This window comes from Ictalurus furcatus, chromosome 9, assembly GCF_023375685.1.
Source record: "Ictalurus furcatus strain D&B chromosome 9, Billie_1.0, whole genome shotgun sequence".
NCBI lineage: Eukaryota > Metazoa > Chordata > Actinopteri > Siluriformes > Ictaluridae > Ictalurus > Ictalurus furcatus.
In genome coordinates, this window is record NC_071263.1 from 18,246,642 (window position 1) to 18,368,537 (window position 121,896).

The window sequence follows — 121,896 nt, forward strand, 5'->3', positions numbered from 1 at the left end:
ATTGCTAAAGAATACAGCTAAGTCAATGTCTGATCATACCCTAATTTATGTATATATTGAGGAAAAACATCTCAGCATTAAGAAGACATCAAATCTTGAAGTGGATGGGCCAGAACAGCAAAAAACCATGTTGAGTTCCACTGCTGTCACCCAAGAACAAGAATCTGAGGCTATCATGGGCACAGACTCGCACATACTGGACAGTTGAAGATTAGGGAAAAAAACACCTGGTCTTTATTCCAGTCTTCAGCTGTCCAGTTTCGGTGAGTCTGTGCCTGTGACAGCCTCAGATTCTTGTTCTTGGCTGACAGGATTGGACCCTGATGTGGTCTTCTGCTGCTGTAGCCGATCCACCTAAAGGTTTGATGTGTTGTGTGTTCTAAGATGCTTTTCTGCTCACCACAGTTGTAAAGAGTGCTTATTTGAGTTACTGTAGATTTCCTGTCAGCTCAGACCAGTCTGGTCATTCTTCTCGGATCTCTCGCCTCAACAAGGATGTTTTTTATTTTTCGTACCGTTCTGTATAAACTCTGACTGTTGTGCGTGAAAATCAAAGGAGACCAACAGTTTCTGAAATATCAGCTCGTCTGGCACCAACAACCATGTCACGGTTAATGTCACAGAGGTCACATTTTTTCCCCATTCTGATGTTTGATGTGAGCATTAACTGTAACTTCTGACCAGTATATGCATGATTTCATGCATTGTGCTTCTGCCACATGATTGACTGATTGGATAAGTGCATAAATGAGCAGGTGTTCTAGTAAAGACATAAACAAGATGTGTAATTATTCATAGAAATTTTATATGTGCATGTAATGTTTTTTTTTTTTTACATTCATAAATATTATGACACCAGTCCATGCTTTTTGTTGTACAAAGGTACATACTTGAGAAAAAAGTGCTAAGTGCTACTCACAGTAATGGTGACTCCAGTAATTTATCTTTGAAGGTTTAAATAAAAACATTTAAAACTCCTTTTATTTTTATTTTGTAATGTAGTTGTTTCAGGCAGAGATGTTCAGTAGACAGCAGATCCTTCACTCCATCATCAGTGATGGACAGCATATGCTTGAGCATGGACAGGTAGATGACAGGTAAATATGTTTGATTAAAGGGATTTGATGAGCAAATATGCAGGTACAGATTTTACATGAGATACATGATGTATCCTAACCATCTTGTTTGCAGAGATGAGTTCAAGCTGAAGTTGGCTCTGTTAAGTAACCAGTGGCAGGGGGTGGTGAGGCGGACGCAGCAGCGGAGGGGCATCATAGACAGCCTCCTTCGCCAGTGGCAGCGCTACAGAGAGATGCTAGAGAAGCTGGGCAAATGGCTGGCAGAGATCTCACAACATAGCGACACTCTGCAGCCTGAATCTACAGTACCACTGCAGCAAGCCCGAGCTATGCTGGATGCTGTGCAGGTAACTATCACCATGCTTCATGTGGCACACTGCTTTCTCACTGTCTTGTAATTAGTCCTGGGCTTCGTTCCCAGTTAATCATAATGTAATAGATGTTAGAAACCCTTTTAATTGTATATAATGTTGCGGAAAACAAAAACTGACCCTATAAAAATTAAACAAAAACTATGAATCTTCTCACCCTGTAAATGTAATAACACTGATTGGTGCTCTGATTGGCATTCCCTGCTTTATGTTCTCGCTGTAGTTGAAGGAGAAGGTGCTGCAAAGGCAGCAAGGCAGTTACATTCTGACAGTGGAGGCTGGGAGGCAGCTTTTGCTCTCTGCAGATAGTCGGGCAGAGGCGTCCCTGCATGAGGAGCTGCTCAGCATTCAGGAGCGCTGGAGACATGCCAACATTTGCCTGGAGGAGCAAAAACGAGAACTGGCTGTCCTACTCAGGGTACAGGACAATACATTATAGTGTTACTCTGTTACATTATTGTGTTATTGCACTGTAGGGAGATTTTTTTAGATGAGTCCCAGATGCAGTAGTTTTTCATTCTTGGTATACAATTTGTGGAAGTCTTGAGCAGAAAGAAACTGGCTAATTAAAAAAAATCCAACTGTCTGGGAGCAGGATTGGCAGAGATGTGAGGAAGGCATTGGAGGGTCTCAGGAGAAACTGCGGGCTTTTAAGCGTCAGCTCTCTCAGCCTCTACCAAATCATCATGAGGAGCTGCAGGCTGAACAGATGCGTTGCAAGGTACCACTTGCAACACTGCCACACTAGGAAATGACTGGTGGTGCTAATGAAACAGTAATGTTAATATATTGATATGTAATTAATGTTGACATTGACAGGAAAACCAAACTGTCAAATTCTCACGTTTTTTTTTCAAATACTGACAGACAAACATATACTTTTTTATATAGTATTAGCTCTTCTGTTAAATGCAGGACTTGGAGAATATGTTTGATGGTTGGACAGAGGACTTGGCTCATCTGACTGTGCTGAGAGAATCTCTTTCAAGCTATATTAGCAGCGAAGACCTGTGTGTGCTGCAGGAACGCATTGAACTGCTGCAGCGCCAGTGGGAGGAGATCTGTCACCAGGTGCTGTTTTTATGTTTTTATTATCCAACAGGTTATATGACAAATAAAATGCTGTCAGAAATTTATTTTATTTATATTCAAAATGTATACTACTTTACTTTTCAAACCTGTGTAAATATTTAAGTTGCCAATAGGTGGTGATGTTGCATCATGGGTGAGCTCAGCTTCAGGCTGTTTATTTCTGGATGTTTTATGTCATACTGAAAGCTCACTTAAAGTTATTTACTGGCAGAGACTGATAAAGCTCTTAACCTTCTTAAACTTCCTCACTTGAGTCATATAATATAATACTAATATTAAAGTATATTTAGTCTATTATTGACAGTACTGTGCAAAAGTCTTATGCACCCTATTTTTTTAGCACAAACTTTGTTATAGATATTTATTTTATGACTTCTAGATTATCGAGTCAGTACAAAAAAATTTAGATTTCCAAACATTACTTTTCCAGCATAAAATTAAATGTTACAGAAAAATGTTTGTATGTCAGTAAAGAAAACAGCATATTACGTAAGAGACACTTTTCAGACAAAAAACACAATGAAGGCTGCTGGGTTTTGCTGCAAAATTAAGAAGCAATTGTCAGTCAAAGCGACAGTCAAAGTCTCCAGAAGAACCGTGTCTGGTTCTGCAAAATACTCATTAAAATTCACAGCTCATTTCCTTATAAAACTGCACAGATTCTACCTGAAACTACATTTTTTTAAAGAAAGCAGTCGTCACACCAAATATTGCCTTTGTTTCATTTATTACTGTTTACTGCTCTTTATAGTATTTTTTTAAACGGAGAAACATTTCATTTCATTATTTGTGAAGGCGTCTTTGCTCTACTGCATTTCTTTGCATGTGCCTAAGACTTTTGCACAGTACTGTATATTCACAATCAAGAAACTGTTTGTCAATTTATAAGTTTAAAATACAAGTTTAAAGACAGTTTCAAACTGTTCATAATATGGCAGGAATCACTGGAAAATGAATTTCTTGAAATACATTTTAGGTCCCCTATCTATTTAAAAAATTTATGCAGAGTAATTTGTTCTGAGACTGAAAGTAAGATTTGCAGTAGAGAAGGCCTTCCTGTCGGTTTGCTTGAGTGGCATCCGGTGTATGTGTGTCTATAGACCACAGGATGTGTGCAAGCTTTTCATATCACAGCAAGAGCTTAATTCAGTACATTTTTACTCTTCCTACACAAACTGTTACTACATCTTGACTCATCTGCAGCTATCTACTTTTTTATTTATTTATTTTCAACAACCGTATAGGTATGTATATATTACAGTAACATATATGCAAATAATATGCCATAATAATAAGAATCCCTGTATTATTTTTGTCTCTGTGTGCAGTTGTCTTTGCGCAGGCAGCAGGTGAGTGAGAAGCTGAATGAGTGGGCCATCTTTAATGAGAAGTACAAAGAGCTGTGTGAGTGGCTCACACATATGGAAAACAAGGTCTCCCAGAATGGTGACATCAGCATTGAAGAGATGATTGAGAAACTCAGAAAGGTAAACCAGTTGAAGTCGCATGTACGGTAGATGGAAGTACAGTAAAGAGTACTAATATGTGCCATTATCACATATAGTTTGCGTGACTTATCCCTCTCTATGTCTCTTCAGGACTATCAGGAAGAGCTAACAGCTGCTCAGGAAGATAAGCAGCAGCTCCAGCAGATGGGAGAGCGTTTAGTCAGAGCTAGCCATGAGAGTAAAGCCTCAGAGATTGAACACAAACTCGTCAAGGTCAGCGATCGCTGGCAGCACCTACTCGACCTCATCGGTGCTAGGTAAGACCACACAGGCTACAAAACAGAAAAACAGTGCTCTCTTATCATTCATTATTAGCATGATTTTATTTAAAGTGTGTGTGCTACCTGATACAGAACTCTTGTGCATTAGGAGGATTAATCTGTTCCAGTGGTGTTGAGTATGCCGTGTGTCTGACTCATATCCTATTGTGCATAACCAGGACAAAAAAACTGAGGGAGACTCTGGTAGCTGTGCAGCAGCTGGATAAGAACATGAGCAGCCTGCGTTCCTGGCTGGCCCACATTGAGACAGAGCTCTCTCGTCCTATTGTGTACGACACCTGTGACTTTCAGGAGATTCAGAGAAAACTTGACCTGCAGCAGGTATAGTTACACATGCTCGTATTAGACCTGGTTTCATGTGCACGTAATTTGCCATCATCCTATTGAGTAAAACATGGTATAACATCAGCTCATACACTTTGCATTTTCAGGAGCTGCAGAGAGACATAGAGAAGCACAGCACAGGTGTGGCCTCTGTGTTGAACCTGTGTGAGGTGCTGCTTCATGACTGTGATGCTTGTGCCACAGACACAGAATGTGACTCTATCCAACAGGCCACCCGCAGCCTGGACCGCCGATGGAGGAGCATCTGTGCCATGTCAATGGAGAGAAAGCTCAGGTAAGACTGCTTGCCCTGAGCGCTTTTATTTTACAATGCCAGAAAATTGTTTTAGGTTGTTTGGTAAGATTAATAGATCAAGATATAATTAATTGTATTGTTTAATCATTTTGAGTTTAATGTGGGCCCACATTGGGTCCATGGTGAATTTAAACAAATGATTCATCTACAGTTACAGGGTGATAACCTTTTCTTTCCTTGTATGATGTTCTCTTCACAGGATTGAAGAGACATGGCGACTCTGGCAGAAGTTTCTGGATGACTTCTCCCACTTTGAAGAATGGTTGGCAATGTCTGAAAGGACAGCTGCTTTACCAAACTCTTCTGGTGTGCTTTACACAGTGGCCAAGGAGGAGCTGAAGAAATTTGAGGTATGGGTCAGGAAATGAGACTTGTATTCTTACAATGTTTTTTTTTCTTCTTTTTTTTGGCTTTCATTATTCTAGGAATCTACATTGGATCAGGTCTCACAATTACCCTATACCAATTACTTACTCTTTCCAGACTTTCCAGCGGCAGGTGCATGAGAGCCTGACCCAGCTTGAACTGATTAATAAACAATACAGACGGTTGGCACGAGAGAATCGCACAGATGCAGCTTGCCGTCTACGGGAGATGGCACATGATGGAAACCAGCGCTGGGATAACCTGCAGAGAAGAGTGTCCTCTATCCTGCGCCGGCTCAAGGTCTGTACACTTGTGCACCTTTTCTCACAGTTTAGGGTTTAATTTTAGACATGATTTATGTAAAAAAAAAAAAAAAAGTCTTGATTTATATTAAATCACTAGATATACTGTAATGCATGATACTCTGAAGCAAAACAAGCTCTGATTGAGATCAACACTAGCTTTCATGGCTCCAAAGCAAAGCCAAATCTCCGAAGGATCATCCAACTCCAAACCCTGTCTGGAGTGGATCACTATATCTTTTGCAGAGCTATTTAACTCATGCATATCCTGTGCATACCAGATCATCACGTGAGATCCATTAGCCAGCGGGAATGGTGTTGAAAATGGTGTTAAACATTTGAACTGAAATTCACTAGTTCAATCTAGCTTGTTCCAAACTGCAAAACAAAGATAAACGATGTAGCACATCAGTCTAAATAAAACAATAGCGAATTCATAGAATATGTAAAATCAAACTTAACCTTAAGCTTAAATTTAAAGGTAATAAAAACACACAAAATATAAAATGTTTAAAAATTTAATCTTATAAGCTACAATGAACTGGTTAAATAGTTTAATTTGGTTGTATCCTGTTTGCTTTGCAGCACTTTATTAGCCAAAGAGAGGAGTTTGAGACAGCCCGAGACAGCATACTGGTGTGGCTAACAGAGATGGACCTCCAACTAACTAACATCGAGCACTTCTCTGAGTGTGATGTCCAGGCCAAAATCAAACAGCTCAGGGTGAGTCTCCATTGAGATATCAGCATGAACTACTTACTGCTTTACCCTGTATAAATGTGTATATGTATATATTTGTTTTATATTTCTGTTGTCTTTACTTTCTTTGATCTTTGGTCATGTATGCAGGCATTCCAGCATGAGATCTCGCTGAACACAACCAAGATTGAGCACATCTTGCAGCATGGGGAAGCACTGATAGAGAAGAGTGAGCCTCTGGATGCTGCAGTTATTGAAGAAGAGTTGGAGGAGTTACAGCGCTACTGCCAGGAGGTTTTTGGACGCGTGGAACGCTACTACAAGAAACTCATCCGTCTACCTGTACAGGTAAATGCTTTTTAAAATTTTTATAAACTAGTCCTTCTAAGATGTAGATATTTATTGTACTTATATAATTTGTCCTTTCACTGTCAGCTGTTTCCACTGGATGAGATTTTAGCATAATGTAAGTCCTGTGTTTCTGCAGTTTACAGATGATGATATTTCCTACTCGGACCGAGAATTCGACTTAGACGAGGCAGCCGATGCATCCAGCCTTCCATGGAGTGAGCATTTAGGTGACAGTCAACTCTCTCCGCTGCCCTCCTCAAGCCGATCTGCCTCTCTAGCAGTCCCACTTCGGACTGAGCGGTCAGGACGAGACACTCCAGCTAGTGTTGACTCCATCCCCCTGGAATGGGACCATGACTATGATCTGAGTCGTGGCCTAGAGAGCGTCACCAGATCCTCAGAACTAGGAGAGGAGTGCAAGGATGGCACATACCTTCAGGGCTCAGCATCTGCACTCTCCGGTCAGTATGTACTTCTGGATCATAAAGGCCTTTTAACAAGAGTGTTTAAACTACATCACAACTGCATAGTGTTATGTTTAAAATACAAAAACTGACCTGACAGTTGCAGTGATTCATAATTAGCAAACCCAAGTAGTAATAGAACAGCCCAGTGCTCTTCCCAAGCCTAATCTGACATCTGAATCTGTTTAAAACATTGAGCAGTAATACCCATACCGGTACATTTCTGATATTATGTATGTCAAATCATTGAAACCATCTGTCAGTAATTCCCTATAGTCAAATTTTAAGACACACTGTCGAAACTCTGCTGTATGCGTTATATATGTCTCTTTTCAGATGTAGTGATCCCAGAGAGCCCAGAGGCATATGCAAAACTAACAGAGAAAACACTGAGATCCATCTCTGGTAGGCAACAGAGGCCACGCCATGCTTTCGGGCTGGGGCACATAACTCAGTATGAGAGATTTACTCACAGCCTGCCGCTTGGGACTTTGATTATTTTCAGTTTCTACTCACAAACCCAATCAGACAGCTGCCATTAGCTGCAACACTTTCTAACCACCTTTTCCTTATTTTGTTGTGGGTTAATTTTCAGAGTTTAACCTACCGCACGTAGAATTAAAATATGTGATTGATGCTTTTTGTGTTTGCCGAAGGTTTTTTTCTTTTCTTCTGTGTATTTCCTAAACACTTGGGTATTATTCACAATCCCTAACAACGGCAACTAAACGTGTATGAACGTATAGCGGACGAATCATTCAAGCTGAGTAAACTTAACAGTAAATATGTGGTTATACAATTTATTTATGAAAGCTGGTTTATTTATGAATGCTGGTTGTAGAGAGTTATGAACAATGCCCATAAACACACTTTGGTGCAAACCCAATACAACTTTAATGGGTTTTTTTTTTCTGGTGGAGATTAGCTGTAAATGACATGTATATCACAAAGCATGGCATACAGCAATGGTAGTTTTCGTCTATGGTTTGGCTTCGGCTTTCGTTCCAGTACAAGCTCAGATACCTTTTGGACTTTGATGGTAACCGCTTTGCACATCTGCAGGGGAGACAGCCTCACTTGAGACTCATTTCCGGCAGCTTGCGAAGGCCCTTGACACCAGCCACTTCCGTCTCCAGCAAACTGAGAACATCATCCGCAGCCGCACACCTACTGGCCCTGAGCTGGATGCCTCCTATATGGGCTATGTAAGTCCTTTAGAGACATGGGTTCTCTAGAAGCTAAAGTAGAGTCTTGTGGATGGAGTCGCAGCGAAATGATTGCAGTATAAAATGATTTACATTACTGAGTGACTCTGGCAGGTGTTACTAAAATCTATTGTAAACTTTACTCTGTATCCTTTGACCGAAAAGTTGTCTCTGGCTTTGGCAGATGCGGTTGCTTGGGGAGTGTCGTGACAGTATTGACACGGTGAAGAAAGTCGGCTGTGAGCTGAAGGAGGAAGAACACAAGCTGGGAGGATTTGTGAACCCCAACAGCTCAGAATCGCAGACCTCCGGTACTCATACTCAAGTCTCACACTGTATCAGTTAATATTAGATTATTTAACATCTAGCTGTTTGTTGTGGAATGCGATTGCTGTGACACATATTTATATATGTACATTTGTTACTCAGGGGTTTTTGCAATACTGTTCCTTTCTGCCTCTGCCCTATAGGGGTAATTGAGCGCTGGGAACTGCTGCAGGCACAGGCTCTTAATAAAGAGCTACGCATGAAACAGAACCTGCAGCAGTGGCAACAATTTAACTCAGACCTTAACAGCATATGGACCTGGCTGGACCAGGCTGAAGAGGAGTTGGAGCAGCAGCGGAGGCTAGATGCTAGCACTGATATCCACACCATTGAACTGCGCATCAAGAAGCTCAAGGTCAGCCATCCCAAACTGCCCAAACTGGCTGCGATAAAACCATGGTCCATGTCACCTTTCTCTCTTTTATATATTCCAAAATATCTTCTGTAATAGTCTCAATTTACTCTGCAGGAACTACAGAAGGCTCTGGACAAGCGGAAGGCCATAGTGCTGTCCATAAATCTGTGCAGTTCTGAGTTTGTGCAGTCAGACAGTAAAGATTCTCAGGAGCTGCAGGGCCGACTGAAGGAAATGAATAACCGATGGGAGCGGCTAACTGGCTCTCTAGACGAATGGAGGAGTTCTCTCCAAGATGCACTAATGCAGTGCCAGGCAAGTCTGCCAACTCCTATTAGAGTAAACAATTAACATTAAATGTGGGTTTAGTAGGTGTGATTTAGTCATTTTGAATGAGTTTGATTCTATCAATGAAATAGACCATAAACCTTTGTCCTACAGGACTTCCATGAAATGAGTCATGGTCTTTTGCTGTGGCTAGAGAATATTGACCGCAGGAGAAATGAGATTGTCCCCATCGACCACAATCAAGACACTGACACTCTGCATGAACATCATAAAACTCTCTCGGTACTGCATGGTTTATTAATATTTGAGTGCCCAGTATGTAAATCTATAACTAGTAATGAATCTCTTTTTGCTTTGTCCTACCAGCAAATCCGTCGGGAACTGCTTGACTCTCAGCTGAAGGTGGCGTCATTGCAGGACATGTCTCTGCAGCTATTAGTCCACTCAGAGGGCAGTGAGTGCCTGGAAGCCAAGGAGAAGGTCCATGTCATTGGCAACCGGCTCAAGATGCTATTGAAAGAGGTGACACGAGACATCAGAGAGCTGGATAAAACTCTGGACATCACCAGCAGTCAGCAGGTCAGTACATCAGTTACATTAGCGAAAATTGGAATAATACAGTGCCTTATGTTGCAGTGTTTTCATAATGCACATATTACTACCAATTGCGGCTCAAAGTTAACATGTATTTTTGTTTTACATGTTTACTCAGCTGCTGTGCAAATTAAAGGGATAGTTCACCCAAAAATGAATATTCTGCTATCAATTACTCACCCTCATGTCGTTCCAAACCCATAAGACTTTCGTTCATCTTCGGAACACAAATGAAGACATTTTTAACGAAACCTGGGAGATTTCTGTCCCTCTGTTTACAGTCGGGGGTCTATGCGGCAGTGAAGATATTTTGTTAATAAAGGCTTAATTTGAGGTTTTTTGTGCACACAAATAATTTGTATCGCTTTGTAAAATTGTGATTAAACCACTGGAGTCACATGAGTTACTTTTACAATGCCTTTATGAACTTTTTGGAGCTTGAAAGTTTTGGTTCTGGACTGTAAATGGAGGGACAAAAATCTCCTAGGTTTCATTAAAAATGTCTTTGTGTTCCAAAGATGTATGAAAGTCTTATGGGTTTGGAACGACACAAGGGTGAGTAATTGATGACAGAATCTTCATTTTTGTGTGAACTATTCCTTTAATTTGGGATTTATCCCCTAGTAAACCATGTATACAGCTGTGGTCTTGGGTATGAGAATTTTAATACAGACTAGCAGCCATCTTCCAAAAGGCTGCCTTTCTTGCTGTTTTTTAATCAAGGTTTAGATATAAATTGGTCACCATAAATTGATTCATTGCCCCATATATTTTCTTTCTGTCAGGATCTGTCATCTTGGTCATCTGCTGATGAACTGGACACATCTGGTTCCTTGAGTCCTGTGTCTGGACGAAGCACTCCCAGTCGCCACCGATCGGTAACAAACCATCCTAACTTTCTGTGGGGCTATGCAAGGATGAAAGTGATTATCGCATTAAGGCAATAGATTTTTATTTGTGTCACTGATGTCCCTAGAGCGTTGCCACTAGACATGCTTGACACCTCAGTACATCTGTGCAGTATCAGAGTCCCTCCAGATTCAGACCCTACCTTTTTCCTTCACATCTAAACCAATTCAGCATTTAAGATGTGATTCTGTTTTTACAACCCCATGTTCTGCCTTGTTTAGTTCTTCCAACACATTTCTTTGTATTCATGAACCTTCTACACTCCCATGCAGTAATGCTCAAAGAACACTGGTTCAGTAATATTAAAACACAAATCTGTAGTTCTGTACAGTATATGAAACACATTCTAAATCTGAATTCTACATAAAAGTACCAGTATTTCATATATCTCTTTCAGTAGTTTAGGGTTTTCTGCTATGATGTTTTTTGATGAACCAGTTTCTTTGCTTTCAGAGAATTCCTGTCACCCTCTCATTTGAGTTCCTGGTCTTCTCTGGGTTTCTTTCATCAGTAGCTTTATCTTTATTTGCCTGGACTGAAACATTCTTTCTTTCTTTTACCCCCTGTTCATTGCAAACAGAAACGGGGCAAAAGTAGTCTGTCACAGCCTGGACCCTCTGTGAGCAGTCCACACTACAGGTACCTGTCTCCTGGTTTCTAGAACACCTGGAAGATAATGGAACTCAACCCATGGCCTGATTGTAGACATTGTCATCTGCTGGGTTGATCTCAACATTTACTAAACCCTGTGCCTGTGACTAGTGTCAGGCCACTCAGGCCAGTCAGATGACTTTTGTTTATTTAAGTGCCTCACAGAACTTAGCTAAAGGCTCATGTCAGTGGATTCCATCATCTTCTGTGCTTCTAGACACTGCTTAGGCTAGGAGTCTTAGACAGATGACATACAGGAGGACATGCACCAGAGAAATGTACTATACATTTTAATGAGTTTCTTCCAGTATCATCTCAATGTTATATTTTTCTGCTTATAAACTGTGGCTGAAAAATATTATTGACTTGCTGCTGAGCATTTTTTTTTTCATCATCCTTGTAGCCAGCAAGTGTCTGCAATGAACAAAGTCTTGGCAGCAACCTATCTTATTCTCTTCCTCCCTTTCTTGTGTCTCACATCTTCTCAATAACTAATCCACCATTTCCCCCCTTCCTATCTGCCATTTGTGGTTTGATTCTCCCAGTTCTCCATTTGTAGAGAATAGCTTGGCACGTTGGGACATTATAAGCTTTACAGAGTGGCGAAGTCATTAGAGTATAGAACTGGAGATAGGCTCAGGGAGAGTGGCACCTCAAAAGCTGCTCTTGCAAAGCACCATTACGAGTCACAACCAAAATGTAGATTTATAAATGACACAAACTATATAGTCAAGACTTTTCTTTGAACTGTATAACATAAAAAGTGAATACTATGTTCAAAATCTTGATATTCGATAAATACCTTTTCTTTAATATCTGCAAATAGATGTAGAATGATTTATTTAGGATTTCTAACATGATTATAATACTACTAGCTTTAATCTGATACTGTATGGTGTAAATTCTTGCAGTGAAAGCTGATCTTCCAAAAGAAACCTACATGTGGCACTGCAGCTGCTTTCCCAGAACAACTGCTGGACAGCAATCTTTCTTCTTGGCATGCATTGTGATAGATCTAACAGTAACAGAATGTGAAAGACAAACGCTTTTTTTAAATGTCCTTTTTATTGCTAAATAAAAGCCTTGCGTTTTCTTCAGACTTATCCTGTCTTTGTCTGGCTTGAGCAGCTAAACCTTTTTCTGAAAATGCGATGATGTTATTTGGTGATATAGAAAGACAGTAATGTATTCTATCTCAGGGTGCATGATATTTAATCAGGCAAGTATATGTAAATGCAGAGGAAATCCCTGAAAAACACAGGGTATTATGTATGCATTTTATTCAGAAGACCACTTCTGAAGTAGCAAAGGAGATGTAGCAAAGAAGTAGCAAGGCTCTACAGTTAGCCCAGCCTATATAGTAACTGTTGCATTTGAATGTGTCTGCCTGATTTGTTGTGTCCCTTGTGTGAGCAGGTCTCTCAGCGTCGCTGGATCCGATTCCTCCCATTCTGAGGAGGAGGAGTTGCCCTCCTGGTGTAGAACTTTCCTCCGACGAGTCCTTTGGGCCTCGCTGCCTGTGCAGCTGCTATTGCTGCTATTGCTGACCGTGGCCTGTCTGGTGCCTATGTCTGAGGAGGACTACAGTTGCTCCCAGTCTAACAACTTCGCCCACTCCTTCCATCCTATGCTCAGCTACACAAATGGGCCTCCTCCTATGTGAGCTTAGTTTTTACATTAGACAGATTTCAGTAATGAGATCTCAAAAGATTTTACTCTGACTGGGACCACTTGATTAGCATCCAAAGCTGATCATATTTTTGTCTTTGTATAGCTAAATAGAGCTGCTACGTTTACTCATGTCTTGTGTGGATGTTTGGAAAAAAACTCTTTGCACTGAAAATTAATATGCTGTAGGACAGGTGGTTGTTGGTGGTACAGATAGTGCTTCCAAATTACAAAAGGAGAAATATATACACAAATTTATTTTGACTGGACAGCACTGGATTTTAAATGGAAATACTATTGAAGGTATATATTATTATTTAGTTTTGTTTGTTTAATCATGGAAAGTATTGACATTTGATTTAATGCAAAGAATATAAACGGCTTTCCTTATAACGAATGAGTTGTAAAACATTTTAAAGAGCTATATATGGGAACTATTTTTATATGTATTTTTGGCATGTAATCTTTTTGCTTTAAATATTTTGATTTATTGGATTTGTCATTGTTAAAGACTGATTATAATTATAACTAACTTGCTTTAATAATCAAGTCATCATGAATATACAGTATTCTGTGGATCACTAATAATATATTGATCTATGTACAGTTTGCTCAGACTCAAGAGGATTTTGTGTTCAAAATACAGACAGTATACACATAATATGGATTTATGAGTGGATTTTTTTTTTGTAATAATCCAACAACATACAACCAAATATGAAACTATTTTAAGAGTTCCCTTGTTAAGCCTGGTCATAGTAAAACACTGAGTTAGTTTTTAACTATAAAACAAAGAAGTCCTTTGAATCATGTATGACAGGGGTTCCCAAACTTTTCCAGGGCAAGGCCCCCCAAATGGCATTAACATTTGACCGAGGGCCCCCTTTTGCAAGATGTCTTTAAAACACATTAAAAATGCACACTTCTGAATACATCCCCCCTTTTTTTTATTAATAATTACATTTTACATTACATTACATTAGGAATTGATTGTGTGTGTGTGTGTGGTTGTCTGAGAGTGAGAAAGAGAAAACATACTAGTGGGAGGGATGGGCACACCAAATTGTTGAGGCCCCCCGGGTGCCCCCTGGCGGCCCCCACTTTGAAAACCACTGATGTACGATACACAGTAAAATCCCTAGTGTTGAATTAACACCCAGAGTGTTTATTTGAGTCCCATGGACTTATATAAACACTGTAGCGTGTAAATTCAACACTGTGGGTGTTGAATCAACACTGGTGATTTTGCTGTGTATGCAAATATCACAATGGAAGAATAATAATCTTTTATTAAAATAATTGAATCGGCAGAACAATATTTTAATTTATTCATTTACAATGTGCACCACATTTAACCTGGTTAATTACAAGTGTTCTTAAATCATACCTACTGCAACGTGTGGTAAATACTATACATGATTGCTGCATTGCTGCTCAGGTTGAAGTTGTAGTGGGCAATGGAGGCTGCACTGGTACTTCAGGCCCTGGAGAGCCTGCTGTAATGATAGAGCATGAAGGGGCATCTGGAGTCGGTGCCATGTGGTGCTGATGATGTGGCACTACACATTGGTTGGTCAGGGGAAAGTGATAACCTGAATGAATAAGAACCTCCAGCCTCTTGATAACCTCACAGCTGGGAACGGAGGCTGACATGTTCACCCCTAACATCTGAGCGATGACAGTACAGAAATCCATCAGCTGTAACACAAAAAAAGGCAAGCAAGGTCATTTAATAATGAAAGAAGATGGGATACATCTGAGTTCATACAGAATGCAGACTCATTCAGACTATGAGTAATAGTTACTATTCACTACCTTCTTCTCTCTGTGAGCGAGCTCTGCCATGGCACTGGCCTGGCTGTGGAGCAGTCTCTGTGCTTGCTGTAGTTCATCCCTGGCTCTGTGTGCCTCATTCTGGAGCTCCGTCTTCGCTGTTGCAAGTCTCCTCTCCACTTTCACTTTGTTCTTCTCCAGTTTTCCCAGACTTTTAGTCTGTTCTTCAATGGTTCTGTTCTGTTCCATCACTCTGATCTTATTGCACCAAACAAAGCAATGCCTAAGGTATTGTAAGATTTTTCCCCCATTTCCTCTTTAATTTAGTCTTGGCCAATTCCCACCCACCAGTCAGGTCTCCCATACGACAACTACCAAAAGGGGGAGGGTGGTGTGTATCACATGCTTCTTCCGAGACACGTGAAGCCAGCCAACCACATCTTTTTGAACTGCTGCATATGCTTTGTCACAAGGCAGTGTAACACAGTTGGAAGAAAGTGCTATCTACCCTCTTCTGCATACATGAGCTCATAGACACCCATGATTGGTTAGGGTCATTATGATTGACAAGGGAGAATGGCCTGGCCAATTTTGCGCTCTACGACACCCGGCCACAGATGGCCATGGCATCATTGGCATTGGAACTTGCAATCTCTAGATAATGGAATGAATGCTGTTGCCCTACTTGGGAACCCTACTAGAAGATTTTATTTTTTATGTTTATATATGTTAGGACTGAAATTATGTGGCAAAGGATAATTCAGTCTTTTACTTTCACTTGGCACTTAACATATTCAACCTTAAATTATATTTCACAGCAGTATGTCCATTACTATATACACATTTTTAATTCATAGTTATTGATCTCCATTTAAACATGATTAAGACACTCTGCCTCTTCTTGGCATATGAGCCAGAGCTCTCTTCCCCTCTACCTTGAGCTCATTGGTGTGTGAGAGCTGGGCCTTCAGGTCAGTGGTAGAGAGCCGCATGGCATTAAGCTCAGCCTGAAGCCGCTCCACCTTCTTCTGCAGCTTCCTGCTGGCCAGTGTAACATCATCCCTCTCCACAGCCAGTGCTGAACGACTCCTCTTCTCTTCATCCAGCTGGGCCACCTTCCTACGTAGCAGATCCATGTGCAGTTCCTTACTCTCTAAGCGCTGCTTCTGCTCCTTGAACTGAACCCAAAACAGCCGAGAATAGAACACAGTAATAAAGACTGTGTCAAATTAGACAAATCAGTGGAGGAACCTATGTCTCATGGCTCTATAAGATATACTGTATACTGTACAGTATACTGTAATATAGTTGTAAGGTATAGTATAATGCATATAAACACAAATACCTGACATGCATCAGGAAGAAGTATAGAAGCCACATATTCTACATTCTTCATTATTCTTCAGTCACTGTCAATCTTATACCAGCTACAGTTAAATGTTTTTGTAGATGTAACCAACACTTTCAAACCTTTTTCTGAAGATTGTAAACCAGAGTCTTGGTTTCCACTAAAGCTGTTCCCTCCTGTCTCGTCAGTTGTTCTGCACGTATCAGTATGGCCTCAAGTCGCATGTCAAAGCCCAGATCTGTGGTTATGTGCTCAATTCTCATTTTCTCTGAAAGATGCTCCAGAAATTGCAAGTACTGCATGAAAAATAGAAAACCTAACAAATAAGTTCAGTGTAGAACTATTAATCGTCAATTCTATACCTGTATTGAAGTATAAAAAGATAGCCCTGATTTAAATTGGCAAGAAATACAACCACTGAAGTGGAAAGATGCAGAGTGGTGTTAAGAGTGTTGTGCGCTCACTTGTTGTTTGTCATGACTCTGCTCATCTTTGCTCACTCCTGCGGTGAACAGCTCTGACTCCAGTGTTTGCATCTTGTTCTGGAGCTGCTGCTCCCTTTGTTCTGCTGCTCTGCGCAGCTCTGCCTGCCTGCCAAGTTCCTGTAACAGTGCAGCCAGTCTGGACTCCATCTCTGTAACAGACTGTAGCATATGCAAACAGTATTAGCATGTTAATAGAATACCATAGTGAACTGTTTTTATGTAAAAATGGAACCAAAGCCAGACCAGTAAGCCATAAGAAATAATAAAATGTTTTATGTCTGTAATATTTAATATGTATGTTTTTTGTCTGCTGTGTTAACACCACCTCAGTGCTGCTCTTCTCTCTTCTGCAGACTTCTCTGAGTCTCTCCAGAACATGTTCTTCTTTAGGCAGAGAAATGGCAGGCTCATTTCCAAGCATAACTTGCACTTCTTTCAAAAAAGACTCCATGCGACTGTGTAGTGCCTGTGTCTCGTTTTGGCTCTTGAGGAGTCTTTGCTCCAGATCCTGAGAATGTTTCTCATAAGGTCTACACTCGTCCCTAGCAGCAACCAGAGCAAGTTCACTTTCCTGCAGCTTGCTCCTCAGGCTCTTATTGTCTACTTCCAAGCCCTGTTTCTTTAGCAGAATGCAATCAAGTTCCTGAGAGACACAATGCAGTGTAGGAAAACAACATGGATCTGCACATGCCAATAAAAAGCATTTATACGCATCTTAATTGTTACATTTCTGTGAAATGCCAGATAAATGGACAGGACTATACCTGTCTAATAGAGTTCAGCTCACTCGCTCGGATAGCTGAGACTTTCTGTTCATGGTCCACGTCGGCCACTAGTCTTCTAATTGTTTCCCTGCTGGCTTTACTCTCCACGTCATGGGATTTCGCACTTTCCTCTAGTGCACATATCTGTGTCTTCTGTCTATCTCTCTCCATGCAGCACAAGTCCACCTAAAAATTCGAACAAGTTTCAGGGACATGGAGACATTTAAAACTTCATGTTGAACGCAGAGCTCATCATCAACTCACCAAAGAGACAACAGTCTCCAGGGGTTTATCATTCCCAGCCAAATCAACAGACAGCTTGCTGGATAGTCTGGATAAAAAGTCCTCATACTTCCTCTGCAAATCGTTTGCCTCTTGCTTTGTCTTGTTCCATTCTTTAAGATACTCCCTAGAAATAAAACATTCAAACTTTATATACATTTTTCCATGTGTATAAAGGAATGCAGATAGAATTTATCAACAGAGACAAATAACCAAAACTCACTTGGACTGATTCTCCATTTGTAATGCTCTTTCCTTCAAATCTTCATTCTCCTTGGTAAGTGCTTGTAATTTCATATCTGTAATGTTTTTAGAGGAGGCAATCGAGATCATTTCTTGTTCTGTGTTGTGAATGTGTTCCCTGAGGGAATTGATGAGAGATGCCTGTCTGGCCTCAGTCTCTTTGTGCCGGTCACCTGCCTCTCTCAGGTCTTTCACAGTAGTCTCCTGAGAGGAAAGCTTGGACTGACAATCCACCAGCTGATGAGTTAAAACAAAGTTTGCATGAAGGATATGTTTAAATTAGACTTGATCCTTTAACTTAAGCTTTAAGATGTCATACCTTTGAGTGGATAGTTTGATATTTGGCCTGGAGGGCTGCGAGCTCCTCTCGAGCAGACTCTGTGGCCTGTTTGTAGTGGTGCAGGTGCTGCTGCAGTACTGAATCCTCCATTGCAACGATAAAATGTGCTGACCTGTTAATGTTATGAGCACAGAAAAACCTCAGGGTTTCTCTAACTTTTTAACCAGTGACACCATTTTAAGGACTTGAGTAGGTGGACACAATTACATGGGCAGAAGAGGTACTCCAAAATGATGGCTACTGAAATTAAACAAATCCCCTGCGACCCCACAACTCAGGCAACTCCACATCCCCCACATGGGACTATGACCCCAAGGTTGAGCACCACTGGATTAACTCTACATTGAACTTCAACTTGTAAATGCTGTGTATTAAATATAATCTACAATGAAAATATAATCTACAATGAAGAGTTGTTAATCATTTCTGTTGGTTTCAAAAGGAAGTAGCTGGATTTTTCCTTGGATCAACAAATATAGTTATGCAAAATTAGCTATATTATGACGTTATAGCTCAAGTTTCCGTTATTTTTTTTATATATATAACGACAGGAAAACGTTAACCAAGCGCTTTTTTATCCTTACCAACTTTGTGTCTTTTTTCTGTGCACGTTTTCCCCTCTCGACTGTGAATGTCCTGAACAGAAATGCCGCAATGTTTCGCTTTTTGTCCCTAAGCAACACACCAACATTTGGGTCCACCGATAGGGGCGCTGCTGCTCCTGACAACACACGATTATAGAAAATGATACTGGTGTCTCTGCAGAACAACAAAAAGGCGTTGTTCAACCGGTTTACCTGATTTGTTAAAATAACGTTTTTCCCTCTCGACTGTGAATGTCCTGAACAGAAATGCCGCAATGTTTCGCTTTTTGTCCCTAAGCAACACACCAACATTTGGGTCCACCGATAGGGGCGCTGCTGCTCCTGACAACACACGATTATAGAAAATGAGACTGGTGTCTCTGCAGAACAACAAAAAAGCGTTGTCCAACCGCTTTACAAACATACGCAATCAGTGCAAAACGACGTAACGACAGATTACAACCAGAAAAAGTACAATAATGATAAATTAGCCGATATGATTCGTTGAATTGAAAGTTTGCTACTACTGCTGAGGAATTAGCATGGGCTGACCAGGACATTCAATGTTCTCAAAGTTTTCTAAAGGTCCACTTGCAACTTTTTCTAACGTGTTAACGTTTTCTAATGTTTTGCGACTTAAAACGTGGTTGGACAGGATCAGAAACGAGTACTAGTATTTGTTTAATATATACTGAGGTAATGTGTGGTTTAAAAACATACAGGTGCTTCCTAAAACTGATTCTTAACGTGCACTCAGAGGAATCAAGGAGAAAAGAGACAAGTCTGCGTCCGAAATCGCATACTGTGACAGTGCGTACTAATCAGTATGTGTGTGTGTGTGTAGTATGAATACAATCCCGGACATACTACATCCGCCATGTTAGCATTGTCATGTGACCTTCGACGTCATAATAAACACAAACATCTTAAACAAGTTAACAATTCATTCGGGTATTGTTAAACACCAGAGCTCGTCCACACCATGCCCGTTGCAATATGGGATTGTTTGACTCGCGTAGTATCCATCGGTTGCATACTGTAAAAGCTCACCGGGTATTTCTCGCCTACTGAGAATTCGGACATACTTCCCCTCTGCCGTACTGCTTTTCGCCTACTATGTAGTAGGTAATTATGCGGTTTCTGACGCAGCCACAGGTGCTTCCTATGCGGAAGTAATATTTGTTGTAGTGCGTGACGTAGGCCTTTACAATAACTGATTCCAAAAAATGCAAAATTTATCTTTTTGATTACTGTTGGTAAGGTTGTTGAACTCAATGAATGTCATGTTATTGAACTCACTCAAGTCATTTTAAAGAGACGCTTCAGCGACAGAAGGCTTCTATATTTGTCCTCGTTTACTTTTCTTGCACCATTTCCTCGCAAGGAGAAGTGCAGTTTAAGAAATGAGAAGCAACCCATGCATTAAACCTGCACATCTGTGTTTAGGACACAGTCTCTTAGTGGGCGGGGCTTATGAACTTCCACGTGGTGTAACATATTGGGTGACGTAACCAATACAGGAAGTGTCATCTCTATTCATTTGTACAAAACAAACTTTATCTAAAAATGTCAGAGCCTGAATTGTGCACGGAGAAAGTATCTCGTTAGGTCAATTCAGATATGACCGTTACTTATTCTGTCTTCTGCAAGAGCGCACTTGGTATGTACTGAATTGAAGCTTATTTAGTGTATTACTGTACAGAGGAGACTGAAGTTCAGCTAACGCTAGCTAGCTGCCCTGATTGTAATACTGTCAGCTAACGTTACTACATGCTGTTTGTTCTGCAGACCATCACTGTACCCGGTTTTAATGCAAAAAAAGTAAGAGACATAGTTTAACATAAAGTTCGGTAGTTATATAATTATGAAGGACTTTGACAGCTAGCTAGCTGATTACTGTCAAGGTCAGTAGGTTGAAAAACATATAGCGTTAAATGGTACTGATACTGCTAGAAGACTAATGATGCAATCATAATGTTTATTTACACAGGTAGCTAGGTATGCTCGCTAGGTCTCTGACAGCTTTGACATCCTGGAGACTGTATCAGCCTTTGGAGAGGACACTTTACTCCAGATTAGTCTCTGGAAGAGCACTAAGGCTGGAGAAATGTCCAGGCTCAGGGCTCAGCTGCTGTCTACCAAGTGTGCTGTCCTGCAGCGCCTCATCTCACAAACTTCACACACACTGCAAGAACAATCCCACCATCACATTCAGCGATGCCTGGTCTTATGGAATGCGAAGACGCGTTTTTAACCCAAAACATGGCATGGTACTCAAAACATGGAATATACACAGAACATTTCAATCCACCAGTGGAACCACCAAATCTGTGCTGAAGCAAGCGGGCATGCCTGGCAAAAAAACATTAAAGGGACCAAGGACGAAACAGCCGTCCAGAGCCAATCTGCCAGCCCCAGAAGAGGCAAGTTGTTTATTCTGAGCTAGTGGGAATAAATCTAGAGCTAACGTTTAGGAAAACTGTTCTCTATTCCCTCATACCTCTTTCAGATTAAAATGACTAAAATTGTAAAAAATAAATAATAATAATTAAAAGAACTCATTATGCACTGGCTGACCTGATTTTTTTCTTAACAGGATATGATGCAATGTATCGCCTATGCAACTGCTGAACAATACCACCTACCAACTCTCTGCCATGACCTAATAGCTAATGGCTTTTTTGAAATAAGAGACTTGCCCAGAGGTTGGTTGAAGTGTAGCATCACTTGCTTCTTCTATTTTTCCTTTGGATGTTTAACTGTTTTAATGGTAATGCTATAATCAGTGTTTTCACACACATTCATGCATAAACATGACTGATCTGTAAGTTATTTCTTAACATTGTCATTGTCTTTTTATGTTTAGATGCAGCTAATGTTCTGGTGATTGGAACAGAAATGGCATCAAAACCAGATGACTCTGCCATGATGTTTTTCTTCAGGTACGCTGAAATGCATGTTCTCTTCACATCGCCGCTCTTTGCTCATAATTCAGTTCTAAACCAGGGATGTCCAGTCTTACCTGCAAAGGTTTGGTGTAGATTCAGGTTTTCTTTCCAGCCAAGCAGGAGCTACACCCGATTCCACCTGTTTAATTAGTCGATATATGCGGTACGGCTTCTGCTCGGTTGAAATGAACGCCTGCAGACACACCTGCCCTTTGCGGATAAACTTGTCCACTCCTGTTTAACACTAAAAAGAGTTTTTCCTCAATAGGGAAGGCTCAGTGGTTTTCTGGAATGTTGATGTGGAAACTGTGAGTAAAAGCTTTCCGTGTTTCCTGTCTCAGTATGTTTTTTTGGTGTGGTTTAGAATAGATATAACTTCCACACTTGTGAAGTACATCTCAACAGCTCCTTGTTGCTTATGTGCATTTCTGTGTATCCATACAATTTTGATTTACAGTTAAAGAAAGTGATGCGGATATTGGAGCAACATGAGATTCAGCCATATGAAGTGGCTTTGGTCCACTGGGAAAATGAAGAGATCAATTACTCAATAGAAGAGTATGTCATGACGTGTGACTTTTACATACATTCCTCTGTATATCACATATCGTGGCAGTATATTTTTGCAGTGTCTAATGGGACATATGTTTTTTGTTTACTTACTTAGGGGAAATACAAAGCTCCATCGGGGAAACTTCATATTTAATAGCGACATGGACTATGAGCAAGTCCTTCTGGAGAAATTCGCATTTTCTAATGCTCTGTCTCTCTCAGGTGGGCAGGAGATTTATTCCTGCTGTTACACATGTCTTGAAGAATTTTTTCTTCCTAACATTAGCCTTTTATTCATACGTTTAAAATGATTTTATCACAGTTAAGCTGGCGATATGGGAGATCTCTCTGGATAACTTTGTTGAATCTATTCAGCCAATTCCAGAGGTAGCCCCACTTATTTAGTGTACATTTATACATAACAGCATCTGAAACTGCTTGTAACTACATGATGAAATCTGTACCATACATCCATTTGAAGAGAAGCATTAATATATGGAATAGGACAGTTTTTTTTTTTGTTTTTTTTTTTGGAATGTCACGTGTTTTATTTATTATGGAAATAATAAGACACATAGCACATTTAGAATCTGTTGCATAGGAATTATAAATATAAATCATTTAATAAACATAATGCATATTGTACAGTCACATTTCAAAGACACTCATATACTCTCCCAACAGACACTAAAGTCTGGGAAGTCAGTCAAACTGTCCAGGGCAGAGGTCTTGCAGAAAATAGGAGAACTGTTTGCTCTGAGGTGAGAAGTCACCTGTAGAATAACAAAACCTGGATATCAAATTTTCAAAGTTAGTTCATGTTTTAATCATGTCATTTTACAGGCACTGCATTAACCTCAGTTCAGATCTTCTCATCACTCCTGATTTCTACTGGGACAGAGAGGACCTGGAGCAACTGTATGACAAAACATGTCAGTTTCTCAGTATCAACCGTAGGGTCAAGGTAATGATATTAAATAATCCCGTCTGTGTTATCAGTCTTTGGTTTGTACTCAATAAACACACAGAGAAAATCTTATAGCCTTATTCTGTTTCTACTATGTCTTATATAACTATATCAGGAGGACAGAGTGTGATAGTCACCTTCTATTTATCCTCTATAACTTGATATGAACATGAACATTTGTGGCTCAGGTGGTAGAGCGGGTTGTCCACTAATCATAGGGTTGGCGGTTCGATTCCCAGCCCACATGACTCCACATGCCGAAGTGTCCTCGGGCAAGACACTGAACCCCAAGTTGCTCCCGATGGCAAGCTAGCGCCTTGCAACTGCTACCATTGGGGTGTGTGTGTGTGAATGGGTGAATAAGAACCAGTGTAAAGTGCTTTGTAGAACCGCTAAGGTTAAAAAAGCGCTATATAAGTGCAGGCTATTTATTGTTGTATATTTTTGGCCATCTGCATGTTTGGGTAATGAACTGGGGAGGGGTGGGGGGACAGTGTGCCCACTGTAAAATATGGTGATGGATCACTGATGCTTTGTTGGCTGTTTTGAGGCTAGACATCCAGTGGTTGTTGAATTTCACTACATACCAGAATATTTTGGCCCCAAGCCTGGTTGTCTCTGCCAGAAAGTTAGGATATGGCTGTAGATGAATCTTTTAATAGGATAATGACCCCGGACATAACAGCCAAGTCAGCACAGAAATGGTTGTGGCCAATAATTCTGTAGTTGACTGTATGACTTGTATAAAACGGTGGTGGTCCTAATGCATTCCTGTGGTGTTGTGTAGGTTGTGAATGAGAAGCTGCAGCACTGCACTGAACTGACAGACCTGATGAGGAATCACCTTGGTGAAAAGCACAGTCTTCGACTGGAGTGGATGATTGTAATCTTGATCACTATTGAGGTCAGTTCATGTGTCTGCTGCTTTCAGATCCACTGATAAAGCCTGCCTGCCTCTTGAATATCGTGTTAACTCAATAATACAAATGTTTGCAGCATGTCTAGCTATTCTCCTTAATAAATATAACATGAGAATGAAATACTGTCCAAATAGAGAAGGTTACAAACATTTCAATAGTAAATGAAGATGAACAAATCTCAGTTAAAAATCATCTTTGTGAATGCTGTAGGTTTGTATAATAATAACAAATATAATTATAACACATTTAAATCTTAACAACAGAGCTTTTAAAACTAAATTGAAAAACAGTGTAAGTAGAATCATTTAAAGATTGTAGCAAATTTAGATCGCATTAAAGCAGGACAAGTAATACAGCAGTGTAAAACTGTCCACCTTGTTGACCCCATCTTTAGTTTCAGGAAGCCAATTAGTGACATCATTCACTAACAAAAGGCTAATATGTCTTATAGAATGATTTAATACAACCTCAATTCCGAAAAAGTTGGGACAGTATGGAAAATGGTAATAACCTTATCAACTGCATAGTTTTTTGAAGATAAATGTTTATTTTGAAATTGATGCATGCAGCACGTTCCAATTTTAAGGCTCATAGCGATGTGACAAGTTGAAATAAGAAGGTGATGTGAAACAGGTGAGGCAATCATCTAATCATAGTATATAAGGAGCCTCCAAAAAAGGTATAGTCCTTTAAGATCTAGGATTGGTTGAGGCTCATCAATCTGCCAACAGATGCGTCAGCGAATAGCCAACACTGAGAACAACATTCCCCAAATACAAATCGATAGGATTTTGTACATTTCACCTTCTGCATTGCACAATTTTTAAAAGATTCATGGAATCCGGTCAAATCTCGGTGGATAAAGGGCAAGTTCTGAATGCACGTGATCTCCGATCCCTCAGAAGTCACTATCTTGAAAGCCGTCATGAGTCTGTAATGAATATCCTGACATGGGCACGGGAATACTTTGGTAAACCTTTGTAAGTCGACACCATTCGCCGCTGCATCCACAGATGCAAGTTAAGGCTTTACTATGCAAAGCAGAAGTCATACATCAACACTGTCCAGAAACGCCGCAGACTTCTCTGGGCTCTGTCACATCTGAGATGGACAGTAGCACAGTGGAATCGTGTTTTGTGGTCCAACAAGTCAACATTTCAAATAGTTTTTGGACAAAACAGCAGTCGTGTTCTCCGGACCAAAGAGGAAAAGGACCATCCAAGCTGTTATCAGCATCAGCTCCAAAATCCAGTGTCTGTCATGGTATGGGGGTGTGTCAGTGCGCATGGCATGGGTAACTTGCACATCTGTGAGGGAACCGTTTATGCAGAAAGATATGTACACATTTTGGAGCAACATATGCTGCCATCCAGAGCAGGACAACGCCAAACCACATTCTGCCCGGATTACAAGCGCATGGTTGTGTAAGCAGAGAGTGCGGGTGCTAGCATGACCTGCCTGCAGTCCTGACCTGTCTCAGATTGAGGATGTGTGGTGCGTTATGAAGCACAAAACAAGGCAATGAAGGCCCCGTACAGTTGTGCAGCTGAAGAAATGCATAATGGATAAATGGGGGAAAATTCTGCTTGTTAAAATTAACCAACTGGTGTCTTCACTCAGCGCCCAAACGCTTAATAAGTGTTATTGAAAGAAAATGTGATGTTACACAGTGGTAAACATCGACTGTCCCAACTTTTTTGGCATGTGCTGCAGTCAAAAAGATATGAAATGAGTGTATATTTGTTTTTTTGTTGCATTTTCCATACTGTCCCAACTTTTTCAGAATTGGGATTATAATCACAAAATTGCACCCTTATGTGAGGTTTTTATTTATTTATTTATTTTATTAATCACCTGTAGTCCATAAATAAGGAAAAAAGCTGCAACTAAATGCATTCGTTCAAAGCTAAATATTTGTGTCTTTTCTGCAATCTAAAGGTGATGTTTGAACTCGCCCGTGTGGTCTTCTGAGGAGACAGACATCTTAGAGGAGGATGTGACTGCCACAATGAAATCAGCCAAGCATGTTTTAAAAGGTTTCAGTGTTCATACAGCTTAACTGCATCTTTTCTGAACCTCTATTCAGTAGACTGTTGTCAGATGCTTACTATGGTACTGTGTTGTGCTGTAAGTTTTCAATAGATAAATAAAACTCGATGCACAAATCTTTGAAAAGGCTTATTTATTGGCAAAAGAATAACGTAAAGGGAAGGAAAACAATATTATTCTGCTTTTATAATCCTTCTGTTTACACATTTTGCATCAAAGAAACATTATTGTAATAGTGAACTTGTGTGGTTTTTTTTCCTTTAAATAAGTCCAAAATAATGTAAATCCAAAGTGGGGGGGGGGGGGGCAAAGCGTTTCACATCTTTGCACGAGGCTCTATTTCAAACCTTATTCTGCTATTTTAAAATGCAAGTGGACTGAGTGGTTGATTCTAGTAGGTGCATAGCTCAGAGCAGTTTTCAAATTCAGTCACATTTATATGCGTTTTTAAATAAATAAATAAAATAATAAAACTGGAAGAGGCCCGGAAGCCCATTTTCATACCTCATCATACAAAATTGAAATCTTTTAGGCTGCTGTACAAGGAGCCATTTAAGTAAAGGACACCCTGTAACAAGGCTACAAACTCGTTCATTTAGTCACGTGACCTAAAGCATTCCATTTTGTGAAGCCTTATGGATCTATTTAGACCAGCCTGCAGCCTCAGATTAACTGTTCATCTGTCATGAAGCAAAGTCACAAGGGCTTCCCTAATCTAAGCAAAAGCTGGTCTTTGTGGTGGAACTCATCACCATAGCCCCTACTGTGATATACTCTCTTTAGATAGGTCTCGTACTACTCATCGACATTACTTACAGACTTGCTGCCCCAGGAAGACTGCATTGCTACCTGGCTGTCACTGTGCACCTTCTCCAGGTTAACATCGCCCTTCCCAGTGGCATGAGTGTGGTGATCCTCTCCAAACACCTTTCCAGTTAGTACTAATGCCTGGTGCCTCATGACATTGTGGCATACATTATCCTCCACCTCTGGAGCAGGGATGAATGTATGTCACACTGCTTCTGTGAATACTTTTGGTCCCCTGTAAATAGGAACCAATGACCGTTTGGTGAGAAATTGGCCCTTGGCTGTTTTACAGAGTTATTTGTTGCAGATGCCGAGCTACACGTTACGTCATGGTTTTGTGGAAAGGACTCGACATGCATGCATGCATGTACACATAACCAAAAAGATATTCAGGTGATTCTTACAATCCCTGGTGGTTACTGGGGGTTCATACAATTTCATTTAAATATTTAACACAGAGCAATTTATTATGAGCACCTTTACTACTCATTCATGCAATTATCTAATCAGCCAATCAGGTGGCAGTAGTGCAATGCATCAAATCATGCAGATACGAGCCAGCCACCTGTGATCTCAGTGATTTTGACTGTGGCATGATTGTTGGTGCCAAACAGGCTGGTTTGAGTATATCTATACAGTGCTGTGAAAAAGTATTTGCCCCCTTCTGTTTTGTATATATCTCATACTAAATTGTTTCAGAAATTAACACAAAATCTAAGATAAAACAAAGACAATCTGAGTTAACATAAAATAAGTTTTTAATTGATAATGTTATATATTGAAGCCAAAAAGTTATCCACTGCCAACTGGGCCTGTGTGAAAATGTATTTGCCCCTGTAGTTTCTTATTCCCCAAATCTATGAAACTGTATTCATAATGGTTCAGCTGGACTAGACGCAAGCAGGCCTGATTACTGCAAACCCTGTTCAATCAAATCGACACTTAAATACAACTTTTGCAAGAACGTGAAGTTGGTTAAAAGGTCTTACACAGTAACACATTATGCCAAAATTGAAAGAAATTCCAGAAATGATGAGGAAGAAGGTGGTTGATACATCAGTCTGGGAAGGGTTACAAAGCTATTTCAAAGGCTCTGAAGATCCACAGTGAGAGCCATTATATCCAAATGGAAAAACTCGGCACAGTATTGAACCTTCCCAGAAGTCACCGACCTTCCAAAATTCCTCCAAGAGCACAACAACTACGCATCCAGCAAGTCACGAAAAAGCCAAGGACAACATCAAAGGACCTGCAGGCCTCTTACATCAATAAAGGTCACTGTTCATGACTCCACTATCAGAGAGACACTGGGCAAAAATGGCATCCATGGAAGAGTGGCAAGGTGAAAACCACTGCTAACCCAGAAGAACATGAAGGCTCATCTGAATTTTGCCAAAATATATCTTGATGATCCTCAAACCTTTTGGGAGAATGTTCGGTTGAATGATGAGTTGAAAGTGGAACTGGCGAGGTCCCGTTACATCTGGCGTAAACCAAACATAGAATTCCACAAAAAGAACATCATACCTATGGTCAAGCTTGGTGGTGGCTGTGTGAGTGTGTGTGGATGCTTTGCGGCTTCAGGATCTGGGCAACTTGCAATAATTGAGGGAAACATGAATTCTGCTCTCTACCAGAAAATACTAAAGGAGAATGTCCGGTCTTCAGGCCGTAAATTGAAACTGAAGCGCAACTGGATTACACAGCAAGACAATGATCCAAAGCATAGGAGTAAGTCCTAGTCCTAGAAGTAAGTGAAAGACTGATCTCCAGTTATCAGAAGCATTTGGTTGCAGTTATTGATGCTAAAGGTGGCACAACCAGATTTTAAGTTTAATTTGTTTTTCACATGGGTGACTTTTTTTGCTTCAATAAAATAAAAAATTTCAAAACAGTATTACGTGTTTACTCAGGTTGCCTTTGTTTTATGTTGTATTTCGTGTGAAGGTCTAAAACTATTTACACAAAAACAGAAGAAATCAGGAATACTTTTTCACAGCACTGTAACTGCTGATCTCCTGGGATTTTCATGCACAATAGTCTCTAGAGTTTACTCAGAATGCTGCAATAAAGAAAAACCACCCAATGAGTGGCAGTTCTGTGGACTGAAATACTTTGTTGATGAGAGAGGTCAACTGAGAATGGCCACACTGGTTTGAGCTGACAGAAAGGCTATAGTAACTCCAATAACCACTCTGTACTGTTGTGGTGAGCAGAACAACATCTCAGAATGCAGAACACATCGAACCTTGAGGTGGGTGAGCTACAACAGTAGATCACATCAGCTTCCATGTCTCTCAGCCAAGAACAGAAAGCTGAGGCTGCAGTGGGCACAGACTCACCAAAACTGGACAGTAGGGTCAGAATTTGGCACCAACAGCATGAATCCATGAACCCAACCTGCCTTGTGTCTTGCCTTCTTGGCATACTTTGGGCCTGTTAATACCAAGCAGTCATTTGAGTGTTGTTGACCATGTGCACCCTTTCATGGCCACAATTTACCAATCTTATAATGGCTACTTCCAGCATTATAATGCACTATGTCACAAAGCAAAAGTCATCACAATCCGGTTTCATGAACATGAGAATGAGTTCAATGTTCTTCAGTGGGCTTCCCAGTCACCTGATCTAAATCCAATAGAACACCTTTGGGATGTGGTAGAACGGGAGATTCACAGCATTAAAGTGCACCTGAAATATCTGAAGGCATTACATAATACAATCATGTCAATAGGAACCAGAATCTCAAAGGAATGTTTCCAACATCTTGTGGAATCCATGCCATGAAGAATTGAAAATCTGAATGTTAGAAATGATTTGGATGTTAACATAGGATAGTTCTAGATTTATTTATGCATTTTATTACATACATATTCTGCTGTTTTAAAAATGCCATTACTAAGAGAAATAATGCCTTTTGAGACAAAGATGTGATTACAAAACATGCAGTTTGCAGAATGATAAACTGGTTGCCATAAGCTTCCTGTGTTTGTTAGCAACATTAGCCTTGTAGTCCTAGTGAACAGTTAAAGAAGAAAACCATGGACACAGACTTATTGACTACATTTGGAGTGAAGGGAGAAAACTGTATCCATTTCATTCTTTCACTATTTCTTTAAAGACTTGATCTGAAACTCTCAGATATACAACTGGGCGAATTCAAGTATTTTAACTGGATATACACTGAAAAACTGACCACACAAATCACAGATCCTCACTACCTTTAATAGGGATTGAAATTCCTACATCTGTATCCCCTTCTTCAGGAAGCAACCCTTTTATTTACCCAGGTTCCACTTGTGTCCTTTGAGAAACTCTCTGTACGGTATTCATATCTCTGATCAGCAGTATGTTAAGGCCAATAAGACTAATAGTGAGACCATGACCAAATGCTTTTCAGAACAGACCTTTGAGAAGTTGACAGTGATGAAGTGAGTAATACTGAGCAACAGATGAAGATGGAGAAGTTGCATGTCCAAATTGTATCTCAAAATTTAATCAGAAGAGACAGTGGTGGGAGCATATACACAGTACATCCCCACAGGCAAGCAGAGTGCTGGTGGGAAGAGCTCTTGCAAAGCTAATCAGGTTGCTCGAAATGTCTGCCTAAATCAAGGGACAGAGTCATACAAAATGGTGACTAAACTGAGCATGGTGTTATGTGGCAGAGGAACCTTTCCTGTCTAGAATATAATGCATGAGCATTGCATTTTGGAGCCCCCCTGAGGTTTGCCCCTCTGTGCAAAATAATGTGCCATGTCACTGCCATACTGGAGCAGGGAACATTTCTACTGAGGTCACTTAGCAGAATTTGAACTTATATTTCAATGTCAATGTATTTGTTGAACATAAACAGTCAAATTTAATGTTACACTTTAATTACTGATTATAATACAAGAGCTAATTTTTTTTAAATATGTTGATAGAAAGTGCTTTCAATATTCTGTAAACTGGTTTAAATGTTTTAAGCTTTGTTCTGATTGGATTTCCCTGTTTTCCCCTGTATAAGGAAACTTAAATCTATTTTATTTATTTCTGTGTATGTGGAAGAATATGCTTTTTCGTTGTTTTAATAGACTGCCCTTGTACTGTCAATTAATGAACTCGCAGACCATGAATCCTTAAAGCTTATTTTATTTAAATAAAATAAACATAATGTGGGTTAATCCATAAATACTTTGCAAATTAATAGTTCGTTGTTAAATTGAACTACCTCAAGTGCTTTAAAAAATACAAACTACTTGGATGAACTTAATAGTGTCCAAAAATACATTCATTCGCAAGGAATAATAGTAAAACTATATAATATTTATCAGCAGTGAGACTTAACTTTAGAGAAGCTAGAGAATTATTATTTTTTGAGCAAATGCTGAGGTTTTTTGCACATAGTTGGTAAGTGTTCAGATTTCACAACCACAAGCATAATCATCAGTGTTAGTCTCAAGCTGTCTTGAGCCAATGTTTATGAAATCTATGTAATATGCAGGCTAGGTAGACATGTACAGTTGTAAATATAGCTTTGGTGACAGCATTATGGTTATTTAAATGTGATTTAAGAGTGTGAGATTTTAAAGCAAGGTATAGCTATTCCATGTATTCATGATGCTAACAAACTGGTCCCACTGCAGTATCATGGTGATACATCTACCTTTAAACTTGATCTACCTTTAAAATTGAGGTTGCGTGTTGATATATCGGGTAGCTAAAGGCACAAATTAAAATACAAAATGTTATTGACAAAATAATAAGTTGTATCATTATGGCTTTGCTAAATTCAGCCTGTTTTAGTCTTTCCTATACTGCATTATTGCTTATACACATGTTCTATAACATTTCACTCATTTTTGGCTTAGTCAGACATTCATGCTGGGGGGACATTCATGCAACCCACAGCCTTCGATGTTTCCAGAGACTGTTAAAAGACTCTTTCTTCTTCAATGGCATTCATTCAAACCTATAATAAACACATCTGGTATTGAATTATCCAAATATAGGTATTATCCTCTGATTAAAAAGTTATTAATGTTTATCTTTTAGTACTCAGAAGTTATACATTAAGTACAGTTTGACAACTTACAAGCTTCACTTGTCGCCATGGCACATGGTTGTATCTTGCAAATCGCCACTTGCTTTAGTACTGGAACACTGAACATCACTAATATCATCAACAGCATCCTCCCATACATCATCATCTGCTCCTGGTAGGGATTCAACAATCTTCACAATGGGGACAGAAGCCTCTTTTAATCTTCCACTCCTTTCTTCATGGCTTTTAGAGTCCTCTTTGAGACTTGTTGTATTTTCTACATCCTGAGTCACCTGTTCAATTGTTTCTGTTACTTTTACTTCAATCTCAGTTACTGGTGGTTGTTTAACTTCAATATTAACTGCAAATTGTGTATCACAGTGTCTTTCCTGAACATCTAGTCCAGAGAATGGCATTTCCACTTCCTTTACTGCACTAACTGCCAGTGTTTCTACCAGGGTGACAAAAGTTGGTCTTTGGAGCTCTGCTGGAACCATTGTTGGTGTTTGGACCACTGGGGCCACTGATGCTGTTGGTTCTTCAGCTATTAATGTAAATACTAATGAACCCATGTCCTCCTTCACTGAAGTAGTTTCAGACTCTGGTACCACTGATGTCAGAACTGCTCCTTTTATGATCTGTTCGGTCACTCCTGGTGCTTCTATTCTCGTTTCTTTTGCCACACCTATCTTAAAAGCATTAACATCGACTGCATCTGGCGTCTCAGGTTTCGTTTCCTTTATTTCTTGTGCCACCATGGACATTTCTGATTCCTGGATCAACTGACCATCAATTGGCTTTTGAATTGCTGGGACGTCTGTTGCTGTTAACTCCATTAGTGTTTGTACCACAGGGATCACTGTTTTTAGCTGAGCTTCACTGACTGTGGTGGTCAAAATTAAGGAGCTCACATCTGTGTCTTCTTTTATTGATGCCACAAAAGAGCCTTGTGCTTCAACATTCTTTTCCACACATGCTCTCACTAAGGTTTCTGTTTCAAGACCTGAAGTCTCAACTGTTTGCACTTCAAGTACAGGCACTGCTGACGTGTGTGATATTGCCTCTGTTACCATAAACATTTCTAATTTTGGATCCGTCACCTCAACTATAACTGGTTTGTTGACATTTGCATCCTCTTTTTCTGATACCTTCTTTAATATTGGTGAAAGTGCTGCTGTTTGTACTAAATATAATCCTGTAGCTGTTTGTATTCCTGAGACTACAATGGGAGGTTCTTGTAGTGTGGTGCCTGTAGAAAACTCTAGTTCATCAACCGATTTTAAATCTGACTGAAATGTGTTTATTTCTGATGTCAAATCAAGAGCTTCTATATTAACAGACTTTTCAGTCGATGTGACCACATGTGTTTCAACTTCAAGCTCTGTTATCAGTGAGGACACTACAGGTGTTTCTGCTTGAAACTCTGATACTACAATTATATCTGCTTGTGATTCTGTCACCTCACGTGTCTCTGCTTTAAGTTCAATTATTACTTGTGTCAGCACCTCAGGCTCAGTTTTATTTTCAGTCACCATTGGTGATTCTGCCACCAGCTCAGATGTGACTTCTGTTTGTCCTTCAGAGATGATCATGGTTGTTTCCTCTTTCAGCTTCATTGCTGCTGTTAGAGCTGTGTTCATTTCAGTGACTGCTATGTCTATTTCAGATACTATGTCTTGTTCAGTCATATCTGGAGTGACAACGTACTGTTCAGAGCCCACTGTCATTTCAGCCTCATGTTCACTTACAACTTGAATAGATACTTGGTAAGTATTAGCTTTTAGTACCTCCATTACATGCTCAGATCCTTCAGTTTCAGATATGGCAAAACCTTCTGGGGATTCAGATTTATCCTTAGGAAGTATTTCAGTTACATGCTCCATTGTACTAACTGGTACTCCATCTATACCCTTAAAGCACTGTCCAGTGTCTTCTGGTTGATCAGATATTTTACATTCCACTCCTGTGTCTTCTTCATATATAACTGCTGAAATGATTTCAGTCATTTCAGCAGTACCAATTAATTGATTATTTTCCTCATAAGGTTCATCAATTGATTGCTTGTTTGGTTTTAAAGATAAAATTTCTTTTTGTTCGGTGTTAAGTCGAGACTCAACTTTCGGGAATGTCTTAAATGTCTCTTCAGCTTCTTGGTGTTCTGCAATGGTTTCTGTATTAACTTCAGGCTTTGCTGTTTCATTATCTTCTTGCTTCCCTGCTAAAGGTGTGTCAGACATCACAGATTGATCATCCACACATGGTCTTTTAACCTCCTCTAATGCACTTACTCTGTCTATGCCATTAAAGCACTGTGTAGTTGCTACTGGTTGCTCAGATATATTACACTCCACTCCTGTGTCTTCTTCATGTATAAATGTTTCTGTTGAAATGGTTTCAGTCATTTTATCCATAGCTTCAGTTGCTTGATTATTTTCCTCATTACGTTCATGACTTGACTCAGTTGCCTGACTCTGTTCTGGTTTTGAGGGTAAAACTTCTGTTTGTGGCTTATCTGGGTCAATTCGAGGCTCAACTTCAGAGAATGGCTTAACTGTCTCTACAGTTTCTTGTTCTGTAGTAATTTCAGGATTAACTTCAGGTTTTGCTGTTTCATTCTGTTCTTGCTCATTCGCTAAATGTTTGTCAGATTTATCACCCACACATGGGCTTTTAATAGCCTCTGTTTTTGCTGAATCTTCTTCTCTAGACCCTGGAGCTATAGCTGTAGTTTGTGTATCTGCACTCAGTTTGGAAAATGTTGGTTGTAAAACTGCCGTTGAATTGTCTGTTGTTGGTGGTTGGATTCCATCCTCTGCCATTTCTTCATAGACTCTTGGTTGCTCAGAGATGGCCAGTGGCTTCATGGTCTCCTCTACTGTTTCAGGTGGATTAAGTGCGAGCATGTACATTTCATCATCTGCAGTTTGTTTTCTCTTGCAATCTTCTACAAGAATCGTCTCTGTTTCTGTATGTTCTTTTTCTAGGCCCAGCATAGCCTTTGACATGACTTGTGGCTCTTTATTTGCATTTTCATCACTAGTAGTTCCTACAGGTAAGGCACTTTCCCTGACAAATGTGTTAAATTCACTTTCTTTACCTTCTCTTTCCTTTGTTGGTTTATCTATGATTTCTGAAAGGTTCTCTGCTTCAAAGTTGTAAACAATCTTTTCATGAACAATTTCCTCAATCTTCTCTGCAAATGCAGGTTCTATATTTTGTTTTGCTTTTTCTTCTTCTCCAATCATCTCTATATTTTCAAAGACGTCTGCCACTTTAATTTGGATAGCATTAATATCTACAAAATTCAGTGAAGGGTCATTTTTCATTTGAATTTCATTCTCCAAATCCATTTCTATCTTGGTATCTTGGATAACATTGCTAATTGACGCTGTATTCTCTGAACATTTCTCATCTGATACAAGAACTCCACTCATATCCTCTATTGTTTCTGAGGCTTGATTCATAGCAGGGCCTGGTTCTGAGGCTACAACACTGTGTGTTACAGACTGAGCTACTGCAATGACTTGAACAACATCCTCTATGATTTTTGAATCTCCATGTAAAGAGCTGTCAGATACTGATTCTACAACATTGTGTTCTACAAGGCCAGCTACTGCAACTAGAGCAGGTTGCTCAACATTAACAGCTGATGATTCAACATCTGGAATTCTGCATTCTTTTTCAACTTCAACAGATATTTGAGTGTTCTGTGTCAGCTGTTTATATACGGGTTCTTCTAAAACTGGCTTTAATGGGACCTCAGTTTCAGGCCTATTCATATTCAGTGTAATAATCTGATCCTCAAGAAGCTGAGTTCCACCACACACTGCTGAATGAACTGGTGTGAAAACATTAATTGCATTTAATAATTCTGGTGAATCATCATCCACATCTTCCATCTGTACCACAGGAACTTCTTCCTGAATGTTTTCAACCATTATAAATTGTTGCTTTGATTTTCTCGCATTTTCAGCAAGAACTGTGCTTTGCTCATCAAGTAAAAGCACTTCATGTAACATAGTTTTGATTTCTTTGATTGCAGCTTCATAGACACTGTCAGTTGCTATTCCTGCTGCTTCAGGTTCTTCTGCCAAATCCTCAGAGACAAATTCTGTTGGTACAGCATGAGCGATTTCTGATATTCCTTCAACTATGGGCAAAGGAAGAACAACTTCAGCAGCTCTAATTTCCCGAGAAACAATGCCTATGCAGATGGATGTAGCTTCCTCTTTTTTATGTGTTACTAATACTTTTGTTTCAGTTGTTGTAGATGACTCTACCATAAATTGAGAGACTGGCACTGCCAGAGCCTCAGGGACTTTGTTGTTTGTAGGGATGGACAGAAAACTTGGAACCATGCTGAACGATTCCACAACTTGCTGAAAGATTGTGTCAGATTCTCTCCTATTGTGTACAGGTGATATTGGGGTTACATTCCCTGATGTTTTGGGAGACTCTGATAGTTGGGAAACTGCTGACACCATTTCAGTCGTTTCATCCCCATTGTGTTCAGATGCATGTTCAGGAGCAGTGACCGCATCAGCGGTCATATCATCAGCTAAGGTCTCATCTTGAGTTGTCCACTCAACAAAGGATATTGGAGTTGCAACACTTTCCTCAATAATTCCTTCCTCTGGAATGTCACTGAGTTGCTGATGTTTGCTTAAGAATTCTGTCAATTCCTCCATATACTCTGTTGGAATAGATATACCTGATGGCCCAGCATCAAAGCATAAAGGTTTAACATTATTTAAAGGCTGTATTTGTTTAGGTTTGTCCTCTTCAATTATGGGTTGTATCTCTTTCTCTTTTTTACTATCAATTGTTCCATCAGTCATCACGTTCAAGATTTCAGGTTCAACTATTTCATATTCAGACAGTGGTACAACCCCTGGTGTGTCCTCATCCTCAATGTCTGTTCCTGTTCCTTTACTGCCTTCATCAGATGATATGTTTTCTTGGGGCCCATCAGGCTTAATTTTTTTACGGCCTGAGATAAGTTTCCGCAAGGAACATGAAGATTCATCTTTAGTAAGCTCGGTGTCTGACTGCATCCGCTCAATGGAACCACTTTCGTCCATTCTGCTCTTCCTCTTTGGAGTTACCAGCTTTTTAAAAGACTTCCATGTGGATCCACTGTCTTCTTCTGCAGGACTTCCACCTTGTTCATTAGACGATGTAAGATGATCACCTTCAGTAGAACTTTCAAGTGGTGACTCAGTTGTTCTTCTGGGCATCTCTGCTTTATCCTGTGTTTCATCCTCAGAGTTAGCTGTCTTCCTGGCCCTTGTTTTGGCAGACCTGACACATATCAGGTTTTCCCAGGAAACAGTTGAGTCTGACTGTTTTTTTGACTCTTCATGGCTTGTGTCCAGCATCTCATCAGCAGGCTGTGTATCAACCACCTTTGTTTCTTGCTCCTTCTGGGACTTAATTAATTCTGTGGATAATTTAGAATTTTCAGTGATATTTTCTCCAGGCTCAAGTAAATTTGTGTCACCAGGTTTGGTTTCGCTCTGTCTTCTTAAGGAAAGTTTCCTAAAAAGCCTCTTGAATGGACTTGCCTGCACTTTATCTTGTTCTAGGGAATTCATTACATCTCCTTCAGCTTCAGGTCTGTGCTCATCTTTCTTAAACAGCTGTATATCTTTATCTTCATCAAATATACCATTAGAGACATCAATGCATGTACACGAAGTGTTTTCTTTTTCAACCATTTTGTCCAAACTTTTGAGTTCTTCTTCATTCTCGTCCTCCTTTCTTTTCTTTCTGAAACTAGCCAAAATTCCCTGTGAGAAAAATCGCTTAATTGGGGACATGGGTTCCTCGGGTTCAGGACTTTGTGGAACATCATCCATCAGTCCTTGACTATCAGGAGTGGCCTCTTCCCTGTGTTCAGTAAGCTCTGAAATTTTACCCACTGCCATTTCATTGTGTGTCTCAGGAGACTCAGCACTTGCATAACCTCCCATTGTTTCATTCCTTAACTCTTCTGCATCCTGCTTATTTGTGTTGACAGGATTCACATCTGTAGTGTCCCAAGAGTCCTCTGTTGGGCCTACAGCTTTTCTGTCCTGCTCATTTTCAATTTGCTCTTCTGCATCAATCTTCTCAACCTTGTCTTTTTTCACAGTGAATTTAAATCCAGCAAACCTGAAGATTTTTTTGAAGCCAATTTCAGTGTCATTTTGTTTGTTGTTGGCCTCATTTTCCTCTTTTGCTATTATGTCATCTGTACTATTCCTTTGCTTGCTAATGCTGTCAGTGCTTGTTTGAGAGACATCTTCTTGAATACTCTCAGTTGCATCAGAAGCATCTTCTTTCAGTGTCACAAATCCAGATCCCACTGAAATTATATAAATTGTTAATTGTGATAAAATTCAAGCATATGGTTCACTATGGACACCAGTTTGAATATAATACATGGCAAAAACAGTTAATATATACAGTCAGGTCCATAAGTATTTGGACAGTGAGACAATTTTACTAATTATGACTCTGTACACCACCACAATGAATTTAAAATGAAGCAATCAAGATGTGATAGAAGTGTAGACTTTCAGCTTTCATTCAAGGGGTTTAACTAAAATAAACCTCTTGAAAAGCATCTCAATGGAAGGAATCTCATCACTTGATGATGTCCATGGGTTCCAGACTTCAGGCAGTCGTTGACTGAAAATGATTTGCAACCAAGTATTAAAAATAGTCCTAATATTTATGATTGTTAGTTTGTCCAATTACGTTTGAGCCCGTGAAAATGGCTGTAATTCCTAAATGGTTAATGCAATATTTTTTAAATTAAAGCTGAAAGTTTACACTTCAATCGCATCTTTAATGCTTCATTTCAAATCCATTGTGGTGGTGTACAGAGGCAAAATTATGAAAATTGTGTCACTGTCCAAATACTTATGCACATGACTGTATAAATATTATTAATATATAAATAAAGAGGTTTTTCCAGAAATTATTGATTAAGAATATCCTCACCATCTACAAGGTCCCTGTCCTCAGATTGACTATTCATCTCATCAGTCTGGGTTTCTGTTTTTCCATTCTGGCTTGAGATTTGCCCATTTTTCTGTAGCAATTACGTAAAAGGTAAAGCAGTTTAAGGATTACACCACCATGTGAATAGACCAACATGTAAACAGTAGCAATAAAGTAAGCTTAAAAAGGGGAACAACATTCACATGATCACCAAGGGTTAGGGTTAGAGAAAAGCAGAAAGTAAAAAGTAAAACATTCATGTACTTTCCCACAGACCTTAACAATAATGGCATTTATTATCTACTGAGAACACATGATATGACATAGTCGACTGTGAATACATCGATGTTTCATTCAGGTAAACTGTATTTAAAAACTGAAATGATGTTTTCACTGTTTAAAAAATATACATCTTAACATTGTGCAGTTAAGTGAGAAGAACCAGATCTCTGTGTACGTTCAAAAGTATACTCTTCAGTGACAGTCTGTACTGTTTGGCTCCTAGTAAGATATATTTCTCCTCTGTTCATAATTACATTTCTGCTACTATTAATGGTTCTAACCTCCACATAGTCATTTTTCTCCAGAATATCAAGGTTTTTTTGTAGAATTTTAAATTCCAGCTCTTTCTGTAATTCTTTCATTCTTATTAATTAAGTATCTGTTTCTCAAATACATTTATAAAGAAATGTATCTATTTGTGTAGTTGCCTTAAGGTGAATGTATAGTGTGGAGTGTTCTGTGGAAACTTGTAATGTTATTGAAAAAATAAATTACAGTGAATACAGCATTTAGGCAATGTTCTGAAGGCAAGCTACCATTCTAATACAGGACAAGTGAACGCAAAATATCAGAAAAAGACAGGAAATGTCAGTTTCTGGAACATTACAAACACTTATCTGTAACTTATAAATATCCAGTATCCAGGATTTAACTAGCAAAAAATATTAAATGAATTAAAAAGCAAGAAGAATTGGATAGAACACTAACTCTGTTTGTAAGGGATTGTCCTGAAAGTTGTAATAAATGGAATAAAGAGAATAGTGAAATAAAGTACTGCTCACTGAAAATCACTGCATTTTATTTATCATACAAATTTTTTTGTTAAACATTTCTACTACAGCACTCAAGTTAGCTAAAAATAGACTTCAACACCTGCTAGATGGTAGAATACAATGACTATTCTCAAGTACCACCAAATACCCTAAAACTCCAGAGGTTAAGTGACTGTTGTCCACCACTGGCACATAAGGTACCAGTTTTTTGATGTGTACAGTATGTTTTATGTTTTGGTGATTTTATGCAAAAGATGTACAGTACAATCAAATACCTAACATGAAAATAATCCCTGAAGATAATCATCTACACAAAAATTCTGTTGCGTTAAAATCAATGTGATATTATCCTTTCCACTGTAATAAATGTGATTTATAATGTGAATTATCTTGTTAAAATTGATTCTTCATATACAGGTGGAAATGAATTAGTATTAAAAGCTGACGATCTAGAAGTCATAACCAGGAACAAACAACAAAACCTGACTACCGTCACAAATATGTAATTTACTAAATAATTTATTTCATAGCAGCATATTTTTAGTGCTTCTACAATTTCAATTGGCATCACAGTACGTCTGATGAAGTACTACAGTGGCTGTGATAATCCATTCAAGGTGACATGATAATTCATGCTCAGCGTAATTTATATTTCTAAAGACTAAGTTCTCGCATCTCCACAGATCCTGTTCTACTGTGGCAGAATTTGTGTTTATCATGGGAAATCGATGCGGATGCTATTTGCAATGCAGCTGGAAGTAATTTAATATTTTCAGTGCTAGAAATGTAGCACTGCATTGTAGGTAGGCGTACATATACAGTATATAGACTATATATGTACAGTAAATACATACATACAGCACATATGTATGCATTTGTATATACATACATACATGCATACATAAGGAATGATGTAATAATGAGTAAACCATTATTTTCTACACCATCATCTTATTTACATATTTATAGTTAGAAATAAATAAATAATTTGATAACCTGAGCTCATTATTCACCATAGCTTAAAATGCCACAAAGAGGTAAAAGTACCATCAAGAGTGACATTCTGCTGCAGAGTTTTCTTTAAACGGTTACTTTTCTTTAAATGCAATCTATCAAAAATAGATGTTTTTGTTCACACAAGATAACGGTAATTTAATGTTTTAATTCAGCCTAAATCGAATGCAGACTATGTCATAAAGTTTAATTATGTCGGCTCGGTCATTAGCTTACAGTAAACTACTAGCATCATCCTAACTGTCCACTGCAGTGCAGCAGCAAAACACACAAAAAGTTCTCCACAGTTTTCCCACACCAAAACACACCGGGTTTTTAAAAAAAATATACATATATATATATTTTATTTATACTCTCTCGGCTTACCTTGTAAGTTTCCTTTAAATGGTTTATAAACATGTCGAATAAAGGCTATAAGTGTCCGGATATTTACCTTGTCCTCAGCACTGTCCTCTGGTACCTCATCCTGTCCTGAAGGCTGCTCCTCATCTTCCTCACATATGCTGGGCGCTGATAATGTCGCTCCCATGGCCCACTCCTGTCCTGTGTCACGATTTCACCGGACAGAAATATCCCGTGGCTCGCTGAGTAAGCTATCCCGGCTCAGTCGGACATACAAGTGATGCAGTTCAGTCGCTGTGAAGGCTTTTTAGAGCACAGCCTCCTCTCGCCATCACATGCACAGAGCAGCGGCACGCCTCAATACATCAGCACTACAGTGAGAGCAGCTCTGCATCAGTCTTCTGCTGTGTACCGAGCTAGCATGTAAACAAACACTAACATACTAACGCAAGCGTTTATTTTACACAGTACTACCTCTACTATGCACTGACTACATCGAAAATAAATTCAGTTTTTAGTACATTTTTGTCTAATTCTACTTTTAAAAGTATTAGGGGATAATTTACATTGTGAAGCTCAGCATCTAGCTCTTTTACTCAGATTCATTATTATTTATTATTCTTTATTAATATCACTATTGCTGTTGTTGTTATTGTTGTTGTTGTTGATGATGATGATCTTCTTCTTGTTGGTCTTCTTGTTCTACTTCTTCTTCTTATTATTATGTTGGCCCACATACATTTATCTCCTCACCATAATAGTATTTTCCTACTACTTCAATAGCAAATCCCATACAGAAAAGTCACAAGAACTTCACATATTAATAATCTCATGATTTACATCAAATGTACACAAGGGGTATTTAAGACACTTCACATGTTATGTTTCAACATTTTAATGCACGTGGAATTTCCACATATAGTGCATGTAATTTTTTCCACCATGTGATTTGGTCAGATTTTTCATAGATGTTATATAGTTTTACACATGATTAATGTGCTTTCAAATGTTATTTTTTTGACATGTGGTGTTATTTTTCACACGAGTTTAAATGAATGAATGAACGAACAAACAAATAAGTCCCAGCTCCCAGCCCATGTATGTATGTACACGTGCATCTAAAAAAAAATTTGAATATCGTGGAAAAGTTCTTTTTTTTCCCATAATTTAATTCAAAAAGTGGAACTTTCATATTTTCTAGATTCATTACACATAACGTGAAATATTTCAAGCCTTTTTTTGTTTTAATCTTGATGATTACGATCATGTAAATCAAAAATCCAGTATGTATCGGATCAAATTATATTCACCCACCACATCTCTTCAACTATAGGGCTTAAAAAACCTCTTATATTTTAAAACAGGTTAATTGTTTATATCTTATATGGTGCAAACCAGAACTGTTAACGTGACATTTGGGGAAATGGTAAGGACTCTATGTAACTCTGTGTACCCAAATTATGTAATATATCTGTAAGTGTGACCTGCTGATTTGCTTCAAAGCTGGGGGAAAAGTTCACTGTGTTTGTGTGCTGACCTTGGGTTCTTGCTGTTTAAGAAAACAAGAAATATAGGTCTTGGAAAAATTACCACTATGTGAAAAGAATTGGCATGTAAAAGCAAATGGACACAGTGAATTAAGATCAAGTGACAAGTCAAATGTTACTCTGGATGGAAGTATTATTCTTTTTAATTACATTTTTAGATTAAACCTGGCCATGTGAACCAAGCATCACGAGCTTGTTAAACTGCTTCCCTCACCCTTTCCATGTTTTCATCCTTTAAAGACATCTCTCTAATTCAATGTTTATTTCTCCTCAAAAGACATCAAACGTGCTAACCCCTAAGCCACTGTGCCTCCCTTGAACTACTAAACTTATTTAAAAGTCATACACAATGAACCGCTTTGAATAGATGACAAATGAGTCAAAGGAAAAAACAGTGGCATTGCTGTGCAGGTTCCCATGCGAAGTGAATGAGATCAGTTAATTGAATCAGGTCACCAGTTGACTAATCAAAAACAGCTGATGTTTTCTCTTGACTACACTATTGATCCTCTGTAAACACTGTATCTGTAACATGAGAATCCAATTCAAATATATAGCAGATCAGTTTATGGTGAGTGAATCTCTGGCTATTTTAGGATTTAAACCTTCCAGTTAATACCACAGAACATTAACCAGTAAGCTACCACTGCCCATGGTTGTGGGTTATAATGCACATATTTTAGGCACACAGCTAAGTTCGTAAGTTCATAAGGAATTGTATTTTTGTATTCTGATAATGTCATATAAGGCCTCTGTCCTGACCAGCTTGTGTTTAACGGGTGTTAACCTTACATGTTTTACCTAAATAATATAGATTCATAAGCACATTTCCCCCTTTTAATGATACTTACACTCAGCCTGCTACAAAAGTGTACATGCTGCAGAAATCATTCTCTGTGGTGCCCTCAGTGAATAACCACACACTGCAAAACTACAAACAAAGTGCATTTACTCATAACTAGTCATACATAATATTGTGGCAAATATGGTACACCTATGTGTGAAAGAGTTTAAATACAGCACATAAGTGAAGAGGTTGTACATCCAAGTAAACTACAATAAAACCAAAGCATACCCCTGGGCACAAGAATTTCCCCTGGATAAGACACTAGTCCATCACATTCATACCTAGGGACAATTTAGTGTAATCACTCTGCCTACCTGTATGATTTTGGACAGTATGAGGAAACTGGAGAACCCGGAGTAAACGCAACGCAAACTCAAGGAGAAACTCCACACACGTACGAGCTCAGGATCAAACCTCTAAAGCTGTGAGGCAGCAATGCTACCCCACTGTCATAGTATTATTGCTCAGGGATGTTTCCGATAAACCATACACAACTTACTGTATAATGATATCTTGACCTTAAGTATGAATATAAGCCACTTAAGAGAGATGTAAAAATAATTGTTTACAAATCTTTACATTATGTATACTTACTGACGCCCATAAACATAAACTCATATGCACAGTGAATTGTTTGGTGTATCTATTTGAGACAAGCCACAGCAAAAGTTTTCAATAGCCAAAAATATCTACTCTTAACTCTACTGCCATCACGTGGCGAGGCAATAAAAACGCTAGATACGCACATTTTTATATAAACATGGTGCATCCATTATGCTTTTAAGCATTTGTTGGGACAGGCTGCATTCTGTAAAGCAGAAATTACTGAGTGGAATGACACAATATGATATACTGGTTGAGTTGAAAACATTGTTTTGGGTAATTTTTTTAATCTCGTATGGATACCGTGTATAATACTGTTGTGTTGTGCTTTACAGATTCAGTTGTTTTTTTTTCTACTTATGTCTTATAGGTTCTTATCTACTTACAACGCTTTGGTCAGATTTCGTTTTGCAAATGTGCATTATAAATAAAATGCACTGACTTTACTTTACTAAACAGTATCTCTTCGTTTATTTATGCCAGTCTCTTGAATATTACATCCACAGTACTAAACGCTGCCTCTCATTACACTCTATTACTGCATGATTTATCATTTATAATTTTTAGTTTTGACAACAATTTTAATAGTATTTTATTCACTCACTACACCACATTGGCTTGTATCTGATTTTGTAAGACAATATATTTCTTTAAAATATTGTATTTCAATAATAAGCTTAAATAATAGTATTACAAATATGAATTTGCACACCATAGGCTTGAGCTTACTAAACAGATTCATGTGGTTTCACTCCTGAGATTATTCTGTTTTCCAGAATATTTAATACAGTATGTTCAGTTCAGTCAGGTGGCTAAATATGTAGCATATAGAAGGATCTGGCAACCCAGTGTGACCATACACAATAGATTTAGCAATACCTTTTTGCACTTTAATTCGTCTAATTAGAACCTGTTGTCATTATTTTTTATTTATTTATTTGTTTAAGATGGTGTTTTTTTTTATTTAAAATCTGATGTTGTTAGTTAATGTTATTAAGTTTAGGATTCATTTGTATTATCTGCTGTCAGAATGAGTTGTAAAGTTAAGACAACGCTGTGTGGATGAAGTGCGACTCGAGGCTGAGAGATAAATCGACCACTACCACTTTCGGTAACTCCCACTAGTCGCTTGGCTGCTATTTCCTGCAACGATGTGAGACTGAGGAGGAAGAGCAAAGAGGAAAAACTTCGAACTTCGATTTGAGTTTGAAATCTGCGTATTTAGGCTGGTCCACGGAGCATGAAGTGAGGTGAGATTAGCAGACCTTCTCCTGTATTCGGTGTTTAAACGCGCAGGCTGTTTGGGTTTGGTTTAATTTCACTTGTCATGACTTCCAGCCTGTAATATTTTGTGTCGGTGGTGTTGGGGTTAAGAGAAAAACAAGAAATACGATTTGGCATTTGATTTTTCTTAGCAAAACCTGCTCATAGCGCATAGACCCATGTGATGCTCTTCTCTTGAGCATAAATATGAATATTAAAGACTATTATCTGAGGAGAAAATGTATGAAGTACCTCTGTAAACAAATATATTTGTTTGTCACGTAACCCACATCTTTTTTTAATCACAGACAATCACAATAATTAAGCTATATATTTATTATATTTGAGGTTCTTGAAATACTGGTGCTTTGTAAGTGTTTTAGATCCAAAGAAAGACTTAGTAGACATATTACACGTCATAATTGTGTCTTAATTCCTAAATGTAAAGTCAAGTAAAGGGAAGTCCCCACCCATTGGTTCTGTATTTAGTTATATTTGGTGTGATAGGAAGTAAGCATCATGACTGTGTGATTTCCATTACTCGGAAAAAGTAGGTGATGCATAAGACATAAGGGCGCTGGTGTGACAGGGGGTTTCTTTACTGAACTACTCCTACATAGTACTTTAGCAAGAGGCCTGTATTCTCATTTCAGAAGGTATGTCATATCTGCACTGTTTCGGCTTGTTCGTGGAGCTCTGCCTTCTTACAGGATTTATTTCCGACAAAAATCTAACCCACCCTGAGAATAAATCGCTTATGTGGAGACACTGTGTTGGATTAGGGATGGAACTGAATTTTGTAAGACGGTAGATCTCCAAAAATGCCGAGGGTTGGTGATTTCAAAATTGCTCTGTGTCTACATCTTTCAAACCTACTGAGACATAAGGTCTAATAGTATAAATACGGTAAGTTTGTGCAAACCCTGTTGCATAACATTGGAAAGCAGGGCCAGTGTCTGTTTAACTAACTACATTCTCTTGTTTCTGCTTTATCATAAAGGAGAAATGAAGGATAGACTGTGTGACCTGAATAGTGTGTTATCTAAAACCTCCCAAGAAGAGCCTTGTGTAGAGAATGGGGAGAACATAGAAAATGGTGAGCTGGAGCAGCATGCCATGGGGTTCGAGGGCGAGGACATCATGGATGATATGTTTAAGGAGGCCCAGTCTATGCACAAAAAAATAGCGAACCTTAGAATGGAGGTGAAGAGACTGGGCAAGCAGAACACCCGTTTCATTACCTCCGTCAGACGCATCAGCAGCATCAAGCGGGACTCCAATGCCATCGCACGTAACATCAAAGCTGAAGGAGAGAAGCTGTATGCGAGACTTCAGCAGATGGAGGCACAGTGCAAAGAGCTGGAGGAGAAACACGGGGCCCAGTCTGCGTTAGTCCGCATGGTGCGCGCCCAGTACAACTCTTTAACCAGTGCCTTCCATGGTGCAATGTCTGAATATAATGAGGCTGAGATGGCACAAAGGGAAAACTGCAAGATACGCATCCAGCGACAGACAGAGATCATGGGCAAGGAGGTGACTGGGGATCAGATCGAAGAAATGATTGAGAGCGGTAAGTGGAACGTCTTCTCGGACAACCTTGTCACAGACGAACGAGCCTTCCGATCAGCACTCAACGAGATTGAGAACCGTCACAAGGAGCTTCTAGAGCTGGAGAGCCGCATTCGGGACATTCATGAGCTCTTTTTTCAGTTGGCCCTGCTGGTAGAGCAGCAAGGGTCTATGGTGGATAACATTGAGGCTAATGTGTGTACTACAGAAGAATTTATAGGCAAGGCTACAGTTGAGATCAAGAAGGCTGTGAAATATAAGAAGAAGAACCCATGTAGACAGCTCTTGTGTTGTTGTTTTCCATGTTGTAATAAGTGAAGAATAATATGCTTCCTTCTCGTGCCACTCCGATTTCAAAATAACAGGTTAGCTTACTAAATGCATAGTGGATTTGTATATTTAATGGACCTGTCTTTGGTGGAGCTGCCTGTAGTTGTTGCACAATGATCATGTGATTAACAAGCTGGCATATTTCACCAGCCGTGTTTTTATGCAGTTCTTTTTTTGGGGGGGATCTAGAGAATACTGGCTCATTGCCTGAACATGTTGTGACATGGTGTGACAACCCAGTATCTTGTTCACCATTGGTTCAGCAATACATGAAAACAGCACTGCTTATTACATCAATGGAATACTTGTATTGTTTCTGCTCTGTGTGTAAAAATTACTATGATACCTGTATGGAAATCAGTTGTAGTAGATTATTTATGCTTTAAAATTAATTAAGATGTACAATAACTTTTAAAGTGGGGGAAAAAGTTTAATATTTAAGTGGGTACATAAACTTTATTGATGTAAATTGTTTTCATAATTGAATAAATAATTTTAACTTTGGGATCTTGATTGTCTTGGCTTGAAAAAATTGCTCTATTATAGATTCTATCTTATAAGGGCTTTCGGATGTTCATTTCAAGCAATCAGGAGCAAAACATCAAGCCGTGAAGCCAGATGTGCATCTGCTTCATTGGACTGAGAACCTTTAGCCACAGCAGCCCTTTATGCATAAGTTTGGACACCTCTGACTTCTTCAAGTGCCTTCAAATGCGTTTCAGTGCAGTACTTTATCATTGCATGAATAAAATCTGATTAAATGTTGCAGTGCCTGTTGAAAGGCGAGTGGTGTTAAAAGGGTGTTAACAAAATTTATGCATGCTCTGATTATTTGTGCTAAAATGTAAGATATACTGCAGCACGGTGGTGCAGCACTGCTGGATCCAGGGTTGGATCCTGACCTCAGCTTACTGTTTGTGTGGAGTTTCACATGTCCTCCCTGTATCTGTCTGGGTTTTCTCCAGGTTATCTGGTTTCAGTCCACCTTCCAAAACCATGCTGTTAGGTGGATCGGTGACTCTAAATTGCTCCTTGGTGTGAATGAGTGTGTGCATGGTGTCCTGAGATGGACTTGCGCCTTACGCTCAGTGTTCCTGGGATCCCCCAACCATGACCAGGATAAAGCGGTTACTGAAGATAAATGAATTAATCTATGGAATAAAAATCTTTCTAATTATATCTATACTGTATTTATAGAGAAAGAGGTAGTAAAATTGCAGTGGTCTACAGTTTACAGTGGTATACAGTAGTGCTATACTGTGTATATAGGTTTATTTTTCTGTATAGAACTGCTCTTTGTATGCCTACCATCTGTTTTTAATCTTTAATACTACATACATTTGAAAAGAAGTAAAACTAAATGTCCTAATACCCCTATTATAATAATCTGTGGCCTCTCCTCTTTAACTCGCTCTACAGGTTTTCAGTGGCAGGAGACCGGGATGCCATTCCACAGTCTTGATTTTATGAGTAGTGAAATATTTGTGTGGCTCACAATGGACGCTTTGGATCCTAGGAATTGTGCAAACAGCTGAAGTTGCAATAATACAAAGTACTTGTAGAATCTGTAAGTGGTCATAACTTAAAAGACTAGAAAATAACGCAGGTTTACACAAGTGGTGTAATTGGTTAAAAAAAACCCAGCAACAAATAAGTGCATAAAGTACTATTTCGGAAAACCAAGAGCAGTACAAAAAGTAAGTGCAAAGAAACGCAATGAAGTGTTATTCTGTATATATTCTGAAAAGGTACTATAGGCTTTTAGCCTTTTATGGAAAGATTGGTAAGTTTAGGCTCATTTGGAAGCTTATTCCACTATTGAGGAGCCAAGACGCTGAAAGAGTGATATCTTGCTTAACATCCATGCTCGGATCTCAGAGAAGGACATGCTAGCCACCTTGAATTTGAAGACCTGAAGCCAGCAGAATTACCTGAGTAAGTGTAAATGAGAGTATTTTAGGAGTTTATAAACTAGGCAAGCAGCAACCTTCTGAATGCTCTGTAGATTAAATCTCTTATTAAAAAAAGGGAAATCAGTAAATGGAGTTGCAGTAGAATTATATCTGGAAATAACTAATGCTGTTTATTACAAGGTTAACTTTTTAATCTCACTTCATTTGTATGTTCTCTAAGTTTCTCCAGGGTGGCTTGAATGTATGCCAACAATGTGCCATGGGTCACACTGTGTCATACATCATTTGGCCAAAAGTATACAGACATCTGACCATCACACCCACATGTGGGTTTTCCCACTAAATTTTAAGAACACAATTGTAAAGGACGTCTTTGTATGCTGTAGCATTACAAATTTAAAACCTTGAATATAATGTTAAAAAGCAAATAAGGGTATGACGGTAAGGTGTCCACATACTTTTGGCCATATGGTGCTTGGGTTACTATCTGTGTAGTGTTTCTGTGCATATGCTTCCTGCATTCATGTGGGTTTCCTCCAGCATCTCCAGTTTCCTCTCATCTCCCAAAAACATGTCAGTAAGTGTATTGGCTAAGATAAATTGCAACTGTGTGTGTAAGAATGTGAATGTGGTTCCTGTGAATGGTAACACTTTAAGATTTTACGAGTGTAACGTTGTACCATTCCAATTTATAGACTGTTGTCCCATCCACTGTTGTGTATTCCTGCCTCATGCCCAATATTTCTTGGATAGGATCTGGATCCTTTGTGACTCTGACCATGGTAAAACTGTTACTAAGTGAATAAGGTCATTGATCTTTGTGCTTTGGCATGGAACACAAAGCAGCCATGCCTTAAATGTACAACATTCATGTAGCATTTTATTGGGTTACATATGTGTAGTGTGAGGCTGTGGTCTTGTGTAACAAGTTGTCTGTTGGTGATTTTGCAACCTTTGTTCCTCTTGAGACGGATTAAAGGAACTAAAATGACAGTGTATTTAGCCCAGGGAGATCATACACCAGTAAAGTTCTACAGAGTTTATTGTTTGTCAATCTAATACACTTGCTTCAACTCATCAGATAGTTACCAAGACCTTCGTTGGCTGAATGTGGTATGATAATATGGCGAAAACACAAATCTCTGGAGTTCACTTGTCCCTACAGTTTGTCACCTTGATTTTAGCTGTCATTCTGTTACTTTTAAATTAACTTGGCCATGTGGTTTGTCTGCCTTCTGTATGGCTGTCTACAGAATTAATAGTCTTTGGAACACATGTTTTATGGCCCTAGATGTCCATGGTTTGATACCAGCCAACACTGGAGGAAAAAAGTGTATGTGTGGGCAAGCACTGGGTCATCACTCATTTACTATCTGTGATGGATTCAAACACCACTCATCCTAAATAGCTGATCTTGTGACTCCTAGAAATTAAAATTATGTTGGAAATGTTTCAAATTTAGAAAGTGGGTAGCTATTGGAGTTCATGAAACCAGCACTGTATGCTCCCCTAGCTACAATGTTATGAGAGTTAAATATTGAACAAGACAGTGATCTTCACATTTTATTTCACATGCCAACTCTTTTGAACCTACATTCATTCAGTCTTCAGATTTGCCTAGCAGATCAGTTGCCTTATTTGTATTCTTTAAATGTGTCTCTTTTGTCTTCACAGGCTGAAGGTTTATTCTTGCCCTTACTTGTTATGTGTGCAGGACTATACACCTTGTACACACAAATCTTATCTATTTATAATGCTTCATGTACAGTATAATGCTTCATACATTTTAGTTCAATTTTAGTAAGAATATTCTTGCCTCTTATTGCCACTAGATGTCAGGCTTCACTTTGTACAGAAATGCTCAGTATTCACTGTCTAATAATAAAGAATGTACAATGAACTATTTACTTACACCTGGAGCAGAGTCACTTAAATACTCTCCTAAATTATCTTAGGCATATTGTTACCTGTAATAGTGCAATTAACCAATTATAATGAATGCTTCTACAACAAGGCTGATGCTTATGGAAATCATACTCTTAAATTTGGGGTGGAGGGAATCATAATGTGTGTTTCCTGTATATTTTTCATTGAGTATGTTTATAATTTTGCAAACTCAAAATGATTTAGTGTCAGGAACTTTGATTCTTGCATTTTGGTGATGTTTATGTAAATATATTGTGCAAATACATTATTTAGCCTATATTGACATCTTGATTAAATAACTTCGGAGGGTGACTCTTCTTCTACTACATTACTATGTAAAGGGCAGGTTAAGGACTGATCATATAAGACTGGGTGCATGGAGTAGCTCACAATTTGCTCTCTTCACCCCTCCCTTCTCTTTCTTGTTCATATCCTCAAGCAGGGAAGATGCTTCTAAAGCTGCTGTTCTGTGTGGACACTGTGTCTTTTCAGGACGTTCTCCTAAATCTTGTGTATTCTCTTAGTTGTAACCAGTAAGTGTCCATGCCAGAAGACTGCTATTGAGCTGGAATCTTCTGTCCGCAGCACTTGGATTAAGCCCCTTCACAGCCGTTTACATTCAGCTTTGCCCTTCAGCTCCAGAGAAATACTATTTAAAAGCATGGAAGTGGACTAGCACAGAGACTTTGGGAGTTCAATGCTCATTGCACATAGTGAGAGAACAGGTGGCTGTTGTCCCAAAGGATGAAATTCTTCAGGAGCTTCCGGACAGAAAGCAGCTGGAGAATAATGGCTATGGTGAGATCCTCACTCCAGAAAGTGATGCTCTTTCTGCACAGAGTGCAAACCGTGACTTTCACATCACCAGGATATCAGAAACTGTGCAAGGTATAGTGACTGAATTATTTTTGTCTTTGCTGACTTTATTTTAGGGGAATGTACTGTAAGAGCTGAGAGATTAATTACATGTAAGGGATGGCAATTGTAAATGCAGAGGAGAAAATAACTTATTGCAGATGCCCTTTAAAACAATGTCTCTGAAAATATTTTATTGCTATTATTAAAAAAAGGTCTTAAAATGTTTCTCCTTTATTCAATGCTTTGTGCACAGTTTTTATAGTTAAATAGCAGTTTTGAAGAGCTCTAAAAAGATAACCCGGTAAATGGTAACATTTGGAGAAATGGAGCTAGACAGCCAGCCACAGACAGTCAGCCATAAGGCAAGCTAGATATGCATTAGATAGCAGAATAAAAGTATTACTTTGAAGAAATATCCATGCGTCTTATTAACCATACATATAACTTGCATGTCTCATTTCAATGCCAGTGAAATTTCTCATGCAAGTAACGTGCTCATTTCATTTTGATGGATTGTAGAGAATAATGATAACGCTTGAGACCATTTAAGCTTTATACTGAAATTTGGGGATACATGTGATTTTAGTGCTTATCTGATATATAAATAAGATATTTTTCAAGCAGTTGTATGGAATGTAGGGAATCTATTATAAGCTTAAACCCTACTGGAAAAAATTGTGAAATAAAGCAATATGTCTCTGTCCCCTTTCTAAACAAGTATTTTGTTAAAAATGCATTATAAACTTATCTGTACACAGGGTATAAAAAGCTTCTTTGTAAAAACAAACCAATCTCCATTGCTTTAATGGATTAGTCATGTCTATATGATCCCTTACATTTGTGGCGCATTGTCACTGCATGTTGTCAAGTGGATTTTTTGGAAAGGTTTATTCAGGACACGGTTTTTGCTCTGCCCCAAAATTCACCCTTATACCTTAATGATTTTCTGGCTTTAGTCCAAGCCTGATTCTCTTCTTCTGGAAGTCTTATCTTTTACTTTGACATTAGTTTGCAAGCTTAAAGGGCTTTGATTAGAAACAGTGTTTTGGTGAATGTCTGATTGCTAATTTATTGCCATAGTGTGAAGCTGCTGTAGACAAAACACACAGATCTTCTAACTCAATTTATACAGGGAATACAGAGGTAATGATAATGAGTCTTTATTGATCAGGTATACATTACAGCAGAGTGAAATTCTTTTCTTCGCATACCTCAGCATGTCAGGAAGTTGGGGTCAGTGCGCAGGGTCAGCTATGATATGGCGCCCCTGGAGCAGAGAGGGTTAAGGGCCTTGCTCAAGGGCCCTACTGTGGCAGCTTGGTAGTGCTGGTGCTTGAACCCCTGAACCCCTTAAAGGTTAAGGGGTTCAAGCCCCAGCACTACCAAGCTGCCACTGCCACCAGGCTGGGGGCTGCTTAGCGGTTAAGGCTTAACCTCTAAGCTGCCCCCAGACACCACTGCCCCCTACAGAAAAACACCTGCTGTGCAGTAAAACATAGAAGTCTCTTCTAGTTCAATACACACTTAGAATATAACTTGATTAAAAAGTGTTCTATGGTTTTGGATTATTCTTCTAAATTTTGATTATACATATAGATTATGCTTGTTAAGTAATATTGATTACTAGATTATGCTTTTAAGTAACAATTCTAACTTTTGGTTATACGTATTGTACTTATTAACATATGCAAATGTTAGTTACACACATTGATTACACTTTATCAATATATTCTATAGTTTGAGTATGTATGACCCAGAGATATGGATTATTTTCATAGCAAAAGACTTTCTCTGAGGCTTCATTTCATTTGTTGTCTCATATAACCCTTTAAACAGTAAGATATACACATATAAACCAGGCACATAAAGTAAGTCTGCTGAAATGTTTAATACATTCAGTGCTTATTTGTTCTAAAGGAAAACTTTGGCAGAATATAGTGCTGTTCTGAATGATGGTGCACTGCAATAGGAATATTGCATATTTCAGTACTTTTATTATTACTGCACATGTCAATTCAATATTTCTGAGAGATTAATGACTGTCTCATTTGGATAAGCAACAGTTTTGGTAATAAATTGAAGTAGGTGGATATTTTTGCTTGCTCAATCCACATCTTTAAAAGTGTGAGATGTATTCATTAAAAACAAACAAAAAAAAAAACATTGACAACAAGGAAGATGTTGCTGTTTTAAATGTGTCCTTTTTAAACAATGTGCTTGGGTAGTAATAAGTGACACTGAGCACACTAAGTTCTCCATCAATTCAGTACCTAACATTTGATTTATTTGAATTAATTTCATTGTAGTTTCTGCTTGTTCTTGTTTCTTCAATCTCTCCCCAGGATATACAGCCAGAGATCGAAACCAATTGTGGTTCCTCCAGAAGGAGATCCAGGGACCAGTCACAGGGTTTCCAAGGAATTAGCCCTGATGAAAATAACTACACTCATGGAAATTCTATCATTCCTAACAGGTACTCTGCATGCACACATATGTCCAATCCCATTCATAAATAGTGTTATTTAGCAGACACTGAATATATGTGATGTTTGTCCCCTCCGAAACTATTGGAACAGCAAGGACCATTATTTTTTTTATTTTTTTTGGCTGTTGACTGAAGACATTTGGGATTGAGATCAAAAGATGAATATAAGGGAGATTAGAATTTCAGTTTTTTTCCCCCCCTGGTATTTACTGTATATGTAGATGTGTTAAACGGCATAGAACATAGCACATAGCACATTTTGTATCAGACCAACCTATTTGTAGGTAAGCAAAAAATATTGGAACATCTGACAGACAGGTGTTTCTTGTTTCCCATGATGTGTCCTGTTAGATTGATTGTTTAAACAATAAATAGCTCTGAATATCTATTGTTGGTTTTAGACTTCAGTTTCACTTTTGAAGACTGCATTTGTTGTTAAAAACGATAAGCCAACATGAATATTAGAGAGCTATCTATGGGAGTAAAGCAAGTCATTTTGAATCTCAGAAAAGAGGAAAAAAATCAATCAGCGGCATTACACAAGCATTGGGCATAGCCAATACAACAATTTAGAATGTCCTGAAAAAGAAAGAAACCAGTGGTGTACTGAGCAACAGACATTGAATGGTTCGGCCAAGGAAACCAACAATAGCTGATGACAGAAACATTGTGACAGCTGTGAATAAAACCCCAAAAACAACAGACAGTGACACCACCAACAACCTACACAGGGCAGGAGCGAAGGTATTACAATCCACCATTTGAAGAAGACTTCGAAAGCAGAAATATAGAGGCCATACCACAAGATGCAAACCAATCATCAACAGTAAGATTCAGAAGACCAGATTGGAATTCGCAAAGAAATAAAGAGATGAGCCACAAAACTTCTGGAATCAAAATAAACCTCTACCAAATTGATGGAAAGACCAAAGTGTGGAGAAAGAAAGCATCGGCTCATGATCAAAAACCTACAACCTCATCTGTGAAACATGGTGGAGGTAGTGTCATGGCCTTACATGTCATTAATCTTTATTGATGATGTAACTCATGATGATAGCAGCAGAATGAATTCAGAAGTTTACAGAAACATTTTTGTTGCCAATTTACAGAGAAATGCATCCAAATTAACCACAAAGAACTTTATCATGCAGCAAGACCATAATCTAAAACACACTTCTGACTCAACAAAGGAGTTTATCAGGGAGGAAAAGTGGAAGGTTTTAGACTGGCCAAGTCAATCACCAGACCTTAACCCAATTGAGCATACATTTCACCTCCTGAAGAGGAGACTGAAGGGAGAAACCACCTGAAACAAACAACAACTGAAAGAGGCTGCAGTGAAAGCCTGGAAAAGCATCACAAAAGAAGAAAGCAACAATTTGCTGATGTCTGTAAGTCAAAAGCTTGATGCAGTTTTTGCAAGCAAGAGATATGCAACCAAATATTAAATGTTATTTACCTTCATTTACCTCAAGACTTATCTGTTCCCATACTTTTGCTCACCTAAATATTAGGCGGTCTGATGCAAAAGGTTCTATGTTTTATGTTGTTTAGATGTACAGTACTGTGCAAAAGTCTTGAATGCATAGAAATGCTGTACAGCAAAGATGCATGCAAAAATAAAGAAATTAAATGTTTATACATTTTTAAAAAAATACTATAAAGTGCAGTAATAAACAGTAATAAATGAAACAAAGTCACTATTTAGTTTGATGACCCTTTGCTTTAAAAAATGAGTAGTCTCAGGTACACTTTCTCCAGTTTTATAAGGAAATGAGCTGTAAGTTTTATTGAGCATCTTGCAGAACCAGACACGGTTCTTGTGGAGACTTGGACTGTCACAATTGCTTCTTATTTTTGCAGCAAAACCTTCATTGTGTTTTTTGGTTGAAAAGGGGTCGCTTAAGTAACATGCTGCTTTCTTTACTGACATACAAACATTTTTCTGTAACTTTTAATTTTATGCTGGAAACCTAATGTTTTGCTAATGACTTGATAATGTAGAAATCAAAAAATAAAAATCTATAACAAAGTTTGTACTGAAAAAAAAGGGCGCCTAAGACTTTTGCACAGTACTGTAAATAATAGGAAATAAAAGCTGAAATCCTCAACTCTTGTCCAATATCCATCTTTTGATCTCAAACCAAAATGTCTTTGGTGTATAACACAAACAAATGAATTTCCCTTGGCAGAATTCTCACTATTGAAGTTAAAATCTACAATGTTACAAGACTCTGCTGTGTAAAGCAACATGTTCTTACAGGGACTGTGTGGAGCTTCACAGTGAGAGTGGAGCAAAACTGATGACTCTACAGGAGGAACTTTGGTTCTGGGCAAAGCTTAAAGATGAAGAACTGACCAGGCAGTGTACCACTGGAGATGATATTAATAATCTACCGCAGCAGCAAGACTACTGTATGGTCAGTTACAGGAGAGGTCCATGAACAGAGCTAGATACTTGATCTTGATATACACTTCATCATGTGATAAATTATAGTAGTATTTTTTATTTATTTTTTATTTTTTTAAAAGTCTAAACCCCAGTTCTTCCTCAATTCCTTTTGACTGATTTTGTGAGTTGGTTAGCTGATGTTTTGGTGTCCTCAGCTTGGTGTTACTGGATTTTTAGGTTTCCATGTTGGTGAAATGCAACCTTCGACCACTGCACTAGTCTTTATTATATCATGTTCCGCTCACAGTGTTTTTACACTATAGTTCAGTCTTTATCACTTCGCAAACTTTGCTCAAGTATTTATATATAAAAAATACCCTGTGATAATGCATCATTGTGTTATCTTGGCAATGTGAGATTATCACTGCTACATCTTAATTAATCTTAATGCTTTATTTTGACACAAATTAAAACCAGCCCTTAAGAATGCTCCTTCAGTTACATCTGCATTTTCAGCTTCTGACAGTTTCAGACCTACAGCCAATGAGCTGTCAATGTCCATCCATCTCTCTATTTTCTCTACCGCTTATCCTACACAGGGTTGTGGGGAGCCTATCCCAGGGAACTTGGGGCACAAGGCAGGGGACACCCTGGATGGGGTGCCAACTCATCGCAGGGCACAATCGCACCCACTCTCACACACTACAGACAATTTGGAAATGCCAATCAGCCTACAATGCATGTCTTTTGGACTGGGGGTGGAAACCAGAGAACCCAGAGGAAACTCCCAAAGCACAGGGAGGACATGCAAACTCTGCACACCCGAGGTGGCAGGAATCAAACTCCCAACCCTGGAGGTGTGAGGCAAACATGCTAACCCCTAAGCCACTGTGCCCTTGCTGTCAATGTTAAATTATTAGATACAATGACACTAAAAGTTAAAAATAACTGCATCAGATTGTGATATTATCAGCCTTCTGGCTTTATCAGTAGAGAGCACACAGTGAATGATGCACTTGGCTGATAATATAGACCATAAAGATTTCTCTGCTTGACTTCTCAAAGTGACCTTCAGCTGAACACAAAATGTTTTTTTTCCTGTTTCAAAAGTTATGTCTCTATTTCCTCTAATTTTATTTGACACCCTGACCGGAAAATCTGCTTTATGAATTAATAAAACTGTTCTATTTGTTTTGACCTTTTAGAAATGTCACGGGTAGGCTTGCGGATCAGTAAGATATTATATGTGAGCTTTATCTGCTCACATGGGGCATTTTTTTTTATAACACGGTGCATAATGTATCATTTAGACTGTGCAGAGGCAGTTCAGCCCTCGAAGGCAGGATTCTGAGTGCCCTCTGAAGCAGGTGTATCTGTTGCCTCTGCAGCATGTGGACACTGTGAGTGAAAGCAACGTGAAAGAATCAGCAGGTCAGATTTCTCTTATCACATGAGAGTGTCTTTCTCTCTCTCTATCAGTAAAACATTCATTCAGATGAATTCAGCAACTGTGAAGCATCCATAAAAGCTTTCAAATTGATGTATGTTATCCAGTGAAACATGCCTGACATTTTTAATACTTTCAGCAAACAGTTGGTCTTTTTTGCACAACTTTGTCCTTTTCAAAAGTTGTCTCTTATTATAAATAAAGGGCATCACTATTACTTGGTTTTAATCATGTTTATGGCTGAGTGCAGACAGTAAAACCCAGAGAAAGAATGAGAAAAGCGGCAGGTGTAAATCTGATCTGGTTTTATGACATAATCTAAAAGAGAAGAGATGATTATACAAACTGCACATTGACAGGATCTTGTGACATCTGGATGTCCATACAAAAATGCCACTGGAGTGTAAATTTCTGGCCGTTTCTCCCCACTGTATTAAATTTTGTTTGTGAACTTGCCTGTGAGAGAGCTGGGGACATCAGATGATAATACTGTAGAGCTGAGATTTATGTGTTCTCATGTTTGATGGGAAATTGCTAAGAGATTTTAGTTGTGTCATTTTATGCTTCTTGATTCAAATAGATTTTGCACTGATGATCCCTCAGTATATATGAGGGGGGAAAAAAGACAAAAGGAAGCTCAGAAAGTAGGAAGGAATGTTATTTTTATTTCTAAATTTCATAGTGATTTACCTACTTTGAACCTTTGGACATATACACTAGATTATTATGTCCACTCACCGTCCCCTTTACTAGGAACACCCGTACACCTACACATTCATGCAGTTATCCATTCAGCCAAAGAAAAGGTGTGATCTCTATGGCTTTACTTTAACTGTGGCATGGTCGTTGGTGCCAGAAGGGCTGGTTTTGAGTATTTCAGAAACTGCTGATCTCTTGGGATTTTCACACACAAATGTAGTTAGAGTTTACACAGAATGGTGTGAAAAGCAAAAACTATTGAGTGAGCAACAGTTCTGTGAGTGGAAATGCATTGTTGATGAGAGAGGTCAGAGGAAAATGGCACAGAGATCAGACTTTTTCTTCATTATGATGTTTGATATGAACATTAACTGAATCTCTTGACCTGCATCTGCAATGTGCTGCTGCCACATGATTGGCTGATTACACCATTGCATGAATGTACAGGTGTACAAATGTTCCTAATAAAGTGGATGTTGAGTGTATATTAATATAATTTTTTTTTTCAGATTTATGCATTTAGTAATATGATTATTGAAGGTAAAATGTGCTTGTATTTGGCCTATTCTCTAAATTCCTTTTTGTATTGATATATTCAGAGTTTGCTCTGCGGGAGAGGAGCATGTGGCTGGCTCAGGCTGTGCTGGATGAAGCCATGGAAGTCCAGCATCACTGGGATCGGTTCTGCTTTAGCACAGCCAGTTGGCAGCAGCAGGTCAGCTGGGTACTGAGAAAACTGCAGGACCTCCAGGATGCCATGCATCAGCTAGACTTGGGCTTGGCAGAGATGGAGAATAAATGGGAGGGATGGTGCTCAGAAGGACAAACTCTGGTCGGCTATATGCTGGATGGTTTTGAGGAGAGTGTGAGTGAATTGCTTAGGGTGAAAAACTCAGATCAGTTTTTCTTTTAGTCTGATCTAATTTGTAGACTTAAGCACAACAAAATATACTCCATATACTCTTTAGTGTGATCATGTGTTTTGACTGACATTGAACAGATCGAAGGGTAAATATCATTGGGTTAAAAAAAAAATCATGTTTATATCGTAAGCAAAGTTTTACTGGGGGGACAGCAGAACTATACTTTGGGGCAAAAGATATCAGTAGCAGTTTGTTTCTACTTCCTGACATTCAGCTGGCTCTAATCTCATTGACACTACCTCATAGCTCTAAAACACAATTGGACATTTCAGAGGTGAGAGACTATAAAATACACTATATGGCCAAAAGTATATGGAAGCCTGACCATGACCTCCATATATACTGTAGATCTTTTCCAAACTTTTCCAAAGTTAGAGGCATATGATTGTATAGAATATCTTTGTATGCTGTAGCATGATTTCTCTTCAATGTCTAAATTCTACATCAGCGCTGGACAATTTTTTGGCCACAAAATGTCATCCATTTTCATCACATTAGGTGTTAACAGAGCTAAAAATGGCAACCAGTCATCCTTGTATGACTAACTGACTTTATCACATTCATATTTGAATGATGGCATAGAGGAATTGATTGTTTTTAATCTTATATTAATAGCATCATGTCACATCTTGCTTTGTTTGCAGTTAGTGTCTTGCCTTTTGATGAGTATGTGACTGTCATAATCTTTTGTGGATCCTCAGAGCCATGATATCGACCTTTGCTATTGATCTGGACTGCTGAAGGACACTACTAATTAAACATTTACCTCCAGGTGTCCTCTTACACTAAACTTTTCAGATAAGATTAACAATCTATCCATTTGTAACCACATTGTCATAGGCAAATAAAAATGTTTAAGTATTTTACCAACAACTGGATGTCACTAAGTGTTGCAGGAGAAACATGTACGCCAAATTCAGCTACAAGTCAAAAGAGCAAGACGTCTGTGGGTGAAATGTCTCAGTAAACACATCTAGAAAGTCTGCATAAACTTATTCTTTAGCCATATAAGAACTTTAATGTGGGAACAGGTCATTCATCTTCAGCACTCCAATGCAGCACACATCTTTGATGAAAAACCTTTAACAGCAAGGCCAATATGACACTCTTTATAAGAATTTGGCCAATTTAGATATGAAAAGTGTAAAATTCCTCCCTCTTTTTCCTTTTGTTGCAGAGGTTTTATTTTTCAAAGTTGAAGATTTAAAGCTCTGGCATACTTACGTCACGTTTAATCAAATTTTCACAGGCATCAGCGATGAATCAGCACAGACAGTTTGTAGATGCTCAAGTTGATAGCAGACTGTTGTCTCAAGACTTCTTATCTGGTAAAGTTGTACAGAAAAATTCTGCCATTATTGTACTGTTGCATGATTGTATTTTCTTTGGCCTGATATATACAGTACTGTGCAAAAATCTTAGACAGATGCAAAGAAATACTGTAGAGCAAAGATGTCTTCAAAAATAATGAACTTAAATGTTTCTACATTTTAAAAAAATACTATAAAGAGCAGTAAACAGAAATAAATGAAACAAAGTCAATATTTGGTGTGACGACCCTTGCTTTAATAAAAATAGTAGTCTGAGGAACAATTTGTGCGGTTTTGTAAGGAAAATAGCTAGGGAGTTTTACTGAGCATCTTGCAGAAGCAGACACAGTTCTTCTGGAGACTCGGTTCTTATTTTTGCAGCAAAACCCAGCAGCCTTCATTGTGTTTTTTGGCTGAAAAGTGGTCTCTTAAATAACATGCTGTTTTCTTTACTGACATACAAACAGTTTTCTGTAATATTTAATTTTGTGCTGGAAAACTAATGTTTGGAAATCAAAATGATTTTGTACTGACTTGATAATGTCATAAAATAAAATTCTGTAACAAAGTTTAAGTAAGACTTTTGCGCAATACTGTGTGTATATATATATATATGAGAGAGAGAGAGAGAGCTGTGAAAAGTGTTTGCTGATTTCTTCTGTTTTTGTGTATATATCACACTAAATAGTTTTAGATCTTCAAACGACATACCCATGCGACAAACTCATATTCCCCTTAAACTTAAAATCTGATTTTGTGCAACAGTCAAAGTCTCCAGAAGTTATAAAATGATACTAAGTGGTTCATGTCTCCTCAACAGTGTCTGTTCAGTACCCATGGCAGAGGGCAATATTTCATAACAGTGTTCCATATTACATCAAGTGAGTTTTTATTTGATGCTTTTCTAATCACAACATATTTTCATAGGTCATAGGCTATATGAGACATGAGATTGTACATCATCTCAGTAATGCATTCTGTTAACTTTCTTGTTATTTTCTAATTGAATTTGTTAAAAATTCTGATTTTTCAGTCATCAAATGCAAACTACGTCATGGGATCATCCAATGATGACTCAGCTATTTCAGTCAATGAGTGAGTATTAAGTCCATGCCATTAAATAGCATGACTTATATTAATATACAAATAAAAAATCTGATAAATTTAAGGCATGGTTATTATTGCAAGATAACTTAAACAGGAAATGGGAATATAAATGCGGTCTGTATGTGATGATTATATTTTATGACAATACTCTTTTCCTGTAGCTGAGCTCCAACATGTACGATTTTCAGCCTACCGCACAGCTTTGAAGAGCCGCAGAGTTCAGAAAGCCTTGTGCTGTGAGTGCATTATCACTTTCTGCATCTACCTGCTTCTGATAGTCATTTTACCACTGAATTCCAAAACAAGTAAAGTGTTTAACACAGTCTGGTGATTAATGTAAAAGATAAAGTGAATTTCAGCATGGCAGTCTTCCTATCCATTTTAGCTGAGTGTATTGAGGACCATTAGTGAGCACAGACTTTGAGTGCCAAATCTCACAATATTCCTGACATTTGGAGCCAAAATTGAGCTACTAACTGCATTAGTTCAGCACAAGTTGTGCAAAAAATGTGTTCTGTCAAGTGAGCTAGAAGGCAAATATTAGATGCTAATGAACCGTACATTAGATTTGATTGGAATGAATAACTGGTTGCAAAGCTGATGAAATTAGTGTCATAATTTCATCAATGAACCCCCACCCCCCAAGTTTGAAAGTTTTTGTTGCATGCCGGGGGATGTGCTATGCTCTGCTGCTTTTTATTAAAATGAACTGAATAGAATTCATTAATGATGTGTGTCTTGTGGGGAGAGGAGTGAGAGGAGATGAAGCAATACATGAATATGAATCTTTTTTTAGTGGACCTGTTGGATTTGGCCATGGCTCATGGTGTCTTTGAACAACATCAGCTGACTGATAATGAGCAAGTTTTGGAGGTTCCAGCCATCATTACCTGTCTATTCACAATATACACTGAACTTCAGCAGGTGTATCCAGATATCATTGATATCCCCCTGTGTGTGGACCTGTGTCTTAACTGGCTTCTAAATGTTTATGACCGGTATGCACGAATGCCACAAAGAATATTTCACTGTGACACTTTTACTATCCACAAATTCACAAAGACAAAATTAATTACTATCATGAATGTTCTTGGGTATGTTAATATACAAGATATGATGACTTTTTTCTGTCAGAATTTATTCTTTATTATTTTGCTCTGAAGAAGATGCATTATTTAAAAAAATCTGATCTAATCTCATTACCAATAATATAAGATTCAGTTGACCTTCATTACTTTTTTATTTGTCTTAGGGATCGAAGTGGGAAAGTTCAAATTCTGTCCATGAAGATTGGGCTTCTTTCTCTTTCAAAAGGACACCTTGGAGAGAAGTATAAATGTAACTATTTAGCTTTTTTTCCAAGCTTTTTTAATCTCAGAAAGACTGTGGCGCTTCACCTTCAGTATATTGAAAGCAATAATTAATTTTTCATCTTCAGTATTTACTTTATCCTGGTCAGGGTTGTGGTGAATCCGTAGCCTATCACAAATACAGGGCATGAGGTAGGAATACACCATGGGTGGGATACCTTTCATTACAGGGCACAATCCACACACACATTCACACACTCATTCATACCCAGGGCCAGAGTGGGACCCATTTTTAGCCCTGGAGTCTAATGCCCAGGACCAGACCCCCCCCCATCCCCTCCCATTGTGGGACCTGGATAAATGAAGTGACAGATTTGTTCTTACTACCCTGTTATATTTATTTCTGACATGTTTCAGCAAGAAATATGAATAGTATAAATATGGCCATAAATAACAGTAACAAATCGCATACTATGTTTTCTGCTACAAAGAGTTCAACGGTTACATTATGGAAAAAAATGAAGTATTGCAGTAAGAAATATACTTTTTTCACTATTGTTTTTTTACATCCATATCAATTTAATAAATAAAATAATGAAATAAATTATATGAAACATTTCTGCTACAAAATATACAACTGTAACATTAGGATTTTTGTTTTGCATAACTTAACACATATACGTTTTTCTCTGTGTGAGAAAAAACAAAGAGATGGCAGTCAATTTATGAGCGGGCAGAGCGGCCCAGCAGGAATTCTCCAGATTCTCCCGATGGCCAGTCCGGGCCTGTTCATACCTAGGGACAATTTAGTATAACCAGTCCCCTATCCTCATGTTTTTGGGAGGTGAAAGGAAACCAGAGTACCTGGAGGAATCCCACAAAGACTGAGGGAGAATCAGTAACCTGAGCTCAGAATCAAATTGGAAACCCTAAAACTGTAGGTTGAAATACAACCCAATGCACCACTGCAGTGTTTAACCTTATTTTGTCATTTAAGCTAATACCTACAGTATCTCACAAAAGTGAGTACACCCCTCACATTTTTGTAAATATTTGATTATATCTTTTAATGTGACAACACTGAAGAAATGACACTTTGCTACAATGTAAAGTAGTGAGTGTACAGCTTGTATAACAGTGTAAATTTGCTGTCCCCTCAAAATAACTCAGCACACAGCCATTAATGTCTAAACCACTGGCAACAAAAGTGAGTACACCCCTAAGTGAAAATGTCCAAATTGGGCCCAATCAGCCATTTTCCCTCCCCGGTATCATGTGACTTGTTAGTGTTACAAGGTCTCAGGTGTGAATGGGGAGCAGGTGTGTTAAATTTGGTGTCATTGCTCTCACACTCCATCATACTGGTCACTGGAAGTTCAACATGGCACCTCATGGCAAAGAACTCTCTGAAGATCTGAAAAAAAGAATTGTTGCTCTACATAAAGATGGCCTAGGCTATAAGAAGATTGCCAGGACCCTGACACTGAGCTACAGCATGGTGGTCAAGACCATACAGCGGTTTAACAGGACAGGTTCCACTCAGAACAGGCCTCGCTATGGTCAACCAAAGAAGTTGAGTGCACGTGCTCAGCATCATATCCAGAGATTGTCTTTGAGAAATAGACGTACGAGTGCTGCCAGCATTGCTGCAGAGTTTGAAGGGGTGGGGGGTCAGACTGTCAGTGCTCAGACCATACGCCGCACACTGCATCAAATTGGTCTGCATGGCTGTCGTCCCAGAAGGAAGCCTCTTCTAAAGATGATGCACAAGAAAGCCCGCAAACAGTTTGCCGAAAACAAGCAGACTAAGGACATGGATTACTGGAACCATGTCCTGTGGTCTGATGAGACCAAGATAAATTTATTTGGTTCAGATGGTGTTAAGTGTGTGTGGCGGCAACCAGGTGAGGAGTACAAAGACAAGTGTGTCTTGCCTGCATGGTGGTGCGAGTGTCATGGTCTGGGGCTGCATGAGTGCTGCCGGCACTGGGGAGCTACAGTTCATTGAGGGAACCATGAATGACAACATGTACTGTGACATACTGAAGCAGAGCAGTCTCCCTTCGGAGAGTAGGAGTAGTGCCCTACTGCCGCAGGGCAGTATTCCAGCATGATAACGACCCCAAACTCACCTCCAAGATGACCACTGCCTTGCTAAAGAAGCTGAGGATGAAGGTGATGGACTAAACCCTATTGAGCATCTGTGGGGCATCCTCAAACGGAAGGTGGAGGAGCACAAGGTCTCTAACATCCACCAGCTCCGTGATGTCGTCATGGAGGAGTGGAAGAGGACTCCAGTGGCAACCTGTGAAGCTCTGGTGAACTCCATGCCCAAGAGGGTTAAGGCGGTGCTGGAAAATAATGGTGGCCACACAAAATATTGACACTTTGGGCCCAATTTGGACATTTTCACTTAGGGGTGTACTCACTTTTGTTGCCAGTGGTTTAGACATTAATGGCTGTGTGTTGAGTTATTTTGAGGGGACAGCAAATTTACACTGTTACACAAGCTGTACACTCACTACTTTACATTGTAGCAAAGTGTCATTTCTTCAGTGTTGTCACATGAAAAGATATAATCAAATATTTACAAAAATGTGAGGGGTGTACTCACTTTTGTGAGATACTGTACATACCCAGCAGTCTGTGATTCCAACTAAATTCCAGCTCTTGGTCATAATTCATGGTATCTCTCCATAGATCTGTTCACTCAGGTGGCCAGCTCTGCAGGAGTGTGTAACCCAAAACAGCTGGCACTGCTGCTACACACCACTATCCAGATACCATACCAGCTGGGTGAGGCTGCTGCTTTTGGAGGGAGTAATGTGGAACCAAGTATCCACAGTTGCTTTCAGCATGTGAGTCAGAAACAACAAGCCTATACATATTTGTTCTCGAGTGAGAGGTTTGTCTCAATTTTCTTGATCATTGCCACTCTAAAAACTGTCATTAAACATCTCGCACAAGTAAAAAGGTTCAAGGACTTGCACTTGATTTATAAGGGTATCTGTAATATAGTAAATCATAGATATATCATAAAAACAAGATGTGCTTACTGAACATCTCTTTCCAAAACTACAGGCATTGAGATGGAGTTGGTCTCTTCTTAGCTGTTATAATAACCTCTACTCTTCTGGGAAGTCTTTCCACAAGATTTTGGAGCATGGCTGTAGGGATTTGTGCTCATTCAGCCACAAAAACATTAGTGATGATTGACAATAAAGCCTAGCATGCAGTCTGTGTTCCAATTCGTCCCAAAGGTGTTCAGAGGGGTTGATGTCACGGCTCTGTACAGGCCACTCAATTTCTTGCACACTAATGTCAGCTGACCATGTTGTTATGGACCTTGATGTGTGCATAGGAGCATTGGCATGCTGGAACAAGTTTGGGCCCATCAGTTCCAGTGAAGGAAAATCATAATACAACAGGATACAAAGACATCCTATACGATTATGTGCTTCCAACTTTGTGGCAACAATTCGAGAAGGCCCAGTTATGGGTGTATTGGTCAGGTGTTCACAAACATTTGCCCATATAGTGTACTTTTTGGCATATAGTGTTTGCATTCACATGACACACAAAATATGTAATAAATGTATGTATAAAACTAGTCACCTCTTTTAACTGCCACTGAGTTGCCACATCTGCCATAACATAAATCCATTTTAGGTAATATTACAATAAATGAAATAGACACTGTTTATACCGCTTAACTCTACTGGCCTGCGCTAATGTATAAATATAATGTATTGATGAATAATAGTAGCAATGGGTCTGATGTCAAAAGGAAAGATTTGAATGATGAACAATACTCCATTTGGCAGCTCTGATAAATAACACATTAACCTCTTGCTGATGAAGTTCAGGAACATTACACTCTCTTGTCATAGATGAATATGCCACTAAAATGATAAATAACCTTCCAGAACATCCTTGATTATTTTTGTACCTCCATTTTCTCATAATGTAGTTTGTACTAAGTAGCTTCCCAAATGCTGGAGTGGAGTTGAACGAGTTATTTGGAGGTAACACACACCTTCTCTGGTACCTGTGAAGAAGCTCATCTTTTTACCTAGATGAATTATGCATCCTTATGGGATACAATTACATGCTGGCCTCACTTATTACTCTGCTAAGAACTGATTTTCATGGGCCAAATGTTCTACTAAAGTGTGCTTAAATTTGAAAAGTGAAAACTTTTCCTGCCAGCATCTTGGCACAGCATTGTTGCCTCACAGTTCCAGGGTCCCCAGTTAAACCCTGAGCTCAAGTTACTGTGCAGAGTTTTGCCAGTTCTCCTCATGTTCGCGTTGGATTCTTCTGGTTTTTTGGTATCCTCCTGCCTCCCAAAAAATGCATGCTGGTAGGTGGATTGACTATGAAACATTGTGCTAGGTGTAAATGAATGTGAGCATGATGAACTGTGATGAACTGATGTCTCATCCAGGGTGTATTCCCACCTCATACCCAGTGTTCCCAGGATACAGATCAACCACTACCCTGACCAAGATAAAGTGGTCACTAAAGATGAATGAATGAAAAACCAAAAAAACATTTTCCCTCATTGGGGGATAAATGAGTAATCACTCTTTATTGCTGTACTTTAGGTGGGTGACAAAGACACAGTTGAGCTGGAGGAGTTTGTGGAGTGGATGCATCTGGAGCCTCAGTCCATGGTCTGGCTGCCGGTGCTGCACAGATTGGCTGCAGCGGAGACTGCCAAGCACAAGGCCAAGTGTAATATCTGCAAAGAGTGCCCCATGGTGGGCTTTAGGTAAACTCATCAAAGAAGAACATCTGTAAACATCACTCTTTCATTTAGTTTGGATTACGTAATTAAAGCAATTACTAAGAAATATGAAATCTACAGTATATGTGAGTGCAACAGTGGATTAAAAATATGCTCGTTTCTCAGGTATCGCAGTCTGAAGCGTTTCAACTATGATGTGTGTCAAAGATGTTTTTTCACTGGAAGAACTACCAGAAGTCACAAATTAACCTATCCTATGGTGGAATACTGCACCCCTGTGAGCATCATATCTTCTCATGCTTTTACTATGCTATTATAAAAGCACTTAGAGTGCATGTTTATTTATTTTTAAATAATTACAAATACATTGTATTTCATCTAAAATGAGACCCTAACAGATTTGCCCATACAGTATCTCACAAAAGTGTTTTTGTAAATATTTGAATATATCTTTTCATGTGACAACACTGAAGAAATGACACTTTGCTACAATGTAAAGTAGTGAGTGTACAGCTTGTATAACAGTGTAAATTTGCTGTCACCTCAAAATAACTCAACACACAGCCATTAATGTCTAAACCGCTGGCAACAAAAGTGAGTACACCCCTAAGTGAAAATGTTCAAATTGGGCCCAAAGTGTCAATATTTTGTGTGGCCACCATTATTTTCCAGCACTGCCTTAACCCTCTTGGGCATGGAGTTCACCAGAGCTTCACAGGTTGCCACTGGAGTCCTCTTCCACTTCCACATGACGCCATCACGGAACTGGTGGATGTTAGAGACCTTGTGCTCCTCCACCTTCCGTTTGAGGATGCCCCACAGATGCTCAATAGGGTTTAGGTCTGGAGACATGCTTGGCCAGTCCATCACCTTCACCCTCAGCTTCTTTAGCAAGGCAGTGGTCGTTATCATGCTGAATACTGCCCTGCGGCCCAGTCTCCGAAGGGGGGGATCATGCTCTGCTTCAGTATGTCACAGTACATGTTGGCATTCATGGTTCCCTCAATGAACTGTAGCTCCCCAGTGCCGGCAGCACTCATGCAGCCCCAGACCATGACACTCCCACCACCATGCTTGACTGTAGGCAAGACACACTTGTCTTTGTACTCCTCACCTGGTGGCCGCCACACATGCTTGACACCATCTGAACCAAATAAGTTTATCTTGGTCTCATCAGACCACAGGACATGGTTCCAGTAATCCATGTCCTTAGTCTGCTTGTCTTCAGCAAACTGTTTGCGGGCTTTCTTGTGCATCATCTATAGAAGAGGCTTCCTTCTGGGACGACAGCCATGCAGACCAATTTGATGCAGTGTGCGGCGTATGGTCTGAGCACTGACCGGCTGACCCCCCATCCCTTCAACCTCTGCAGCAATGCTGGCAGCACTCATACATCTATTTCCCAAAGACAACCTCTGGATCTGACGCTGAACACGTGCACTCAACTTCTTTGGTCGACCATGGTGAGGCCTGTTCTGAGTGGAACCTGTCCTGTTAAACCGCTGTATGGTCTTGGCCACCGTGCTGCACCTCAGTGTCAGGGTCTTGGCAATCTTCTTATAGCCTAGGGCCTAAAAAAAGAATTATTGCTCTTCATAAAGATGGCCTAGGCCCTAGGCCATCTTTATGTAGAGCAACAGTTCTTTTTTCAGATCCTCAGAGAGTTCTTTGCCATGAGGTGCCATATTGAACTTCCAGTGACCAGTATGAGGGAGTGTGAGAGCGATGACACCAAATTTAACACACGTGCTCCCCATTCACACTTTTGACTTGTTAGTGTTACAAGGCCTCATGACACCGGGGAGGGAAAATGGCTAATTGGGCCCAATCTGGACATTTTCACTTAGGGGTGTACTCACTTTTGTTGCCAGCAGTTTAGGCATTAATGGCTGTGTGTTGAGTTATTTTGAGGGGACAGCAAATTTACACTGTTACACAAGCTGTACACTCACTACTTTACATTGTAGCAAAGTGTCATTTCTTCAGTGTTGTCACATGAAAAGATATAATCAAATATTCACAAAAATGTGAGGGGTGTACTCACTTTTGTGAGATACTATATATAAAATCTGACAGCAATATGACAACAAAAGGGAAATGAAATGTATGATGTTATATATTGAAATATAAAAGAGATACAGTGCCATTCACTAATATTGACACCCCTGGTAAATATGAGCAAAGAAGGCTACGAAAAATTGTCTTTATGGTTTAACCTTTTGATCATTTGTTAAAAATGTTTTTACAAAAATATTCTGCACTCATGGATATCAAACAGTTGCAAACACAACACAGGTTTATCAAAATAATATCTTTATTAAATATAGATGTGCAACAATTATTGCCACCCTTTGTCATACTTTGTGCCACCTCCCTTTCCCAAGATAACAGCTCCGAGTCTTCTGCTATAATGCCTGATGAGGTTGGAGAATACATGGCAAGGGATCTGACCATTCCTCCATACAGAATCTCTCCAGATCCTTCACATTTCGAGGTCCACACTGGTGGACTCTCCTCTTCAGTTCACCCCACAGGTTTTCTATTGGTTTCAAGTCAGGGGACTGGGATGGTCATGACAGGACCTTGATTTTGTGGTCAGTAAACCATTATTGTGTTGATTTTGATGTTTTTTTTTTGGATCACTGACCTACTGGAAGATCCAACCACGGCCCATTTTAAGCTTTCTGGCAGAGGCAGTCAGGTTTTCATTTAATATCTGTTGATATTTGATCGAGTCCATGATGCCATGGACCTGTGGGAATAAATTTAATACACAGGAAAACACGAGAGTAACAGAGTATGTAGTTTATTGAGAATCACTATCATACACATATTCTGGGGAGGGAATAGGTCTTGTAGGAGAATAATTTGTAGGTGAAAGGTCATATAATGTGTTTATAGCAAAGCTACTATCATCATCAGTGGAAAGAATGAACGGGCCCGACACAGAAGTTATGGGAAGAAGTTGAGTTTCAGTTTGAGTGGACGCTTGAACATAGGTCACCGATGGAATGAGAAGATAAGCGGGAGAATAAGGAAACCCTGAGGGTACAGGTGAAGAGCAGAGACGTTCCAAAAGAGCTGTAACGTCGACGGCCAAATAAGCCATCCGATGAAGTGTATATTCACCCAGGCCTGTGAGATTGAGCAGCCGAGAGAGAGAAAGTCCAGCTGCAGGTGGGTGTTGATCAGCAGGACGGAGATCAGAGAGAAAGGACAAATTAGAATAGTAGTGGTAACACTTAAAATATATTCACATAAATACATATAGAAGCACATGCAACGAATGTAGGAAACGGGTAACAATACATGACATGGAAAAAGCATAAAATTGAAAAAAACACACTCATACGATGTTTTGAGAAAAACGCACACACTCACAAAAATGTTTAAGAGAAACACATACACACACACACTCACAGAATGTCTAAGAAGCACCAAAAAACATATAAACAAACTTAGAATTAGAGAAGAAATATGTGTAACATTAAGCAATAATAAAAATATATCTCACCATAATGAAGAAGTGATGAAAATATCCAAATTGTTCAGGACCACGGGCGATGAGATGCGCACAGCTCGAGTACCGGAAGTGGGAATGGCATTAAGGGCCTTGGAAAATGTGTAAAATACCCAAAAGAAAAACATGAAGATAAGGGGATATCCAATGGCTGAAAATGTGTTTTAAGGGGATTTCAGAATGAGAAAAGTTTGTTCTAATGGTATTTTAAAATCCAATAAGTAGTTTTTAAGAGGAATCAGAAAAAGACGTTAATAAAGAATATTGGGATTACAAAAGAATGAGATAACTGGGCATAACCTAAAGATAAGACTGTATAAATAGGGCATTGAATCTGTGCTTAGATTCAGATCAATTTTGGGCAGTCTCAGGAGGGGATCTCATGTTGTTGTTTTTTGAACAATAAACTGGATTTTTGCTTCTCTCATCTATCTTGTTCGTGGCTTCATTCTGATCAGTAAATTGAGGATTATTGTTTGACTAAATAGAGGGAATTCAGCAACCTAGTCATTTTAGATACGACAGACCGATTCGAGAGAGAGCACATGGCATTTTGCCTATCAATCTTTTTGTGTTCTCTTATATTTTGGAAAGCCCCCCCCCCCCCCCCCCCAAAAAAAAAAAAAAGAGTCTAGAAGACAATTTCAATACCGTCCCATATGAAAATGTGTGAAAACACAATACAGCCGTGGGCCACCTTTATTTACAGATTGATGGTGTACAGTAAGTGATAAGAGTGAGAGAGCAGTATGTGGATTCTTGAGAGTGCACATTCTGCATCTCCATATTTTCTGCTGGCTTTCTCATGGTTGCACTTACTGCAATGTGGAGGTTGTGCCTCAGGTTTTGGCTTTGATGTCCACAGTGCTGAAGTGATGCTTTGGAGAAAGTGGTACTTCTGTGTTACTAAGTGTAAATGGAATAAATGACAATATTTCTCTCAGTAAATTCCTGTACATTTTTGTATAGGACATTTACTATGAAGACTCGGGTGCACAAACTTTTCATGTGGATTGAAAAGATGTTTGTTTATGAGCTACACTTTTTTATTACAGACCACCTCTGGGGAAGATGTGCGTGATTTCACCAAGGTGCTGAAAAACAAGTTTCGCTCTAAGAAATACTTCAGTAAACACCCACGTCTTGGATACCTGCCGGTCCAGACCATTGATCAGACGTGAGTATAAAGGACTTAATATCACACTAAGCATCGCACTATATATTGTTATATTACAGATACTGTCCCTTTATACATACAAATCACAGTTAAAGTGCAGCTCTGTTCATCTATTCAGCTGTCTATGTAGCTGAAATTATTCACTGTACTGCGTAATTATCATATGAGAGTAATCTGTTAATTCCTGTATCCCTTTTTGTAGAGGTGATTTCAACATGACAAATTATTTTTGCTATTTTTGCTGTGCTGAAAAAATAGCAGAAATAATTAATAATGTCAAAATCTTCATATATGCTGCTCAGCAGATACAGTGTGAAGGGCCTGATCAGTTCACGTCAGGATGATTCTTTAAAAAAAAAAAAAAATCATAGAGGCCTTTTTTTGTGTACTGAAATCAGGAGGAAAATCAGAGGAATCATTATTAATCACACGCTTTAACAGTCTGCAGTGATGAAATGCACCACCTGCACACTGGCCCAATTCTGCTCTCATCATCATGCATTTCTTTTACTGTCTATCCACTCAACATTCACTTTTTACATTTTTATTTTTATTTTTTTTATAAATCATGGAGCCCTAGTTAGAAACACAAAACCTGACAGAAACCCTGCTGCATCCCTGTGATTGTTATTTGCCTTTCTTTCTCATGTCTTTTCTCCAGTTTTTTACATGCAAACATCCTGAATCTTGCCTAATGATGTTTTTCTCCACCACTATTTCAGTTTTCCCGCATCTTAGTCTCTCGACGGATCAATATGAATGTGGATCTACACCCACAGCTATTTTATTTCCTCATATCATCTTGTGCTCATTAGTAGTTAGTAATGGAAAAAAACACCCATTATGAATCAGGTGCTAGAGAAGGATCAAATAGAAAATGTAATACCTAGTTGCACTGCATATCAATTTCAGTAATGTGCTGAAATCGTGCCACACTGAAATGCAATCAGTGTCCAATTATAGCCCTAAGCCATACTCGGGGGACGTGGAATCTAATCATGTACACTGATTACAGGACGTGGCTGTAATCAGAAAAGGAAAACTTGCCTGAAAGCATAATTTTTCAGGAGGCATTAATGTCTATATAAAGAAACACAATGGGCTCATTGTTTCTACAATCCTGTTGCATTAATTATTGAACCCTTAATTAAGCTTTTCAGAATTAGAACTAAAACATGAGGAAAAAAAATTATAGCTCGCATGACATGACCTAGGAGTTTTGTTATCAAATTTCTTTGAAATCACTGCCACTTTTTTCACCGAAAATAAATCTCCTCAATTACCTATTTGTTACTGACCTGGTTTAAGCCAGCCTAAACGACGAGTGAATCTGTTGACACGTTGTGAGTACCAAAACATTTGTGAGCAGGAAGACTGTGACTCATTCCTCATCGATTCTGCTCATGGTTAATGACATGCCAGTCTGGTGCTCACTGTCACACTGCTGAGTGCAAACTGAATCTCTAATGTGTCAGTGATACATGATGAAATCTCCATACTTTCTCTGTACAAGATCTCGTAGATTATGAACTCGAATTATAAAGTAGGACAACAATCTTCTGTTTTTATTATATTGAACTATAAATAACATTTTAATCATCTTTAAAAGATGTTACTCATCATCTAAAACCATAACCCAGTTTGTGTGTAAAAGCTATCCCTTTAGAAGTTTAATTAACTTTCACAGCTTCCAGGCAGGAAGAGTATTTTTCTCTTTGTTGGTATTAGCTGATGACTGTGTGCATTATTTAATTGTACTTTTAATTTGACTTGGACTTTTGAAAAGGGCACTGAAGTCTGAAGCTACCATTTTGTTTCTCTCAAAACAGTCATAACTCCGAACAGAACTGCTGTCACTGTATCTTTCTGTTTTGCATCTACAGGAGTGAAGAATACACATGCAGCCAAATGTCCCTGCAGTCCCCTCAGAGAACACCGTGTGTGCAGCAGGACATGGATATATGCGGGATCAGGAACACACCAGACAGATAACTTTTCAGGAAGATGTGACAAGCAAGTACCCTGTCACTGCATTTATTTGACTACAAAATAATGCTGGCACCCGACGACTTCAAGAATCTTGAATCTGTAAATATTATTTACAGCATTAGGATATATCCAGCTCCAGATTTGGCATCCGATGATGATTTCGGATGTGACTTTGAGGTAAAGATACACGGCAGATCCTTCTGAACAAAGCCGAATAAACTCTAGACCTTTTCTTTTGTCTGTTTAGATTCTGTGATGTTGTCTGTGTTCATGCTGCCTCTTTATGTGCATGAACTCTTATTATGATGTCAAACATCTCACCAAAACATTTTGATGTATATCCTGTTCCAGTGGGTTTTAATTTTTATTTTATTCAGTTTCAGTCTGTTAGTAATGCATTTTGAATTTGTTGATTTAATTTGTTATAGTAATGCAGATTTAAGTATTAGTGACTAGGATGTTACTCTGAATGTGATCTACAATAAACACATTGTGTCTTTTAAACCCTATTCTACCTGTCCAGCTGACTGGAGCTTAGATGTTGTGATTTGTTTGCTTTTAGCAAGAGTCCGCTTACTAATGTTTGTATTTGACAGCACAACATAACACAATCACTGTACACACACACACACACACACACACACACACACACACACACACACACACACACACACACACACACACACACACACACACACACACATATTAATCTGCATACTGGACCTGTTTATGAATGTCATGCAGTTCAAAAGTTACAACTCCATACTTTTATGCTTTTTGATGAAAGGGAAAAGTTCTTTTTCAAAATTACATTTTGTCACTGAACTTGTTAATCATTAATGAGGCATATTCTTCTGTGATTTGTTTGTGAGTCTATAATATAGTCTTTATAATTATACCCGCTTCCTTGAGTGATTACCTAATTTTGTTTCCCCTTTGCCTGGTGACAGACACTCTCATTATACTATGAAATAAAAGTCCATTAATTTTTTACAGGTTTTAAAATATCAAGCAAGTCTTTTACAGCCACCATCTCTGCCATCATTTGGAAAATCTAAGTTTAAGAATATTTCATCCTTCAACCAGGGCAAGATTTATTGCATTTCTACCTAAACAGCTAGTCTAAACTCAACCTGTCTGAATGTGCTCCATCGGCCAGACATTTTACTGACACACATTTTTATTTAAAATATTAATAAATAAAATAATGTAAAATCTATTCATCCATTTTCCATACTGCTTATCCTACACAGGGTAACGGGAAGCCTCGTGCCTATCCCAGAGAACTTGGGGCACAAGGCAGGAGAAACCTGGATGACGTGCCAACCCATCGCAGAGCACAATCACACACACACACACCCATTCACATATTATGGACAATTTAGAGATGCCAATCAGACTACAATGCATGTGTTAAGACTGGAGGAGGAAACCAGAGAATCCAGGGGAGAACATGCAAACTCCACGCACACAGAGCAGTGGCGGGAACTGAACCCCCAACCCCCGAGGTGCAAATGGCAAATGTGCCCCGCATAATGTAAAATGAATTCTAAAATGATTTGAATTGTATAAAATGTATATAAAATAATATACAAATAAGAAATAGTCAAAACATCATGTTTACACATAAAATTGTCATACATCGTCAGTTAGAGTTCAGAGTTAGAAGGGCCAAAAAGCTTTTTTTTTTAAGTTTGCTGAGGTTAGTATTTATTAACTCAGCGGTCATTTGGAGGATATGTTGTTGGACTGATGCTGAATAAGAAAGCCAGCGGTTTCTCAGTGTCAAAGAGAAAAATATTTCTCATCTTAAGCAGTGGAATGACTCACAATCCTCATGCTTGTTTAAAGGAAATCCAATTAGAAAATGTATATTGTGTTTATAATCCAAGCAAGCTCTGACACATGATGCGCCACAAACTAATTTTAGTGAGTCACCTGAGCAGATGAAATTGCAAGGGCTCATCATGCATCACGTATTCGGTTAGCCTGTCCAACGGATTAATCAATCTATTGACGACTAACAGTCTAAATATCATATTTAGCCCTAGCACTGTCAAAGAGTTTTGAAAAAAGTTTTGAAGCTATATCAAGCAGAATGCCCTTTTCAGACAGAAGAAGGCTTATTACAGCTGAGTAATGTTATTCCAAGTAAGAGACCCTGACCTTTTCTCTATTTATTTTTTAAAAATTCAATCCTATTTCTGAAGAACATATAATAAAGGAGTTGTATTCAGAATTTGAGAGCCCCATGGCAACCCTTAAAATGTTCCAAGTTCATGCCTCATCAATTAAGAGTTTAATTATGTAACCTGATATTAATAGATGCACACTGGCCCACTGCTCTCCTTGACATTCTGCTCAATACAGCGTTGTGTACATGAAGCAAAAGCCTTCTGTTTATTGTGGAGGTCACACAGCAGTTTGAAAGGCCAAATACCTGCATACTATATTGATTTCTCAGTTTTGTCATTGCTGATTTAACTCCTGAAGGCCTTGTTAACTAGATTGCGAGTTAGATTATAAAGTGCGAAAATGAATCAAAAACAGCTACTGCCACCTAGTGGTGATAAAGAAACACTGCTTTTATGTATTATCCTGCAGTATTCACACAGTATTTTCTCAAACCTGAGTGTTCGTCACGTGACTGCCAAACTCTTACCCTTAATCTTAATTTTACTCGGCTAAATAGTTTTTAACTAGACACTACCCTTCTTTAACACCCTTGATGTTGAGGACCCTAACCATGCCACTCAAAAGTTTTCACACCCTACAGTATATTAACAATTTTCATTAGACTTTAAGTACTGGGCTCGTTTTAAATACTCTAAAATCAATAATTAATAGGTATAAGTAAATTGAGAAATGTTTTTGTTTTTGAACAGAAAGTTTTTGAATACAAACACCCAATCTAATGTAGGCCATAGGCTTGATAGCTTGAATTAAGTACTTTAGCTCATAACATAGATTATTATAGATTAGACAACTTCTTACAGTTGATATTAACAGTTTTCCCACTTAAATAAACCTGGAATCAGCACCACTGTTATGCATTTAATAAGTGTATTCAAAAAACGTTTTACATGATACACAAAAATAAAAGCTGTTATTTCCACCAATAATCATCACATGCATAAGGAGTTAGAAATGATCAGATGATCTCCATAAAAGTGCAGCCAATTTGCTATCGGATTATCACGTCAATGTTCAATATAATGCTAGAAAATGTTTTGTCCATACCAAAAATAATCAATACCCAAAATTTAAGACAAAAATGCTAAACCATGCAAATCTATTGGCAACCAATCTGAATTCTTGTTTTAACACACAATTGGCTTCAAAATGTGCACACTTCAACTATTTCATTAAAAAAAAGCTTATAAATAGGGATGTCAAACAAAATGTTTCAATGTTTATATTGCTCAATAATGTTTCAATATTTTCAACTGTTCAATATCAAATTCCTCAGACTGATGTTATCAGCCTCCTCAAATCAAAACCAATCAAGTGAAAACATTCTTTCTACCAAAATATACCAGTTTTCTTCATATTTAATACTGACACCCCAGTAACTGTAAAGCCCCTCTTGCCTTATGCACTGGACATTAAATATGCAAGTACAGTTATGACTTCACATCATGTTTCTTTCTTTAAGCTGTTCATTCTTGTTCACTTTTTCAGCTTTAGAACCCTGAGAGACATTAGAGGAACGCTTGGAAATGTGTTGATCATGTGTGTTTAGTGATTTGTCCGATAAATAACCTTTTTACTAACTGAATAGCAGACGTTTTAGACCTGTCCAGCAGGCTTTCATTACGGCTCATTTTGTCAAAAAAAAAAAAAATAGAGATGCAGGCCACTTTAATAGGAACACCTGTACAGTCCTGAAATTATCCGATCAGCCAACTGTGTGGCAGCGGTGTAATGCATAAAATCATGCAGATACATGTCACTAGACTCAGTTCATGTTCACATCAAACATCAGAACTGGGGGAAAAAATGTGATCTCCATGCCTTTGACCATGGCATTGTTGCTGGTGTCAGACAGGCTGGTCCGAGTATTTCAATATTTCACATCTTCTGAATTTTTTTTTTAGCACAACAGTCCCTCGTGTTTTCACAGAACAGTGCAGAAAATAACCCAAAAACATCTTCAGTGGTCAAATCTTGGTCCTGTCTCTGCATGATTCTATGCACTGTACTTCCGCAACCTGATTTGTTTAATGCATAATTGCATGAGTGTGCAGGTGTTTCTAATAAAGTGGAGTGTGAGTGTATATACACTGCTTTATGCAAAACATTAGTGTACATTTATAACCACAGTGAACAATGACACTAATGACTTAGCATCAAAACATTACAAGTTTTAGTGACAGTCGATTAGATTTTTCCAAAGTAAACTTCAATGTTCTTTTGTAAAGTGCTACATATTGTATATCTAAAAACCAAAAACTGTTTTGTTAAACTGTCTGTAGTTACAAACATGCTGAAACCAAATGATAACAGGATTACATTCCTAAATCAATTATTTTTGATCACCATTTATCTTTGCACTGTGTTTCTGTCCTAAAGGGACATGCCTGTAAGCAAAGATGCATTAAAACAGACCTAAAAATATACGTTTTGTCCTTCTGTACAAGTGAATATAAAATAACAATAATAAACCCAGCATGTTTTATTAGAAAATTCAATGCAAATAAGTATGCACGTACTTAATTTACTTCCTATGATACTACACAGTAACAAAATCTAACCCCAGTATTGTAAAATGAAAACTTTCCACTCATCTGTCACACTGAAAACCATTACAGCAGAACACTTCTTTTCTTTTATGCTCGGCCTATAAGACTGGCCTGAGCATGGAGCACACTGAGCGACCTTCTTTAGTCAGTTCTCTGGTGTGACTCATGCATGGCAGAGGGATGGCCTCCTCTCGACGGTCCACCGTGTTGAACTTGCACGTCTTTAGGTGGTCAGCCATACTGGAAATGTTGGCAAATTTCCACTCATTCACTGTTCCAAAGGCTGTGCTAAATCTCCATACCTAAGCTCCACATGCAGAGGGAAAACACTTTATTAGTCTTGTGTTATACAAGAATAATCCTACTTAGAAATTATAACATGAATTTTACTTTCTCAGACTATTATACAGAGTGTCCCAAAAGTCTCCATATATAGAGAAAATTAACAAAATGACTTCCAAAAGTTTTCATACTTAGTTTATATTAGATTTTTTTTTCCAGATAGCCTTTAAGAATGCCTTTGACAAAAGAACATACTAAAATCGTTCTCATGGCTGGATCAGGAAACTGTCGCAAGGTTGAGACGGACTTTAACATGAAACATGGCAAGTACATCACACACAACACCACTGCCAAACTTATAAACACATTCAAAAAGACTGGGAATGTTGCAGACCAACCAAGAAGTGGACGTCCACAAACATCCACTGTCGAAGGCACAACCAACCTGGTGCTGGCATAAATAGTCCCCTATGTGTGGAGACTTTTGGGACACCCTGTATTTATATATGTATATAAAAATAACTTGCCTTGTCATGAATCTGCCATGAGAAAGATCCATCTGTACGTCTTGTCTTCGCCCAAAGCAAGACCACCATACCACGCGATTTTAGCAGACTAGCACAAACGTCCCTCATGGTACTGGACACTCTGGACAGCTGGCACAAACTAAAACCATCCAAAAAGCTTGCAACATGCTGCAATATCTCAAAGGGTAAGCTGGTGAGATGGTCACAGTGGGAAAGATTGTGGCGCTGAACTTTATCTGGACGTTCAGCTAAGTCAGACTGCACACCAAACGAGCCCAGGTACCGGTCGTGAATAATTCTAGAACCCTGCACAGAGGGGCAGAACCTCCTCTGGGAGTACGTGCAACCATAGAATGCCAAAGGGCACCGGTGCTCCATCCAGCCATTGAGCCCAGCATGGATGTCCCCATGGACGTTTTTAAAATGGGAGGAGAACTCATCCCTGCGAAACAGTTGCCCACACACAAATGTGAACATAGAGCGTTGCTTGGTCTGGTAACGAGCAACACACTCCAGCACCAGGTCCAGTCTGAGTGTGTGGAATGGGCTGGGGTTGGACAGCTGAGGGCTGGCATGATCACAGGCAGATGCTGAGGCGATGTCACCCACCATGGTGCTGGTGGCCAGTATAGCAGAGGGAAAGGAAAAAGTCTGTGTGCCAAAGTCAATTCGATACCCATCCACAAAACGGCTGTCCGAAATGCCTCTACCTCCTGGAGAGTCACCGAGACAGAAGAGCAAGGCAGCAGTGATCAAGTCGATGCCATGAAGGCATATTGGATCGTCCACAACCTCTAGGTCAGAAGTGTCCACTGCCTTATCTTCCATCTTAGCCCGGAAAAAATACGGACTGGACAGAACATTCTTCCGCCCGTTACATGTAAACACACTCATACCTCTAAGCATTTGAAGGTTCTGCAACTTGCGCTCCAGCCACCGGTCCTCAATTTCAACAGGCAGTTGGTGTAAAACATTGTTCTGTACTAAATCAGGCAGAGGTATGGGTGGAGGTAGCGGGAACTGGGGTGAATGGGCCATCTCTGCTTGCCGTGCTACAGTGGGCATGGAATGATAAGGCATCATTGGCCTGACATCTGCAAAGCGGTTGAAATTTACCACAGGTCTCTCCACATGCATTTCAAGTCTGAAATGATTTTGATTATCCTCTACATTGAAAAATCCATGTCCATCAACATTCACATTGCCATTTATTTCCTCCTCTTCATCAGAAGGCTCATCAAGTGCACTTTGCTCCCTCCTCTCACTCTCATCTTCATCAAAATCAACTGGGAAAGCACAGTCGACTCCACCTACAGCTCCCAACTCACACTCTGAATCTGTGTCACTTTCCCTCATTAGCTCAATTTGATCTTCTTTTGAACAATGATCCCCGTTTTTACCACTGTGACAAGCCCCGTTGTTGTCTACATTCTTACCACTGAGATTTTCCATGATCAGGTCAATACCTTTGTTTGCACTGCTGAGAATGTCCAAAGCTGCTGCTAAATTTCTGCTGGTTTCCACTGACGCCTTGTAAAGTTCATCGTATGTCTCCCCATCCATTTCAATTAGTCCATTCTTCAAGTCTACTTCTTCTATACTAGAGTTTAACCTTTCATTTTCCTCATTTTGTTCAGCCACTGTTTTTGCCACAGTGGTAGTCACTTTGAGAGACTCGAGTAACATCCGCTGATCTTGTAGGGCCAACGCCATATCTAGCTGTTCAACATCATAAACTTCCTTGCTCAAGTTTTCGTAGGATTTACGATCAGCATAGCTAACAGGCCATCTGTTCCATTCCATGGTGCAGCAAACAACACTGGCTGGACATATTCCCAGGTGCTGTGCCATTTTCATTCGGGCAATAGTGAAGGGGCATCCAAAACCACTATTTAGGCAAGGCACTCTTTCATATGGACATAGCAAACGGTGCTCATCTGCTTTGCACGAGTGGAAAACTGCCCCACACACAAGAGGACAGCCCATGAGGTCACACGAAACACCAGTCTCTAATCTTACCATGCATCTTCTGTTCACACAATTCTGGCAATGAATGTGTAACTCCTCCATTACATATATTAACTATAGCAAGAGGTTTTCAGTACAGCTTTGCCTCAGGATCTACCTGCAAAGAGGAGATAAAGAGAACCTGAATAAGAACAAGTCACGAAATATTGAGTTGACTTTATTCATGTTTAAAGTTCCTTCTGATCTATAAGATGAATGGATAGCTAGCTAGAATTCCTCTAGTATGCTGCAGCCTATGTTTACTGAAGGTCTGTGTGATACCATTTCACAACAGCAACACCTCTTAGGTTGCACAGTCACATTGCCTCTTGCACAGTGGAAACATGACCTTTTATTTCCAAACACACTGTTATAGAAGGGCAGCTACAGCTTTCAATGAAAAACACTCACCTCCCTATACGTGAGGCTGCATAACAGTGCTTTTCCACCAGACAGTGTGGCACGGCATGGATCACCCATAAGCTGAATCTGATTACGTTCATAACTGAGATACCACGCAAATTAGAGCACTGACTGATCAATGTGCCAAAGGTTTAAGAGCCCGAAAGCAGAAAAAAAAATTACGCAGGGGATTTCCCTTATTAACTGATTAATTAACAAACTAATAAAATAATTTTTTTATTTCTTAGTTTTCTTATCACTACGTAGCTTGATCTTATGATCCAAGTAAAATCTGTCATCGATATCCCAAGTAGCTTCATAGGCACTTAATTCGAAGAGCCGAGCGCCCTTCCTAGTATTGATTAGTCTTCCTAGAGTGATTGTTTTGTGCAAGATAAGTGTGTATTTCTTTCAAGTAGTTACCAACAGTTACAAGTTTATACTTCTAGTTGTGCTTTTATAATTTTATGATACATCATGTTGGACAATCTGGGAGGATTGGAAAACCTCTCGTTATTCCGACTGGAATGTTGTTGACTAGATCAAAAAGGGTGGTTGTAGTTTTGTCTAACATTAGTTCTATTTGCATGTAGCTATGTTTGTATTAAACATCTCTATTAAATCTTTAACAGAACTGAAGCAGGTGGTGTGATTTATCAGCTGTAATTCATTCTTTATTTTCTAGGACACCCGGCATGTTTATGTAGTCAGTTGCCTCACTACCAGGTTTGGTTGAAGAAAAAAATAAAACAAAATAAAGGCTGTCACAAAGCACTCAAAATTCTGATTAATAATTCCCACTCAGAGGTCAATGGTTTTCCTCTGTGTCTATGATTATTCCCCATATGATATGAATGCAGGATTCTAACCTTGCTAACAAACTCTAAAAGGCTTTAACAGTTATTTACACAAAATTATTTACTTGAAATCCTTTACCAACTTAATCTGGACATGAAGGGTGTCTTACCGAACTCAGAACATAGAGGCTTAACCGGCCCCATGACTCGTGGCATGTTTTACCCCATAATCCCAATTTTGGGAAACTTGCTTCAGACCCACAAGCATCCATACTTTATAACTTTATATTGTAACTTACACTCTTTTAAACTAATACGCAACCGTGTCCCAAATCTATTAAGATAAAAGCCTAGTGATATCTTAACCATTATTAATTCACTCGCCATGAATCAAATCACTTTTTTTTTGTCCTGAATATAAACAAACTTCAATTTGTGTACAGTTTCCTAAATGCAGCTGGAACTTAGACATCTCCCTTCTTATGTTTTATTCCAGTCTGAATAATCACAGAGCAGGTATTCACACAGCTTTGTGCTGGAGATGTATTTGTTCCACATCTTGTCTCTCAACACAACATGTGACTGCAGCAGTGGATAAACATTGCGAAACTTACTGCTCGGGAACACGTCGGTTCAGGCGGCTTTATTTCGACACCAAAATTATATTCAGGTTGCTTTAACCAAAATGTCACCGGTTATTCTATAAACCCTGAGAGTTTTCATCTGACCTGTTACACAGTAAAACCAAACACAAGCTCATGTCAGCATGCGAGTTAAACCACTGACTGACTAAGCAAATTATGCATCTAGCCAGCTGCTGTCTATCTGCGTTGTACCAATACACTGCAATAAACAGTCATTAAAGCCAGTTATGTCTTTATTCGTACATGATTTAACCGTTAACACGACACATTATCTCCGGTATTATTAATTACATAGGAGTTATTATCCAGAAAGACCGCAGCCAACGCTACCCATGCTAACTAATTTTAGCACAGAAGTCTGTTTATATAAAGCACTTGTGACATTCAATAAGCAAGACAGCTAGCCAATATACCAGCGGAGCGCCACGTACAGACAATAGAAACTCTTATCATTTAGATATCATTTTGATACTAATGTTGTTCGGTAAAATCATTATGCCATCATGGTCTCATGGAGATCTTAGCCGGTGCTTGCTAACAGGCACTGAGAGGACTAGCAGCCTGGCCATTTCCTCAACAACATGCGGCTAACAGCGTTAGCTAGCTAACAAGTTAGTCAGACAAAATGAGTTAGTGTTCAAGTAATGTTACTTACCGCGACAGGATGGCAGACGTACTTTTAATTAATGACTATGAAGTTCAAAACACTTTTATAATTACACAAAACGAAAAAGTATTATTTACAGTTTACTACTTTTGTCTGTCTCTTCTCGTGTTTATTTACACTGACCGGTTGATACTTTAAAACTATTGAATATGTATATATGGGCGGGGTTTGTGTCGCTGGTGCACCGCCCCCAGACGAAGCTCTGCCTCGGCAAAGCAACACGCGTTTTTAATGAGTCAGTACACCTGTTGTGGACATCAACAAACTGCCACAAGCCTCAGAATAAACATTATAATAGCCCGATTTTTTTTTTTTTTAACCAAATGTTGTGAAATTCCATTTCAACGGCAGTGTTAGTGACTGCAGGGTAGTGGAGGTGGAGAATGAGATTTAATATAAGGGAAAAGAGTTAGTAACCCAGGGACTGAATTTACATTCCAGAATTTATAGCATAAATTAAATATAGAGTGTCATAAACAAACAAACAAACAGAAAAATAAATAAAACACAAACAAATAAGTATATGAAAGTTCTTGTATTTTAAATTTCATTTCCCTAGCCATACTTGACAGCAAATAAAAGCAACAGATTAAAGAACAATAAAAATAAATGCACATCTAAAACAAAGCCTTTTCAATGAAACATATATACTGTATATACTAAACCTATTTATGTAGTTCATTAAAACAACATTCTATAACTCTAATGCTCACTGTACAGAATACATATTTAATTTTGAGTCTGTGTGCATGTGTAAGAGAGGTATTTCCTTGTGGACCCAAGCTTAGCTGGCCACTTCTGAGATGTGGTGGATGTTGGACAGGGTGAGTTGGGCCTCTTGGGTAGGATAAGACTGTCTGCTTTTGAGCCATAGCCTCCCAAACACACCAGTGATGAGCAGCAGGACCACCAACAGACCTCCAAGCACAAAGGTTTCCACTGGGGGCACACTTACATCTAGAGCAGAGTTGTTTGTCATTGGATACAGTAGGAAGGTACTGTCTTAGTGATCAAAATCACATGCACCTTTATGGAACTGTAAACACTGAAGTGCAGATAAAACTTACTCAGAATGCTTTTGTCAGAGTGAACCTCACGTCTTTTTATTGGTCCATAGGACACAGTGTGGGACAGAGCAACGTCTCTGCGTGTGCGTGCTGATGCATCCTCAGTGGAGCAGTTCTGTGGTATCACCATATAAGAGAAAAAAGGAGAAAAATTATGTGTTAATGGTGTGATTTCAGTTGGCTTGCATATAAAGCTGGTTTAATTTGTAAATTCTTGTTAATTTAAGCTACTACTACAAATTGCACATTTGAAATAGCTTTTGTAGTGTTTGTGAAGGTAGAACATGTGATTTGAGAGTGGCATAAAGAGTGGGATCTCACAGGCCGGCATGCTCCTGCACTGCTGTGGCAGATCTGGACGTTACAGTGGAGGAAGATGTCTCTGTAGGAGCTGCCTACAAACTTAAACATTTGGATCCTGAATAGAGCTTCTGGGCCTCGTCCATTCTTCATCACAGCCAGAGTCTGGTAATTGGTCAGCACTGGACAGCTAAGGACAAAAAAAAAAAAAAAAAAGACTCCATGTGCATTTTATTCTTTTTTATGAGAAAAAGTAATGGCTTTACTCAGTAATATATACCGTGAGCTGTATATTATAATAGTATTATATACTGACATAATGCATACAAACATATGGCCTAAGAGACAGTTTATCTTGGCAGATGTCAATGGCAGCATATTTTAAGTTGTGAAGGAACAGAAATCAGAATTAGGCAGGCACAGCTGTTGTGGTGAAATGAGTACTGCCCAATGCTGCAGTCACAGGAACATGAGTCATACATGTTGTTTTGTTATCAGCTCCCTTTGCAACAGGTCTTCTGACCAAAACAAAACAGGTCAGAAAAGACACGTTACATATGTACACAAACCTGTCCTTGATGAAAGTATACTGAATGTTGCTGTATGGATCATGGTACGGTGTGGCCCAGCATCTCTCCACTCGGAGCATGAGATTAGCTGGTATCTGTATGGTGAGATTCCAAACAGTCCTGTCAATAACTTATTGAGCAAACACTGTTCCAAGCAGTCATCAGATTTCCCACAAGGCTGAGAGTAAACAAGAGTATCAGCCAAGGGTCTGGTAAAGTAAACATGGAATCACTGGATTCAGATTTGCTCACGTGAGATGACTTATTGAATGAATTAGTCTAATCTACAAGGAACATTGTATTGAGTCAGACATTCATTTAGCGATTTGTGATTTAATTAGACGCTAACAAGGTTTTAAATATTTAAGAAATTAAAGTTTGAGGCAACTACAATAGACAAAAAATTCCTTAAATATTTAAGATGTTACGTGTAAGGTATCTACATAGGACAAGGCAGAAAGTCTTTAACAGGGACATATGTCTGTGATAAACAATGGCCAACTTTCACTAAATCACAGACAGTGTTGTATTACCCAGACAATTACACTGAAGTGGGGAAAAGGAGGCTTATCATTATTCATACAACTGCAATGCAATATTCAACAGAAAAGCTCATTTGAAGTGGGTCCCAGGTGCCACAAAAAAGAAAGAAATCGAATAGCCGAAGATTCACAATAGCTTATAATTTACTACAAGACATCCATCTTATTTTTATACAAACCATGAAAACCTTTACATAGATGTTATCATCAAGCATTAGAGAGGGAACAGTGGTCCATTTGTCCTCAAAGTCCTCATCTTTATAAAGCATCATGGACACTGAGAAATTTCCATCTTCTGTGTCCAGAGTGATTGTCCTACAGATAAGAGAATGTTAAAAGGCCTCCTGAAGGACGCTGAAGGACACTCAGTGGATATTGTCATAAACACTTCAGATAATCCTCATAGTTACCATTGGTTACTTCTTTTGTTCAGCAAGAAAAACAAGTAAACGAGTCTAAATTTCAATGCCATTTAAGCCTAAACAAATAGCAATAATTAAATATTTATTATTTATTATATGCATGCTATGGTCTGGATACGAGGAGCTTCAGACGGAATAGACAACATTGTTTGCATGATTGTGTCCTTAAAGAATTCACCTGATGTCCACGCGGATCATATTTTCTCTGTTAGGCTGCTGGACCATGTAGTTTGCTGGGTAGCGACATCCAAATGTAATGTTGACATAGCTTCTAGTAATGATGTCTGTTTCATTATTGTGAATGGTGTTGGTGAGCATGATGTAAGTCTCATCCGATGCCTAGAAAAACAAAAACAAAACAAAACATCACATCACATACACAAACAGTAAAATATAGTTAGGATTCAGTCCATTTATATAGATAGTTGTAAGAAGAGTGAGAAATAAAAGGAAGCAGCCTTTTTTCTACTGAAAAGGAAAGACTAATCTCCTCCCCTGTCCAGTAGTTTTATTGCGTGTCTGTAAACTATTCCTTCACCATAACAACAAACCCTCCCATCTAATTCCTACTTTTCAGGGAATGTAATAGCTTTGTTGGTATTTGTTTTAGATTAATATTGTTGGTAGACTGACTAATGAGAAGTTTTGCTCTTATTTGCAAACCTGTAAACAGATTTTATGTATATGTGTTTTGGTACAAAAGTAAAAGGTTTTTCACGTTAATGTCTCATCCAATAATTTCTAATGTCATACCACTTTCCAGTAACAGTATGAGAAAAAGCCTTCTAAGCTGAACACTGCTCCTCTCCATCACACACACACACACACACACACACACACACACACACACACACACAAGACTACGTAAACCTTTTGCTGGCTTTACAATTCGGATTGAGCCTCTCAATGATACTCATACTCTCAAGTGCAGATTTATATCCTGCCACGGTGAAACCCATCCTCCAGGTAATGTTACAACTGTATGAGATGGTCTAGGGGAGGAATAAAAGAGGGAGTACAAAGTGTGACACTGAATTATGGTCAGCCTATTCACTGCTGTTGAAAACACAGTCATCATTTACATATAAATCAAGGTAATTTAAAGCAGAATGGCTACTAGCCCTCCCCTTCAAGCTCTGAAAGCACTCTAGCCATCCAGTCTGAAGGGAAAGAAGCAACACTTGCTCATTCCCCCTCTGCATATTATGAAACAATTAGTCCAGGGAAAACAAAGCCACCATATTAGCATATGATACACGTGCATTAATTAGGATTTTATGTTTTGCTTCTCAAAATATATTATTTTCTTCTCTAAATTACAATATTTGTCACAAATAATGCAAAGAACTGAACATGAGATAACAGCAACAATCAAATGCACCATACTAATCAACAAACTCAAAGGAAGAAACAACATTTATAACTGAACTAAATGAATAGTATTGTTCCAAATTCAAAAGACCCTATCTGCAGTATCTACACTTTTACAAATGTATTGAAAATATAGCTCTTTCACAGCTTTCCTTTAGAAAGGAAAGAAACTTCCTTGATCTTTGATTATAAAGAATAAATGATACATTGACTGAGAGCTTACCATGATGGTGCCACAATCGGTAAGATTAGTCTTGATAGTGAAGACATAGTCATCCCCAACCTCAGTGCCACGACACTCTGGGTCATTTAGATGCAAATCCCAAATCTGGATTAGGAAGAAAACATGGTTTTAATATCCACCACACATAAGGAATGAAATTGACTACAACTATTAAAACACATTAATATATTATTTGAGGAGGTACATACGTACATAAACAGGGGGGTCCTTGCTGAGAAAAAAAGCACTTGGAATGGTCACTTGTATCTGCTCATTGGTACATATGACAGTTTCATTAAGCTCTATTTGTGGGGAAAAAGTTCATTTAGTACTGCAACAGGTGCATGTTCATTATTCACGGAGTTCCCCTTATTTTATTTACTTTGCATGTGTTATATATGCATTTGTTGAAGTGGTCATTACAAATAAGACATAATCTGGAATTTGGTTTACAACTATAAGTGCATTTCTAATCTGGAACTGGAAAGTCTAAGGATTAATCTGTGACCTACAAACTCACCCCATTATCTAACTTTCATTATATAAAACTGAATTACTTTGCAAAAATATTCAATATGAGCACTTAAATGATTCAGATTTAGTTTGTAAAAAAAAAAAAAAAGCAATCTCACCCTCTTCCTCGAGATGCACATCTGGGATTAGCATCCAAATTGTGAGGAGACACCAGATTGTCAGTGAAGCAGGTGTCATTTTTAAAGAATTTACTCAATTTGCCTTCTTTACAGGTACACTTTGACACCAAATCTCAGTTTTCCCTAAATTTGTGAATCGTCTAACCTATTCACCCTAAACCAGCTGCAGATGTTGCGCTTGCACTAAACCCAGCCCTCGAAAAACAGCTCTAATGAAGTAGGAGCCTCCCTCTGCTCTTAAAAACACCAGCTTGAATTGATGTCCACACCAACAATGAGATTCCACACATGAATAGGGCATGCTGAGGGGAATCCAAGGTAACACAGACCATGTAGATTTAGGGCCATAAGACTGAAAATACTCCTGACAGACCACTTAGCAGACACCTTACAACCATGTCCCAAACCACTGGCCAATAAGGAGTCTGTTCATAATATAAAGAGAATGGAGAGTTGCAGGGTGGTATCCCGTTTTGCCTCACGCTTTTGTCTGCAAGGTTTTTAAAGGACATGACTAAAGTTTTACTGTTTCAGGAATCCCACTCTTTTGCATGAAAAGAAGTCCTGTCATTAAGTCAAGGGCAGTTCACTGCCACATTGGCTGAGGAGCTGGTGACCGTAAAATCACACAGACAGACAGAATGTGGCACGACCAGTAATTCTATCAAAGTAAAACAAACACTGCTAGAAACTACATGAGTTTGTACTCCTTGAAACATGATAAATCACATCATTCCACTACATAAAGCAACAATCCTGGACACAAGACTGAGAGCAGGAGGGAGGGAGGGGTAGTAGTTTATCTTACCGACATTCAGTTTAGAGATGCTTCTAATAATGTTAACTTATGGTCAGGCATTTTTCTTTAAGAGATGTGATTAATGTATTTGGAATAAATCTGTGTTTTCATAGAACCATCTATAAAGCTCTGGCTTCATCAAAGGGGAACCTTGCTTATGTATTAAAAAATATAAATCATACAACCTAAAAATATTTTAGATTTAAAAAAAAAAAACTTAAGCGAAGCAAAGCAAAGAAACACAATATAGCTTGAACCTTCTACCTTCTGAAAGTTTTATGGACATTGAATGTCTTGCAAATAGCTAAAATGTTAGCATGGACCATTCACAAGGTCACCCTTCAAAAGCTGTAAAAACTGGTGGTTTCTTTCTTTGAGACATTTACATTTTACATCTTTATAACACATTTTTTCAACTCAAATACAGAAATACAGCTCATCATTAAAAAAACAAAACCCAACACATTTGACATTTTTAACAAAAATGAATCTGTTAATTTTTCCCCAAACAAACATCACCTTGTGCAACACTTCTGGAGGAATGTGCCATCACTGCACTAATGATTATACAGACAACTAACAGACAATTGTATTTAACCTTACTTAATCATAGACATCTGACAGAAATAAAACATGAAGAGTTCATAATCTTTGGCTGAAAATAAAACCCCTTTAAGATGTGAATCTTTTTGATGCACAAACTAAAAATAGTATTTTTTTTCAAAAGTTGGTGGTGTGACATGTTAACCAGAAGAAATGAATGTACTAAAATGTCATTACAGTTCTTGTTAGTCTGGAAAAGTGAAACAAAATGCCACTGGTCCCAAATTTCACATCCTTACAACAGATACACTGGGATCATAACAATGCCTAAAAAGGCAGTGCTACTCTATTTATATTTCATAAATACTTACATTTTCAACAGTGGTACATGATGTCAGTAATAATGCATGGAAACTGAGGATACTACAACAGACCACTCTGATCAATATATGTACATAGAGGCATATTGCTCTGGCTAGTCGAAAAAAGCTATGCTAATTAAGTTTTGAAATACCAAAATGTTCATCTCTACCATACAAACCTGTCCACTGACATATGAGGCTCACCTCTGCACCTTTGTTGCTTGTTTGTCCTTGACCCACAGTGAAATGCAGTCTGTATCATGATAACAGCACCTCTATGTTATTATGTGTTGTTTCAATAATCCTGAGGCTGTAATTTTAATAACACAATCAGTGAATTTATTTTATTTTTAAAGCTAGCAGGTTGTTTTAGGACAGAATTTCACACGGAGAATAGCCTTGTCAACTTGACCAGTATGATGAGAACATAACACTAAGATAATAAATTAAATTACAATCACTGGAACTAGCATCTAAAAGTGCAAAGTGGAGTGGAGCAGTGGAGAGCTTGTATAATGATTAGTACTGTAATGGTCCCTTTTTATCTGCTCCTTCTTGCTGGTTGTGGTGCTCACTGGCCAGACTGTGAGGCTGTGATTGACCAGTCTCATTCCAGTGTGTCGCTGTCCTCAGTGAAAAGCTCAGCCAGGTCAGCCACTGTGAACACTGATGCCTCAGAGTGCTTCATGGCTGTAGCACTGTGACTAGAGGTTCATCACATAGCATTAGAAACTTTATTATTAGAGGCAAAAATGACCACTATTATTATATACACCAAACTAACCCAATGAAATGGGACAACTAATAAACACACCTCCTTTTGCATATGCTCACCTTTTCTCTGCTGTTTTCAGCATGGCCTGCATGCGCTCCTCAATAGTGGACTTGATCAGGAACCGGTGCACAAAAGTGGGTCTAAGCAACAAAAAGCAACGGATAAGGAATTAATGGCTCGCCAACGATAACATCTGAGGTGAGTTGGTGCCATGTAAAGGATCTTTGTGATTTCTTATTTTGTTAAGCTGCCCTATGGCATAGTTTATTATTTTCTCCCAAATCTGTGACTTTTCCATGCCCTTTAAGCCACTCATTTGTTGGAGTTCAACTCAGATGCCCCAAAACTATTTATGTTTCTTTTCAGTGATCTGTAACCTTCATTTTTACTAGAGGTGAGATTTCAATTTAATTCAAGTTCAGTTTATTTATATAGCGCTTTTAAAAGACATAGCATAGATGCAGCATACAGCATAAAATACATCTATATGTATATTGTATATGGAATATAAAACAGAGCTTTAATGTTTGTTGAGTGTCCACATTGTTTGTGTACCTGATAGACATTGTATAAGGCACATTCTGGAGCAACTGAAAGAGTGCATTTGGAGGGTACATGGGGTACTTTTCTGTTTAGATACATGATAACAAAAATCGCATCAACTACTAACAAATTGCAGTGTCCCTTTTTAATACTGTTAACAGTGTTCAGCGCTATTCTTCAATAAACTGTCTCTCAGCTGCCTGCACTGCTCTTATTTCTTGTTACTGAAAGAAAACAACAACAACAACAATCAGCTATTTGGTCCTACACATGTAAGCTCACTTGGTTTGGCCGATGCGGTGCACTCTGCCAATGGCCTGAAGCTCATGTGCTGGGTTGAGAATGGGCTCCACAAGTAGCACGTGGGTAGCCTCGATGATGTTCAGGCCGTTTGACCCTGTGTGCAATGGCAACAGCAGGATGTTGATATTCTCCTCATACTTGAAAGAACTCAAGTTCTCCTAAAATGAAATCAAAAACCTACTATCATCAAGAGGCAAGCTGTTATTGTGAGCTTGAGCTCTTGATGTTTGTGCACAGGTACATAACAAAATGTGCAGACATGGTCACAGCCATGATACTGGCAACAAAACAATGAATAATTACTTAAATGTTTTCATTCTGAATTGTAGTACTGGCATTTTACACACCTGAAATTTATGAATCCCATTGATCTGTGAGAACTCCATGTTGTTATCAAAGAGTGCTTTTGCAATGATATCTAGCACGCCCTGCCACTGAAAAAGATAGACGGCAGAGTCAGATCAAATACTAATGTTTGAAATGTGTATTTTCTGATAATGTCATCCTAAAAACATCTCAAACAATGGTTACCGTAGAGAATACAAGAGATTTAGCTCCTTTGTCAGTCATCTGGATTTTCTTAAGGGCTCGGACCACAGCTTCTACTTTGGTGGAGTGACTTCCCTATGGTATAAAAAAACAAATTAAATCAACAGGGGATTTAAAATGTATGTTGCACACAAAACAAATCCAAAAAAAGACATCAAAGCAGTCGGGTTTCTTAAGTAATCACAGATTCCATAGTGTTTTCAGGGTAGGAAGATTGAAGTGTACTGACTTTGACAGGAATTTCCTGGTCCTGGTCTGCAGCCTGGGTGGTGAAGACATAGGAAATTTCGGTGTGGGAAGTGGTTTGCCTGCAGATAGCACACTTTATAGCTTTCTTTCGATTGCCAACACTGTACTGTTCCACAATGATGGAAATGCACTCATTACAGAAACAGTGTCCACAGGTGAGCACGGCCCACTGTCAAACACAAACACACAGTTAATCACACAAGCACAGGCAACGGTGTGACTGCTTTTCAAATGCACTCATATCACAAAGTGTAACATAGTGTTTATCTACCTGCAGTCAAATATTCATATACATTTTTAGACTATAATTATCAGTTGTGTATCATTTCATCTTACCTCCTGACCCAGAGAGCGAGCACAGATAGGACATGGCTCTGGATTCAGACCTCCTGTTGATTTATCCTGTGACTGAAACAATTGTTGAGTGGAAATATCAGCATAAACTTTATTCAAAATATTACACTGAAATTCATAAAGTCACCAGAAAAGAAAGGCACTTATAGTTGTAAGCCAATATGTGTATTCAGCAGCAACTGTAATTAAACAATACTAATTTGTCTTAATATATGGTTGAACAACACAGGACATAAAACACATCTTTATTACTTACCTTCTCCAAATTGGTAAGATAGAGAAACTGTCCAAGCTTTTTCTGTAGCTGCGATTTAGCCACAGCCCGGTCATTCAACAGTTTCACTCTGTTCTGCTCCACCTGAACCCAAATAAAACCAATAAACAAGCACATGCATTTAGCACAGAGGTACAATATATAATTCAGCTGTGGTGCAGCAGAGGCTTAGTTCTACCCACCTCATGTGGCTCTATGATGTGCAGCACTTTCGGCTTGGGCTCATCGGGAAGACGCACACGTAGTCTTTCTGTAGCCATACCCAGCTCATCTATGGCTGACACTCGATCCCTCAACGTCATCCAGTACTCATGCAACACCTGAGTAGCCACATCACATTTATGATCATAATGTGAAGTTGGTGGTCATAAGGAGCTACAAATGAACACGTACTAATCTCAGAAAAGGCTAATGATCAATCAGCAGTCAGACAGAGGGTACCGATGGAACAAAACCAACTTCAGTCTTTAATTTAAGGTGATCATGCTGGAATGTTTTTTTTTCTTCTTTTTTTGTGTTTTATCACAAAATTTAAACATTTACACAGGGCACATTAAGAGCACAAAAAGACAGTACCACATTGTTGGAGGCTGCAGCTAGTTTACACTTTTGTTTAGTAGTACTTAAAGTACCTACTATAGGAACAAAAATGACAGCGCTACAAATACACTTCTCTACTTTCAAGATCCTCTTCACCCTGGCTGCCAAAGTCTTGCACACTTTTTTTTTTCTTCAGACAAGGTGGCAATCATTAGCAGCTCTCCTCACACACGTGCACCCCCCAAGTTTCCTCCTACACATAGCACAACACTTTCTTTATTCTCACCCCTCACTGACACCGATGACTAAGCTCCTCCTCACCAGCCGGCCCACCACCTGTCCACTAAACCCCATCCCCTCACAACTCCTGCAGGCCAATTCTACCACACTGATCACTGAACATAGAGAACAACAAATTGGTCTCTTCTCCCGTTTCTATCAAAAATTCTTAAAAGTGCTATAGTAAATCAAACTATTTCTTGGGTACACCCTACACAGAAAAATTAAGAAGTACAATCATTATTAAGCAACGACAAGGATCTGTGCTTGACCCTCTTCTCATTAAACACCAATTTGTTGTGAAAAATCGTGCGTTCTCATTGCTTCTTTCAGCACAGTAATCACCCTCATCTCAGTATACATTTCAGCTTACTTCCCTGTCAGCCACTGCTTTAGATTATATCCATACTTAAATGCTCATATTTGTTCAATACATGATTTCAAACCTTGTACTCCTTTTTCCAGAACTCAAAGAGCTCCATAAAAGTATTGCCCTCCTCTATAAGTTCAGAGTCCAGGCGGCGGATCTTGGCAAAGGACAAGATGGCTTTCAGGGTGCGTTCTGTCTCACTGGCTGCCCGCAGACCGCGACTAGTTGTGGGAAGCCTGTCGTCCATCAGTCCCTCCTCATCCTCAATCATATCCTCAAAGATGGCTGTCTGTCCTTTAACTCTGTGATACATCATAAAGGTTTTTAAGATTAATTATTAGTGTCTTAAAGACTAGGTCTTTAAGCTCTTGTATGTTTTGCTTTACTTGAATAATTCAAATGAGTTTTTTATTACTTACGTGTGAGAAAACAATTTTGACTCATAATCTGTGAAGAGCTCGTCAGATTTGCAAAATACACAGCTATAAAATAAAACAAAACAGGACTTTAATATACCATTTTTAACATACAGGAATAAAATATTGCACCAGGGTTAAACAATATGTAAAAATGATTATCAAACAATGAATAAGTGAAATCATTCCAAACCAACTAAAATGATCTTACTTGTTGAGTGGAAGGCGCACAGGCCTCAGGTGACAAGCTGTCGCCTCCTCAATGACTTCCTGTGACGGTGGAACTTCTAGCTCTTTTACAGCATCCTGAACGCTTTTCTGGGATGTCATCAGTTCATCCATCTGAGTGCTGAGTAAAAACTGGAGACCTCGGGCATCCCGGAACCTGAGGAGCATGTTGCTCAGGATGAACATGCCAAAATAAGCAAACAAAAAAAGCTCAAACTGAGATGATATTAGGTAGAATTCTTGAAGAACTTCTTCTGAATTACTTGTCAGCCATTGAGAGTTTATTGGCTTGCTGTTTATAGCTGCAGGTAAGCTCGTTTTGGATGCGGCCAACCAAGTCATCATCCACTGAGTACTGAATGGCCTGCTGAATGACGTCTAACCACCAGGGGGAACGCAGGTTAACCTAAAATAGAGCTGAATCAGAAACCTGTTTGTGCTTGTGTGTTTATGCAGATCAAAAGATCAAGTTCTCAAACATCCTACCTTGCGTTTGAGGTCTCTGATGTTCTGAAGTACAGGCAGGAGGTTCTGCTGAGCTTCAGACACTTCAGAGCTGACCTTAGTCATGTAGTGTTGTTTCAACTGCTCTGCCTAGTTAGAGAACGCACGCAGAAAATTTCAGACAGTAACATGGGTTAATTGTACTTATTCATAGTCTGTAAAAGGTAATTTTGTCTTAGATCTGCTTTCTAACCTCCTCTTTCAGACGATCATCTCGAAGAGTAGGTGGTATGCCAGGATGCTTGGCATTTAGTAGCTCCATCAAATTGTGTGTAGCATGAAGCCTCTATATTTTGAATATAGAGATAGCATTAATAAGATTTATAGATGGGGAAAATGTAGATATTTTCCCTCCCTAAGTATAGAGCAGGGCTATACCTGAACAGAGATAGAGAGCAGGGTTATACCTGCAGAGAGTCCGTTTTAAGCCGATCTTTGTGTTCTTCTGATGATCTAAGCACTTCTCTGTACATCTCTGCTGCCTCAATAAACTCAACTACCAGACATGTGAGAACACAGAGGCCAGGAATGTTTTTAAACAGGACCATATGAACAAAGTAAATTAGGATGGTGTTTTAGCAAATGGTACCTCTGATAATGTGGATTCCTGCCAAACCATTGAGAGCACACACCAGCTGCCTGTGAGCCTCCTCACACTCAACACGACACTTTTTCTGCAGGGACTTCAGCAGTTCTTCCATCGTCATTGTACTGAACAGGATTTAAAAACAGGATATGGATATTAGCAACCACATTAAAGCAACCAGAAGGTGGAAAACCATTTGTGTAGTCTTTAGGGGTGTTTGAGGGCAAAAATAATTAATCCAGACCGAATATGTTGTGCTGCCAATCAGAATGTTCCTCACCTTTTCTGGAAGGGCAAAAACTCTCCCCTGACAGCTTGAGGGTGGCAGCAAGCCTGGCGCAGGCGCAATAGTGGGTACAGGATGGTGTTGACCGTGCGACGGTCCAGGCTGCCCAATTTCAGCGACCAGTCTGAGATCTTCCTCAACTTAAGCAGAGCATCCTGTGAGCAGACCTCATGCTGGCGATGGTAAAAGTGGCCTTCCACGGGAGAGAAGTTAAGCCAGTGGATCTCTTCTGTCTGAGCAGGAATCTGGATCTGCAAATAATAGAAACATGCAAAATATTTAATTATTTATCATCCACACATCTTCTGGAATTCAACAGTTGCAAACCAATATTTGCATTCATTTCAATTTTATTTGTATAGCATTTTTAACAAGAGGCATTGTCACAAAGCAGCTTTACAGAAATCCAGATGTAGGTTTACTGCAGATCCCTAAGGAGCAAGACAGGTGACAGTGGCAAGGAAAAACTCCCTGAGAGAACACAAGGAAGAAACCTTGAGAGGAACCAGACTCAAAAGGGAACCCACCATGATCTGAGGGACACCAGATAGTCTTCTACAACAACAAATTGTAAAGTCACACAGTACTAACTGCACTGAAAAGATGTGTGTGAGAATAATGTTAATGGAAATCTTGTGATCAGCACAAAGCATTCTTTATGATTACAGAGACATTTACTATTATTATTGTTATTATTATTATTATTACAGTCTAATGGAAATTTTACCATGTATATATTTTTTCCATTAATCCAAGCAGTTGATGGCTAACGACCTTGGTTAACATCTCAGCAGTGGCTGACAGTGATAGGATTTGACATTACAAAAACATTATATACTGCATCAAGAACTAACCTGGTCGATAACATCTTTTTTGGCAGATCGCCACAGTAGCTGGCCAATGACACTGTAGAGTGGCCCTGTGTTTCCACGGCAATATGGTCTATATAGCAGCTGATCCCACCAGTACTTCACCCAGTATGGGTCGACTCCCAGAAACAAAACAAGTCCATACAAATCTGCAGAGCATTTCCATGTCAGTTACTGTTACAGACATTGTGGCACTCAATTCCATTACATTAAATGACAATCTGAGGCTCAGCTTACCTTCTAGACCTCTTTGTACTGGAGTTCCACTTACACACCAGCGATTAATGGATGTGAGTCTCAGCGCCATCTCTGCAGCCTAAAGACAAAAGGAAGCATATATATATATATATATTTTCTGGGTCACACTCTCTCTTTTTTTTTTAATATTTAAAAACATTTTTTTAACCATATCTCCACCAGCTGCTCTACCACTGCTTTTTTAATAGTAGTAGCCTATACATAGTTCAGTCACCTTGGCTGTCGTGCACTCCACCATCTGAGCCTCATCCAGACACACACGCCACCACTCCACAGCCACCAGGGGGCTTGGCACAGCCATGTAGCGTTTCTGGTTACGAAAGCGTCGGCCATCTTTGCTGTTACTATGAGGGAGATCCACATAGTTCAGCTCAGTACGCAGCACATCGTAGGTGGTGATGACCACATCCTGCTCAGCCAGGATATGAGGCTGAATGAACCCATGCCTCTTCACACCCTGGTACACCTGAGAGACATACACAACTGATTATACTATATTCACATTGACAGGTAGTATGAAAACGATGCTAAATTTGATTGTTCATTTACAAGGTACAGGGTACAATCCCACAATGGCAAAAATATGAATCCAAGCATTGCTTATCTGACAGGTTATCAGATATATATCAGGCTCCGGGTGGGTTCAAAATTTACTCACTTTGGTCCTTTCCCTTTAATAGAATTTGACCTGATTTTCCCCCTACTTTTATTTTCTTACTTATGTTTCTTGGACAATGGATGATAATTATTATGTTAATAATATTACAGTCCCCACCAAAAGTATTTTGTTTGAAACCACCCATTTTTCAAAGTGATCAAAACTATTGGAACATGTGACTGATAGGTGTTTCTTGCTGCCCAGATGTGCCTTGTTAAACTGATTGTTTCAAGAATTAATAGCTCTGAATGTCTACTCTTAGTCTGAGCCCTAGGTTTCACCTGTAAAGACTGCATTTGTTGTTAAAAAGGATAAACCAACATGAAGACCAGAGAGCTGTCTATGGGAGAAATCAAGCCATTTTGAAGCTGAGAAAAGAGGGAAAAAATCTATCAGAGCCATTGAACAAGCATTGGGCAATGGGCCCTGAAAAAGAAAGAAACAACTGGTGTACTAACAACCAGACATGGAACAGGTCAGCCAGGAAAACGACAGTAGTTGATCACAGAAACATTGTGAGGGCAATATTTGGGTAGCATTCAACATTTTAGGTCTAAGGAACACTCTAATGAAAGTCAGGAATATACAGTATGTGTGAAGCTTGTGTGAATTATCAGGATCATTTCTAATTTAAACAGTACTTGCCAGTATTCGAAGAGAGGAAGAGCGGATGTGCCGGTTGATTTCTTCGACCCACTGATGGCATATGGAACTGGGGGAAATTATAAGAGTGGCACCAGTGGGAACAGGAGTCATGGCCACTAGGCAGTGTGGGCAGTAGAATGGAGTAGTCGCCAGGTTCTCCTCCTTGTAGTTCACACACTCAGCATGCTGCCACAGCAGACAGTTCATGCACTGCACCCGAGCTTTATAGTCCACCAGGCCCAGTTCCCCGCAGATACACTCAAACCGGTAATCGGTTGTATTGAAGGGAACCACAGATGCTCGAATTGGAGGATGAAAATGCTCTGACTGTGAACCTTGGGTAATATCTGACTGAGGATTTTCTAGCTGGTGATTTTCATTACTCTCCATTGGCTCTGGTTTAGCATTAGCCACGTGGCAATCCGCGGTCTCTTTCTCACAATCTGCTTGTGAATCATGCTCTTGCTTTGGTTCCTCTGCAAGTACAGGAGGGTCAAGGCTGCACATTGTGTCCTCAGAGTCAGAAGCTGCACTTGAGGAGTTCATAACTGCTTCTCGCTCCTGGCCTGCACAACGACGTGATGTTCTCCTGTGAGGAGCCTCCCCAGTTGGCTTTTGCTATAAAAAAAAAAAAAGACTTTCAATAATGCTGAATTATAAATAATAATATTTTTTTAAACACTTTTTGTTAACATAATATGACTGTATCAAAAGGAGATACAAACACACCCAGTATGTTGTTCAAGAATATATAAAATATAAGATATCCTACATCTAGTACAGAACATAACTATATATAAATATATATATAAGTATTCCCAGCCAAAATATTACTTATTTGTCTGATTAAGTAAAAAAAAAAAAAAACAACAACCTAAACCTGCCCCTGTGGTTCACGGTCAAGATTTAAATTATGTTTAACAACATTCCAGTAAAACGCATAAGATAAGGCAACCTGACTGATGCTGCCATAATATTTCCACAATGCTAACATGAAAATACATACTGAAAAGTAACGAATACATACTGAAAAGTAACGAATACATACTGGGGTAACGGGTTTCTTCTTCTTTTCTTTGTAGTTCTTTCCCAGCTTGAAGGAGCCAGCTAATCCTCGACCTTTGACCTGTTCCACTAAACCTTCTGTTATAGTTTTTGTCAGCGTCCTTTTAATGTGGTTGCGGTTTTTCAGAGGGTCATATTTATACATAGTCCGGAGGTACGTAAAAATGGCATTGATTGAGGCTCCTTTACCAACTTTCATTTCCTTAATGGCAGTCAGAAGCATCACACGGACAGCTGTTAAGAGCAAGAGCATATAATGTTAGTATAGTAGCTACGATATGTAACACAAAAGCTTTTTATTAAATACTTCTGCTACTAATAACAACAATAATTCATGAAATACTGCCGGATCTGTAGGCTAGTAAATATGAATGCAACAAACCATCAATCACAAATATGGCTCCTTACCAGGGTGGGTGATTTTCTCTCTTGGCTTTATCTCACACTGCTTGATACTTTGCTTCTCTAATGGGGGAGGGGGGACATAGTAGTTCACTGACTGTCCCTGGTGAACACAAAACACACGTTTAAGGTACCAGACGTCATTAATGAGGAACTGCACATTACTTACTCTCCTACACCACGTAAATCGTATTATATATGGAGAAAGGAGTAAAATGTGGATGTTTGTAACTCACAAGCACACACATTCAGTTCAGGTGGTAGGAACCTATAAAACCCAAAGGAGACCAAAGTGGACACAGGGAGAACATGCACAGAAACTCCACACAGACAGTCACCTGAGTTCAAAATCAACCAGGGACCCTGGACCTGTGAGGTGTTAATGTTATCCACTGTGCCACTCGGTCTCTTCATGTTTGTAATATCTGACCCATATTGCATTCCACTTACCACAGGTAAGGTGAGCGTACTCTGCTTTAGGCCTTGGCGAGTGTGGCACAAAATAAGGGCCAGCACCTCTACAGTCTTTCCCAGCCCCATCTCATCAGCAAGGATTCCTCCAGGCCAGTCCACCCCAGCCAGCGGAAACTCCCGGATCAGACTAATTAAAATGGATCATTATGACGATTCAGAACATTATGCAAGCACCAATTTCAGTTAAATGCCCAAATCATGCCTTAATACTGTCCTTGATTGGGATGTGCACATATCAGCGTGCTCTTTAAACTTTCTTACCAGCCCGTGTAGGGGTTATAAAACAGCTTCTTTCCACACACCGTGATCACTTCCCTCCAAAGGAAATGTAGTTTTTGTTCTGTTGAAAAAACAGTTGTGCATAAAATGAATTACAATTCAGTAAATTCAGTCAATATACATTTATACAGACAAGTGACAAATTAAAGGAAAAACCATAATAAACGAGTGGATAAATATGACGAGCGAAAATGCTTTCAAACTGGTGTAAGTGCACAATAATTAATCAATTAACATCCTACCCTACGCTAGCAGGTTCAGCTGACATCAATTTTGGATTGAGATGGCAAGTGTAAAAGATCTGGGCAACTGTGAAAAATGGATTATTGGGGAGCTTCAGTCACAATGTTCAACTGCCTGTGTTTCAATAGGACCAGCGATTAAAGTGACATCTGCATTTAAGTCCACAGCAAAGACATCAGTATATACGGTTGGAAATTGTGGTTGAAAGCATATATTCAGTGCATGTGATGCTCGTGCATTAGTGCACTATGTAAGACCACAGGCTGGTTTGGAGGTGTCTGGTGGCACACTTATGCTGCAGGGGCATTTCATTGGCACGCTTTGGGCCAACTTGTCCTCTTAGAAGGAAGAGTCATGGCAAACCATTACTAAGTTATACTAAAGCACACTGAAGCTGTTCTAGTGGCTCATAGTGTTTTCCCCTTAATTTATAACCCATCTTTGCATTAAGACAATACAACGCAGACTGACAGGAGTAATAAATTTACCTTGGGAGAATTCACTCTTGTACCGTTCCTTTATCAGCATCCAGTTGACAGCCTGACTCTGGTACGGCCGGAGCACTGGGATGAGGGCTGGTTGCTGTACATCAAAACTCTGCTTCTGTTCTTCTCTTTGGTGAACGTGTCTGACGTAGTCATAGAGTTCTTCCACGTTCTGCCTCTCCAGATCAGTGTCACATTCTTCTTCTGCATTCTCCATGATCTCTGGCATGGGAAATGAGTCAAGTGCTAGATCAAGCTTATTTAAAAGTATAACATATATTAAACTTGTCAGCACAAAGTATGGTTATTTCTCAGCTGACAGGAAAAAAGGCTACCAGGGATAATGAAGTCATGGAACAATTCCATTAGTTTTTGCAAGAGCTGACTGGCTCTTCTTAAGCGTCCGTTTCCTTCACTGAGGAACTCTGGCCGTCCCAATCCAGACTCCAAAAGAAATATCTTTAGCTGCACCAGAAACATAAATATAACAAAGATTTTGGGTTTGTGGGTATTCAATGGCAATTTATTTCAATAAACAACAATGTGGAATGTACTAAGCAGGCTAATACAGGAGACAAAGCTTTGTTCATAATCTACCAAACACTGAACGTTTTATACTCTACAAATATATACATATAGACTACCAGTCAAACGTGAAACGTTTCTCATGATCTTAAAAATATTTTGATCTGAAGGTGTATGATTAAATGTTTAAAATCGGTGTTGTAGACGAAAATATAATTGTGCAACATATTCGTTTCTTTCAAGAGAAAACTAACATTTTATTTACAAAAATATATTTTTTATTTAAATGGATGACTTAGAGCGAAATATTCCGAAAAGCAGCCAATAAGTGTTCAGAATAGGTGGGAACTCCTTTAATACAGTTTGAAAAAAAAAAACTGATTGAGAAAATGTTAAGAATACATTTCTGGAAATTCGAGGCAAAAACAGTGTCTACTTTAAAATACTAAATTATTTTGATTGTTATTGGATTTTTTTTTTATCCCCATAGTTCCATGTGTTATTCCAAAGTTTTGAGGACTTTATTATTATTATTCTAAAATGTGGAAAAATAAATAAAAATAAATAAGTGTGACTAAACTTTTGACCGATAGTGTAGAGACACATTTAATACACGAGTCCCTCCAACCACAAACATATACCTTTACAGATCCTTCTCCAGATAAATGACAGAGCTGTATGACCTTCCTTTTCTGCAGCCAATCCAAATCCTCCAGCGATAATCCACCAAATGAGCACTCGACAGGGCAGCTTGTGAGCTCCTCTGAGCTTGTGCTAGTTATATTTATTGACAGAACATCTCCAGTCTGCTGCAGGCAAAAGGTAACGTTTGCAAGCTCAACAGGGACCTTTGGATAGAGTTCAAACTCTCCAATCAGAGCTTTCCAGCCTGGACCCAGCGCAGACACTGAAGGCACATTAAGCTCAGTGGTGTCTTTTAAGAAGTCCTGCATGGAGCTTCCTGCTTCCTCCTCCTCCTCCTCCTCCTTTTCCGCAGGCAGAAGGGAGGAACGGCTGAGTACCTCTGCATTGCTAACATCAGGAACAGGGTCAGGCTGATAGCTCACAGATGACTGGGGGAATGCCTCGAGGTCCTCAAAATCCCCCTCAGTCCTGCGGTGCTCATGCATGTTCCAGTTTAGTTTCTCCTTGGCCTCTTCGTCCATACGGACAGGCGCTGCACGTTTCCTCCTGCTGCTCATGTTCAAGATAAAAGAAGCTACAGGTCTGGAGAAAGAAATCCAAATGGTCCAGATGGGATCCTTACACTCAAGCACTCAGGCACTGCTATCTGGCTGACCATTGCACCTCACACCGAGCTCCAAACCTGTAAACGACAGAGTGATGTTGAAATGTATTTATTTAATAGCAGAGGGAAACGAAGCATCTTCTTGGTTATATCAGTCACACCAGACCTTTTACACTAACGCAACTAGTACCTCGTTGTAGACAACACATGATATTAAATTTTGTTGTCGTTCATGAGAACATATTTTTGCTTAAACTCAAGAAAACGTATTATGAATCTTAAATGAAAGATTCTAGGTGTTAGTTTACTGAAACTATCAGAGTTCCTGCAGACAGTCAATACCAGACAGGAACTCTACAGTTACCGTATTAGCTAGCAGGAGTTACCGACTACAAAGAGATTATACATGCAAAGTAAACAAAGTAACGGACAATATGTTATTCTTACTCGGCTGTCGGAGATTTGTCTTGCGTGCAGAGACAGAAATCAATTTCTTTCAGCTTTAGCGCCACTAATGCGATATATTTCATAGCGTTCCGCCATGTTTAAAATATCGGAAGTGACGTATGTTTGAGCCAAAACAAAGATCGAGCGTATTCGCGATCAGACTGCTAGATGGCGCTGTAGATCTCTGTTTATTGAAGCGCCAAACTACTGAAGAAGTCGAAATGTATTATTTTGGGTCAGCTATTAGGGAGAAAGAGAGAGACAAAGAGAGAGAGAGAGAGAGAGAGAATGTCACACAAACTTAATATGTGAATTTTACACGGGTTAGTTTTTCCAAATTCAAATGTTAAGTAAGGTGTCACAGATTTACTTCAGGTCACGTGCAAGTTCAGGGCATAACATAATGAAACGCACCTTCACACCTTCTCACGTGATCACATATTACTCACATAATCAGTGTGTGCATGACATGTATATGATTTCTGCGTAAGGTGTGTGTGTGTGTGTGTGTGTGTTATACTTCTCTGTCTTGTATTTTTCGGATGTGGTATCATATTTCACTATTTCATGTGTACAGTAACCCAACCAAATTTAAGGAGATATCAGTAGTCCATCCATGCATCCATCTTCTATACTGCTTATCCTCTTCAGTGTCACGGGAAGATATCAGTAGTTATTTGTTATATTTTATTATATAAATATATAATAATTATTTATTTTCTTTATTTATTATACATAGCCTAGTTATTTGCATTAGTGCAAGATATAGATCAGCTAAGAAAATGAAGTAATGAGTGAAAATGAAAGCATAAATATTTGTTATAGATGTATAATTAAAATGAAACGTGCTTCTGAGGAACGGATCCTAACAGGATTGGAGAGTGCATGGAGTCTGCGGTTGATGTGACCCGCTTTTGGATGCAGTTATTAGATGAAGGAGGGGGCATCCGCGCGCGCTTTAGGTGTGGAGGAAAGAAAGCGATCGCTCAGTAGAAAGTGAACTGCAGTTTGGAATGACACTGAATGCTTCAGAGCGGAAGAGGAAATGGCTTTCTCTCGGATTTCAGGTAAAGCTTCATCATCAGATGCAACACACACTGAGTAGATATTAGATATAATCATGCAGATGAGCCGTATGACTGGACTGTGTTTGAAGTTGTTTACTTGCGCAGATAGCAGTTTTCAGTTTTCCATTACAAACAATAGTAAAAACGTTAAAAGAAGTGTAATCCTTCGTCTACGAGTATATAACGGTACTAAAATGATCCGGTTCGGTTCGGGTGAGGAGATGCGGGATGCAGTGATTGAGACTGAATGCTGTCCATGGTGCTGACTTACTCACCAGGCGCTTTTCCAGGCTGCGTAAAGTTTATTATAGGCTGCACCTGTATGACAGAGTGTTCACTTCTCTTTGCAGGATGTCTGATGATCACTGATACAGCATACATGGGCACACCGTTTTCCCAGGTCGCTTCTTCACTCCAACAGTCTCTGCTACAGATATGATTCAGCGACTAAACCATATTGGACCATGTGGAGTATGATGAGAATGAATTGCGTATTATTTCTGTCTCTTCTTTTGCTTTGTGTGATGGCCAGTAATATATATGAGCGGTCGCTGGTTCCCAGGGCTGTGACCCGCTCAGTGGCCAGAATGGACGGCGATATCATCATTGGTGCCCTGTTTTCTGTCCACCACCAGCCATCGGCTGAGAACGTGGCTGAGAGAACATGTGGTGAGGTCAGAGAGCAGTATGGCATTCAGCGAGTGGAAGCTATGTTTCACACTCTGGACAGAATTAATGCTGACCCAAACCTTCTGCCCAACATTACTTTGGGCTGCGAGATCAGGGACTCATGCTGGCACTCGTCAGTGGCATTGGAGCAGAGCATTGAATTTATAAGAGACTCCCTTATTTCACTGCGTGAGGATGGGGATGGCTCAAAGTGGTGCCTTGATGGGACTCCATTCAGTCAGCCACTTGCCACGAAGAAGCCCATTGTAGGTGTGATTGGACCTGGATCAAGCTCAGTGGCCATTCAAGTTCAAAACCTGCTGCAGCTGTTCAACATCCCCCAAATTGCCTACTCAGCCACTAGTACTGATCTGAGTGATAAAACCCTCTATAAGTACTTCCTCAGGGTTGTGCCCACTGACACTCTTCAAGCCAGGGCCCTTTTGGACATTGTTAAACGGTATAACTGGACGTACGTGTCAGCTGTTCACACTGAAGGTGAGTTAGAAGCTCTGTAGTTAGTATCTTTTACCAAGCCATGTACCCATCCATAAAATAAAAAGTCTCCACAGCAATACTCTGCTGATAATTTGTTTTATAAATTCACTAATATATTTTACTTAATTCTGTAAAATTGATGTCCCCTTGCCATTTGAATCACTGCCAAAGCCCCAGGTACTACTGCATGCAGATTTTTTTTGGAAGACCACTTTAAAGAGTTGGTTGTAAGTTATTCATGTGAACTAACCATTAAGAAACAATATTCATATTTGGATTTTACTTCACTGGGATTAACTTTTTTCGTGAGGGAATTTGAGCCACTTTGTGCTTGTCATTTCAAAAGTGCCCTACATAGCAACATGGGCAATTTGGCAGGCAATGTATCAGCCTGTCAAAAGTGCCCAGAGAGGGGTCTTTTCTTAAATACCTACATTTACGAGGTCATTTAAAAATAACCACTCTCTCAACAGACCCTTCCTCACAATTCCAATGCTATGCAAAGTATTTTTAATCTTGTTAAAAATATTTTTAAATTCAACCAAAATGACTTTTTAAACATATTTTGATGAGCTTCAAAAACTCTGATTGTATTAGAGAGAATTTGATGAATCCCACTGTATGAGAACTAATAAGGTTTGGGAGAGCTGCTGCAGAGAGGGATTTTAGAGGCAAAGTTGTAGCATGCAAGTTTTTATCATTTATTTTGCGTTCTTCATAAAAATGATGCCATTTTCATCATTAGTTGATGCAGTTGATGCTCAGTGATACACTGCAGGTCTCCGCAGGAATAGTTAATACACTATAAGCTATCATACCCATTAGAAGTGCTAATTTTAGAGCCTATGATGTTACTGTGTTTTTTCTCTTCTCATAGGAAACTATGGCGAGAGTGGGATGGAGGCCTTTAAGGAGCTGGCATCTCAGGAGGGTTTATGTATTGCCCACTCTGACAAGATCTACAGCAATGCTGGTGAGAAACACTTTGACAGGCTACTGAGGAAGCTGAGGGAGAGGCTGCCCAAAGCCCGAGTGGTGGTGTGTTTCTGTGAGGGGATGACAGTGCGTGGCCTCCTTATGGCCATGAGGCGCTTAGGGGTGGCTGGAGAATTCCTCCTTATTGGAAGGTGACTGACATTTTAATTCACATGAGTTATAAATTACTGAAAGTACTCGCTTTTTCTTAAAGATTCATGCTGCCAGAGTGAAGTCTCTGAGGAGCGAAAAAGAGAACATCAATTGGTTAAGGCGGTTCTATTCTGGGTCAAGGAGAGTGTTTTGAAAGAGGCTAATTCAAAGCATTGCATTAGCTTATGCAGTCTGAGGTAGTAACAACACAGAATTTTTCTTTGCAAACCAATTTTGAATTGCTTCTGTTTTTAATAATAATGCTCAAAAGTGTTCAAAAGATTATATTAGATTTACAAAACCTTTAATTTCCTCCTTCAGTGTCCACAAGGGTCTGTATGTCTTTTTTGAACACATTTTATTGCAAGTAAAAAAAATAAAAAATGTGCCTCAACACAAACCATTGGCTAGAAGTAAATTGTTTCCTGTATATTGTGAACAGGCGCCTAAGAATAGGCCATTCTTGGCACCCATTACAGAGAGGATGCTGGGAGACAGATGGCTTTGGTGGCACTGAGTAGCCACAGAATTACACCTTCTTCACAAGCAAAAACAAAATGATTAACATACTGAATGGATTTATGACCTTTTGATTTATAATCACTGTGAAATGCTCATTTATAGCTCTGTATAGTAAATGGAGTTCACAAGTCTGTTCATAATTTTTCAGTGAGAGACACATTGAATAAAAAGCCTTTTAGCAGACATTAAATAAAATGAACCTCCTCATGAAACCGGCTGAATCTGGAAAGAGAAGGAACACTAGGAACATTTCTTGATAAAAAAAAAAAGCCTTGCATTAATTTTAATAATGCCATAGAACTACTGCAGGAGAACTTAGTTAGTATCAAAGCCTGGACTCAATTAAATAATCAAGATCAATCTATTTGAAGGATTTTACAAAAAAATAAAATAAAAATTAAATGCACTTTCTGCCTTCTATTCTGTTAAATTCACTTTGGTAGAAAGGGGATGTCAATATTTTTATTTTATTAAAATAATAATAATAATAATAATAATAATAATAATAATAATAATAACACGCATAAAAAGGATTCTTCTTCTGCTGTTCTAGCCATCTATGATTATATACATATAACCAATATATTATCATAAACCATTACTCAGTTTAGATTAATTCTGGCCTTTTAAGAATACAGACGGAAGTTGAATTATTCCATACAGTAATTAATTTTATCCTCTTAACAAGCAGCAAGCATTCCTCGGCTAAAATTCCATGTCATCAAAGGAAGGAATAAGTGTCTGTGGTGACTTTTTTCTTAAGCTATTGTTAAACTAGGTCAGTTCACTCAAGGGTGTGTGTTTGCTGAAATGAGACTCTGCAAAGTTAGCCAAGACCTATTACACTCTGTGTGATCTGCTTTCCTTAGTGATGGCTGGGCGGACAGAGATGAGGTGGTGGAGGGCTATGAGCAGGAAGCTGTTGGTGGCATCACCATGAAACTCCAGAGTGAGGAGGTCACATCCTTTGATAGTTACTTCTTGAAGCTGCGCCTCAATACGAACACCAGGAACCCATGGTTTGCCGAGTTCTGGCAACATCGTTTCCAATGTCGCATCCCAGGGCACCCACAGGAGAACAAAAACTACAGGAAGAACTGCTCAGGTGAGACCATTTCATGAATGTCACAATATGTGTCTAATAGTGAAAAGGACAGAGGGTTAATGTTATTAATACTACTAATAGAGTGGGTATTTAAGGTCTGTCCTTTTTAATGAATGCTTTTATTACAAATTCTTCTTTTTTGTCTTTTTTATTTACACATATTTTCTCTGCTGGCTGAAAAGGTGAACTAGGTAAATTGTTTTTGTTGTTGTTTTGTTTAGCCAACAATGCTCAACAAGCATGTTTTTAAAATAATTTTTTTTACCATCTGCAAAGCTGTAATATATTTATGTTCCGATATGAAAGTTGCTGAATGCTGAAATTAAGCTGAGTTAAGACTGAGTTATATTTAAGATATATATTTATATATATAAATAGAGAGAGAGAGAGAGAGAGAGAGAGGCATGAAAGTATTATCCCTCAGTTTTTATCAATTCCCTCCTTATATGTTTATTTTGCATCACTTTGTGTACTCATATCATTGTTTTTATTCTCTCATATTCTTGTCAGCATCATCATATCAAAGTGAAGTCACCTATGCCATACACTTCCCTAAAAACTGAATAGGAACTAAAGGCAGAGTAACAAATACCTTTACAAATGTTTACACAGAGGAATAGTCATAGTCTGCTGTTCTACTATTTTTCTATCTAGAGCTACGAGATGGTAAGTAAATACTTCTGAATGGAGCTAAGAAGCAGTGTACTTGAGCAATATAGATAGAGGTCAACTGATATCACAATCATCTACTGTATCTTTAAATCATTCTATCATTGTGCTCATTATGGTGTGCAAGTATGTGCCTGTCATTACTGTTAATTGTTGGTGCTGATCATCATAGTACTAATAACACAGCACAACATAGAAGAAGTCATGTGTATCGGTAGACCTCTAACATATATAAAGTTATTGGGATGTTTTGCAGACTGCACTAATAAATTGTGGGCACTGTGTGTATATGATTTAGATCCCAATAACGTTCACTTTATTTATGCCATGCCAACTGGCTTTGCTGCATGTTCCAGTGAGGGACACTGTTTGGGCCACCATGCACTTTTGGTTGTTTATGTCCTGCTGAATCATTGAATGCTTTTACAATTTGTATTAAACTAATTTTTTTCCATAAAACAAATGATCTACAAATGTCTGTTGATATGATACTGTGGGAAATATGCCAAAAATTGTTTTTGCACTTTAGTGTCAGAGAAATACAATCGTGTGAAAAAATAAGTACACCCCATGGGAATTGTTGTTTTTTTGGACATATTTGGACAGCAACCATTTGATCCTCTTTGCAGCCGTGCCTATTAATAAAGGTGATACACTCTATCAAATGACACATAAAATGCACAATTTGTAGTAATTTTCACAATTTAAATGAACAGAAATAAAAACAGATCAGTTACATGGGAAACATAAATACACCCCTACAGTGATTAGAACCTGCTTAGGGAGTGTAGGTGGAACCGGTCTTCTTTAAACACCTCTCATATCTAGTGTCTGGTGTTCCCTTTGTTATTGAGGTGTGTGGTGTCATCATGCCACGATCAAAAGAGTTCTGTAAAGCCTTCAGAAAAATGGTTGAGGATGACTATAAGTCTGGCAAGGGATTTAAAAAGATCTCCAAATTATTTGAAATACATCATTCCACTGTAAAGAAAATCATCTACAACCGGCACAGATTTCAAACAATTGCCAATTTGTCCAGGGCTGGCTGTCCCAGCAAATTCAGCCCAATAGCAGATAGTCTGAGGCAAAAAAAGTTTCCAAGAACCCCAAAATTTCATCACAGTATCTGCTAGTAAGTCTTGCAACTGTTGGTGCCCAAGTGCATGCTTCTACAATCAGAAAGAGATTGCACAAATTTGACTTGCATGGGAGGCATCCCAGGAAAAAGCCTTTGCTGTTTAATAAGAACACTAGGGTACTTATTTTTTCACATGACTGTATACATTACATCCCCATGCAGAATGAGTATCATGGCACAGTATCATATATTTACAGAACAATAATAGCATAATGATATTTTCTCTGCATTTCCGTAAACAAGAAAGTTAAAGTCTAATATAACAGTTCTGTTTGCTTAGAGTTCAGTCACGGCCAAACGGCAATTTATATTCACACAGAAGGTTTCATTACTAACCCACAAAAGACAAACACCAGCAGCCTTTTACACTCTGAGGAGCCTGACACTGCTGTGAACATACAGTGAAATAGGAAGAGAGTGAAAGAAAGGTGTTAAATACATATCCATTGTTTTCACAATAAAATATTGTATACAGATGAGTGTCACATTTGTCTGACATAGCTAATAGACACAACAAAATAAATGTAATAATAGCACATTAAGAAGAACAACTAGGATGTAATCCTAAGGTACCTTAAACAGCAATACTTACAGAAATAAAGGAATTCATGTTAAAGTTCACTTGAAACAAAGTGGTAAATTTCTACATTTCATGAAAAAACATTGTGGATTAAAAAGGATGATCTTTTCAGTTTTAAGTTTCCTAGTAATATATTCTTCCATGCCATTAAAGAAAGTGAAATATTTCATACTGAAAATCAGAAAACAATCCAAACCATACATATGAAATCAAGAGAATATCACAGACCCCTAAAACATCATTATAATACAAAGACAGCATCTGATAAGTGTTAACAATATGTGTATTAGTCTTTGTTATTGTTATGATACTACCAACGTTTATCAAATCAGTGATTTAATTTTAAGGTGTTTTCACTCAATATAAAGGCATTGGTTTTAACAAAGCATGTCTGGGTTTAATCAGTTGCTCAGTGCTTCATTTAAACATCAACGCAGGGTAAAAATGAAATGTGTAAAGTGAAATTCACATCATAAAAAGAGCCTACTTTTCTTAATATAATTTCTCTTTATCTGCCAAATCATCAAAAATAATGCCCGATACTGCTTCTTGCTGGCTTGGTAAAGATCATAAAACTGTATGCTGATATGGTGTCCTTTGACCTTTCTTTGCTTATTTGATTTGATATTTCAGGAATTTTAGATCAATTGTGTAATAGAGATATTCCCATTTGTGTGGCCGACAGAAGATAGGAGAAATGAGAACAAGAGTAAATTATTAATCTCTTTGCTTAATTAATAATAATACCGTCCATTACTAATTAAACACTGAATGAGAGTGCAGAAATGGATAGTGTCATTGTGGTATGTTTCTGGCACTTTTTTTTAATGCTGCCTGTCTTTTTATTAATATTCCAACAATTAGGGGAGAACATTGTGACCTGTCACGTGTAGTTTTGGGGAAAAGTCTAGGTCTTTGGACACCCTATCAATCCCTTTACTCTGCACTGAACTGTAGTGTGATTTGCCATTTGCTGAATTGTTTTGCTATGTAGATGCTTTTATGCACTGGTTTATGTATGCAAAGCAAATAACCTTTCAGATGTTTGGTGCAATTGTCTGTCTTGCCCTGAGCTCAAATATCAACTGAAAAACCAAAGTCTGAACACTGAAAATGTACTAGAAATGATAACATTCTCCATGTCTGGCTTGACTGTATTGGCAGGTTATGAGAGTCTAGAGGAGAACTATGTACAAGACAGTAAGATGGGGTTCGTCATCAATGCCATCTATGCCATGGCTCATGGCCTCCACGACATGCATGAGGACCTGTGCCCTGGCTATGTGGGTCTTTGTGAGGCCATGGACCCCATTGATGGCAGCAAACTGCTGGAGTTTCTGCTCAGGACCTCCTTCACTGGAGTGTCTGGTGAGGATGTGCGGTTTGATGAAAACGGGGATTCACCAGGCAGGTCAGTCCTATAGAACTATAACCATAAAATAAACAGAGGTTAAATATATCAAATTTGCCAAAGCATGGCATAAGGATGATAATAATAATAATGATGATGTAAGATAAGATAAGATAAGATAAGATAAGATAAGATAAGATAAGATAATACTTTATTAATCCCCAGATGGAGAAATTAGGGAGAAGATCTCCTTGAGGGAACATGCAAATTAAACAGATCTTTTGCCACATTATTGTCATCCTCCATGTCTTTAATCCCAGTTTAACCCCTGCCAATACATTAAGTAGAAATGCTATATACAGTACTATATGTTAATATGTCCTGGTTATGTACTGGTTATGTTGGCAATGGCATGATATAAAAATGTGTACCTCTTTAGCTTCTTGTTGCCTGTGAAGTACATTGTGAGCCTTTTCTTTAGAAATACATATGGCACATTTTCTGCTTTCTCAGGTATGACATAATGAATCTGCAGTATGTGGAGCCTGGTGTGTATGACTACATAAACGTGGGCTCATGGCATGAGGGCATCCTGAGCATCGATGATTATATGATCCAGATGAACCGGAGTGAGATGGTCCGTTCAGTCTGCAGTGAGCCCTGCTCTAAAGGGGAGATCAAGGTGAGTCTGGCATTTATTATAAGGTCCACTAAGTCTTTTTCTGTTGAAATGAGAAAATGAGTATTATCTAATGTTTATATAGAGTGTATGGAGAGGAGCATAGTAATGGTAAGGTTTGGGGTTTGTAAATTGGTACCTGGGAAGACCCTGTAGAGTAGTGATGAGAAGTTCGGATCATTTAACTGACTTGGATTTTTGAATCTTCATCATTCGTTCATCCCGTGACTGCCCTATAGGCTGAATGCAGTGGGACTGTGACGTGATGAACAAATGACTCGGAGCTGAAGACTTGAGAGGTGAACTAATTATTTTTGCTTCCGGTATTGCATGGTGTATTGCCTATACGGTGGCCACCAGAAGAACAAACAACTCAAACCCGAAGACTCGAGACAGAAACTAATCATTTCTGTTTCTTGTACAGAACCTATGGGGATGTTGCAACACATGCATGGTCAAAAATGAACGAATCACTCTCTGAGACAACTCGTTGTTCCCGAGTCATATTAAAGATTCGTTCAAAATGAACGAATCGTTCATGAACGACACATCACTACTGTACAGCACAACTTGCTACGTAGTTGGCAATTAGTAAAAAGCAACAGAACTAACATCAGTGACAAACCTTGAGATATAACAGCTTTATTTATAATTAGCTTGAATAACTTTAACTTACAAAGATGTAGAATGCTTAATTTTTTTTTCTTTTAAAAAAAGAACAAAAAAGAACCATGAGGAATATGTGTTCAATGTAAATCATGTGCCAGGATATCCACACTATCAGAGCAATTTTCTGCTGGTGCCTGCTGCTACATGCTGTGTGTCCCTCCAGGTAATTCGGAAGGGGGAGGTGAGCTGCTGCTGGATCTGCACCGCCTGTAAAGATAATGAATACGTCCAAGATGAGTTCACCTGCAAGGCATGTGAGCTGGGCTGGTGGCCTGATAAAGAGCTGCAAGGTAGAGTAACACATCTGCATATCTCTAACACACAGAGAATGGCTTCTTATTCTATGAACTTATTCTATACAGTATCGGCTATGGTCTTGAATAAATGCGGATTATATAACCCATGTGGATCTATGAATTTTGTAGTACATAAAGACAGTAATAGACACCCAGGATTAAATCTGCACATCATTTATATTTGATAAAGTTTGGAGCAATTGGGATTTTTATTATGTATTTTTATCAGACAAGTATAAAGGATAGTTACAGACATTTTGGAGGATGAGGTTGAGGCTCCTTTAAAGGTTTCTTCCTCATGTCGTCTCAAGTAGATTTCCTTGCCATCATCACCTCTGGCTTGCTCATTAGGGACAAATTTATTAATTTAAAATTTATATCCAGAGTTGATATATTTCGGTAAAGCTGCTTTGTGGCAATGTCCACTGTTAAAAGTGCCCTTAACCCTCAGCTGTTATAATGCATATATGAGATGCACGTAAGTCGCTCTGGACAAGGGCGTCTTCCAAATACCATAAATGTTTAGGTTTCTGTCTTTGTATGCTATTTGGACTAAAGACTTCTATTATGTTTTGGCTGTTAGGAAGCCTGCTTTGTCCTATTTTCAAAAGGTTTCCCGTGACACTTGAAGACCATTTATCATTTTTACAAATCGCTCTCTTAGTGTACTTGTGACAGACCTACTTCACTCCCTACTTCTTTGGCCTGTTTTCAAAGGTCTTCAGTTATGCTCAATGTCAAAGCAATACTTTTCCATATTGTTCTATCTATTTAGGCGCATATTAGTCTAGCATATTTTCTCTATTGCTGAATTTCCGCACATAAAAAAATTATCATATAATCATATATCTATATTTAATATGCAGATGAGACTAGGTTTGGCTCAATGACCTATTTGGGGCAAATAAGCTCTATGATTTAGTGTAATGAGAAAATTGTTGGTTGGTTTATTTTATTTTTAATTTGAACATGAAGTGCTGTGAGAAGGATAAATGTTGGATAGGAAGATTTAGTACCTCTGGTATGGCTCGTGGATGCTGTATTGTATTCTCGCCCTTGCCGCAGTCTCTTCTCCCTTCTTTTGGCTTGCCTCTGTCTTACAGGCAGTCCCTGAGTGGAGAGTCTGTTTATTTTTAGTTGAACTGGAAACCTACTTTAGCACTTGGTGCATTGGAGAGCTGGCCACACTCAGATGGCTAATATGGCCATTCCAACACCACTGCTTTTGCCATTTCAGTGATATTCCCTTGTAATACTATATTGCCATGCTTATTCAAGATTGTCTGTTTCGAGATATTTAAGTAAGTGTATGTGTTTCTTGAAAAGATTATCAGTAAAAACATCAGTAAAGAAATTTAGCCATGACAGAGCCAAAGGACCAAAAGTCCAGGAGGTTGACCTGGGCCTGAGCCAAATCCTATAAGCCTAACACTAAACCCTAACTGCTAACACTAACCCTAACCCCTAACACTCAAACCCTAACCCCTAACATTAACCCTAACACTAAACCCTAACCCCTAACACTAATCCTAACCCCTAACACATAGAGATGCTGTATAACACGGAACAACAAACACATTTGTCCAACATTCAACACACTGAGTTGTCTTTACCCCCTGGGCATTTGGTATGACTCCACCCAGGTAGGAGGAACTGGATCAAGTCTGGCTCCACCCCCTGCACTTTTGGTTCTGTAGCGAGGAGTACTTGTGAAAGACTTGTACTGCAGTGTTCTTATTATAGTCAAAGACCTACTAACTTTCGTTAGTACTTTCTGGGACACAAGTGTAAAAGTTGCTGTATTTTTATCTATCTATGCTTTATCTATCTATCTATCTATATTTATTTATCTTTGTCTTTGCAGGCTGTGAGCCGCTTCCCCTGCATTATTTGAAGTGGAGTCATGCCGAGTCCATCGTTGCAGTGGTCTTCTCTTGTCTGGGCATCCTAGTGACCAGTTTCGTCACTTTTGTCTTCATTCTGTACAGAGACACACCTGTGGTCAAATCCTCAAGTCGAGAACTCTGCTATATCATCCTAACTGGCATCTTCCTGGGTTATATCTGCCCCTTCACGCTCATAGCCAAGCCCACAGTGGCCTCCTGCTATCTACAACGCCTCTTGGTGGGCCTCTCAGCCTCCATGTGCTATTCGGCTCTGGTCACTAAGACCAACCGCATCGCCCGCATCCTGGCTGGCAGCAAGAAGAAGATCTGTACACGCAAGCCACGCTTTATGAGTGCCTGTGCTCAGGTGGTCATCGCATTCATCCTGATCAGTTTACAGCTCACGCTGGAGGTCACGCTGATCATTCTGGAGCCCCCGTCACCCATCAAGTTCTATCCGAGCATCAGGGAAGTCTATCTCATCTGTAATACCAGCAACATGGGCATGGTCGCACCGCTCGGCTACAACGGTCTTCTTATTCTCAGCTGCACCTACTATGCTTTCAAAACCCGCAATGTGCCGGCCAACTTCAACGAGGCCAAGTACATCGCCTTCACCATGTACACCACATGCATCATCTGGCTCGCTTTTGTGCCCATCTACTTTGGCTCCAACTACAAAATCATCACCACATCATTCTCCGTGAGCCTAAGCGTGACTGTGGCCCTGGGTTGCATGTTCACCCCAAAGATGTACATCATCATTGCCAAGCCAGAGAGAAACGTGCGTAGCGCCTTTACCACTTCAGATGTGGTGCGCATGCATGTAGGTGATGGCAAAATCGCCTGCAGGAGCAACAGCCTACTCAACATGCTAAAACGCAAAAAGAACGCCTCTGGAAATAAGTAAGTCTGCTCTCTTTAGCTGCAGTAGCTTAGCCTCTTTCCATCCTGTTGCATGAGTATCAGTACCCATGGGCCCGATCTTTTAATTCATGCTACGTTCCAGACATTCAGGTCATGCCATTTCCAGATCAGCCTTCAATTAACAGCTTTCTTAGACGTCTCTGATTTGCAGGTCGACTGCAATTAAAAGATGCACACCCAGGGGCATCTCAGCAACAGGGTAGACAGACGCTCTGCTCCATATATGAGCTGCTATATACCACTAAGTCATCAATTACAGAATTAACAGCTTTTGTTTTACATTAATTAATTATTGCTGAACTAGGACTGTGCATAAAGAGACACTGTGCATAATCATTACCGTATATATTTAAATGCAGTATTAAAACAGTATACTATAATTATTTTTTAATATATATATATATATATGTAATATATAATATATAATTATTATATTTGCTCAAATAAAATGACAGTAATTTTTACATGAACCAGAAATGTTGTTCTTGTGTCCACTTTTCTTGGTTCCTGTGAAATAACTGCCGTCTTTATTTTGTTCATAGTTCTAATGGCAAGTCTGTGTCATGGTCTGAACCAGGTTCAAGACAGCCTCCGAAAGGAGAACACATGTGGCACAGACTGTCTGTGCATGTGAAGAGGCAGGAAGCCGGCTCCAATCAGACAGCTGTCATCAAACCTCTAACTAATACCTACCATGACACAGGCCTGGAATTCTCAGACCTGAGCACCAAGACTCTGTACAATGTAGCCGAGGAGGATGAGGGTGAGCCAGTCAGATATAATCCTCCGGCCAGCCCTCATCTGATTGCTCACAGGTATTCACCTGCCAGCAAGCCTGTGAAGGAAATGAACACAAAGCAGGAATTTTATAATCCGGAGCAACACTTGCCACAGAAATGCGTTCTCCCCCAGCAGGTTACTGCAGACCACTTTCAGGACATGACAGCTAAGTTGAATTCCAGCATGCCTGATCTGGATGACATTATTAGTTTACATGAACCAGTAAGTGGAGTGATGCCACCATACCGACCCCTCATTCCGCAGACACAGCAGGTTTATCCCATGCAGCTGAGCTCTTACTCAAAGAAACCAGATACTCTGTTGGAGGAGGAGGAGGAAGTGGAGAACGAGCAGTTTGGCCTCCTGCATGGCTACATGTACAACAATGCACAAATCCACGATGATGAGGAGCTGGTGCAGATTAAACTAGCAATGGAGGACTCACTGGCTCTAATGCCACCCTCTCCTTTCCGGGACTTGACGGGTTCAGGCAACCCCATTCCCAACTCTCCGGTGTCTGAGTCCATCCTTTGCACCCCACCAAATGTGACATATGCATCCGTCATTCTCAAAGACTACAAACAAAGCTCCTCTACCCTGTGAATGAACGAAAAACTTGAAACATAAATACTTGTAAATGATCTGTTTTCTCAGCATTTGAGAAACTGACACGAGCTGCCAATAAATTCATTATCAGTTCATTAGGATAATACATTTTTCCACTATTTAACATTACATGTTTAATTTGAACCAATTAGTAAAAGGACTCTCATTAATATATACCGGTGTAGCAGTAAATAATGATTTAAGCATTACTCATGAAATGACAAATGCTAGAATGTAGAATATGGGAATGAAAAAACAAATGCAACTTTTCTAAGTTGAGATGTAAAACTATACCATATCATATTCTTAAGACAGCATACGCTTTCTTGAATATTTTAGAATAAACATACATGGTAATCTAGGTATAAACCGATATAAAAAGAATTTAAATATATAAGATGCCTGTTAAAATGTAGCAAAAATGAATCATGTTTAACTGCCAGTGTCAAAGTCAATGTGAAGTCATTATTTGTCAAGGTATTTTTATAGCTGTATTTTTAATGTACACTTTTATGTGGGAGCTGTGTGTTTACAATAACTGTACATATTAAGTTAGATGTTATTTATTAAATTATTTTTCATGAATAATTGTAGAACAAATTCATATGTGGTACTTTAGATCAAAAACGTGACTTAAATGGTCATAACCTCACTATAGACAGAAATCCTGTGAATTTCAAACATTGCATTTTGAAGCCTGACTTCTGTTTTTTGCAAATTTATTGCTTTCTAAATAGTGTTTTTTTTTCTTATAAGTTGCTGTGCAATTCTGTTCAACATCTGTTTGTATTTTTAATACATCATGTGCTTTACATATAGTCACTATATTATACAATACATAACATAAGCACTTCTGCTCAGCAGAGCCACCGACGGCATTTTCTCCAGAATGTAGCTTGAATCAAATCTATATAGATGCTCAGCGTTAGCTGCATGTCTGGCGCTTCTTAT

The 121,896-nt window shown here is 38.9% G+C and overlaps 9 protein-coding genes across 15 annotated transcripts in view; 5 read left to right on the forward strand and 4 right to left on the reverse strand.

The window, feature by feature from the left end:
* syne1b (spectrin repeat containing, nuclear envelope 1b) overlaps window positions 1-13,809 on the forward strand; it is a 72,175-nt gene extending 58,366 nt beyond the window's left edge. The window contains exons 121-144 of one of the 2 annotated variants that reach the window (XM_053633897.1): window positions 1,003-1,097; window positions 1,192-1,426; window positions 1,674-1,868; window positions 2,046-2,171; window positions 2,366-2,521; window positions 3,871-4,029; window positions 4,141-4,307; window positions 4,490-4,652; window positions 4,763-4,950; window positions 5,171-5,321; window positions 5,455-5,637; window positions 6,225-6,362; window positions 6,489-6,686; window positions 6,826-7,150; window positions 7,490-7,558; window positions 8,216-8,358; window positions 8,543-8,669; window positions 8,829-9,040; window positions 9,155-9,355; window positions 9,482-9,610; window positions 9,695-9,907; window positions 10,708-10,800; window positions 11,412-11,470; window positions 12,899-13,809. In XM_053633897.1, the coding sequence (XP_053489872.1) occupies window positions 1,003-1,097; window positions 1,192-1,426; window positions 1,674-1,868; window positions 2,046-2,171; window positions 2,366-2,521; window positions 3,871-4,029; window positions 4,141-4,307; window positions 4,490-4,652; window positions 4,763-4,950; window positions 5,171-5,321; window positions 5,455-5,637; window positions 6,225-6,362; window positions 6,489-6,686; window positions 6,826-7,150; window positions 7,490-7,558; window positions 8,216-8,358; window positions 8,543-8,669; window positions 8,829-9,040; window positions 9,155-9,355; window positions 9,482-9,610; window positions 9,695-9,907; window positions 10,708-10,800; window positions 11,412-11,470; window positions 12,899-13,145 (3,972 nt within the window). In that variant the 3' untranslated portion in view covers window positions 13,146-13,809. The other variant, XM_053633896.1, reaches the window with a different exon arrangement.
* A 647-nt stretch (window positions 13,810-14,456) lies between these two features.
* ccdc170 (coiled-coil domain containing 170) lies at window positions 14,457-20,327 on the reverse strand. Of its 3 annotated transcripts, none has more exons than XM_053633898.1 (13): window positions 20,020-20,114; window positions 19,183-19,311; window positions 18,970-19,106; window positions 18,365-18,497; window positions 18,026-18,282; window positions 17,785-17,929; window positions 17,521-17,706; window positions 17,082-17,399; window positions 16,736-16,915; window positions 16,394-16,567; window positions 15,859-16,101; window positions 14,966-15,181; window positions 14,457-14,848 (listed from the first exon to the last, which is right to left on the reverse strand). In XM_053633898.1, the coding sequence occupies exons 1-13, from the start codon at window positions 20,050-20,052 to the stop codon at window positions 14,585-14,587; spliced, it is 2,415 nt and encodes an 804-aa protein (XP_053489873.1). In that variant the 5' UTR covers window positions 20,053-20,114; the 3' UTR covers window positions 14,457-14,584. The 3 variants fall into 3 exon arrangements, with proteins under 3 accessions (XP_053489873.1, XP_053489874.1, XP_053489875.1); XM_053633899.1 differs by lacking the exon at window positions 20,020-20,114 and adding an exon at window positions 19,690-19,831; XM_053633900.1 differs by lacking the exons at window positions 18,970-19,106; window positions 19,183-19,311; window positions 20,020-20,114 and adding an exon at window positions 20,269-20,327.
* rmnd1 (required for meiotic nuclear division 1 homolog) lies at window positions 20,023-26,526 on the forward strand. 3 transcript variants are annotated; one of them, XM_053633904.1, is made up of 12 exons: window positions 20,023-20,094; window positions 20,960-21,392; window positions 21,566-21,674; window positions 21,836-21,911; window positions 22,186-22,225; window positions 22,375-22,475; window positions 22,585-22,691; window positions 22,792-22,856; window positions 23,154-23,230; window positions 23,313-23,433; window positions 24,224-24,340; window positions 26,295-26,520. In XM_053633904.1, the coding sequence occupies exons 2-12, from the start codon at window positions 20,970-20,972 to the stop codon at window positions 26,325-26,327; spliced, it is 1,269 nt and encodes a 422-aa protein (XP_053489879.1). In that variant the 5' UTR covers window positions 20,023-20,094; window positions 20,960-20,969; the 3' UTR covers window positions 26,328-26,520. The 3 variants fall into 3 exon arrangements, with proteins under 3 accessions (XP_053489879.1, XP_053489876.1, XP_053489877.1); XM_053633901.1 differs by lacking the exon at window positions 20,023-20,094 and adding an exon at window positions 20,170-20,629 and having other exon boundaries at window positions 26,295-26,526; XM_053633902.1 differs by lacking the exon at window positions 20,023-20,094 and adding an exon at window positions 20,170-20,790.
* Window positions 26,527-45,409: 18,883 nt separating this feature from the next.
* stx11a (syntaxin 11a) lies at window positions 45,410-48,302 on the forward strand. Its single transcript, XM_053633691.1, has 2 exons — window positions 45,410-45,883; window positions 46,897-48,302. The coding sequence occupies exon 2, from the start codon at window positions 46,902-46,904 to the stop codon at window positions 47,781-47,783; it is 882 nt and encodes a 293-aa protein (XP_053489666.1). The 5' UTR covers window positions 45,410-45,883; window positions 46,897-46,901; the 3' UTR covers window positions 47,784-48,302.
* A 3,478-nt stretch (window positions 48,303-51,780) lies between these two features.
* Window positions 51,781-76,257, forward strand: LOC128613005 (utrophin-like). Its single transcript, XM_053633523.1, has 16 exons — window positions 51,781-52,522; window positions 54,835-54,965; window positions 57,241-57,397; window positions 58,680-58,800; window positions 60,115-60,380; window positions 61,688-61,766; window positions 62,569-62,629; window positions 62,782-62,843; window positions 63,017-63,091; window positions 63,652-63,853; window positions 64,108-64,193; window positions 66,866-67,023; window positions 68,773-68,939; window positions 69,081-69,192; window positions 73,491-73,612; window positions 75,496-76,257. The coding sequence occupies exons 1-16, from the start codon at window positions 52,379-52,381 to the stop codon at window positions 75,602-75,604; spliced, it is 2,052 nt and encodes a 683-aa protein (XP_053489498.1). The 5' UTR covers window positions 51,781-52,378; the 3' UTR covers window positions 75,605-76,257.
* Window positions 76,258-78,642: 2,385 nt separating this feature from the next.
* On the reverse strand, window positions 78,643-85,939 carry fbxo30a (F-box protein 30a). Its single transcript, XM_053633448.1, has 3 exons — window positions 85,658-85,939; window positions 81,153-83,277; window positions 78,643-80,645 (listed from the first exon to the last, which is right to left on the reverse strand). The coding sequence occupies exons 2-3, from the start codon at window positions 83,220-83,222 to the stop codon at window positions 80,442-80,444; spliced, it is 2,274 nt and encodes a 757-aa protein (XP_053489423.1). The 5' UTR covers window positions 83,223-83,277; window positions 85,658-85,939; the 3' UTR covers window positions 78,643-80,441.
* A 415-nt stretch (window positions 85,940-86,354) lies between these two features.
* si:dkeyp-110a12.4 (pancreatic secretory granule membrane major glycoprotein GP2) lies at window positions 86,355-87,225 on the reverse strand. The gene is made up of 2 exons (XM_053633449.1): window positions 87,058-87,225; window positions 86,355-86,851 (listed from the first exon to the last, which is right to left on the reverse strand). The coding sequence occupies exons 1-2, from the start codon at window positions 87,187-87,189 to the stop codon at window positions 86,645-86,647; spliced, it is 339 nt and encodes a 112-aa protein (XP_053489424.1). The 5' UTR covers window positions 87,190-87,225; the 3' UTR covers window positions 86,355-86,644.
* Window positions 87,226-91,866: 4,641 nt separating this feature from the next.
* Window positions 91,867-106,479, reverse strand: shprh (SNF2 histone linker PHD RING helicase). 2 transcript variants are annotated; one of them, XM_053633350.1, is made up of 30 exons: window positions 106,376-106,479; window positions 105,321-106,006; window positions 104,490-104,619; window positions 104,158-104,376; window positions 103,409-103,487; window positions 103,124-103,274; window positions 102,680-102,776; window positions 102,255-102,505; window positions 101,207-101,824; window positions 100,118-100,369; window positions 99,883-99,961; window positions 99,631-99,794; window positions 98,771-99,027; window positions 98,494-98,615; window positions 98,312-98,400; window positions 98,098-98,190; window positions 97,887-97,994; window positions 97,664-97,806; window positions 97,384-97,557; window positions 97,176-97,238; window positions 96,833-97,058; window positions 95,750-95,887; window positions 95,550-95,651; window positions 95,276-95,347; window positions 94,920-95,108; window positions 94,673-94,765; window positions 94,489-94,575; window positions 94,121-94,299; window positions 93,355-93,435; window positions 91,867-93,224 (listed from the first exon to the last, which is right to left on the reverse strand). In XM_053633350.1, the coding sequence occupies exons 2-30, from the start codon at window positions 105,879-105,881 to the stop codon at window positions 93,128-93,130; spliced, it is 4,914 nt and encodes a 1,637-aa protein (XP_053489325.1). In that variant the 5' UTR covers window positions 105,882-106,006; window positions 106,376-106,479; the 3' UTR covers window positions 91,867-93,127. The 2 variants fall into 2 exon arrangements, with proteins under 2 accessions (XP_053489325.1, XP_053489326.1); XM_053633351.1 differs by lacking the exons at window positions 91,867-93,224; window positions 93,355-93,435 and having other exon boundaries at window positions 94,138-94,235.
* Window positions 106,480-107,712: 1,233 nt separating this feature from the next.
* grm1b (glutamate receptor, metabotropic 1b) lies at window positions 107,713-121,614 on the forward strand. Its single transcript, XM_053633574.1, has 8 exons — window positions 107,713-108,609; window positions 109,487-109,736; window positions 111,129-111,364; window positions 114,916-115,162; window positions 115,616-115,784; window positions 116,614-116,740; window positions 118,611-119,538; window positions 120,102-121,614. The coding sequence occupies exons 1-8, from the start codon at window positions 107,907-107,909 to the stop codon at window positions 120,940-120,942; spliced, it is 3,501 nt and encodes a 1,166-aa protein (XP_053489549.1). The 5' UTR covers window positions 107,713-107,906; the 3' UTR covers window positions 120,943-121,614.
* Window positions 121,615-121,896: the final 282 nt, after the last annotated feature.

Bases quoted from the DNA above. Each gene is read 5' to 3' on its own strand.
- ccdc170 (XM_053633898.1), bottom strand. From the start codon at position 20,052: ATGTCCGAATTCTCAGTAGGCGAGAAATACCCG. The intron at 19,312-20,019 runs GTGAGCTTTTAC...GTGTGTTGTCAG, and splicing joins CAGTAGGCGAGAAATACCCG to GAGCAGCAGCGCCCCTATCG. The intron at 17,930-18,025 runs GTGAGTTTTGGT...TTTTATTTCTAG, and splicing joins CAAATGGAGAATCAGTCCAA to GGAGTATCTTAAAGAATGGA.
- rmnd1 (XM_053633904.1), top strand. From the start codon at position 20,970: ATGCTCGCTAGGTCTCTGACAGCTTTGACATCCTGGAGACTGTATCAG. The intron at 21,912-22,185 runs GTACGCTGAAAT...TTTCCTCAATAG, and splicing joins GCCATGATGTTTTTCTTCAG to GGAAGGCTCAGTGGTTTTCT. The intron at 23,434-24,223 runs GTAATGATATTA...GGTGTTGTGTAG, and splicing joins GTATCAACCGTAGGGTCAAG to GTTGTGAATGAGAAGCTGCA.
- stx11a (XM_053633691.1), top strand. From the start codon at position 46,902: ATGAAGGATAGACTGTGTGACCTGAATAGTGTGTTATCTAAAACCTCC.
- LOC128613005 (XM_053633523.1), top strand. From the start codon at position 52,379: ATGAAATTCTTCAGGAGCTTCCGGACAGAAAGCAGCTGGAGAATAATG. The intron at 61,767-62,568 runs GTAAAGTTGTAC...TCTCCTCAACAG, and splicing joins GTCTCAAGACTTCTTATCTG to TGTCTGTTCAGTACCCATGG. The intron at 68,940-69,080 runs GTAAACTCATCA...CTCGTTTCTCAG, and splicing joins TGCCCCATGGTGGGCTTTAG to GTATCGCAGTCTGAAGCGTT.
- fbxo30a (XM_053633448.1), bottom strand. From the start codon at position 83,222: ATGGAGGAGTTACACATTCATTGCCAGAATTGTGTGAACAGAAGATGC. The intron at 80,646-81,152 runs GCAAGTTATTTT...TGTGGAGCTTAG, and splicing joins CATGGCAGATTCATGACAAG to GTATGGAGATTTAGCACAGC.
- si:dkeyp-110a12.4 (XM_053633449.1), bottom strand. From the start codon at position 87,189: ATGAAGAATGGACGAGGCCCAGAAGCTCTATTCAGGATCCAAATGTTT. The intron at 86,852-87,057 runs GTGAGATCCCAC...GTGATACCACAG, and splicing joins GTGCAGGAGCATGCCGGCCT to AACTGCTCCACTGAGGATGC.
- shprh (XM_053633350.1), bottom strand. From the start codon at position 105,881: ATGAGCAGCAGGAGGAAACGTGCAGCGCCTGTCCGTATGGACGAAGAG. The intron at 103,275-103,408 runs GTAAGAAAGTTT...CATTTTAATTAG, and splicing joins TATAACCCCTACACGGGCTG to TCTGATCCGGGAGTTTCCGC. The intron at 97,558-97,663 runs GTAATTCAGAAG...CATGCTCCTCAG, and splicing joins AAACTCTCAATGGCTGACAA to GTTCCGGGATGCCCGAGGTC.
- grm1b (XM_053633574.1), top strand. From the start codon at position 107,907: ATGTGGAGTATGATGAGAATGAATTGCGTATTATTTCTGTCTCTTCTT. The intron at 111,365-114,915 runs GTGAGACCATTT...CTGTATTGGCAG, and splicing joins CTACAGGAAGAACTGCTCAG to GTTATGAGAGTCTAGAGGAG. The intron at 115,163-115,615 runs GTCAGTCCTATA...CTGCTTTCTCAG, and splicing joins AACGGGGATTCACCAGGCAG to GTATGACATAATGAATCTGC.